This window comes from Taudactylus pleione, unplaced genomic scaffold (assembly GCF_031769625.1).
Source record: "Taudactylus pleione unplaced genomic scaffold, aTauple2 ptg001476l, whole genome shotgun sequence".
NCBI classification, from domain to species: domain Eukaryota; kingdom Metazoa; phylum Chordata; class Amphibia; order Anura; family Myobatrachidae; genus Taudactylus; species Taudactylus pleione.
Genome location: NW_028285874.1, coordinates 749,679 through 893,857, shown reverse-complemented (window position 1 = coordinate 893,857; position 144,179 = coordinate 749,679). Strand labels below are relative to the sequence as shown.

Here is a 144,179-nt window from a genome sequence, read left to right as displayed (position 1 = left end):
CGGAAGTAGTCCTGCAGGCCATGTCACTGGCATGACTGACTCTCCTATCCGGGATTCCTCCGGAGGATCCTGCATTGCTATGCCTCCTGCTGCTGCTGCTGCCGGGAGTTGTTCATCATCCCAGAGAGGAAGTAGGAACACCACTACTTTTACTAAACAATTGACCCTCCAACAGTCCTTAGCGAGGAGGATGAAGTACGACAGCAGTCATCCTGAAGCAAAACGTATAACTGAGGCCTTGACTGCTATGTTGGTGTTAGACGTGCATCCAGTATCCGCCATTAGTGCAGTGGGATTTAGACAATTGATGGAGGTTGTGTGTCCCCGGTTCCAAATCCGTCTAGGTTCCACTTCACTAGGCAGGCGATACCGAGACTGTACAGAAACGTCAGAAAAAGTGTCCTCAGTATCCTGAAAAATGCCGTTGTATCCAATGTCCACTTAACCACGGACATGTGGACAAGTGGAACAGGGCAGACTAAGGACTATATGACTGTGACAGCCCACTGGGTAGATGTATCACCTTACGCATCAACAGCAGCAGCGTCACCAGTAGCAGCATCTCAGAAACGCCAGCTCGTTCCAAGGCAGGCTACGCTGTGTATTACATCTCTTAGAGAAACTTAGGGAAATCATCGCCCAGTGGCTTACCCCACTTAGACTCTCCTGGGGATTTGTGATATCTGACAACGCCACCAATATTGTGCGGGCATTACATCTGGGCAAATTCCAGCACATCCCATATTTTGCTCACACAATAAACTTGGTGGTGCAGAATTTTCTGAAAAGCAACAGGGGCGTGCAGGAGACGCTTTGGGTGGCCCGAAAAATTTCTGGCCACTTTCGCCATTCAGCGACTGCGTGCCGAAGACTGGAGCTCCAGCAAACACTCTTGAACCTGCCCCGCCATCACCTGAAGCAAGAGGTTGTGATGCGGTGGAACTCAACCCTCTATATGCTTCAGAGGATGGAGGAGCACCAAAAGGCCATTCAAGTCTATACATCCACCTATGACATAGGCAAAGGAGGGGGTATGCACCTGACTCAAGCGCAGTGGAGAATGATTTCCGTGTTCTGCAAGGTTCTCCAGCCCTTCGAACTTGCCACACGTGAAGTCAGTTCAGACACTGCCAGCTTGAGTCAGGTCATTCCCCTCATCAGGCTTTTGCAGAAGCAGCTGGAGAAAGTGAAGGAGGAGCTAAGATGGAGCGATTCCGCTCGGCATGTGGGACTTGTGGATGAAGCCCTTCATTCGCTTTGCCAGGATTCCAGGGTGGTCAATCTGTTGAAATCAGACCACTACATTTTGGCCACCGTGCTCGATCCTAGGTTTAAAGCCTATGTGGTGTCTCTCTTTCCGGCCGACACAAGCCTGCAGAGGTGCAAAGACCTGCTGGTGAAAACACTGTCAGCTGAAGCGGAACGTGACACGTCAACAGCTCCTTCTTCATTTTCTCCCGCAACTGGGGCTGCCAGGAAAAAACTTAGCTATCCTAAGCAAGCCGCTGGCGGTGATGCAGGGCAGGCAGGACCAAGTTTGGACATCTGGTCCGGACTGAAGGACCTGGCAACAATTTCTGACATGTCTACTGTCACTACATATGATACTGTCACCATTGACAGAATGGTGGAGGAGTACATCGGTGACAGCATCCAAGTAGGCATGTCAGACAGTCCATACCTGTACTGGCAGGAAAAAGAGGCAATTTGGAGGCCCCTGTACAAACTGGCTCTATTTTACCTGAGTTGCCCCCCCTCCAGTGTGTACTCCAAAAGAGTGTTTAGTGCAGCCGGGAACCTTGTCAGCGAAAGGCGTAGGAGGTTGCTTCCACAAAATGTGGAGAAGATGATGTTCATAAAAATGAATTATCAACTCTTCCAGGGAGACCAGCCTCCAGAACGTACAGAGGGACCTGTGGTGGTGGATTCCAGTGGGGACGAGTTAATACTCTGTGAGGATAAGGATGTACACAACACTGAAGAGGGTGAGGAATCGGTGGATGAAGAGGATGAGGACGACATCTTGCCTCCGTAGAGCCAGTTTGTGCAGGGACAGATTACTTGCCAGCTTGTTTTGTGGGGGCCCAAACGAACCAATCATTTCAGCCACAGTTGTGTGGCAGACCCTGGCGCTGAAATGATTGCTTTGTTAAAGTGTGCATGTCCTGTTTATACAACATAAGGGTGGGTGGGAGGGCCCAAGGACAATTCCATCTTGCACCTCTTTTTTTTCTTTGCATTATGTACAGTTTGGGGCCTAGATTTTCAAACTGCCATCCTGTCTGCCACTGCAGTATCACTCCTAGATGGGTCACGTGTTTGTGCCGCCCACTCGTGTCGCTTAGCATAGTCATCCAGCTACCTCGGTGCAACCTTTTGGACATAAAAACACTATTGTGAGGTGTGAAGTGTTCAGAATAGACTGGGAATTAGTGGAAATTAAGGTTATTGAGGTTAATAATAGCATAGGAGCAGAAAAACCAACACATTCTGTGATTTTAGCTGTTTTTATGCTTTTTTAAAAAAAAATACAGATCCAAAACACAAAACCCAGAACCCAAAACACGGAAGGATGGTTTTGGCAAAACCAATCCAGATCCAAAACACGAAGAAAGATCCAGATCCAAAACCAAAACACGAAAAGTGGCCGGTGCACACCCCTGTTTTATAGTGTACGCAACTCTCTACCGTGACACCTTAGCGTGTCACAAATTGGTCCCTGGTGTGTCACTCGCAATGACAGAGAAGTGACCAATAAAAAAAAGGCTGGGTCGCTCAGGGCGCGCTCTGGCCAATTAGCAGAGCAAGGGAAGGAGACGGTGCTTTACCAGTCTACCGCCTGCTCCAGTGGGTAGTGCACAGGCTTGTCCAAACAAAGTCCTATCTGCCCCCTGGCTTCCTGTAGCATCAGAGAGGAGCCAAAAGTAGGCAGGCAGCCGCAGCAGGTCAGCTTAACCAGTTGAAGGTTTAATAACAAGGTACAAGCAGGAACAGGTCAACACAGGGTTAACAGCAGGTACAGAGTAACAGAATTCCCCAGTTGCAGCCAGAAGCTTTTGTAGGGTTACTGGGCATTGTGGTTCATCGCATGTGGCACTCACTGTACAGTGGCAAACGCAGGATTTCTAGAGGGTGGTTTCCAAATGCTTGATTTTAGAGCTACAGTGGCCAGTCCATGAAGAGGAAATAATTAGCACTTATCAAGGGCGTATCTACCCATTGGCCAGGATGGCACTTGCCGGATGGCGCCGGCCAAAGGGGGGCGCCATCTGGCAGTGCCACCAGCAGCCAAGGGATGGAATCAGGTTGGGGCTACCAGTACCAGCGGCAGCTGTGTGTTTGTTATAGCAAGCCAGCCAATCAGTCAGACAGACTCTCATTGGCTGCTGTGTCCACGGAGGGAACCGGCTTGAGCTCACTCATGAGCTCCGCCTTCCGGCTCCCCCTACAGTGGGTGACGGGAGAAACGTCATGACATTTCTCCCATAGTGCAGAGTGGGTCGGGAGGAGCGGACAGCGGCGGTCGATGGCAGGGGCGGGGAACAGGTAAGTTGTGTTTTTTTTTACTTTGTGTGCAAGAATGGTACGGGGGGCATGACTACTAGGGGGCACTGTATAGGGGGTGGCCGCTACTGGGGGCAATGCAGCATAGGGGGAACTACTACTGGGGGCAATGCAGCATAGGGGGGATTACTACTGGGGGCAATGCAGCATAGGGGGGATTACTACTGGGGGCAATGCAGCATAGGGAGGATTACTACTGGGGGCAATGCAGCATAGGGGGGACTACTACTGGGAGCAATGTATAGGGGGGACTACTACTGGGGGCAATGCAGCATAGGGGGGACTACTACTGGGGGCAATGCAGCATAGGGGGGATTACTACTGGGAGCAATGCAGCATAGGGGGGATTACTACAGGGGGCACTGTATAGGGGGGACTACTACTGGGGGCAATGTATAGGGGGGATTACTACTGGCGGCAATGCAGCATAGGGGGGGATTACTACTGGGGGCAATGCAGCATAGGGGGGATTACTACTGGGGGCACTGTATAGGGGGGACTACTACTGGGAGCAATGCATCATAGGGAGGATTACTACTGGGGGCAATGCAGCATAGGGGGGACTACTACTGGGAGCAATGTATAGGGGGGACTACTACTGGGGGCAATGCAGCATAGGGGGATTACTACTGGGGGCAATGCAGCATAGGGGGGATTACTACTGGGGGCAATGTATAGGGGGGATTACTACTGGGGACAATGTATAGGGGGGATTACTACTGGCGGCAATGCAGCATAGGGGGGGATTACTACTGGGAGCAATGCAGCATAGGGGGGATTACTACTGGGGCAATGCAGCATAGGGGGGATTACTACTGGGGGTAATGTATAGGGGGATGGCTGGGGAGACAGACGGAGGTGCTGGCTGATGAAACATGTGGGATGGCTGAGGAGACAGAAGGGGGCTAGCTGGGGAAACATTTTAAGTACTTATTTAATGTATAGTGTAATTATTCAGAAATTATGGGGGGAGGGGGGCTCCAGGCCATTACATTGCAAGAGGCGCTCGGATCCCTATATACACCCCTGGCACTTATCCAGCTTTAATAAGCGTCATACAATGTGTATTGTGTATAATAATTCCAGCATATACAGGACCAGTGATCACAGTAAGCCATTAGATGCGGCAGTAGGGCCATCCTGTCTGAGCTGAATGTTTTTATTTTAGATGTGGGCACCATTGCAGACTATAGAATCAAGTCCAGGAGCCTGGCGGAGCAGCAGAGGAACCTAGCACTGCCTGGACATATATGTGGTGCTAATTATTTCATTTGTGATACTGAGAAGAACATGTAACGCTAGTAAAATTCTATTATATTACTATTTCTATTGTGGTCATGGTGTGGGCTGGGGAGGGGGGTTTCCAGGCAGCCAGAGGAGAAAGACGCATAGTGTAGCGCAGATCGGAGGTCGCGCCTCCAGGTAAGCTGCTCTGGGTCCTAGTGCCCAGTGGTAGCCGGCTCCGGTAACAGCCCCCTCACTCAAGGCTGTCTCTGATCACATACATTTTAACATGAGAATCTGACTTTAGGACATCTCACCTGTAACCAAAAACATAAGGGTTTCATGCAGAACAAGACATCACAAACTGCATGAACATTCAAATGTATTCCAGTCCGCATTTGTGCAAGAAAACATTCATTACATGTGACGTCAGACCTTTTGTTAGCCTGTCAGTGACATAGGGCCTGATTCAGAGCTGAACTCTCTGACCAGAGCGCTCGCTCTGAATCAGGGCCCTCCTACCTGTTTTTGGAGCGTCCTCATGGACGCTCGCATAGCTGTGGGTTACCACCCACAGCTTATGCGAGCGTCCATGATGATGGTCGCTGTGGTCAAAGACCATCGCGACCATTGGGCTTGCGACGAGACCCTGCGGTAGGGTCTCGCTGCCGCAAGCCCAGGAGTGATTTTGGCTCTATCAGAGCCGAAGTCACTCCCAATGACATCATTACTGATGTCAGTGGGGCCGGACTCAGACGGTAGGCGTTCCCATGGGAACGCCTCCGTCTGGCCGCCAAGCCCCCGGCACGCCCACCAAAGGGTGGTCCAGCTGTAAAAAAAAATATTAGTATAACGACAGGACACAAATTCTGAATATTGTAGCCTTCATTCTCCACTTCAATACTTACAAAAGCAATTAAGCTGGTCCTCTCCGGTCTATGTAGGCATCCAGGGGTCTTTCAATCGACATCCAATTTAGGGCAGTATCCAATTAGCAGCGTTAAAGTAGCGCTGCTAATGGATCGTCACAAGGCTATCCAATTAGCCCCTAATTGCCGCCCAACGCCAGCAATTATCGTGGGTTTTTTTCCAGGACATGAGGTGTCTCAAAAAAAATTCCACGAAAAATGCCATTATTTCACCGCTGCAATGGCGAAAACACGTTGGTCAGTGAGCTCATCGCGGATCCTGTGTTTTCGGACAAAATATCCTATTTTTTCGTCCGAAATAATAGTATACGGAGAAAAAAAATATTGTCGAAAAACTGGAATTATTGGCAAAACATATCCATTTTGCTGACAGACTTGGGTTGTACTGTGAGGCCAGGCCCTCGTGACCCGCGGCACACCCCCTGTGAGACGTAATCATGCCCCTTTTGAGGTGAGGCCACACCCCTTTTTTCACCATCGCAATGGCGAAAACACATAGGTCAGTGAGCTTATCACGGATACTGCGTTTTCGGCCAAAATAATAAGATATGTAGAAATGAAAACATCAGTGAAAAATGGGAATTCTAGGTGAAAAATCCCATTTTTTTGTCCACAAAAAATATCGGGGCTAATTGGATACCGCACTATGGGCCTGATTCAGCAAGACACGCAATGCAACTACATGCACAGATTGAGCGATTGTTAGCCACTGCGCATACATAGGAGTCGCGCTGTGCGTGGTAAGCGGTCACACTGCGATCACGCTCACAGACAGGAATCCATTGCAGAGTGAGTGACAGGCCTTGAGCGTTTTGGGGTGGTGACGTGGGAGTGGTCTGAGAAAAGCAGGCGTGCCTGACTGTTGGAACACTGTTGCATGGGCGTGCATAAATTAGCCACAGCGACTGCATGCGCTCCTTCAGTACGCACTGCGTGCGACAGGAGTTGTAAAATCTCTGTAGGTTCAGAGTTGCTGTAATTCTGTGTGACGGCATGATGTGCGTCGAGGGTACCGATGAATACGCAGGACTGCGAGGTATTACTGATGTGAGGAAGCAGCAGGGGGCATCTCTATGCTGACTGCGATGAGGCAAGCATTAGCATATTTTCGCAGATGAGTTGCGTGCGTAATCGCAGCAGTGATCCTTGCTGAATCAGGCCCTACCTATCTAAGGCAGAGATACCATGCATCAGCCTGACACTATTACCATTCTTCAGACAGGCACCTATGAAATGTTTGAATTAGTGGATCACTCATTTGGGGAACACTATTGGTCCTGATTCAGAGGCGATCGTTATTTGCGAATGCTCGCTCTCAATCAGGGCGGATTTAAAAAATAAATAAACGTGCCTCCAGGTTGCTCACATAGCTGTGGGTGACGACCCACAGCTTTAGCGGGCAGCCTGGCGATGGTCACGATTATCATGCCCATCGAGGATGCGACGAGACCCTTGTGGTAGGGTCTCGTCCACCGCAAGCCCCAGTGAACTTCCTGCTCTAAAAGAGCAGGAAGTTCACTACTGACATCACGAGTGATGTCAGTAGAGCCACCCACAAACGGCAGGCATTCCTTCGGGAACGCCTCCATTTGTGCAGCCACTCCCCCTCCCCACCTACAAAACGGGACGAACTGTCGATCAACATCGACAGCCACCTCGTTTTGCTGCGAGCCCCAAGCGAGTGAAGTTCTCACATGCTCCGGGGCTCGCACACGTGCACTGCGCACACCGCACATGCGCACTGCTCGACCATTGACCCGCTTGCGAGCGCTATACGCTCGCGAGCGGGTCTGAATCAGGTCCTCAGTAAGGATGGCAAGTGCGATCGCAATAGCAATTACGCAATCAGTCTCACTGCGAAGACATGCTAATCCTCTGCGATCGCTATGCCGTTGCAGCACAACATAAGGACGCCCACCTTACCATACACACATCCGTAATATTTAGCAAGACTGTGAAACCATCGGTAACATGGAGTACCATCGCAGCCTCACACACACTTACACAAGCTCTGACCTTACTCAGGAATTGCTAACCTCATCGCACGCAGTGAGTACACAAGCTGCGTATGGCGTCGCAGTGGCTAATTTATGCACGCCCCTCTAACGGCACTGAAAAGCCTGTGTTTCGCCAACCACCCTCCCCGTCACCCCCCCTCCCCAAACGGTACTTCCTATCAATCATTCTGCGATGGGTCTGCGTAGTCACTGAGATACATGCACAGAACGCTACAATCGGCCTATTGCGTGCATTATCGCAGTTGCGATCACAGCTGAATCAGGCCCAATGTACGTTATTTAAATCATATGATTCTCTGATTTCCCAATAGGCATATTCCTGATATAACAGATCAGAGCAATACATCAGTGATTCTCCAATCATTTGTGGTGAATGTGAATAACCTGTTACACTATAACCTGTTACACTATAACCTGTTACACTATAACCTGTTACACTATAACCTGTTACACTATAACCTGTTACACTATAACCTGTTACACTATAACCTGTTACACTATAACCTGTTACACTATAACCTGTTACACTATAACCTGTTACACTATAACCTGTTACACTATAACCTGTTACACTATAACCTGTTACACTATAACCTGTTACACTATAACCTGTTACACTATAACCTGTTACACTATAACCTGTTACACTATAACCTGTTACACTATAACCTGTTACACTATAACCTGTTACACTATAACCTGTTACACTATAACCTGTTACACTATAACCTGTTACACTATAACCTGTTACACTATAACCTGTTACACTATAACCTGTTACACTATAACCTGTTACACTATAACCTGTTACACTATAACCTGTTACACTATAACCTGTTACACTATAACCTGTTACACTATAACCTGTTACACTATAACCTGTTACACTATAACCTGTTACACTATAACCTGTTACACTATAACCTGTTACACTATAACCTGTTACACTATAACCTGTTACACTATAACCTGTTACACTATAACCTGTTACACTATAACCTGTTACACTATAACCTGTTACACTATAACTTGTACCAGCTCAGCAGTTTCCAACTGAGACATCATAATACTTTCATACCACTAGTTGCAACATCGACTCTATTTACTTGTTACAGTGAATATATCCTCAGCCACCAGGTTTTCCTCCTCTCAGAGTCCTACACACTTGGATTATACACATAGGGCTATATGTACGATGGAGGTCAGTCCACACAGTAGATAACTTAACCAGATTAAGGGGTCTATTTACTAAGCAGTGCTAGGAGAAAGAGTGAAAAGTGATAAGAAAGTGATAAAGTGCCAGCCAGGGCTGCTATCTGAAATCGTGGGGCCCGCTACTGACAAAGGATCTTGAGGACTGAGTTTGAGAACCAGTGTGCCACCCCCCCCCCCCCGTATCCACATAAAATACATTGATAAAGCTAGACCCACACAAAAAAAAGCCAGGAAAGGCTGACCGGACTGGGGGATAGGCTCAGGGCTGAGGGGGGGGGGGCAGGACAGTGACGGCTGGCAGGACTAGGGGGGAGACGCACAGATCAGGGAAGTTTGGCTGGACTAGGAGGGAACAGGGAAGGCTGGCTGGAGCAGGGGGGAGGCTCATGGTAGAGAGGGGGGACAGGGTAGGGAGGGCTGGCTGGACTGGGAGGGGGGTCAGACAGGGATGGCTGGCTAGCTGGACTAGGGGGGAGACGCACTGGGCAGGGAGGGCTCGCTGGACTGGGGAGTGGGGCATGGCAGGGAATGATGTCTAGACTAGGAGAGGGACAGGGAAGGCTGGCTGGACTAGCTGGGGAGGCTCAGGGCAGAGAGGGGAGGACAGGGAAGGGAGGACTAGCTGGAACAGGAGAGGGAGCACAGGGCAAGGTCAGGCACTATGTAGTAGCTGGTTTGCACTTCTTCAGTTGGCAGCCGGAATCAGCGCTGACGGGATATATCAGGATCATACATGTAGACTAGAGAGTGGCACTGTTTCTGGAACAACTGTGTTGCTGCACCCACCGGCATTTCACCAGGCACCAGGCCCGAGCCAATCAAAGCTTGCGGACCGGCAGCCAATCAGGAGCGTCTGCTCCTGATTGGCTGCCGGTCCGGAGCTTTGATTGGATAGCACCGGGCGCGAGTCAATCATGAGCTGAAGCTCCTGATTGGCTGCCGGTCCACGAGCTCCGGCTGACTCGCGGCCGGCACTGTATTTGTAATTGTAATGCAGCAGGTACTAACAGTACTCTATGACTGCCGGTGCACTTTCTTATCACTTTTCATTCTGTCTCCTAACACTGCTTAGTAAATAGATCCCTGGGTGGTTTATAAACAGGCAGAAAACAGGCACAGGGTATCACAAGGTTCATATGTATGTAGCAGGTACACAATGCGGGCGTACAGCAGATAGCAGCAGGTACTGTATGCAGATCCAGCCAGAAGCATATGGGGTTAATGCAGGTGGTGTGCATTTGGTATTGCACCCAGCTGTAATATAACTTGTAGTGCTGATGGGTTGGCTATGGGATGCCAGTGGTCAGGATGCCAGTGGTCAGAATACCAACAGCGGCATCCCAACAGTGAGAATCCCAACTCAAGCAGGTAAGAGTACTAACGCTAATCTTCCCCCTAACCTTAACCCACCTTTCCCTCAGCCTAACCCTCCCCTCCTGCAGCCTAACCCTAACTGTACCCTAGTGCATAAACCCCTATCCGTCCCCCTAACCCACCTTTTTTGTAAGCTGATTTTAGAATTAATGTGTATTAGCGCCGGGAGACAGGTAGTTTTTCTACGCATTTGATGTATATTTGTCAGCTTTATTATGTAATTGGTGGTTTAAGTAAGAATGGGCAGCTAAACGGTGGAGCCACTTGACGTAACGCAAGTTCACTTTAAACAACATCTGCAATGGGCCAATTGCCCTAACTTCAATGACAGAGAAGTGAGAGATCTCCGACACCCATCCAGTCATATGGACCTGCTGACCCCAGTAGGGTAAAATTATCCTACCCAGTGTATTGAAGGGGATCGCACCTCACCAGTGCAGCAAGGCTACAGGACTGCCATTCTTTCCTGCCAACCACTCACAAAGCTGACAAAGGAACATACCAAAATGGGGAAGGGGGGGAGGGAAATTCAGGAAACAAAGAGGCAGATCACAAGCCAACCTCCCACTATAACCCTGAAGACACACCCAACCTCCGCCTCCACACAGCTATAGGCTGATCAATCTGACAGCACAGCTCATTAACAAAATGGTGACCACAATGACATTTGACAATCGACCTATCACAGCCTTGGGATTTGTACGCCATCACACTTACTTCAGCACTCATTGATTTAGAGTCCCACAATGCCGGTCGTATTTCTGGGTGGACCAATCATTCCTACAAAAGACCTGTATTGATTGTTAATGCCTGTGATTGTGGTATGTTGCCATACACGGTTTCAATTCCAAAATTCGCAATAGAGGTACTTCAGAACTGGATATTTCTTGCAGTAATGAAATGACATGATTGGTATCTTTAGTGTAAGAAGGTGAGCGGAGAACCAATGGTATCGAAACAGGCGCTCATACTGTGCTGTAGAGTCAAACAAAGTGGAGACCCGGAGGTGGCACTGTACCCTTGTGTGATGCATGGAAAATAATATGTCAAAGGAGGAAGTCTCTTACTTTGTGAGTGAGCTAAAAGACTGTAGAGTTGCCCAAAAATCTATATTTGTCTTGTAACCAGGGCCGGTAGCCCCCAGACACAGAAGGGCCCCCACACAGGGTCAGTGTTGCACCTGTTCCCGGATGGGGGCTCAGCTGCTGCGGCTGTGTTCTACTGCATACAGCACAGAGCATGTCAGTGCCGCTGATGAGGGGACTAGGAAGCAGCTCTGCCGGAATTGGGAGGGTGACAGGTGAGTAATTAGGGGCGGGGATGGAGGCAGAAGGGCTCCGTGTGGCTTGGGGGGTGGAGTGGGGGAAATGGGGTTGGTGGGCTGCTTGTGGCTGGGGGGAAGGCTCCATGTGGCTTGAAGGGGACCCCACAATTTAGTTGTCCTGGGGTCCCCACAAGTTTTAATCCAGCCCTGCTTGTAACCAATAGTTGGACTCTTTTTAACATTAAATACACACCTATGCAATTATATCAGGGCCGGCTCAAGGGCCGTTCAACCAGTGCAGCCGAACAGGGGTGCCACAGTGCAGCTGCCGCCTAGGGATCGGGGCCGGGCAGGAGTAGATGGATGCTCTGCCTCTGTCCTCCACACAGCACTTTAGACTCTTCTCCCTCCTGGTCCCCATGACACTTCTCAGCTGCACGACTCTCACTCCCGAGTCCACACAGCCCTCCGCTGCCCACCTGCGCCGTCTACCTTGGTACCCACAGCCCTTCTCAGCTGCCCATCTGTGCCTTCTTTCTCGGTCCCCACAGCCCTTCTCAGCTGCCCGCCTGTGCCTTCTCTCTCCCGAGTCCCCACAGCCCTCCACTACCCGCCTGCACCTTTTCCCTCCCGAGTCCCCACAACTGTCTTCCTCCCGAGTTCCTACAGTCCTCCGCTGGGAGGGAGGGGCAAAAAAAATTGGGTATCGAGGACAGGAGAGAAATGAAAGTCCCATGTCTCCCTCATTCTTCCACCGACAGACCCCATTTTCAAAGTAGTGGTTAGTGTAATCATCAGATAATAACCCCAAATGCTTCATAAATCAGAAGCCCATTGATGTGGGAAGTGGATGTAGTCGGGAAGCCGGCGGACGGAATCCTGACCGCCAGCTTTCCGACTGTCTAATCCCGGCAAGGGTTAAATGAGAGGCTTGAAATCCCGACGTCTGTCATTTTACCTATGACGGGAGCCCAACACCAGGCTTACTGATCGAGGGTAAGCCGGGCGCCGGGCCTGGACAGCCGCAGGGGGGGGACTTAATGATAGGCACCCCCCCGGGAGGTTAGGGTTAGACTAGGGGAAGGGGAGTTTAGGCTCCCCCAGGGGAGAGGTTAGGGTTAGGCACCCCTGGGGGACTTAGGTTTAGGTGGCGGGGAAGGGGGGGTTAGGTTTAGGCACTTAGAGGGGGGATTAGGGTTAGGCACTTGGGGGAGAGGTTAGGGTTAAGCACCCAACCTCTGAAGATGAATCAACCCCTTCAGCCTCTCTCGGGAATACTCCTTATTAGTATATGTATAGTCTATTTATGTAGCAGGGACAGAAGCAGGTGCTAAGGGTACGGTGGCCAAATACAGGAGGAGTGGTCACGCCCGCTATAAAAAAAATTAAGAAAAATGTGCAGCAAAGCGCACAGCACAAGGGTGGCACTGAGCTTCCCTCAGCCAAGGGCAGATCCAGGGTTAGGAGGCGCTCAGTGTGATCCCCCCCTCCCCCTCCGCACAGCACAAGGGTGGCACTGAGCTCCCCTCCGCCAGGGATAGATCCAGGCTTAGGAGGCGCTCAGTGTGATCCCCCACCGCACAGCAGGTAAAGAGAGTCTGCTGGGTCAGCCGCAACAAAAGTCCAATTAATCTACAGTATGTGAGGTGTTTATTTTATTTCCATATGTCAAATGAGGAAGAAAGATTTATTTAAATATCGAGGTACCTGCATCATAAGTGCGCACATGGGAAATTACCCACACTGAAAAATACGCAGATATAGTAATTTTCACGCCTTGTCATTAATAATTTTGCTATGTTACAAGGGAACCAGTATGATTTACCGCCGAGTGCTGTATGGATGTGACAGGTATATGGGGTGCTGTAGGGATGGGACAGGTATATGGGGGTGCTGTATAGATGGAACAGGTATATGGGGTGCTGTATGGATGGGACAGGTATATGGAGGTGCTGTATAGATGGGACAGGTATATGGGGTGCTGTATGGATGGGACAGGTATATGGGGGTGCTGTATGGATGGGACAGGTATATGGAGTGCTGTATGGATGGGACAGGTATATGGGGGTGCTGTATGGATTGGACAGGTATATGGGGGTGCTGTATGGATGGGACATGTATATGGAGGTGCTGTATGGATAGGATAGGTATATGGGGTGCTGTATAGATGGGACAGGTATATGGGGTGCTGTATGGATGGGACAGGTATATGGGGTGCTGTATAGATGGGACAGGTATATGGGGGTGCTGTATGGATGGGACAGGTATATGGGGGTGCTGTATAGATGGGACAGGTATATGAGAGTGCTGTATGGATGGTACAGGACAGTATATGGGGTGCTGTATGGATGGGACAGGTAAATGGGAGTGCTGTATGGATGGGACAGGTATATGGGGTGCTGTATAGATGGGACAGGTATATGGGGTGCTGTATAGATGGGACAGGTATATGGGGGTGCTGTATAGATGGGACAGGTATATGGGGTGCTGTATGGATGGGACAGATATATGGAGGTGCTGTATAGATGGGACAGGTATATGGGGTGCTGTAAGGATGGGACAGGTATATGGGGGTGCTGTATGGATGGGACAGGTATATGGGGGTGCTGTATGGATAGGATAGGTATATGGGGGTGCTGTATGGATGCTACAGGTATATGGGGGTGCTGTATAGATGGGACAGGTATATGGGGGTGCTGTATAGATGGAACAGGTATATGGGGGTGCTGTATAGATGGGACAGGTATATGGGGGTGCTGTATAGATGGAACAGGTATATGGGGTGCTGTATGGATGGGACAGATATATGGAGGTGCTGTATAGATGGGACAGGTATATGGGGTGCTGTAAGGATGGGACAGGTATATGGGGGTGCTGTATGGATGGGACAGGTATATGGGGTGCTGTATAGATGGGACAGGTATATGGGGTGCTGTAGTAATGGGACAGGTATATGGGGGTGCTGTATAGATGGGACATGTATATGGGGTGCTGTATGGATGGGACAGGTATATGGGGGTGCTGTATGGATGGGACAGGTATATGGGGGTGCTGTATGGATAGGATAGGTATATGGGGGTGCTGTATGGATGCTACAGGTATATGGGGTGCTGTATAGATGGGACAGGTATATTGGGGTGCTGTATGGATGGGACAGGTATATGGGAGTGCTGTATAGATGGGACAGGTATATGTGGGTGCTGTATGGATGGGACAGGTATATGGGGGTGCTGTATAGATGGGACAGGTATATGAGGGTGCTGTATGGATGGTACAGGACAGTATATGGGGTGCTGTATGGATGGGACAGGTATATGGGGTGCTGTATAGATGGGACAGGTATATGGGGTGCTGTATGGATGGGACAGGTATATGGGGTGCTGTATAGATGGGACAGGTATATTGGGGAGCTGTATGGATGGGACAGGTATATGGGGGTGCTGTATAGATGGGACAGGTATATGAGAGTGCTGTATGGATGGTACAGGACAGTATATGGGGTGCTGTATGGATGGGACAGGTAAATGGGAGTACTGTATGGATGGGACAGGTATATGGGGTGCTTCATAGTTGGGACAGGTATATGGGGTGCTGTATGGAAGGGACAGGTATATGGGGGTGCTGTATAGATGGGACAGGTATATGGGGTGCTGTATGGATGGGACAGGTATATGGGTGTGCTGTATGGATGGGACAGGTATATGGGGGTGCTGTATGGATAGGATAGGTATATGGGGGTGCTGTATGGATGCTACAGGTATATAGGGGTGCTGTATAGATGGGACAGGTATATGGGGGTGCTGTATAGATGGGACAGGTATATGAGGGTGCTGTATGGATGGTACAGGACAGTATATGGGGTGCTCTATGGATGGGACAGGTATATGGGGGGTGCTGTATGGATGGGACAGGTATATGGAGGTGCTGTATAGATGGGACAGGTATATGGAGTGCTGTATAGATGGATGGTACAGGTATATGGGGGCGCTGTATGGAAGGGACAAGTATATGGGGTGCTGTATAGATACAACAGGTATATGGGGTGCTGTGTGGATGGGACAGGTATATGGGATGCTGTATGGATGGGACAGGTATATGGGGTGCTGTATGGATGGGACAGGTATATGGGGTGCTGTATAGATGGGACAGGTATATGGGGGTGCTGTATGGATGGGACAGGTATATGGGGGTGCTGTATAGATGGGACAGGTATATGAGAGTGCTGTATGGATGGTACAGGACAGTATATGGGGTGCTGTATGGATGGGACAGGTAAATGGGAGTGCTGTATGGATGGGACAGGTATATGGGGTGCTGTATAGATGGGACAGGTATATGGGGTGCTGTATAGATGGGACAGGTATATGGGGGTGCTGTATAGATGGGACAGGTATATGGGGTGCTGTATGGATGGGACAGATATATGGAGGTGCTGTATAGATGGGACAGGTATATGGGGTGCTGTAAGGATGGGACAGGTATATGGGTGTGCTGTATGGATGGGACAGGTATATGGGGGTGCTGTATGGATAGGATAGGTATATGGGGGTGCTGTATGGATGCTACAGGTATATGGGGGTGCTGTATAGATGGGACAGGTATATGGGGGTGCTGTATAGATGGAACAGGTATATGGGGGTGCTATATAGATGGGACAGGTATATGGGGGTGCTGTATAGATGGAACAGGTATATGGGGTGCTGTATGGATGGGACAGATATATGGAGGTGCTGTATAGATGGGACAGGTATATGGGGTGCTGTAAGGATGGGACAGGTATATGGGGGTGCTGTATGGATGGGACAGTTATATGGGGTGCTGTATAGATGGGACAGGTATATGGGGTGCTGTAGTAATGGGACAGGTATATGGGGGTGCTGTATAGATGGGACATGTATATGGGGTGCTGTATGGATGGGACAGGTATATGGGGGTGCTGTATGGATGGGACAGGTATATGGGGGTGCTGTATGGATAGGATAGGTATATGGGGGTGCTGTATGGATGCTACAGGTATATGGGGTGCTGTATAGATGGGACAGGTATATTGGGGTGCTGTATGGATGGGACAGGTATATGGGAGTGCTGTATAGATGGGACAGGTATATGTGGGTGCTGTATGGATGGGACAGGTATATGGGGGTGCTGTATAGATGGGACAGGTATATGAGGGTGCTGTATGGATGGTACAGGACAGTATATGGGGTGCTGTATGGATGGGACAGGTATATGGGGTGCTGTATAGATGGGACAGGTATATGGGGTGCTGTATGGATGGGACAGGTATATGGGGTGCTGTATAGATGGGACAGGTATATTGGGGAGCTGTATGGATGGGACAGGTATATGGGGGTGCTGTATAGATGGGACAGGTATATGAGAGTGCTGTATGGATAGTACAGGACAGTATATGGGGTGCTGTATGGATGGGACAGGTAAATGGGAGTACTGTATGGATGGGACAGGTATATGGGGTGCTTTATAGATGGGACAGGTATATGGGGTGCTGTATGGAAGGGACAGGTATATGGGGGTGCTGTATAGATGGGACAGGTATATGGGGTGCTGTATGGATGGGACAGGTATATGGGTGTGCTGTATGGATGGGACAGGTATATGGGGGTGCTGTATGGATAGGATAGGTATATGGGGGTGCTGTATGGATGCTACAGGTATATGGGGGTGCTGTATAGATGGGACAGGTATATGGGGGTGCTGTATAGATGGGACAGGTATATGAGGGTGCTGTATGGATGGTACAGGACAGTATATGGGGTGCTCTATGGATGGGACAGGTATATGGGGGGTGCTGTATGGATGGGACAGGTATATGGAGGTGCTGTATAGATGGGACAGGTATATGGAGTGCTGTATAGATGGATGGTACAGGTATATGGGGGCGCTGTATGGAAGGGACAAGTATATGGGGTGCTGTATAGATACAACAGGTATATGGGGTGCTGTGTGGATGGGACAGGTATATGGGATGCTGTATGGATGGGACAGGTATATGGGGATGCTGTATGGATGGGACAGGTGTATGGGGTGATGTATGGATGGGACAGGTATATGTACTTTTTGTATGGATTGGACAGATACTGTCTATGGGGGTGCTGTATGGATTGCCAGGTATATGGGGGTGCTGTATGGATTGGACAGGTATTTTAACCTTGCAGGTGGGAATAACAGATGTTTTTTTAAAAAATATTTAAAGTGGCTACAATAATGGGTTAAAAGATGTGGGACGGTTATATGGGGGTGCTGTATGGATTAGACAGGTATATGGGGGTGCTGTATGGATAGGACAGGTATATGGGGCTGCTGTATGGATGGGACAGGTATATGGGGGTGCTGTATGGATGGGACAGGTATATGGGGGTGCTGTACAGATGGGACAGGTATATGGTGGTGCTGTATGGATGGGACAGGTATATGGGGGTGCTGTTTGGTTTAGACATGTATATGGGGGTGCTGTATGGATTGCCAGGTATATGGGGGTGCTATTTGGTTTAGACATGTATATGGGGGTGCTGTATGGATTGGACAGGTATATGGGGGTGCTGTATGGATGGGGCAGTATATGTGCATGCTGTAGGGATGGGACAGGTATATGGGGGTGCTGTATGGATGGGACAGGTATATGGGGGTGCTGAATGGATGGGACAGGTATATGGGGGTGCTGTATGGATGGGACAGGTATATGGGGTTGCTGTATGGATTGCCGGGTATATGGGGGTGCTGTTTGGTTTAGACATGTATATGGGGGTGCTGTATGGATTGGACAGGTATATGGGGGGTGCTGTATGGATGGGGCAGGTATATGTGCATGCTGTATGGATGGGACAGGTATATGGGGTGCTGTATGGATTGCCTGGTATATGAGGGTTCTGTATGGATTGGACAGGTACATGGGGAAACAAACCATATAGTAGGAAAGTACAACGGAATAACCAATAGATAATATATAATGTTTAATCTAAAATATAAAATATTGAATAAAAACGGTCTATTATCAATGAATATCTATATATAAAACACACAAAGAAGACTATATATTGGGAGTGACCAAAACATTTTTTGGGAATTACACTGTGCCTGTAAGTAGGTTACATAATGGTGAGAAATACTTATCTGGGGTACCCCATATGTTAATGAGAATCCAGAAAAGGAAAAAACCTAAATATGGTTCTTTGTAAAAAACACAAAATGGAAAAATTTGGAATTGAAAATGAAAAATAGAAAATGTCTCAATCGTTCTCCACTGTACGTGTGATAATCAACCTTGCATTATTATGCAATATTGTTGAGGTGATGAAAGAGTCCCAATATATGGTCTTATTAGTGTGTTTTATGTATAGATATTCATTGATAATAGACCGTTTTTGTTCAATATTTTATATTTTATATTAAACATTATATATTATCTATTGGTTATTCCATTGCGCTTTCCTACTATATTGTTTGTTTTCTCTATTCAAGGGGTCAGCCACCCTTTAGAGAGCTGCATAGGAACACCATTCTTATTTTCCATAACCACAGCGCCCGTTTGTGTTGTGTTTGAGGTACATGGTTGTGCTGTATGGATGGGACAGGTATATGGGGTGCTGTATGGATGGGACAGGTATATGGGGTGCTGTATGGATAGGACAGGTATATGGGGTGCTGTATGGATAGGACTGGTATATGGGATGATGTATGGATGGGACAGGTATATGGGGGTGCTGTATGGATGGGACAGGTATATAGGGGTGCTGTATGGATGGGACAGGTATATGGGAGTGCTGTATGGATGGGACTGGTATATGGGAGTGCTGTATGGATGGGACAGGTATATGGGGGTGCTGTATGGATGGGACAGGTATATGGGGGTGCTGTATGGATGAGACAGGTATATAGGGGTGCTGTATAGCTTAGACAGGTATATGGGGGTGCTGTATGGATTGGACAGGTGGGGTTCTGTATGGATTGGACAGGTATATGGGGGTGCTGTATGGATTAGACAGGTATATGGGGGTGCTGTATGGATTGGACAGGTATATGGGGGTGCTGTATGGATTATACAGTTATATGGAGGTGCTGTATGGATTGGACAGGTATATGGGGGTGCTGTATGGATTGGACAGGTATATGGGGGTGCTGTATGGATTAGACAGGTATATGGGAGTGCTGTATGGATTAGACAGGTATATGGAGGTGGTGTATGGATGGGGCTGGTGTATGAGAGTGCTGTATAGATTAGACAGGTATATGGAGGTGCTGTATGGATTGGACAGGTATATGGGGGCACTGTATGGATGGGACAGGTATATGGGGTGCTGTATGGATGGGACAGGTATATGGGAATGCTGTATGGATTAGACAGGTATATGGGGGTGCTGTATGGATGGGACAGGTATATGGGGGTGCTGTATGGATTAGACAGGTATGTGGAGGTGCTGTATGGATTAGACAGGTATATGGGGGTGCTGTATGGATGGGACAGGTATATGGGGTGCTGTATGGATGGGACAGGTATATTGGAATGCTGTATGGATTAGACAGGTATATGGGGGTGCTGTATGGATGGGACAGGTATATGGGGGTGCTGTATGGATTAGACAGGTATGTGGAGGTGCTGTGTGGATTAGACAGGTATATGGAGGTGCTGTATGGATGGGACAGGTATATGGGGTGCTGTATGTATGGGACAGGTATATGGGGGTGCTGTATGTATGGGACAGGTATATGGGGGTGCTATATGGATGGGACAGGTATATAGGGATGCTGTATGGATTGGACAGGTATATGGGGGTGCTATATGGATGGGACAGGTATATGGGGGTGCCGTATGGATTGGACAGGTATATTGGGGTGCTGTATGGTTTGGATATGTATTTTAAACTTCCAGGTGGGAGTAACAGGTTTTTAAAATAATTATTTAAAGTGGCTTCAAATGACTCAAAAATCAACTTGTTGGCATTTGTATGTACCTCAAATTTTACTACAGCATTTATTTTAGCACAAAAAATAGCTACAGCATTAGTTTTTTACTGCTATTAAAAAATGCATAAGGGCGGAATTCATGACGCATCGCCCTCGGGATGTGGAGCATCCCGCCACCCTTCGCATGTTAGTGTTAGCAACGCCAGTAATCATGAAGAACACCGCAAAGGACTGCTCTCTCGATCAGAGTGGCCCTTTTTGATGGAGGGACTGTGCCGTGGGGAGTGCTGGGAGGGATACGATTGGATCCCTCTCACAGCACTCTCGCGATAGAACCCCAAAGGCTTCTATAGGGTTACGCCACGCACTTGTACTGTGTTGTTGCTTTTAACAGAGCATTTCAAGCATATTTACTAAGCTGCCTTCAGTGTAATTTACTGTGTATTACTTAAGCGTTCCTGATGGAGCTCCATTATATTATGCCAGGCGTCAATGTTCATAAACGCTGCATGCAATGTAATAATCAATGCGCAGTGAATGTCTGTCAGAGAGTGTGTGTGTGTGTGTGTGTATAGGTACAGGCTTTTACATTATATTTATTGGACTATTAGCCTAAAAGTGCATTTACCGGACTTTAATGACATGAGTTGAACATCTGTATGTACGAGCCTTTATTTACCTTACTGCTCAAAGCAATGAGGTGAATGTAGCTGTACATATTAGAGCTGTCATGTATCAAGTTAAAATGAAAAATAACTAAAGAAGAAAGTGTAAAATACAAAAGGGATTTAGATGATGCTTTAATTTTCTCAGGGCGGCTGGTCATTGTAGGAGAATTTATAACAAGGTCACAGGTAAAGCTACTCATGCTGACTTGGGCAAATATTGAACGGAGTTTACACTTGTAAAGGCACACATAAACAAAGTGTATTCATGCCATACGTTGAGTAGGAGGTGTCTCAAGATTCGTCCAGGTGTGCCCAATTCACATAGGCACCGGGTTTACCTCAGGTGTACGAACTCTCAGTGGTTGAAGCCAGTATACACTATACAGTGGTATATGTGGTATCGCTACTTCTCCTACTGATTCAGCTTTAAATCTATCAAATTCCATTCATTTCCATACGTACTACACCGACTCGAGATTTGCAGAGGACCATTTTTGTTGGATTTGTATTTTGCTCTGCATTTTTTTTTTAAATTGACAAAAAAAAGCTAAAATCACATAATTTTGTCCTTTGTTTGTTTCTAGAGTATTATTAACCTAAATAATGTTAATTTTCAGTCATTTCCAGTCACCTCACAGCTCACAATATTGGTATCACCAATATTGGCCAAAGGTTGCAGCGAGTTGGTTACTTAGCTGAACAAGGCGCACTAGGGTAAAGCGCACCAAACAGTACAATTTACAGCAGGGTACAGCACAGCATAAAGCAGCGTGTCCCCTATACACAGTCACCTTATATACAGCACAGCCACTTGTGAGTCCAGAGTGTCAGCACCGCCAATACAGCAGAGTATAGCGCAGCACACCAAAGTGTGAAGTGTGCCCCCTATACACAGTCACTTTAGAATACAGCCACTCATGGACACAGCACAGCCTGAGTCCATACAGCAGAGTACAGCACAGCACACTGAAGCGTGCAGTGTTCCCCTCTATGCACAGTCACTTAAGAGTACAGCTACTCATGGACACAGAACAACCTGAGCCAATACAGCAGAGTACAGTGCAGTAAACAGCAGCATACATAACGGTGAAATGGCGCTGAGTCCCGGCCGTGTTGCCTTATATAGAATCCAAGTCACAAGAGAATCCGATACCGGGAGAATGACGTTCGGCCATGAAGTGGGATCTGAGTCTGGCCATGGTTCGGGTGGACTCGGATCCCCAGTTTTCGAAGCGGTTCGGATTCCTTGGAATCCGGACCGCTCATCTCTACCACTGACCATTGCGTGCACCCAGATTCACTTACACATCATTTGACCGCAGAAAACACATTCAGTATTACTGCCGTTTTCATTTAAATAAAAAAAAAAAACTCTATAATATATAATCTTCCTTCTCATATATGAATGAAAGTAACAAAAACAATTGTTTAAATTACACCCACGCAGTCATATGACTTTACAGTACAAATCTGCGGCTTGTATGCTATGAGAGCGAGCGCGCGAGCGACCATTCAGGCCCAGTGCGTGTTTCACAGTCGTATTCTGACACTCCTGAACCGATACTGCACAAAAAGGCTTATAAATTAAAACCCAAACGACGGTATACATTTAGCGAGGTTTTCATCTGTGAATAAAACACACAGAGGCTGCGCAAAAGCGGATCTGGTCGATATTGCCAGAATTCCGCTCTTCTGCAAAAACCATAACCACTAATGCATAATCCCATAATCCTACATCTCTAAGAAACAAACACGACGCATTGCACCATGGTGATGCTTTAACCATTCCTCTAACATTTGCAGAAGTAATTCCGGACTCTCCGTGCTGCTAGCCTCTGTCCCCTTATACGTAAACTGGGAGACGACTGTTCCATCAAGGGTTACACCAGTAGTGGGAGGGAATGACACCAGGGAAACACCATGCCGAGCATGACCTCATTAGCTCTCTGGCACCACAATGTCTGGCCACTGATACTCCACTAAGATATTCCCAGACTCCTCACATCCAAACTTCCATGAGCTCTCTCTCTGGGCAGGCAAACTGGAAACGTACTGAATATTACATCAAAATATATCTCTCGTCCATCTCGGTAAGTTGTAGTTTTTGTCATCTCCAAATATTCTCCTACATAATCAGTTCCTGACACGTTTCCATTTTCCTGTTGTGGTCATTAATAATCACATGACCCAATTTCTGTGCGTTTGGGATTTTTTTTTATGTTCTAACTAAAATTATTCTAGCGACGTAATGGGATGACTCTCTTGAACAATAATTTGGCGGCGGGAGCATTTGCTAAATAATATTTTAGTTTGATCACATCGCGCCTTATAGCAAATGCAAAGCAGCGTTCACATTTTCAAAATGTTTTCTAAAAACTTTTTCTCCCCTATTTATTTATTGACATTCCTTTGCTGCAGAATTGTTTTATTACATAGGCATGTTTTGTTTTTTGTTTTTTGTTTTTTTGGGGGGAGGGTGTTTCAGGGCATAATGAGCTTTTAATTAATGTATTACTGCAGGTTGTAATGTTACTATGAAGGAGAGTTTTTGGCAAAGCATCTTTGGAACTTTTTTCATAGTCTGAGCATCTTTCAACCAAGTCTCTTAACTTCAAAGATGATTGATCAGGTCTGGCCGAACTACACAAGCTTTGTCACAAGTACGTACTGTACAAGTAGTTTTATGGTTATAGTATATATACATATATATATATATATATGCAAAAAATAATATTCCTGACATGCCGTATGGAAGTCGATAGTACATTGAGCGTGGCCATCTACATGACCCGATATAGAGGGTGTTAATGGTGTAAGCTGTTTTGTTTCTCATGATTGCACAGAAAATATAAAATTTGCACAGAGGACAGTTACAGTATGTGCACAAAATAGGGTGTGACACACACAGCTCGCCCAGATTTATAGCCAACCCCACTGTGCTCTACAAGTAGCCAATTCATTGCAAATACGTTCTAATGTTGTAAATCTGGTGGGGTAGGGATCCTTCCATTGACCTGTAGCCAAATGTTTGGACTATATAATGAGGGGGCTTATTTTGTTTCATACTGAGCTACGGCTACTAAGTAACTTATGTTTTTTAGCTGAAACTTTGCCAAAGAAAAGCAAATAAATTCTATGAACCTGTGTCTTAACTTTATTACACCAGATCCCTACTCTACTCGTGTAGAGCAGTTACCACAGGGGGAGGCACAGATAACATCGTCTTGTTTTGTAATTGTCCTCGCTCCAGGTTTTATGTAGCACGTAGCGAAATTCTGGAGGCTGGAACCTACTAGGGACATCCATCGCTCATTGCTCACCGCCTGGTCAATCAACAAACCGTAGGGTACTTCCCGTTCATCCAGTCCTTATCCTTTCCAGAGAGCTGTTCGCTTTGCGGATAGTATAAGAACATCGCCCATGCGTCTCTACGGTTTCTCAGGCTGAGGGAGATAAAAGGGGGAGATGTATCAAAGCTTGTATAGAGATAAAGTGGAGAGAGATAAAATACCAACCAATCAGCTTCTGCCATTTTTCAAGCACATTCTGTAAAGTGACAGTTAGGAGCTGATTGGTTGGTACTTTATCTCTCCCCACTTTTTCACTCTCCAAGATTAGATAAATCTCCCCCTAAGGCTTTGTGCATTGCAGAACAGGCTCCGCCATTCGTGTCCTTCAGCAGAACCCTTGCTGTGGGTTAGGACAATGTATTAGGGGAAATTAGCAAGGGTCTGTAATCAGTACAATCCTATTGCCGATGACACAACCTGGAGAACACTGGTACAGAAGAGTCTCCGTCAGTGACAGCCCACTTTGTCCTTACTTTTTCAATGGTGAAACCTGAACAATTCCTGGGGACGTTTGCCTCTAGGTGGTTTCCCATGTTAGACTCAGTTTACTGAGTTACATTTACTGCTGCCCCTGTTCCACCCCCGAGACCTCTCAGAAGATGGAACAAAACTTCTCAATCATTGCACTGATTGAACGATAGCAAGTCTGCTTTATTTGCACTTTGCAAGTTTTCCATTATTACCAGTTCTTGCAGAACATTTAACCTTCTATTCTATTCTTGTTGTGTGCGTGTATACAGTTTATCTTGTCTACATATAAAGAAAAAATAAGAATTATTTTATATCCCTTATACATTTTAAAATTGCCAAAAAATGTATCCACAGTGTTGCCTGAATAAAAATGTATTTAGTAATGGGCATTAAAAAAAGTTCAAATTAAATGGCAATATTGTAAATGCACAATATGTTATATACGTATTATACAGCATATATCTATAAAAATGCCAAAATAGACATGTAAATGCAATTATTATACACATTATTGTAAGGGATTTCATTATGAGTACTACATAGGAACAAAATATAAAACATATATTGTGTATATATTCAACTGTAACAAAAATACACATATGCAAAAATGGCTGGTAACTTCTTGTCTGTGGTCATTCACATTTTTATAGTACATGATTTATTCATTTATTTTAATTGTATTGCATTTGCTAAAATGTTTATTTTAAAAATCTTTACATTTTATATACACTAGCTGTATCTAACACGTAAGGTGCCAACACACTGAACGACTCGCAAACGATGCAATGTCGTCAACGATTTCCCTTGAACTCCCCGACAGCTCCCTGGCAGAACTTCCGGACAAACTATATCGTACATAAAGTGTTCCTTTTGACAAATGGTCTACTAATGACCTATTGTGCATTCTTAATGATTTCCAGTGCATCGTTAAAGAGATTGCAGATCTTACCTGCAGTAGGTAAGATCTGAAGATAGATTAATGACCTGTGGGCCCACGCATCCCGCAGGTCGTTATCGCTCAGTGGACACTTATGATTTGCATATATTTTGCACGATTTGTCGTTCCGATGCATCAAAATCAGCAAATCGTGCTAAATATCTGACAATGTGTGGGCACCTTTACTCTAACTATGATCCCTAACCCACATTATAACAGTATCTTGTGTACAGATGATCTAGTTACTAAAAGATAGATAGATAGATCTGTATAGTATAGGATAGATAGATAGATAGATAGATAGATAGATAGATAGATAGATAGATAGATAGATAGATAGATAGATAGATCATAGTGATGCAGGTTTGATGGGCTCTCTGAATTTATTGCAACTAAAAATATAAAGTACATTTATAGTTTGGCTGAGCAGATGATAAAAAAAAATCAATAATTTTAATTTATTTATTTTTTTGTTATTTTTGCATATTTGCATTTAGTAGAGTGTAGTACATCTGTAGAGTCAAAAGAAAGTGTAGAATAACACAGATATAGCCAATTATAGGAACAATTAAACAACTTGGACATATAAATCAATAAAAGAAACTTACGTAACTCAGATATGAAAACCTCTATTCACAAACCATAAGATTAGTGCAAATAAAGGTACTGTAACACTACAAATGTATAAAGGTACAAATGTAGGTACAGTACACAAAGTACTGTATACCAGACTCAAATCATACTAAGACAGTAACGCACAAGTTGGGACTGGTTGATTTAGTTTAGTACTTCGCAGAAGTTAAGGTCATGTAAAGTTCAGCTCTACTAGACTACAATGTAAAGTTTGGAGACACATTGACAGGGCACTATGAGATAATGAATGACAGTAGGAGGTTCTAGTCAGTAGATATTTGCAACTGGTGTATAATATCTAAGAACCAACCCTGTGCAAGACTGGATATCCCATTATGGGGGTACATTGGTAGGCTGCCTTCTGAGAATCACAGATAGAGTCACCTCCGATGATATTTATTTCTCCTCTACTAGACTACAATGTAGAGTTTGGAGACATATTGAGGCTCCCCATAAGGACTCATCGACCACCATGATGCCAATGAACTGTTTCCTTTCCTCTTGTGGTGACTTCTGTTCAAAGGTGAGTAATGTAAGCAATGTCCAAGGTGATTTTCAAAATATTAGTTAACTTTACTTACATTCAGTTGCTTATACTGTACACTGTACATTGTTCCAGCTGTTATTACTTTAATAATAATAATAATAATAATAATAATAATAATAATTAATAATATGTTTCTGGTAAATAATATTTCAAGTATTTTGGAAAATAAATGGATTTATTTTGTGACATACGCACCATAAACATGTTCACAAGTGTAATCCTTAATTTATGGCAATAAGTGTTCAAATTTAATTCAGTGAGCGCCAATGTTACTTGACCTAAATTATAAAAAGCACAGTTGTGGTGGTGAGACAGTTAGATTATGGTGATATAACCTTTTGAAAGTCGCTTCCCTTCTTTAACATTTTTAGGCCGTAAAAAGTATCTAGTTTGCCGAAACATAAAAGACTGCAATTTACAATAATGAAGTTGATAAATTTAACAAGATTTATGAGAATTGGTCTAAGGTTTACTAGGGAATTTCTTCACATTCAGATACATATAGTTGCATTTGCTTTCAGGTATTTTGGGTATTACAGTTTCATTAACAGCCTCCAATATTTCATTATAGTGAATCTGGATTTATTTATATTTTTATATTTTTATTTAATTTTTTTTTCTTGTTTACTTCATAGTGAAAATTGGCAAAAACGACATAAAAAAAAATGTAAAAGATAAAAATGCTCTAGGACACTCGGAGAGCAAGTCTCAAATTAAAAAAGCATAGAAGTTAAAAAAGGAGTAATTAAGTAATCACTCGCTACTAAAGTTTAAACATCAGTTATATCACTATTTACTATTTTTAATTAGTTTATTTTGTTTTTGTATGCCAAATATATGTGGCTCTTGATACATAAAGTATACATTATAATTAGAATACTAATTACTGTATACTTTAAATATAATTTTTTTTTTCAAATTTGTATTTTGAATATTTTTATTTCATTCATGACTTTAATGAAACGTCTAAGGTTTTGATAAACCAAACAATCAATGGAAATAGAAAATAAACAGAGTATTAGAGCGCTATTATTTTAAGAAACAAAAAAATTCAGGGACTATTTGACATTTGATCATTTAGAGCACAGTATTTTTGCTAATAAAAAAAGATTCAACCAACCATTAATTCTCGGGAAACATATCCAACTTTGATGGATTAATTAAAACTCATATTACTATGGAGCTAATCTCTGCACAATGTTATTTTTATGGGGGGCAGGTGGGGGCTCAAAATTGTGGCTATAAAATCGTGCATTTGCTTATAGTGCTATATTCTTATTGTTAAAATTTGCAAAAGGCCAACTGCTAACAGTGTTGTACACTATATGAGAATTTACTATGCTCTTAAAAAGGATTTCCTGTAAAGAAGATTTTTGGTCATTTACAAAACTGTCCCCTTTTTTTTTGCAAACCATAACTATCAGGCGTAACTACAATTTAACATAAATACTACTAGCTCAAAAAGGAAGATTACTGTTTTTTGACAAAGTCAGAGAGTTTACAAATATACATTGAAACCATACAAATTCCCCACAAATACATTGATAATTAAAAATGACGGTTGTCAAATGCCTTTTGTTTAATACCTTTTGCTGAAATTGCAGAAAATTTAAATTATAATACATGCTTTTCGCTTGAAGAAATTATTAAATCCCGGCGAGGGTTAAATGAAAGGCGTCTAAATCTAGACGCCTGTCATTTTACCAACACCGAGAGACCGGTGCCCGGCATCCCAACTGAAGAGATGCAGAGCGCCAAGCGCAGACAGCTGCGGTGGGGATGGTTAGGTTAGGGGCTCCTCGGGGGGACTTAGGGTTAGGCACCCCCCTGGGAGGTTAGGCTTGGGCTAGGGGGAGGGAGGGTTAGGCAACCCCCAGGGGGAGGTTAGGGTTAGGCACCCCCCTGGGGGACTTAGGTTTAGGCAGCGGGAAAGGGGGGGTTAGGTTTAGGCACTTAGTGGGGGGATTAGGGTTAGGCACTGGGGGGGAAGGTTAGCGTTATGTACCCCTAAGGGAGGGATAGGGTTAGGGGGTAGAATTAGGTTAGTTAGTACTTACCTTGGACAATCGGAATTTCCTCCTCTGCCGGGATGCCACTGTCGGGATTCCAACCGCTGGCCATGGGTCCGGGGGTAAATCATACCAATTCCGTTTAAATTTGGGACAAAATTGACCACTTTTTCAGTCAGTCACATTAGTCGCTGCCCCAACGGAGTTTACAATCCATATTCCCCATCACATGGACACCGGGTTACATTTTTTGTCAGAAGACAATTAATCTACCATTGCGGAGGAAACAAACGCAAGCACCGTAAGCAGGGCTGTAACTAGGGTTGTGTATTATCGCTGCCCCATGGCACCCGCGTGTGGCTTGTGATACCCTGATGCCAGTAGCATTACTTCAGAGCCATCTGGAGCGCCCAAGGGACTCCCTGGACAGACACCCTGCAGCCTGTGGAGATGCTCTGAGCATACTAGCAGTGCTCTACTTCCTAGAGCTGGCGGTCCCTACCATTAGGCGTGATGTCATGATGTCATTGGTTTAGTAGGCGGGGTCGGAACATAGCCCTGTTCCAGCCCTGATGGGAAGAACATACAAACTCCACACAGACTATCCCTTGGTCAGGAATTGAACTCAAGACCTCAGGCCTGACAGGAAGTGATACTAATCACTATGCCAATGTGCTGATAATGTAAAATATGCCTCAGAAGAATCACCCACCGCCTATCTATGTTTATTTAGATTTTTTTTGTCATTTTCAAATGCTGAGCTGAATTAAAGGCAGTAAAAATTAGCTTTTTTTTAATCTCTAAACCATGGTACAACATTCTTTGTTGGAGATCTTAGCGATGTATCTGCACATCATCACTGTTTCCCGGCCATGTCATATTCCTCTATTATTAACCTCCTTCCCTGGAGCTGTGTCTCTTCCGGGAGACGATCAGATGAGATGACATACCAACATGCCTTGATACATGTTTTCTAATTGAACCTTAGTGCACTTAAAGAGATTATACTCGTTGGACGCATCCTGCTTTAAACTGACTGAGGATACTGTAGCGCTGCTGGGGCCCTTTTGTATCTCTGATCCCAGACAAGTTTATACTATGACCTAACTTTGCCGTAACGCTATTCTATCCACTTCACAAATAAGTAGCAGCACAGTCTGTTTTTTTTGTTTTTTTTCAATTGTGTCCCATACATTTAGCATTTATCCAAATGCTTTCCTGACTGCCAGATGATATGTTATTAATACAAAGGGTATGGCCATGCCCGTCTGAGAGATTTGGTGCTTGTGCAGAGAATTTGGACATTTTTTTTATTTTTCCAAAGGAATCGGCTGGAGAGCTGCAGTTCAACGGTCTAGTCGGCGCTATATAAGTTTAGAGGGTTCAATTCACAGCATTTAGACAGCTCCCTCTGTCTATACACCACACTTGTGGCCTGTGAATAATATGTTCGCTTCTTCTTTCTCCGAAGGAAACTGCTCAGCTGAAAAGAAACACTAAGATATTTTGGATCGCATGAAGTCATTGTAGTTCACAAAATTCATTTCTCCTTCCTGTCCTACGCGCATTCAGACCATTGCTGGTCAGTTTTGGTGAATAATTAAGAGATTGATGTGATTTAGTTCTCTAGAACAGTACTTCTCAAACTCATTCATTGAGACACACTAGCAGTGCATGTTTTCCGAATCTCCTTGCTGGAGCACAGGTGTATTCATTACTGACGGACACATTTTAAAAGATCCTCAGGTGCTTCTAATTATTTCATTGTGATTTTGTGAGGGGACCTGGAAAACATGCACTGTTAGCGTGTCCCGAGGACATGATTTGAGCAGCACCGCTCTACAGTTATATACATGCGTGTTGTGTTCCAGGCTTTTCATACAATTAAATCACTTAAATATGTTACATAGCAATTATAAGGGTCCACAGTCTGATAACCTATGTTTCTTAACTAGGATTGGGTAGATCTGCACTAACATTCTCTTATAGGGGTCCATGTACTAAGCCTTGGAGAGAGATAAAGTGAACGGAGATAAAGTACCAACCAAACAGCTCCTAAATGTCATTTTTCAAACACAGCCTGCAACGTGACAGTTAGGAGCTGAGTGGTTGGTAATTTTATCTCCATCCACTTTATCTCTCTTCAAGACTTTGTACCTTGACCCCATAATGAGGCATTAGTCATGTATACTGTACACTGTTATAAAGAGCTACTTTGATCAGTAGCGACTGGTAATAAATTCAGTGTATTATTTTATACATAGATTCCACAAGTTGTACAACAGCCAATAAATTCAAATTATCATTGTTACATTTTCCATAAAACACATTTAAAATTATATTCTAAAGAACTATATCTTCTTTGTGGACTTTACAGAATAAATTAAAAGGTGGAAGGTGTAATATAAAAAATAAAAATAAAATTTAGAACCGTTCATCGAGTCCAAATCTGCCAAGTAACCGCATAAATAAAGTATGTTAATTTATTGATAATTTTGCTGTTAAAAAACTTTGTTAAACAAAGGATATTTAATACCTGCTGCCAGTAGGTGGAAACGGACATATGTTACGAAACACATGACACAAAAAATCTTGTAATATTTTGCAATAATATCTTCTGCTTTGCTGCTAAATGCTATATGCTATAAAGTAAATACAGTATAATAACTTGGTTTCATGTAACAAGTTGGCGGTTGGTCAATGTGTATCCGGCCTCTCTCCCACCCACCCCTCTCTCTCTCTCGCTCTCTCACTCTCCCCTCTATACCTCTATCTGCTTACAACCCAGTCTTCTCAGTTAACTTCCTGGATTTATCAAGAGAGGTCCTTCTGTGTGGGAACTCTTGTGACCATGAATGTTTAACATTTAAACTTGATGAGTTCAGTTGTACTCGGATTTAAACCAAATAGTTCACTATGGATTAACAGATGAAGACATAACAAGAGGACACGCTGGATTACAATTATTTTTAATGGCTATTTATTTTCCACTTGGAGGTAAAGACGTGGTACCGTGGCATTGAGAGTCTACGATTGGATCTACTGGAAGTCCCAGTGTCCTTTTTGCGATGAATGGGTCCAGGATACCTTTATAACAAAAATCTGAAGTTTGTTTATCCTATAGGATGTAAATATAAAAATATCACTAGAGCACCAGCGATTGTTTACCTATGGAAAAAAAATTTTTTGGTCAAATGGGAAATACGTTATATTTTCGGAGTCAATTTTTATCTTTACATGTATTTATTGGATAAATAGTGTTTACAAAACCTGGAGGCACAAATACAGTTTCTGTTGCCCACTTCCTGCTAGTGAGCATTCAAAGGGGAAACTCACAGTAAGTTGAAGTTTTCGCATGATTCATTTAGTACAAGTTCCTCTTCAAGCCTAATTCAAGTGTGTAATGGAAGCAAAAATTGTGCTAATAGCATCACGCTATTAGCGCGCGAACATCTGTAATAATTCTTAAGATGGCCGCATTCAGAATGACAAAATTACAAAATTAAAATTAAAGCTGCAACGGACTTTATATTTATATTTAATTCCAATACTTTTTTTGGTAAATTTTTAAAAGAAAAGTTTTAGGAATTAACTTTTTTTATCATTATTATTATTATTATTATTATTATTATTATTACATAACGTTTTAATAGGTACACCCACATTTTTCTTTTCTAAAAAAAAAGTCCAAAACAGTCATTATATGGCAAATGCCAGCAAAAACCTAACACCGTTTTTATGAATCTTATGCTATATGCCTTAAAGATAGATAATGGCGCTTAGATTTTGTATTGTTATTAAATAAGTGTAAAATACTACCCACAATAGAACTTAAAATGAGGAATTGGTAGACAAGGATCTGATCAAATACACACACATGTGATTAAGGTTTTTATTTTATTTTATTTTTTTGGCAACGAGTTCCTAAGAGACCACCACAACTGGTATAATTCCTAAAAATCAAGATTTATGTAGATTAATTGGAGGACACAGAACAGGGCCAGGATGTGCTATAATGAATACAGAGAGAATTACTGTATTTGGGTCATCAGAAATTCGGTAGCAGAGTAGAGTGTACAAACGATGAGTATGGAGTGTGAGATACATAAAACACAGTGCAGTAGTAACGTAAGCATAAGGATAGAAAATTGAACCCGAGGTGTATTAATATGAACAAAAGCTGCATTGTCTGTTGTGTTAGAGTTTGTGTCACTATAAAAGGATGAATAAACAATAACAATTAATTCGGCTTTTGTCCAGCGAGAAGATTTATTATCTATTATATCTACTTATTGCAGGTGAAAGCTTGTATCATATAGATGCCAATGTAGTGTCATTAAAATGCAGCAAAAATGTTGATATTACTAATTTACGGAGGCACTCATTGAAATTTTTGTGTATTGATTTGGCGGCTTGTGGCGGGTGAAGCACTGCACTACTTTATTAACCGCGGTTGCTTAAGTAAGTATACTATGGCGCATACCATGTTATTTATACAATATATTTATGTAATTTGTAAAAAATCATTAGCTATTACCACAATTTGTTACGTCACCACAGCGATTTTAATTAATATCGAGTGTTTTGAGAATACGACTAAACATTTGCATATATTCCCTTCGCTAATGAGTGGATGTTCGAGTAACATACAATATATGATATGTAATTGGAGCTGTGGTTGTGCTTGGACTTGGCGCTGGAAATAGTAGAGTGGCCATTAATCTCTCTGAGGAGCACCAGATGATCAGCTAGGTTGGAAGGTTGGAAAGAACCTGGCCTTCAAAGCGGAGAGAGAGCATAACGCTAATACACAAATAAAGAAATATAAACTGAATAGAGTGTGTAAGGACTCGTAGAGATGTGCGCGGACACCCGTGTTTTGGTTTTGGTTTTAGCAAAAACACCCTCTAATGTTATGATTTTGGGTTTGGCAAAAACCGCCCTCAAATGTTTTAGTACTTTTTTTGTTTTTGTTTTTGATTTTTCTTTCAAATTTATAAAAACAGCTAAAATCATGTCATTTGGACCTGTTTACACGCAATCCAAAACCCGAGATTCGGTTTTTAAATCCGAGTTCCGAACTTACAGCAGACCCGAGCCGGGACTCTGTTCTACTCAGAACCCCAAAAGTGATCCAAGCCGCAACTCGATCCAACTCGGAAACCCCAAAGTTCTGATGTGTTCATTTTACAACAAAACCGAACTGCGCATCTCTAGTAAGGAGGCCAGATCGGATTGGGAAGTGTGGACTTTTGGTCAAAATGCAAACATGAGGAGCTCCAAAAGATAAGGAAGATGGATGGGAGGCTGAGCCAAAGGGTATATAAAAGAATTGTGATTGCAGAGCAATGTACAGTATTTACATTGGGAAACTTGGAATAGCATCAGAGAAAGCTAAAAGGTAAACAATGCATTAAAAGATTAATAACAATAAAAAAGAAACATAAATGGAATACTGTAGTTTGTGTAAGAAAACACACTTGGGGATAAGTCTGGGTGCGGGGGTGAAACCAAAAGATCACTAGTACACAAGAAATCTTAGAAGTTAAAGAACATGGAAATTACCGTTTGGGAACACTAGAAAAAATAAAAAATTGCAATGCAGTTTGTTTTAAATTGGGGACCCTAGATTGGGTTCAGAGAAGGGTAAAAGGTGCAACGTAGATGTGGACAATGTTGATAAAACCACAGCTTGTCTTTTCCGTCCTCCCCGTTCCGTATTACGTTACTGAGGGCGCACAGAAGGCAGAATTCTAAAAACTAATATCAGAAGTCGATTCTTCAGGTACTAAATCTCTCTCATTTGCAGCCCAGTTATGAAGAGTTCTACTTAAATATGACTAAATAATCCTGCATTTAGCCAATATGTCTATAGCAGTCTCTTTCATTTTGTCCACCATTGACTATGTTGGTCTGAAATATAAGCGATAGCCAATATGATGGCGAAGAAGTTAAAAATATGTCGTACTAAAGAAATCTCCAAACTAGTCCACAAACAGCCTTGATACTCTCTATAGACCAATTAACAAGCAGAATATGTGATAGGCATCGTATAAGGTACTGTATGCTCGCCATGTCGTATCTCCTGTAGTGTACTGGGGAAACGGCTGCCATAGTACAGGTTCTTGCACTGAGAGACAATGACATAGCGACATGTGGCCATTTTGAGAATAGATAAAGAGTACAGGAGACTGCAGGCAGGTTATAAGGACTTCAGAAATGGATTGTCCATCTACAATGGATCGGGACAACGCAGTGTCGATTCAGAGTCGCACTGCACATGTGTGGCAATGGTCTTACCGTGGCGTTCGTACTGTGGATTAGGATGCAGAGTAACTGACAGGCAGCAACCATTTGGGGGAGGGGCGACTCAAACACAGACATGTGGCGACCATTTTGGGGGCATGTCGCAGCCAGCGAATGCATCTTCTTACGTAGTGGTTCTGGGTCCAACTTCCATTGGACATTCTGAGCTGCATAAGTAAATGCTGCGCTGATGACTTTTGCGTCCGCCTCATAGGTTCTAGGCCATGTGAGCTAACTAGCTACTCCTATTATACAATACTAGAAGTGGGAAATTCTATGTACTATCCAAGTGCCTGGGACTGAGCACAAGTGAATTGATTTTCTCACTGAGAAGGTGAACCAAATCAGAATCCCTACAGAATGGATAAGTCACCCATTGGTTTATTCTTACATTTTGCCACGTACAGTAACCACTCAGACACTTATGTGGAATTAAAGGGGACACAGACTAAATGTATTTAGATTTTTTGATTGGATTGTAAATTGAAATTGAGAGATTGGTGGCAGGAAGAAAGCAGTGCTCCGAGGCCACAGCCCAATAATTGTATTTGACTAAATAAAGGCGACGGATCCCCCCCAACGCAAACTCGCCCTTAATTGGCAGAGCCTTGTCCCCCTCCCTAAGATGAAGGCCTGGTCCCCCCCTAAGGCAGATGACCAACTCGCCGCTATCAAAAGGAAAATGCTACCCAGGCACTATTACACCATAATAGGCCACCTAGGAGCACTGCTTTCCGCCGGGCTGCACCTCTACCTGTTGGAAGGGAAAACATGAATTTGCACAGTCCAACGAAAATAAAAATTGCATACAAAACAATTAAGTCGGGTGGGTGGGGTTGAAAACTGGAGAGAGGAAGATGGCTCCTCAACCAGGCTATTTATGAAACTAGTAGAGGCCTAGCCCCTTACTATCAACTTGATTGACAACTTCCCAGCTACGCCCCCCTCTAAATCCTTAACACTATAATGAACTAGCAAAATTCCCTAACAAACAGGGTGCTTATCTTTCCTCAAACTTATGCAAGTATTCGGATGTCTATCTGCTGTAAAAGAAGGATTTCAAGCAGTGATTATTGTATTGAGCACTAGAAAACCCATTTAAAGCTCTAGAATATGGATACAGTAGATTTAGTAATAGGAGGCATCCGTCCTCACAAATATATATATATATATATACTTCTGTATACACATGTTTGACCATGTGCCCCCTACTTTGGGCAGCAGCGCGCACATGTTTGACCCGATTCTCCAAATGAAAAAGTTATGGATTATGGGAGAGAAGGATTTATCTGTTGAATTTCTCTGTTTTAATCTATAACAATTGCTATTTGCAGTTACTTATATACCAGCTGCATAAACCGTTGCACTTTATAATTACAAATAAAACTTTATTAAGACTGGGTAATACAGTAACAGACAGACAGAGATGTAAGAGGGCCCTGCATGTAGGCTTACAGTCTATAGGGAGATAGGCATTCATACACAAGGATAGGCGCGACATATTGCGTTTGATCCAGCCAGATTGCAGACGTTCTTGGTGGGGTGTATGGTCCTGTCGCACAGGAATGTTGAGCTGGGGTCAGTGGGATCTGTCAGCATAGAAAGAGAATGTGGTAACCTTGACTTTATGTGGTAAGTAAAGAGTTTACCTTGTGTGTTGTGGTTCAATCTTCACTCGACTTACGGAGAGGTGAGAGTAATGGAAGCACATGAAGGGGTGACGAGGCAGCTTGTGGTTTTTATTTTGTGAACACAGGTTTATTAGAGAGTCGGCAGGGCACTTGCATAAATAACACTCCGCATTCAATGAGGCAGCCTTTGTATTGCATCAGTGGGAAAAACATCAATAATTAGATTACACATAAAAACAATGACATTTGCACGGCCCCATATGGATTGGTGTAATAATACTTCGGCAGTATGACCATACAATGTAAGGAAACTTTTACGTTACTATTCACAGTTGAATTCAGTATTGAGCATACATTCTTATCTCAAACGGTTGCACACTACAAGAAAACAATTCAGCAATGATGTCAGTACTAAACTAACTAACAATTTCAATGTCCAGATGACCTTAAACACAAAACACTGTATTCCTACCCGTCTTCGCTGCTGCAGCTGGTGGAGCTCTTATAGATCAGTTTAAGTTGACCATGGTACTAGTCCCACTTAGTGTAACGTTTGTTAGTATTAAATCTGGGAGGGAAGAATCGCCAATGTGTATATGGAAGTCCTGTACACAGTACAGCAATTCAGTCACTGAATGTTAATTCCACTTTTCTCTCTATAGGCACATTCAATTCTCAGGCAATCAGGTTATTCAGTATTCCTAGACAGCTGTTACTGTAAAGTGTCCCGCAGTTCTATCCCAGGTTGATGGGCTATATTATCTCCTTTAAGTAGTGTATTCCAGCTTTCAAGTATCAAGGAATCACTGTGCTGTGAAATAGGACAGTCTTGGTGTGATCCGGAAAACATGCAGGGTAAATATTGGTGAGCTTGGTCAGTGAAGCAGATAACTCCTATATACTGAAAGTGAAAGTAACACAGAGGTTCTGCTATTTGCAACAAGGTATGAGAAAGTCCAGTACTACTGAGTGTCAGTGCAGCTCTGCCTGTGGTGCAATCAGTCTTCCACTCACCACTCCTGTAGTTACCTCTGGCGCAAGGCTATGTAACTATTCCACTGCTGGAGCTGTATGTCTATACTGCAGTTAATCGGTGGCCATCTTGTGGTTGGGTGCATGTCAACTCAAAGCAAGTGTTGCTGTTGGCCTGCGACCATCCTGTGGTTGGCAGAAAAAGTTATAAATCGCAATAGGACAGCGCCTTCTCTTATAAGTAGTATAACTGAAATGAGGGTGCTTTGAAGTTACCCTATGATGGCTGCTGCTGTGGTATGGGGCAGGGAGGATGATTACCCTGTACTGCGTGTTGCCACTGTGGCTGTGTACCTCCACGAGCGGCTCATGCTGCTGCGCTGGATGCCTTAATGGTATGCTGCTCTTGGTCCCAACTTCCCACTGCTGTGGCTCACCTGACCCGGTCTATCTTCCGCGGGTCCCAGGCGTCCACGCTCCCGGCTCGGCTGCTCCACACTACACTAGAGCTTTGCAGCTTGGCGGTCTCTTATCGCTGTCCTCGTGCTGCACGCCACACTTCTTCTCAGCTCCTTGCACGCCCTCTATAATTCACCCTCTTCTTCGCGGGCACCTGACCACGCGCACCGCTTGAGAGACAGGACAGGCTCATCCAATCAGCACCAGCTGTCTCCTTGCTTCACACGTGCTGGGGAGAAATGTATTAACTCCTTTCTTGCCCAAGGTGGTATTAACCCCTCACAGTCCTAGGGGTGTCTGTTTCATGGGTGTCACAAGAACATATGTAGAATTATGTATGGGCTGTATAGAAGGGACGTAATTGAGTAGGATAGTTTATGAGGTTATGTGTGTGCTGTATAGAGTAGATATAATTGGGTAGAATATCTTATGGAGGATATGTGTGTGCTGTATAGAGGGGATATAATTGGGTAGGATAGCTTATGGAGGATATGTGTGTGCTGTATAGAGGAGATGTAATTGGGTAGGATAGCTTATGGTGGATATGTGTGTGCTGTATAGAGGAGATGTAATTGGGTAGGATAGCTTATGGAGGATATGTGTGTGCTGTATAGTGGGGATGTAATTGGGTAGGATAGCTTATGGAGGATATGTGTGTGCTGTATAGTGGGGATATAATTGGGTAGGATAGCTTATGGATGATATGTGTGTGTGCTCTATAGCGGGGATATAATTGGGTAGGATAGCTTATTGAGGTTATGCATGTGCTGTATAGAGGGGATGTAAATGGGAAGGATAGCTTATGGAGGATATGCGTGTGATGTATAGAGGGGATGTAATTGGGTAGGATAGATTATGGAGGATATGCGTTTGCTGTATAGAGGGGATGTAATAGGGTAGGATAGCTTATGGAGGTTATGTGTGTGCTGTATAGTGAGGATGTAATTGGGTAGGATAGCTTATGGAGGATATGTGTGTGCTGTATAGAGGGGATGTAATGGGGTAGGATAGATTATGGAGGATATGCGTTTGCTGTAAAGAGGGGATGTAATAGGGTAGGATAGCTTATGGAGGTTATGTGTGTGCTGTATAGTGAGGATGTAATTGGGTAGGATAGCTTATGGAGGATATGTGTGTGCTGTATAGAGGGGATGTAATTGGGTAGGATAGCTTATGGAGGATATGTGTGTGCTGTATAGAGGGGATGTAATTGGGTAGGATAGCTTATGGAGGATATGCATGTGCTGTATAGAGGGGATGTAATTGGGTAGGATAGATTATGGAGGATATGCGTTTGCAGTATAGAGGGGATGTAATAGGGTAGGATAGCTTATGGAGGTTATGTGTGTGCTGTATAGTGAGGATGTAATTGGGTAGGATAGCTTATAGAGGATATGTGTGTGCTGTATAGAGGGGATGTAATTGGGTAGGATAGCTTATGGAGGTTATGTGTGTGCTGTATAGTGAGGATGTAATTGGGTAGGATAGCTTATAGAGGATATGTGTGTGCTGTATAGAGGGGATGTAATTGGGTAGGATAGCTTATGGAGGATATGTGTGTGCTGTATAGAGGGGATGTAATTGGGTAGGATAGCTTATGGAGGATATGTGTGTGCTGTATAGTGGGGATGTAATTGGGTAGGATAGCTTATGGATGATATGTGTGTGCTGTTTAGAGGGGATGTAATTGGGTAGGATAGCTTATGGAGGATATGTGTGTGCTTTATAGTGGGGATGTAATTGGGTAGGATAGCTTATGGAGGATATGTGTGTGCTGTATAGTGGGGATGTAATTGGGTAGGATAGCTTATGGATGATATGTGTGTGTGCTCTATAGAGGGGATATAATTGGGTAGGATAGCTTATGGAGGATATGTGTGTGCTGTATAGTGGGGATGTAAATGGGTAGGATAGTTTATGGAGGTTATGCGTGTGCTGTATAGAGGGGATGTAATTTGGTAGGATATCTTATGGAGGATATGCGTGTGCTGTATAGAGGGGATGTAATTGGGTAGGATAGATTATGGAGGATATGCGTTTGCTGTATAGAGGGGATGTAATAGGGTAGGATAGCTTATGGAGGTTATGTGTGTGCTGTATAGTGAGGATGTAATTGGGTAGGATAGCTTATGGAGGATATGTGTGTGCTGTATAGAGGGGATGTAATTGGGTAGGATAGCTTAATGAGGATATGCGTTTGCTGTATAGAGGGGATGTAATAGGGTAGGATAGCTTATGGAGGTAATGTGTGTGCTGTATAGTGAGGATGTAATTGGGTAGGATAGCTTAAGGAGGATATGTGTGTGCTGTATAGAGGGGATGTAATTGGGTAGGATAGCTTATGGAGGATATGCGTGTGCTGTATAGAGGGGATGTAATTGGGTAGGATAGATTATAGAGGATATGCGTTTGCTGTATAGAGGGGATGTAATAGGGTAGGATAGCTTATGGAGGTTATGTGTGTGCTGGATAGTGAGGATGTAATTAGGTAGGATAGCTTATGGAGGATATGTGTGTGCTGTATAGAGGGGATGTAATTGGGTAGGATAGCTTATGGAGGATATGTGTGTGCTGTATAGAGGGGATGTAATTGGGTAGGATAGCTTATGAAGGATATGTGTGTGCTGTATAGTGGGGATGAAATTGGGTAGGATAGCTTATGGAGGATATGTGTGTGCTTTATAGTGGGGATGTAATTGGGTAGGATAGCTTATGGAGGATCTGTGTGTGCTGTATAGAGGGGATGTAATTGGGTAGGATAGCTTATGGAGGATAGGTGTGTGCTGTGTAGTGGGAATGTAATTGGGTAGGATAGCTTATGGAGGATATGTGTGTGCTTTATAGTGGGGATGTAATTGGGTAGGACAGCTTATGGAGGATATGTGTGTGCTGTATAGAGGGGATGTAATTGGGTAGGATAGCTTATGGAGTATATGTGTGTGCTGTATAGAGGGGATGTAATTGGGTAGGATAGCTTATGGAGGACATGTGTGTGCTGTATAGTGGGGATGTAATTGGGTAGGATAGCTTATGGAGGATATGTGTGTGCTGTATAGTGGGGATGTAATTGGGTAGGATAGCTTATGGATGATATGTGTGTGCTGTTTAGAGGGGATGTAATTGGGTAGGATAGCTTATGGAGGATATGTGTGTGCTGTATAGTGAGGATGTAATTGGGTAGGATAGCTTATGGAGGTTATGTGTGTGCAGTATAGAGGGGATATAATTGGGTAGGATAGCTTATGGAGGTTATGTGTGTGCTGTATAGAGGGGATGTAATTGGGTAGGATAGCTTATGGAGGATATGTGTGTGCTGTATAGAGGGGATGTAATTGGGTAGGATAGGTTATGGAGGATATGTGTGTGATGTATAGAGGGGATGTAATTGGGTAGGATAGCTTATGGAGGATATGTGTGTGCTGTATGTTGGGGATGTAATTGGGTAGGATAGCTTATGGAGGATATGTGTGTGCTGTATAGAGGGGATGTAATTGGGTAGGATAGCTTATGGAGGATATGTGTGTGCTGTATAGAGAGATGTAAATGGGTAGGATAGCTTAAGGAGATTATGTGTGTGCTGTATAGTGGGGATGTAATTGGGTAGGATAGCTTATGGAGTTTATGTGTGTGCTGTATAGTGGGGATGTATTGGGTAGGATAGCTGAAGGAGGATATGTGTGTGTGATGTATAGTGGGGATGTAATTGGGTAGGATAGCTTATGGAGGATATGTGTGTGCTGTATAGAGGGGATGTAATTGGGTAGGATAGCTTATGGAGGATATGTGTGTGCTGTATAGTGGGGATGAAATTGGGTAGGATAGCTTATGGAGTTTATGTGTGTGCTGTATAGTGGGGATGTAATTGGGTAGGATAGCTTATGGAGGATATGTGTGTGCTTTATAGTTGGGATGTAATTGGGTAGGATAGCTTATGGAGGATATGTGTGTGCTGTATTAAGGGGATGTAATTGGGTAGGATAGCTTATGGAGGATATGTGTGTGCTGTATAGAGGGGATGTAATTGGGTAGGATAGCTTATGGAGGATATGTGTGTGTGCTAAATAGAGGGGATATAATTGGGTAGGATAGCTTATGCAGGATATGTGTGTGCTGTATAGAGGGGATGTAATTGGGTAGGATAGCTTATGGAGGATATGTGTGTGCTGTATAGTGGGGATGTAATTGGGTAGGATAGCTTATGGAGGATATTTGTGTGCTGTTTAGAGGGGATGTAATTGGGTAGGATAGCTTATGGATATTATGTGTGTGCTATATAGAGGGGATGTAATTGGTTAGAATAGCTTATGGAGATTATGTGTGTGCTGTATAGTGGGGATGTAATTGGGTAGGATAGCTTATGGAGGTTATGTGTGTTCTGTATAGAGGTGATGTAATTGGGTAGGATTGCTTATGGAGATTATGTGTGTGCTGTATAGTGGGGATGTAATTGGGTAGGATAGCTTATGGAGTTTATGTGTGTGCTGTATAGTGGGGATGTAATTGGGTAGGATAGCTTATGGAAAATATTTGTGTGCTGTATAGTGGGGATGTAATTGGGTTGGATAGCTTATGGAGGATATTTGTGTGCTGTATAGTGGGGATGTAATTGGGTAGGATAGCTTATGGAGGATATGTGTGTGCTGTATAGAGGAGATATAATTGGGTAGGATAGCTTATGGAGGATATGTGTGTGCTGTATAGAGGGATGTAATTGGGTAGGATTGCTTATGGAGATTATGTGTGTGCTGTATAGAGTGGATATAATTGGGTAGGATAGCTTATGGAGATTATGTGTGTGCTATATAGAGGGGATGTAATTGGTTAGAATAGCTTATGGAGATTATGTGTGTGCTGTATAGTGGGGATGTAATTGGGTAGGATAGCTTATGGATGATATGTGTGTGCTGTATAGAGGAGATATAATTGGGTAGGATAGCTTATGGAGGATATGTGTGTGCTGTATAGAGGGATGTAATTGGGTAGGATTGCTTATGGAGATTATGTGTGTGCTGTATAGTGGGGATGTAATTGGGTAGGATAGTTTATGGAGTTTATGTGTGTGCTGTATAGTGGGGATGTAATTGGGTAGGATAGCTTATGGAGTTTATGTGTGTGCTGTATAGTGGGGATGTAATTGGGTAGGATAGCTTATGGAAAATATGTGTGTGCTCTATAGTGGGGATGTAATTGGGTTGGATAGCTTATGGAGGATATTTGTGTGCTGTATAGTGGGGATGTAATTGGGTAGGATAGCTTATGGAGGTTATGTGTGTGCTGTATAGAGGGGATGTAATTGGGTAGGATAGCTTATGGATGATATGTGTGTGCTGTATAGAGGGATGTAATTGGGTAGGATAGCTTATGGAGGATATGTGTGTGATGTATAGAGGGGATGTAATTGGGTAGGGTAGCTTATCTAGGTTATGTGTGTGCGTATAGAGGGGATTTAATTGGGTAGAATAGCTTATGGAGGTTATGTGTGTGCTGTATAGAGGGGATGTAATTGGGTAGGATAGCTTACGGAGGATATGTGTGTGCTGTATAGAGGGGATGTAATTGGGTAGGATAACTTATTGAGGATTTGTGTGTACTGTATAGAGGGGATGTAATTGGGTAGGATAGCTTATGGAGGTTATGTGTGTGCTGTATAGTGGGGATGTAATTGGGTTGGATAGCTTATGGAGGTTATTTGTGTGCTATATAGAGTGGATGTAATTGTGTAATTGTGTAGGATAACTTATGGAGGTTATGTGTGTGCTGTATAGAGTGGATATAATTGGGTAGGATAGCTTAAGGAATATATGTGTGTGCTGTATAGTGGGGATGTAATTGGGTAGGATAGCTTAAGGAATATATGTGTGTGCTGTATAGTGAGGATGTAATTGGGTAGGAAAGCTTATGGAGGATATGTGTGTGCTGTATAGAGGGGATGTAATTGTGTAATTGGGAAGGATAGCTTATGGAGGATATGTGTGTGCTGTATAGTGGGGATGTAATTGGGTAGCATAGCTTATGGAGGTTATGTGTGTGTTATATAGAGGGAATGTAATTGGGTAGGGTAGCTTATGGAGGATATGTGTGTGCTGTATAGAGGGGATGTAATGGGTAGGATAGCTTATGGATGATATGTGTGTGCTGTATAGAGGGGATGTAATTGGGTAGGATAGCTTATGGAGGATATGTGTGTGCTGTATAGAGGGGATGTAATTGAGTAGCATAGCTTATGGAGGAAGTGTGTGTGTGCTGTACAGAGGGGATGTAATTGGGTAGGATAGCTTATGGATGATATGTGTGTGCTGTATAGAGGGAATGTAATTGGGTAGGACAGCTCATGGAGGTTATGTGTGTGCTGTATAGAGGGGATGTAATTGGGTAGGATAGCTTATGGATGATATGTGTGTGCTGTATAGAGGGGATGTAATTGGGTAGGATAGCTTATGGAGGATATGTGTGTGCTGTATAGAGGGGATGTAATTGGGTAGGATAGCTTATGGAGGATATGTGTGTGTGCTGTACAGAGGGGATGTAATTGGGTAGGATAGCTTTTGGAGGATATGTTTGTGCTGTATAGAGGGGATGTAATTGGGTAGGATAGCTTATGGAAGCTATGTGTGTGCTGTATAGAGGGGATGTAATTGGGTAGGATAGCTTATGGAGGATATGTGTGTGTTGTATAGAGGGGATGTAATTGGGTAGGATAGCTTATGGAGGATATGTGTGTGCTGTATAATGGGGATATAATTGGGTAGGATAACTTATGGAGGATATGTGTGTGCTGTATAGAGGGGATGTAATTGGAAGGATAGCTTATGGAGGATATGTGTGTGCTGTATAGAGGGGATGTAATTGGGTAGGATACCTTATGGATGATATGTGTGTGCTGTATAGAGGGGATGTAATTGGGTAGGATAGCCTACGGGGGATATGTGTGTGCTGTATAGAGGGGATGTAATTGGGTAGGATAGCTTATGCAGGATATGTGTGTGCTGCATAGTGGGGATGTAATTGGGTAGGATAGCTTATGGAGGATATGTGTGTGCTGTATAAAGGGGATATAATTGGGTATGATAGCTTATGGAGGATATGTGTGTGCTGTATAGTGAGGATGTAATTGGGTAGGATAGCTTATGGAGGATATGTGTGTGCTGTATAGTGGGGATGTAATTGGTAAGGATAGCTTATGGAGGATATGTGTGTGCTGTATAGTGGGGATGTAATTGGGTAGGATAGCTTATGGAGGATATGTGTGTGCTGTATAGAGTGGATATAATTGGATTGGATAGCTTATGGAGGATACATGTGTGCTGTATAGAGGGGATGTGATTGGGTAGGATAGCTTATGGAGGATATGTGTGTGCTGTATAGTGAGGATGTAATTGGGTAGGATAGCTTATGGAGGATATGTGTGTGCTGTATAGAGGGGATGTAATTGGGTAGGATAGCTTATGGAGGATATGTGTGTGCTGTATAGTGGGGATGTAATTGGGTAGGATTGCTTATGGAGGATATGTGTGTGCTGTATAGAGGGGATGTAATTAGGTAGTGTAGCTTATGTAGGATATGTGTGTGCTGTATAGTGAGGATGTAATTGGGTAGGATAGCTTATGGAGGATATGTGAGTGCTGTATAGTGGGGATGTAATTGGTAAGGATAGCTTATGGAGGATATGTGTGTGCTGTATAGTGGGGATGTAATTGGGTAGGATAGCTTATGGAGGATATGTGTGTGCTGTATAGAGTGGATATAATTGGATTGGATAGCTTATGGAGGATACATGTGTGCTGTATAGTGGGGATGTAATTGGGTAGGATAGCTTATGGAGGAGTGGGTGTGGACCAAAAAAAGTCCTATAGCTTTGATTGGGAGCAGGTAATGAATGAGAGAGGCAGAGCTTGGGTGGAGAGGTCAATCTGGGAGATATTTTTCGATACGTGAAGACATGTATATTGATGTTCTTTCGTTAATAACTGTTTAAGTAAGTAGAAGTATTTTATATTGAATTTGGTAGAATACAGGTTACAAATGGAGGGGAGCAGCAGAAGATGAATGTTTATCGAGGTAGATCAGCCTCGCAGCTGCAGTTAATATAGATTGTAGTGGTGAGATTCTGTTTTGGGGAAGACCAGTAGCAGTGGCAAATGCAGGATTTCCAGACGGGGGGTTTCCAAAGGCTTAATGTTAGAGTGAGTGTGGCCTCTCAATGAAGAGGGCAGAAGTAGTACTTAACCAGCTTAAATAAGCGTCATACATAGTGTATTGTATGTATTAATTCCAGCATATACAGGACCAGTGAGCACCATTTCAGACAATTGGAGCAAGTTCGGGAGCCTGGAGGAGCAGCAGAAGAACCTAGCACTGCCCCGGACATACTGTATATGTACATATTGGGCTCTATAGCAGTGCATCTCTAACAGTGCATGTTTTCCATATCTTCTAGTTGGTGCACAGGTTATTTATTACTGGCTGATATGTGTTAAGAGATCCACAGGTGGTGCTAATTATTTAATTTGTGATACTGAGAAGAATATGCAGCGCTAGTAACAATCTATTATATTACTATTTCTATTGTGGTCATGGTGTGGGCTGAGGAGGGGGGTTTCCAGGCAGACGGAAACCCCCCCTGCGTTTGCCTATGAGTAGACTACTGCAATAATTAATGCAGGAGATAGTGAGTGCATGAAAGAGAGTTTTTGCAGTATCTAGTGTAAAATATGGTTATATCCTAGATATGTTTCACACACCGGGTGCACACTAGATGATTTTTAAAACAATTTGTTGTTTTCCGATGGATCAGAATGAGAAATCTTTCAAATCGTCTTATTATGTACACGGCGGCGTCTGTCGTATCTTCAGATCTGCCGAACATGCTGCTAAATCTGAGGAGGTGGCTGATGACCCCATGCATTTGGATGCCGCAGGGGAACGACATATTGTGCGGTCGTGCACCAGATCGTGTGGTGTGTACGGACAGCACAATATGTCGTTCGTCGCATCTGCCGTTGGTCAGGTACACAGGTCGTCTAATGTGTATCCGGCTGTAGATGTATGTGACAGGACTTGGATACAGATTGAATGTGGGGAACACAGGACAGTCCAGAGTAAGAGATGACACACAGGCAGCGGGCTTATAAGGGATGAGTAAGGGAGGACACACAGGCAGCGGGCTTGTAAGGGATGATAAGGGATGGCACACAAGCAGCGGGCTTATAAGGGATGAGTAAGGGAGGACACACAGGCAGCGGGCTTGTAAGGGATGAGTAAGGGATGACACACAGACATTGGCTTGTAAGAGATGAGTAAGGGATGACACACAGGAAGCGGGTATGTAAGGGATGAGTAAGGGATGACACACAGACATTGGCTTGTAAGAGATGAGTAAGGGATGACACACAGGCAGCGGGCTTGTAAGATATGAGTAAGGGATGACACACAAGCAGCAGGCTTGTAAGGGATGAGTAACGGATGACACACAAGCAGTGGGCTTGTAAGAGATGAGTAAGGGATGACACACAGGCAGCAGGCTTGTAAGGGATGACACACAGGCAGCGGGCTTGTAAGGGATGAGTAAGGGAGGACACACAGGCAGCGTGCTTGTAAGGGATGAGTAAGGGATGACACAGGCAGTGGGTTTGTAAGGGATGAGTAAGTGATGACACACAGGCAGTGGGCTTGTAAGGGATGAGTAAGGGATGACACACAGGCAGCGGGTATGTAAGGGATGAGTAAGGGATGACATACAGGCAGCAGGATTGTAAGGGATGAGTAAGGGATGACACATAGGCAGCAGGATTGTAAGGGATGAGTAAGGGATGACACACAGGCACCGGGTATGTAAGGGATGAGTAAGGGATGACACACAGGCAGTGGGCTTGTAAGGGATGAGTAAGGGATGACACACAGGCAGTGGGCTTGTAAGGGATGAGTAAGGGAGGACACACAGGCAGTGGGCTGATAAGGGATGACACACAGGCAGTGGGCTTAGAAGGGATGAGTAAGGGATGACACACAGGCAGCGGGCTTGTAAGGGATGATAACAGATGACACACAAGCAGCGGGCTTGTAAGGGATGAATAAGGGATGACACACAGGCAGCGGGCTTGTAAGGGATGAGTAAGGGATGACGCAGAGGCAGCGGGTATGTAAGGGATGATTAAGGGATGACACACAAGCAGCGGGCTTGTAAGGGATGAGTAAGGGATGACACACAGGCAGCGGGTATGTAAGGGATGACACACAGGCAGCGGGTATGTAAGGGATGAGTAAGGGAGGACACACAGGCAGCAGGCTTGTAAGGGATGAGTAAGGGATGACACACAGGCAGTGGGTATGTAAGGGATGACACACAGGCAGCGGGAATGTAAGGGATGAGTAAGGGATGACACACAAGCAGCGGGCTTGTAAGGGATGAGTAAGGGATGACACACAGGCAGCAGGATTGTAAGGGATGATTAAGGGATGACACACAGGCAGTGGGCTTATAAGGGATGAGTAAGGGTTGACACACAGGCAGCGGGCCTGTAAGGGATGTGTAAGGGATGACACACAGGCAGTGGGTTTGTAAGGGATGCGTAAGAGATGACACACAAGCAGCGGGATTGTACGGTATGAGTAAAGGATGACACACAGGCAGCAGGATTGTAAGGGATGAGTAAGGGATGACACACAGGCAGTGGGCTTGTAAGGTATGAGTAAGAGATGACACACAAGCAGCGGAATTGTAAGGGATGAGTAAGGGATGACACACAGGCAGCGGGCTTGTAAGGGATGTGTAAGGGATGACACACAAGCAGCGGGTTTGTAAGAGATGAGTAAGGGATGACACACAAGCAGCGGGCTTGTAAGGGATGAGTAAGGGATGACACACAGGTAGCGGGTATGTAAGGGTTGAGTAAGTGATGACACACAGGCAGCGGGTATGTAAGGGATGAGTAAGTGATGACACACAGGCAGCGGGTATGTAAGGGATGAGTAAGTGATGACACACAGGCAGCGGGCTTGCAGGTTAGGATTTATTGTTTTGTTATCAACAGAAATAGAGAAGTCAGGTTGGAAACTACTGTAAAATTGAATGGTGGAAATACTTCTTACTTGTTTTAGGTTTGCCCAGAGATGTGGTATAAATAGAGAAAGGCAGGGGACCTATACTGGAAAGTACTGAAGAGGAAAGGGATCTAGGAGTCACTATTTCAGGCAAGCAAACATTGTAACAAAGCAATGAGGAAGGCAAGTCAGATGCTTGGTTGCATAGGGAGAGGAATCAGTAGCAGAAAGAAAGAAGTGATAATACCACTGTATAGGTCATTGGTATGTCCTCATCTCGAAAACTGTTTTCAGTTCTGGAGGCCATATCTCCAGAAGGATATTAATACATTAGAGACTTGCTCTGGTTGGGCCCTGTTTCTGTTAAATTCCAGCCAGCCCTTCACTCCTTGTCGATGATAGAGTTTCTCATGCTTCTGGTTGTTCCTGTCCCCTGTTTAGTCAGTTAAGTTCCTGAGCCAGTTTGCCGAGTCTGTTTGCTGCCTTTTGTTCCAACCAGACAGCATGGTCTGCATTCCACCTCCTCGAGCTGTTTGTGTCATTCAGGCGGCAAGGTGCACTTCCTCCCTCAGAAGTGCCAAATCCTTGTCCGGTGGCTTGTGTCAACTCGGCAACACTAGCTGCCTCCCTGCATCGAGTGCACAGGTTAGTGCCCCATGGCCAGTGTCTACCCGGCGACATTGGTCACTAATTAGCTTCTCCAGTGCACTATCCGGCACATCACTGCCAGTGTCAACCCGGCGGCATTGGCCGCATCTCTGCATCATCAGTGTGCAATTTGGCACACCATCGCCAGTGTCATCCCGGTGGCACTGGTAGCAACTCAGCTTCCCAAGTGCGCAATCCGGCACACCGGCGCCAGTGTCATCCCGGCGGCACTGGTAGCAGCTCTACCTTCCGTGTACCACTCCACCCAGAGTCTCATCAGCCCAAAGGCTGCACCCGGCACTTGGGGCCCCAGGCCATGACTAGTCATTATTAATCAGTCCTCAAGGCTGCTCCAACAGCCCAAAGGCTGCATCACTTCATCTGCCTCAGGCCACGACTAGTCATTATCAATCAGCCCTCAAGGCTGCTCCAACAGCCCAAAGGCTGCATCACATCCCCTACCCTTGGCCACGACTAGACTATATCTATCAGCCCTCAAGGCTTCTCCAACAGCCCAAAAGCTGCACCACATCTTCTGCCCTTGGCCACGACTAGTCTATATCATTAGCCCTCAAGGCTGCTGCAACAGCCCAAAGGCTGCACCTCATCTTCTGCCCTTGGCCACAACTAGTCAACTTGTAGCAGCCCTCACGGCTGTTATCCGACAACTCTTGCCTGATTAACCATCCGATCCTTAACACTAAGACAGTAGAGCAATTTAAACATGCATGGGATAGACATAAGGATATCCTTCAGAAGAAGTAAGGGTTGAGGTAACAATATGTTTAAAAATGGGGCAGACTAGATGGGCCAAGTGGTTCTTATCTGCTGTCAAATTCTATGTTTCTGCTCCCGCTCCACCCACACCTGGCCACACTTATGCCACTGGGGCAAATTGGAACTATGGAGAAAGGGGTAGAGTGAGAGGACAGCCGGAGGAGGAGATGGGCACCTGGAGGGGGAGGAATGATCCGCGCTGCAGCACAGAGGTGGCTAGTTCCCTGAGAGGAACCAGCCAATATGAAGGCAGCAGTGTGGTTGCAGGCTGGCCTCCTATATGATATGCAGAGGACGAGACCTGATTAGCAACTTAGACCACTTGCCATTTCCTGGCAGCGGGCCACGAAGACCCGCCATGCCCTAGACGGGCACCTAAGTTGCCTAGCGGGTAATCCAGCCCAGGGGAGGGCCAGCAGTGATTTGAGAGTCTCCCTCACATTCTGGGAGAGTATATATATGACATAAAGTAAATACACTGTAAAATACAGGAGTTTTGTTTAATGCTCCCATTCTAAAATCAAATGTAAACTCTATGGGGCTGATTCCCAGTTGCTCGCAATTTGGCTGCAATTACACTCTCACCGGGGCATAGAACAAAATGCAGATGTCGAGTTACATGCGTCTATGCAACCGCACCAACCAGGGGTGGTTTAAGAGAGGAGGGGCCCCATGTACAGACTACCTCGTGTGGGCCCCCTCCTATCTGTGGTGCAGTAGGCTCTGGCATTGTGCCAGTGTCTACTGCACATGCGCAGGTCTCCAGTAACATGGCGCCCATGCCATGGTATTGGAGACACATCTACTATGCAAGCATAGGTCTACGTTAACATGGCGCCTGCACTTTGTTACCAGGGACACCATATACTACGTATGTGCAAATCTCCGGAGAAAATGGCAGCCGTACCATTTTCCCGGTGATTTGCGCTACTGCTGTAGCTCAGAAGCGGGCCTCCGGAAAGGTAAGTTTCCGGGGTAGAGGGTGTACAGTGTGGGCCCTTTAGGACCCATGTGCACAGCATACCCTGCACCCATTAAAGATACACCAATGGCACCACCAGCCCATAACTGGTGCAAAAGATCCACCTGAAACCAGACACACATCTCAGGATAACCTGCAACTTTGACTACATGCCCTCACTCAACTTAGGGCTCAATCCAATTAGGTGCAAATGGCGAGTAGCAGAGCTGTAACTAGACTTTTTGGTGCCCTGTGCCAGAGAGAGCATTGGCGCCCCTTCCCCCCCCATTTTTTAAATAGGGACATAATATAGTGCACATGAGAGAGGGCTATGGCTTCATAGGGAAGGACCAGGGAAGAGATAGGGGAGGTCAGGAGACTCTGGGGATAAAAGAAAAGGAAGCTACAAGTGAGAATGATAATAAACAAGAAAACTGACAGGCCCAAACAGCGCCCCCTGCCCTGCGGTGCCCTGTCCCATGTCACAGGTCGCACCCTGGCGAATAGCGAGTCTGTTTCTCGAAACTCGCACACTTCGCAGCAAAGCGCACTCTAGAGAATTCTCCAATCCAATTAAAAATGCCTATTCGCACTACTCGCAGCGGAGGGGTGCGAATTGACTGCCAAATGAGATTTGCGAAAAATGCATGAAAATGTGGGGGGACCATCCTGGACCCCCCAAAATGGATAATTTTGTTTGCAGGACCATATAGAAGGCTGTTTGTGGGCTTTGGGAACGTAATGTAGATTTTTAAATGGTGTCAAATGGCTGATTTGTGGGGGGGGGGGTTTATAAATGCAAGAAAATGATAAAAAAAACTAACTTTTTCATTTAATCTCTAACGAATCAAACGAAAAAATGCAAAAAAAAAGTAGGAAACGGTGATTCGGGGTACTCTGAAGGCACCATGAATTTTTTTTTTCAATGATAACAACTATGTTTCAACTAAAAAAATGATTGTAAGTAACTTTGGGGTGCCTAAACTAAGGAAAAAGTTGATTTGGGGGTAATTTGAGGCAATTTTTTTTTTACCCCAAAAATGATATGTAATTATTGGCCTAATTCAGCTAGTTGGAAACTTCCAAATGCCTAATTAGTCATTAAGGGGGGTGACCAAGGGGTTCAGCACGGTGTCCCCACATTTTAACCTTACAATAAAGATTTTCCTTTTCATCTCTCACCCTCAGGGAGGTGCGAGTGGAAAGTTGCGAATTCAGTCTGACTGATTCAGCGCGAGTTGATAAATAGATTGCAAAATGAATTCGCTGTGCGAATTAGAAGTGAAAATAGCAACTCCCACCTCGCCATTCGCACCTAATTGGATTGAGTCTTCATGTGAATATCCCATTGGCGTCTAGTTGCAACCCTTCTGTCGGAAGTGTAGATGCTACAGAGTTGCGCATGCATCGCCCCTGGATGCACATGATTGGCCACGGAGCGTACACAGTGCTACAAATCAGAAGATACAGCCGCCAAAACTGACTTGCGTTGGAATCTGTCCCTGTAGTATGTAGTTGGGAAGCCTGCGGACGTAACCCTGCCGGCCGGCTTCCCGACTCCTTTATCCTGGTGAGGGTTAAATGACAGGCGTCTAAATCTAGACGCCTGTCATTTTACCAACGCCGGGAGACCGGCGCCCGGCATCCCGATCGAAGTGATGCCGGGCGCCGCTGCGGACAGCCGCGGGGGGGGAGGGTTAGGTTTAGGGCTCCCGGGGGGGAGTTAGGATTAGGCACCCCCCCAGGAGGTTAGGGTTAGGCTAGGGGAAAGGAGGGTTAGGCACACCCCCGGGGGACTTAGGATTAGGCGGCGGGGAAGGGGGGGTTAGGTTTAGGCACTTAGAGGGGGAATAAGGGTTAGGCACTGGGGGAAAGGTTAGGGTTAGGCACCCCTAAGGAGGGTTAGGGTTGGGGGGGGGAGGTTACCTTTAGGATGATCAAGATTTTCAGCCATGTCGACCAGCCGCTGTCAGGATTTGAACCGTAATTCATACCGATTCCGTCCCTGTAAATTCCCCACTGATTACAGAGAGCAGGATAATAATAGTTTTGCTGTACAGAGTTAGGGATGGCCATCGATCATCGATGGTTGACAAATATAACGGAGGTTTGGGCTAGAACCGAGGGCACATAAACTTCTAGTCAGGGATAGAGGGGGTTAATAAAGTTAAAAATGTTTGTTTGACAGCAGGTAGGCAGATGTGATAGGGCGATAGGTTAGGGGGCGTGTTATGTGAGAGGGTGTGGTGATAGGATGAGAGGTTAGGGGGCGTGTTATGTGAGAGGGTGTGGTGATAGGATGAGAGGTTAGGGGGCGTGTTATGTGAGAGTGTGTGGTGATAGGATGAGAGGTTAGGGGGCGTGTTATGTGAGAGGGTGTGGTGATAGGATGAGAGGTTAGGGGGCGTGTTATGTGAGAGGGTGTGGTGATAGGATGAGAGGTTAGGGGGCGTGTTATGTGAGAGGGTGTGGTGGTAGGATGAGTGGTTAGGGGGCGTGTTATGTGAGAGTGTGTGGTGATAGGATGAGAGGTTAGGGGGTGTGTTATGTGAGAGGGTGTGGTGATAGGATGAGAGGTTAGGGGGCGTGTTATGTGAGAGTGTGTGGTGATAGGATGAGAGGTTAGGGGGCGTGTTATGTGAGAGTGTGTGGTGATAGGATGAGAGGTTAGGGGGCGTGTTATGTGAGAGGGTGTGGTGATAGGGCTATAGGTTAGGGGGTGTGTTATGTGAGAGGGTGTGGTGATAGGATGAGAGGTTAGGGGGCGTGTTATGTGAGAGGGTGTGGTGATAGGGCTATAGGTTAGGGGGCGTGTTATGTGAGAGGGTGTGGTGATAGGATGAGAGGTTAGGGGGCGTGTTATGGGAGAGGGTGAGGTGATAGGATGAGAGGTTAGGGGGCATGTTATGTGAGAGGGTGTGGTGATAGGACGAGAGGTTAGGGGGCATGTTATGTGAGAGTGTGTGGTGATAGGATGAGAGGTTAGGGGGCGTGTTATGTGAGAGGGTGTGGTGATAGGATGAGAGGTTAGGGGGCGTGTTATGTGAGAGGGTGTGGTGGTAGGATGAGAGGTTAGGGGGCGTGTTATGTGAGAGTGTGTGGTGATAGGATGAGAGGTTAGGGGGCGTGTTATGTGAGAGGGTGTGGTGATAGGATGAGAGGTTAGGGGGCGTGTTATGTGAGAGTGTGTGGTGATAGAATGAGAGGTTAGGAGGCGTGTTATGTGAGAGGGTGTGGTGATAGGATGAGAGGTTAGGGGGCGTCTTAAGTGAGAGGGTGTGATGATAGGATGAGAGGTTAGGGGGCGAGTTATGTGAGAGTGTGTGGTGATACGATGAGAGGTTAGGGGGTGTGTTATGTGAGGGGGTGTGGTGATAGGGCTATAGGTTAGGAGGCGTGTTATGTGAGAGGGTGTGGTGATAGGATGAGAGGTTAGGGGGCGTGTTATGTGAGAGGGTGTGGTGATAGAATGAGAGGTTAGGGGGCGTGTTATGTGAGAGGGTGTGGTGATAGGATGAGAGGTTAGGGGGCGTGTTATGTGAGAGGGTGTGGTGATAGGATGAGAGGTTAGGGGGCGTGTTATGTGAGAGGGTGTGGTGATAGAATGAGAGGTTAGGGGGCGTGTTATGTGAGAGGGTGTGGTGATAGGATGAGAGGTTAGGGGGCGTGTTATGTGAGAGTGTGTGGTGATAGGATGAGAGGTTAGGGGGTGTGTTATGTGAGAGGGTGTGGTGATAGGATGAGAGGTTAGGGGGCGTGTTATGTGAGAGTGTGTGGTGATAGGATGAGAGGTTAGGGGGCGTGTTATGTGACAGGGTGTGGTGATAGGATGAGAGGTTAGGGGGCGTGTTATGTGAGAGGGTGTGGTGATAGGATAAGAGGTTAGGGGGTGTGTTATGTGAGAGGGTGTGGTGATAGGATGAGAGGTTAGGGGGCGTGTTATGTGAGAGTGTGTGGTGATAGGATGAGAGGTTAGGGGGCGTGTTATGTGAGAGGGTGTGGTGATAGGGCTATAGGTTAGGGGGTGTGTTATGTGAGAGGGTGTGGTGATAGGATGAGAGGTTAGGGGGCGTGTTATGTGAGAGGGTGTGGTGATAGGGCTATAGGTTAGGGGGCGTGTTATGTGAGAGGGTGTGGTGATAGGATGAGAGGTTAGGGGGCGTGTTATGTGAGAGGGTGTGGTGATAGGATGAGAGGTTAGGGGGCGTGTTATGTGAGAGGGTGTGGTGATAGGATGAGAGGTTAGGGGGCATGTTATGTGAGAGGGTGTGGTGATAGGATGAGAGGTTAGGGGGCGTGTTATGTGAGAGGGTGTGGTGATAGAATGAGAGGTTAGGGGGGCGTGTTATGTGAGAGGGTGTGGTGATAGGATGAGAGGTTAGGGGGCATGTTATGTGAGAGGGTGTGGTGATAGGATGAGAGGTTAGGGGGCGTGTTATGTGCGAGGGTGTGGTGGTAGGATGAGAGGTTAGGGGGCGTGTTATGTGAGAGTGTGTGGTGATAGGATGAGAGGTTAGGGGGCGTGTTATGTGAGAGGGTGTGGTGATAGGATGAGAGGTTAGGGGGCGTGTTATGTGAGAGTGTGTGGTGATAGATTGAGAGGTTAGGAGGCGTGTTATGTGAGAGGGTGTGGTGATAGGAAGAGAGGTTAGGGGGCGTGTTAAGTGAGAGGGTGTGATGATAGGATGAGAGGTTAGGGGGCGAGTTATGTGAGAGTGTGTGGTGATACGATGAGAGGTTAGGGGGTGTGTTATGTGAGGGGGTGTGGTGATAGGGCTATAGGTTAGGAGGCGTGTTATGTGAGAGGGTGTGGTGATAGGATGAGAGGTTAGGGGGCGTGTTATGTGAGAGGGTGTGGAGATAGAATGAGAGGTTAGGGGGCGTGTTATGTGAGAGGGTGTGGTGATAGGATGAGAGGTTAGGGGGCGTGTTATGTGAGAGGGTGTGATGATAGGATGAGAGGTTAGGGGGCGTGTTATGTGAGAGGGTGTGGTGATAGGATGAGAGGTTAAGGGGCGTGTTATGTGAGAGTGTGTGGTGATAGGATGAGAGGTTAGGGGGTGTGTTATGTGAGAGGGTGTGGTGATAGGATGAGAGGTTAGGGGGCGTGTTATGTGAGAGGGTGTGGTGATAGGATGAGAGGTTAGGGGGCGTGTTATGTGAGAGGGTGTGATGATAGGATGAGAGGTTAGGGGGAGTGTTATGTGTGAGGGTGTGGTGATAGGATGAGAGGTTAGGGGGCGTGTTATGTGAGAGGGTGTGGTGATAGGATGAGAGGTTAGGGGGCATGTTATGTGAGAGGCTGTGGTGATAGGAGAGGTTAGGGGGCGTGTTATGTGAGAGGGTGTGGTGATAGGATGAGAGGTTAGGGGGCGTGTTTTGTGAGAGGGTGTGATGACAGGATGAGAGGTTAGGGGGCGTGTTATGTGTGAGGGTGTGGTGATAGAATGAGAGGTTAGGGGGTGTGTTATGTGAGAGGGTGTGGTGATAGGGCTATAGGTTAGGGGGCATGTTATGTGAGAGGGTGTGGTGATAGGATGAGAGGTTAGGGGGCGTGTTATGTGAGAGGGTGTGGTTATAGGATGAGAGGTTAGAGGGCGTGTTATGTGAGAGGGTGTGGTGGTAGGATGAGTGGTTAGGGGGCGTGTTATGTGAGAGTGTGTGGTGATAGGATGAGAGGTTAGGGGGTGTGTTATGTGAGAGGGTGTGATGACAGGATGAGAGGTTAGGGGGCGTGTTATGTGTGAGGGTGTGGTGATAGGATGAGAGGTTAGGGGGTGTGTTATGTGAGAGGGTGTGGTGATAGGGCTATAGGCTAGGGGGCGTGTTATGTGAGAGGGTGTGGTGATAGGATGAGAGGTTAGGGGGCGTGTTATGTGAGAGGGTGTGGTGATAGGATGAGAGGTTAGGGGGCGTGTTATGTGAGAGGGTGTGGTGATAGGATGAGAGGTTAGGGGGCGTGTTATGTGAGAGGGTCTGATGATAGGATGAGAGGTTAGGGGGCGTGTTATGTGAGAGGGTGTGGTGATAGGATGAGAGGTTAGGGGGCGTGTTATGTGAGAGGGTGTGATGATAGGATGAGAGGTTAGGGGGCGTGTTATGTGAGAGTGTGTGGTGATAGGATGAGAGGTTAGGGGGTGTGTTATGTGAGAAGGTGTGGTGATAGGATGAGAGGTTAGGGGGCGTGTTATGTGAGAGGGTGTGGTGATAGGATGAGAGGTTAGGGGGCGTGTTATGTGAGAGGGTGTGGTGATAGAATGAGAGGTTAGGGGGTGTGTTATGTGAGATGGTGTGGTGATAGGATGAGAGGTTAGGGGGCGTGTTATGTGAGAGGGTGTGGTGATAGGATGAGAGGTTAGGGGGCGTGTTATGTGAGAGGGTGTGGTGATAGGATGAGAGGTTAGGGGGCGTGTTATGTGAGAGGGTGTGGTGATAGGATGAGAGGTTTGGGGGTATGTTATGTGAGAGGGTGTGGTGATAGGATGAAAGGTTAGGGGGCGTGTTATGTGAGAGGGTGTGGTGATAGGATGAGAGGTTAGGGGGCGTGTTATGTGAGAGGGTGTGGTGATAGGGCTATAGTGTAGGGGGTGTGTTATGTGAGAGGGTGTGGTGATAGGATGAGAGGTTAGGGGGCGTGTTATGTGAGAGGGTGTGGTGATAGGATGAGAGGTTAGGGGGCATGTTATGTGAGAGGCTGTGGTGATAGGAGAGGTTAGGGGGCGTGTTATGTGAGAGGGTGTGGTGATAGGATGAGAGGTTAGGGGGCATGTTTTGTGAGAGGGTGTGATGACAGCATGAGAGGATAGGGGGCGTGTTATGTGTGAGGGTGTGGTGATAGGATGAGAGGTTAGGGGGTGTGTTATGTGAGAGGGTGTGGTGATAGGGCTATAGGTTAGGGGGCATGTTATGTGAGAGGGTGTGGTGATAGGATGAGATGTTAGTGGGCGTGTTATGTGAGAGTGTGTGGTGATAGGATGAGAGGTTAGGGGGCGTGTTATGTGAGAGGCTGTGGTGATAGGAGAGGTTAGGGGGCGTGTTATGTGAGAGGGTGTGGTGATAGGATGAGAGGTTAGGGGGCGTGTTTTGTGAGAGGGTGTGATGACAGGATGAGAGGTTAGGGGACGTGTTATGTGTGAGGGTGTGGTGATAGGATGAGAGGTTAGGGGGTGTGTTATGTGAGAGGGTGTGGTGATAGGGCTATAGGTTAGGGGGCATGTTATGTGAGAGGGTGTGGTGATAGGATGAGAGGTTAGGGGGCGTGTTATGTGAGAGTGTGTGGTGATAGGATGAGAGGTTAGGGGGGGTGTTATGTGAGAGGGTGTGGTGATAGGATGAGAGGTTAGGGGGTGTGTTATGTGAGAGGGTGTGGTGATAGGATGAGAGGTTAGGGGGCGTGTTATGTGAGAGGGTGTGGTGATAGGATGAGAGGTTAGGGGGCGTGTTATGTGAGAGGGTGTGGTGATAGGATGAGAGGTTAGGGGGCGTGTTATGTGAGAGGGTGTGGTGATAGGATGAGAGGTTAGGGGGCGTGTTTTGTGAGAGGGTGTGGTGATAGGATGAGAGGTTAGGGGGCGTGTTATGTGAGAGTGTGTGGTGATAGGATGAGAGGTTAGGGGGCGTGTTATGTGAGAGGGTGTGGTGATAGGATGAGAGGTTAGGGGGCGTGTTATGTGAGAGGGTGTGGTGATAGGATGAGAGGTTAGGGGGCGTGTTATGTGAGAGTGTTTGGTGATAGGATGAGAGGTTAGGGGGCATGTTATGTGAGAGGGTGTGGTGATAGGATGAGAGGTTAGGGGGCGTGTTATGTGAGAGGGTGTGGTGGTAGGATGAGTGGTTAGGGGGCGTGTTATGTGAGAGTGTGTGGTGATAGGATGAGAGGTTAGGGGGTGTGTTATGTGAGAGGGTGTGATGACAGGATGAGAGGTTAGGGGGCGTGTTATGTGTGAGGGTGTGGTGATAGGATGAGAGGTTAGGGGGTGTGTTATGTGAGAGGGTGTGGTGATAGGGCTATAGGTTAGGGGGCGTGTTATGTGAGAGGGTGTGGTGATAGGATGAGAGGTTAGGGGGCGTGTTATGTGAGAGGGTGTGGTGATAGGATGAGAGGTTAGGGGGCGTGTTATGTGAGAGGGTGTGGTGATAGGATGAGAGGTTAGGGGGCGTGTTATGTGAGAGGGTGTGATGATAGGATGAGAGGTTAGGGGGCGTGTTATGTGAGAGGGTGTGGTGATAGGATGAGAGGTTAGGGGGCGTGTTATGTGAGAGGGTGTGATGATAGGATGAGAGGTTAGGGGGCGTGTTATGTGAGAGTGTGTGGTGATAGGATGAGAGGTTAGGGGGTGTGTTATGTGAGAGGGTGTGGTGTTAGGGCTATAGGATAGGAGGCGTGTTATGTGAGAGGGTGTGGTGATAGGATGAGAGGTTAGGGGGCGTGTTATGTGAGAGGGTGTGGTGATAGAATGAGAGGTTAGGGGGTGTGTTATGTGAGAGGGTGTGGTGATAGGATGAGAGGTTAGGGGGCGTGTTATGTGAGAGGGTGTGGTGATAGGATGAGAGGTTAGGGGGCGTGTTATGTGAGAGGGTGTGGTGATAGGATGAGAGGTTAGGGGGCGTGTTATGTGAGAGGGTGTGGTGATAGGATGAGAGGTTAGGGGGCATGTTATGTGAGAGGGTGTGGTGATAGGATGAGAGGTTAGGGGGCGTGTTATGTGAGAGGGTGTGGTGATAGGATGAGAGGTTAGGGGGCGTGTTATGTGAGAGGGTGTGGTGATAGGATGAGAGGTTAGGGGGCGTGTTATGTGAGAGGGTGTGGTGATAGGATGAGAGGTTAGGGGGCATGTTATGTGAGAGAGTGTGGTGATAGGATGAGAGGTTAGGGGGCGTGTTATGTGAGAGGGTGTGGTGATAGAATGAGAGGTTAGGGGGGCGTGTTATGTGAGAGGGTGTGGTGATAGGATGAGAGGTTAGGGGGCATGTTATGTGAGAGGGTGTGGTGATAGGATGAGAGGTTAGGGGGCGTGTTATGTGAGAGGGTGTGGTGGTAGGATGAGAGGTTAGGGGGCGTGTTATGTGAGAGTGTGTGGTGATAGGATGAGAGGTTAGGGGGCGTGTTATGTGAGAGGGTGTGGTGATAGGATGAGAGGTTAGGGGGCGTGTTATGTGAGAGTGTGTGGTGATAGAATGAGAGGTTAGGAGGCGTGTTATGTGAGAGGGTGTGGTGATAGGATGAGAGGTTAGGGGGCGTGTTAAGTGAGAGGGTGTGATGATAGGATGAGAGGTTAGGGGACGAGTTATGTGAGAGTGTGTGGTGATACGATGAGAGGTTAGGGGGTGTGTTATGTGAGGGGGTGTGGTGATATGGCTATAGGTTAGGAGGCGTGTTATGTGAGAGGGTGTGGTGATAGGATGAGAGGTTAGGGGGCGTGTTATGTGAGAGGGTGTGGTGATAGGATGAGAGGTTAGGGGGCGTGTTATGTGAGAGGGTGTGGTGATAGGATGAGAGGTTAGGGGGCGTGTTATGTGAGAGGGTGTGGTGATAGGATGAGAGGTTAGGGGGCATGTTATGTGAGAGGGTGTGGTGATAGGATGAGAGGTTAGGGGGCGTGTTATGTGAGAGGGTGTGGTGATAGGATGAGAGGTTAGGGGGCGTGTTATGTGAGAGGGTGTGGTGATAGGATGAGAGGTTAGGGGGCGTGTTATGTGAGAGGGTGTGGTGATAGGATGAGAGGTTAGGGGGCATGTTATGTGAGAGGGTGTGGTGATAGGATGAGAGGTTAGGGGGCGTGTTATGTGAGAGGGTGTGGTGATAGAATGAGAGGTTAGGGGGGCGTGTTATGTGAGAGGGTGTGGTGATAGGATGAGAGGTTAGGGGGCATGTTATGTGAGAGAGTGTGGTGATAGGATGAGAGGTTAGGGGGCGTGTTATGTGAGAGGGTGTGGTGGTAGGATGAGAGGTTAGGGGGCGTGTTATGTGAGAGTGTGTGGTGATAGGATGAGAGGTTAGGGGGCGTGTTATGTGAGAGGGTGTGGTGATAGGATGAGAGGTTAGGGGGCGTGTTATGTGAGAGTGTGTGGTGATAGAATGAGAGGTTAGGAGGCGTGTTATGTGAGAGGGTGTGGAGATAGGATGAGAGGTTAGGGGGCGTGTTAAGTGAGAGGGTGTGATGATAGGATGAGAGGTTAGGGGACGAGTTATGTGAGAGTGTGTGGTGATACGATGAGAGGTTAGGGGGTGTGTTATGTGAGGGGGTGTGGTGATATGGCTATAGGTTAGGAGGCGTGTTATGTGAGAGGGTGTGGTGATAGAATGAGAGGTTAGGGGGCGTGTTATGTGAGAGGGTGTGGAGATAGAATGAGAGGTTAGGGGTCGTGTTATGTGAGAGGGTGTGGTGATAGGATGAGAGGTTAGGGGGCGTGTTATGTGAGAGGGTGTGGTGATAGGATGAGAGGTTAGGGGGCGTGTTATGTGAGAGGGTGTGGTGATAGGATGAGAGGTTAGGGGGCGTGTTATGTGAGAGTGTGTGGTGATAGGATGAGAGGTTAGGGGGTGTGTTATGTGAGAGGGTGTGGTGATAGGATGAGAGGTTAGGGGGCGTGTTTTGTGAGAGGGTGTGGTGATAGGATGAGAGGTTAGGGGGCGTGTTATGTGAGAGGGTGTGATGATAGGATGAGAAGTTAGGGAGAGTGTTATGTGTGAGGGTGTGGTGATAGGATGAGAGGTTAGGGGGCGTGTTATGTGAGAGGGTGTGGTGATAGGATGAGAGGTTAGGGGGCATGTTATGTGAGAGGCTGTGGTGATAGGAGAGGTTAGGGGGCGTGTTATGTGAGAGGGTTGGGTGATAGGATGAGAGGTTAGGGGGCGTGTTTTGTGAGAGGGTGTGATGACAGGATGAGAGGTTAGGGGGCGTGTTATGTGTGAGGGTGTGGTGATAGGATGAGAGGTTAGGGGGTGTGTTATGTGAGAGGGTGTGGTGATAGGGCTATAGGTTAGGGGGCATGTTATGTGAGAGGGTGTGGTGATAGGATGAGAGGTTAGGGGGCGTGTTATGTGAGAGGGTGTGGTGATAGGATGAGAGGTTTGGGGGTATGTTATGTGAGAGGGTGTGGTGATAGGATGAAAGGTTAGGGGGCGTGTTATGTGAGAGGGTGTGGTGATAGGATGAGAGGTTAGGGGGCGTGTTATGTGAGAGGGTGTGGTGGTAGGATGAGTGGTTAGGGGGCGTGTTATGTGAGAGTGTGTGGTGATAGGATGAGAGGTTAGGGGGTGTGTTATGTGAGAGGGTGTGATGACAGGATGAGAGGGTAGGGGGCGTGTTATGTGTGAGGGTGTGGTGATCGGATGAGAGGTTAGGGGGTGTGTTATGTGAGAGGGTGTGGTGATAGGGCTATAGGTTAGGGGGCGTGTTATGTGAGAGGGTGTGGTGATAGGATGAGAGGTTAGGGGGCGTGTTATATGAGAGGGTGTGGTGATAGGATGAGAGGTTAGGGGGCGTGTTATGTGAGAGGGTGTGGTGATAGGATGAGAGGTTAGGGGGCGTGTTATGTGAGATGGTCTGATGATAGGATGAGAGGTTAGGGGGCGTGTTATGTGAGAGGGTGTGGTGATAGGATGAGAGGTTAGGGGGCGTGTTATGTGAGAGTGTGTGGTGATAGGATGAGAGGTTAGGGGGTGTGTTATGTGAGAAGGTGTGGTGATAGGATGAGAGGTTATGGGGCGTGTTATGTGAGAGGGTGTGGTGATAGGATGAGAGGTTAGGGGGCGTGTTATGTGAGAGGGTGTGGTGATAGAATGAGAGGTTAGGGGGTGTGTTATGTGAGATGGTGTGGTGATAGGATGAGAGGTTAGGGGGCGTGTTATGTGAGAGGGTGTGGTGATAGGATGAGAGGTTAGGGGGCGTGTTATGTGAGAGGGTGTGGTGATAGGATGAGAGGTTTAGGGGCGTGTTATGTGAGAGTGTGTGGTGATAGGATGAGAGGTTTGGGGGTATGTTATGTGAGAGGGTGTGGTGATAGGATGAAAGGTTAGGGGGCGTGTTATGTGAGAGGGTGTGGTGATAGGATGAGAGGTTAGGGGGCGTGTTATGTGAGAGGCTGTGGTGATAGGGCTATAGTGTAGGGGGTGTGTTATGTGAGAGGGTGTGGTGATAGGATGAGAGGTTAGGGGGCGTGTTATGTGAGAGGGTGTGGTGATAGGATGAGAGGTTAGGGGGCATGTTATGTGAGAGGCTGTGGTGATAGGAGAGGTTAGGGGGCGTGTTATGTGAGAGGGTGTGGTGATAGGATGAGAGGTTAGGGGGCATGTTTTGTGAGAGGGTGTGATGACAGCATGAGAGGATAGGGGGCGTGTTATGTGTGAGGGTGTGGTGATAGGATGAGAGGTTAGGGGGTGTGTTATGTGAGAGGGTGTGGTGATAGGGCTATAGGTTAGGGGGCATGTTATGTGAGAGGGTGTGGTGATAGGATGAGATGTTAGGGGGCGTGTTATGTGAGAGTGTGTGGTGATAGGATGAGAGGTTAGGGGGCGTGTTATGTGAGAGGCTGTGGTGATAGGAGAGGTTAGGGGGCGTGTTATGTGAGAGGGTGTGGTGATAGGATGAGAGGTTAGGGGGCGTGTTTTGTGAGAGGGTGTGATGACAGGATGAGAGGTTAGGGGACGTGTTATGTGTGAGGGTGTGGTGATAGGATGAGAGGTTAGGGGGTGTGTTATGTGAGAGGGTGTGGTGATAGGGCTATAGGTTAGGGGGCATGTTATGTGAGAGGGTGTGGTGATAGGATGAGAGGTTAGGGGACGAGTTATGTGAGAGTGTGTGGTGATACGATGAGAGGTTAGGGGGTGTGTTATGTGAGGGGGTGTGGTGATATGGCTATAGGTTAGGAGGCGTGTTATGTGAGAGGGTGTGGTGATAGGATGAGAGGTTAGGGGGCGTGTTATGTGAGAGGGTGTGGTGATAGGATGAGAGGTTAGGGGGCGTGTTATGTGAGAGGGTGTGGTGATAGGATGAGAGGTTAGGGGGCGTGTTATGTGAGAGGGTGTGGTGATAGGATGAGAGGTTAGGGGGCATGTTATGTGAGAGAGTGTGGTGATAGGATGAGAGGTTAGGGGGCGTGTTATGTGAGAGGGTGTGGTGATAGGATGAGAGGTTAGGGGGCGTGTTATGTGAGAGGGTGTGGTGATAGGATGAGAGGTTAGGGGGCGTGTTATGTGAGAGGGTGTGGTGATAGGATGAGAGGTTAGGGGGCATGTTATGTGAGAGGGTGTGGTGATAGGATGAGAGGTTAGGGGGCGTGTTATGTGAGAGGGTGTGGTGATAGAATGAGAGGTTAGGGGGGCGTGTTATGTGAGAGGGTGTGGTGATAGGATGAGAGGTTAGGGGGCATGTTATGTGAGAGGGTGTGGTGATAGGATGAGAGGTTAGGGGGCGTGTTATGTGAGAGGGTGTGGTGGTAGGATGAGAGGTTAGGGGGCGTGTTATGTGAGAGTGTGTGGTGATAGGATGAGAGGTTAGGGGGCGTGTTATGTGAGAGGGTGTGGTGATAGGATGAGAGGTTAGGGGGCGTGTTATGTGAGAGTGTGTGGTGATAGAATGAGAGGTTAGGAGGCGTGTTATGTGAGAGGGTGTGGTGATAGGATGAGAGGTTAGGGGGCGTGTTAAGTGAGAGGGTGTGATGATAGGATGAGAGGTTAGGGGACGAGTTATGTGAGAGTGTGTGGTGATACGATGAGAGGTTAGGGGGTGTGTTATGTGAGGGGGTGTGGTGATATGGCTATAGGTTAGGAGGCATGTTATGTGAGAGGGTGTGGTGATAGGATGAGAGGTTAGGGGGCGTGTTATGTGAGAGGGTGTGGAGATAGAATGAGAGGTTAGGGGGCGTGTTATGTGAGAGGGTGTGGTGATAGGATGAGAGGTTAGGGGGCGTGTTATGTGAGAGGGTGTGGTGATAGGATGAGAGGTTAGGGGGCGTGTTATGTGAGAGGGTGTGGTGATAGGATGAGAGGTTAGGGGGCGAGTTATGTGAGAGTGTGTGGTGATAGGATGAGAGGTTAGGGGGTGTGTTATGTGAGAGGGTGTGGTGATAGGATGAGAGGTTAGGGGGCGTGTTATGTGAGAGGGTGTGGTGATAGGATGAGAGGTTAGGGGGCGTGTTATGTGAGAGGGTGTGATGATAGGATGAGAGGTTAGGGGGTGTGTTATGTGAGAGGGTGTGGTGATAGGGCTATAGGTTAGGGGGCATGTTATGTGAGAGGGTGTGGTGATAGGATGAGAGGTTAGGGGGCGTGTTATGTGAGAGGGTGTGGTGATAGGATGAGAGGTTTGGGGGTATGTTATGTGAGAGGGTGTGGTGATAGGATGAAAGGTTAGGGGGCGTGTTATGTGAGAGGGTGTGGTGATAGGATGAGAGGTTAGGGGGCGTGTTATGTGAGAGGGTGTGGTGGTAGGATGAGTGGTTAGGGGGCGTGTTATGTGAGAGTGTGTGGTGATAGGATGAGAGGTTAGGGGGTGTGTTATGTGAGAGGGTGTGATGACAGGATGAGAGGGTAGGGGGCGTGTTATGTGTGAGGGTGTGGTGATCGGATGAGAGGTTAGGGGGTGTGTTATGTGAGAGGGTGTGGTGATAGGGCTATAGGTTAGGGGGCGTGTTATGTGAGAGGGTGTGGTGATAGGATGAGAGGTTAGGGGGCGTGTTATATGAGAGGGTGTGGTGATAGGATGAGAGGTTAGGGGGCGTGTTATGTGAGAGGGTGTGGTGATAGGATGAGAGGTTAGGGGGCGTGTTATGTGAGATGGTCTGATGATAGGATGAGAGGTTAGGGGGCGTGTTATGTGAGAGGGTGTGGTGATAGGATGAGAGGTTAGGGGGCGTGTTATGTGAGAGTGTGTGGTGATAGGATGAGAGGTTAGGGGGTGTGTTATGTGAGAAGGTGTGGTGATAGGATGAGAGGTTATGGGGCGTGTTATGTGAGAGGGTGTGGTGATAGGATGAGAGGTTAGGGGGCGTGTTATGTGAGAGGGTGTGGTGATAGAATGAGAGGTTAGGGGGTGTGTTATGTGAGATGGTGTGGTGATAGGATGAGAGGTTAGGGGGCGTGTTATGTGAGAGGGTGTGGTGATAGGATGAGAGGTTAGGGGGCGTGTTATGTGAGAGGGTGTGGTGATAGGATGAGAGGTTAGGGGGCGTGTTATGTGAGAGTGTGTGGTGATAGGATGAGAGGTTTGGGGGTATGTTATGTGAGAGGGTGTGGTGATAGGATGAAAGGTTAGGGGGCGTGTTATGTGAGAGGGTGTGGTGATAGGATGAGAGGTTAGGGGGCGTGTTATGTGAGAGGCTGTGGTGATAGGGCTATAGTGTAGGGGGTGTGTTATGTGAGAGGGTGTGGTGATAAGATGAGAGGTTAGGGGGCGTGTTATGTGAGAGGGTGTGGTGATAGGATGAGAGGTTAGGGGGCATGTTATGTGAGAGGCTGTGGTGATAGGAGAGGTTAGGGGGCGTGTTATGTGAGAGGGTGTGGTGATAGGATGAGAGGTTAGGGGGCATGTTTTGTGAGAGGGTGTGATGACAGCATGAGAGGATAGGGGGCGTGTTATGTGTGAGGGTGTGGTGATAGGATGAGAGGTTAGGGGGTGTGTTATGTGAGAGGGTGTGGTGATAGGGCTATAGGTTAGGGGGCATGTTATGTGAGAGGGTGTGGTGATAGGATGAGATGTTAGGGGGCGTGTTATGTGAGAGTGTGTGGTGATAGGATGAGAGGTTAGGGGGCGTGTTATGTGAGAGGCTGTGGTGATAGGAGAGGTTAGGGGGCGTGTTATGTGAGAGGGTGTGGTGATAGGATGAGAGGTTAGGGGGCGTGTTTTGTGAGAGGGTGTGATGACAGGATGAGAGGTTAGGGGACGTGTTATGTGTGAGGGTGTGGTGATAGGATGAGAGGTTAGGGGGTGTGTTATGTGAGAGGGTGTGGTGATAGGGCTATAGGTTAGGGGGCATGTTATGTGAGAGGGTGTGGTGATAGGATGAGAGGTTAGGGGGCGTGTTATGTGAGAGTGTGTGGTGATAGGATGAGAGGTTAGGGGGCGTGTTATGTGAGAGGGTGTGGTGATAGGATGAGAGGTTAGGGGGTGTGTTATGTGAGAGGGTGTGGTGATAGGATGATAGGTTAGGGGGCGTGTTATGTGAGAGGGTGTGGTAATAGGATGAGAGGTTAGGGGGCGTGTTATGTGAGAGGGTGTGGTGATAGGATGAGAGGTTAGGGGGCGTGTTATGTGAGAGGGTGTGGTGATAGGATGAGAGGTTAGGGGGCGTGTTTTGTGAGAGGGTGTGGTGATAGGATGAGAGGTTAGGGGGCGTGTTATGTGAGAGTGTGTGGTGATAGGATGAGAGGTTAGGGGGCGTGTTATGTGAGAGGGTGTGGTGATAGGATGAGAGGTTAGGGGGCGTGTTATGTGAGAGGGTGTGGTGATAGGATGAGAGGTTAGGGGGCGTGTTATGTGAGAGTGTTTGGTGATAGGATGAGAGGTTAGGGGGCATGTTATGTGAGAGGGTGTGGTGATAGGATGAGAGGTTAGGGGGCGTGTTATGTGAGAGGGTGTGGTGGTAGGATGAGTGGTTAGGGGGCGTGTTATGTGAGAGTGTGTGGTGATAGGATGAGAGGTTAGGGGGTGTGTTATGTGATAGGGTGTGATGACAGGATGAGAGGTTTGGGGGCGTGTTATGTGTGAGTGTGTGGAGATAGGATGAGAGGTTAGGGGGTGTGTTATGTGAGAGGGTGTGGTGATAGGGCTATAGGTTAGGGGGCGTGTTATGTGAGAGGGTGTGGTGATAGGATGAGAGGTTAGGGGGCGTGTTATGTGAGAGGGTGTGGTGATAGGATGAGAGGTTAGGGGGCGTGTTATGTGAGAGGGTGTGGTGATAGGATGAGAGGTTAGGGGGCGTGTTATGTGAGAGGGTGTGATGATAGGATGAGAGGTTAGGGGGCGTGTTATGTGAGAGGGTGTGGTGATAGGATGAGAGGTTAGGGGGCGTGTTATGTGAGAGGGTGTGATGATAGGATGAGAGGTTAGGGGGCGTGTTATGTGAGAGGGTGTGGTGATAGGATGAGAGGTTAGGGGGCGTGTTATGTGAGAGGGTGTGGTTATAGAATGAGAGGTTAGGGGGTGTGTTATGTGAGAGGGTGTGGTGATAGGATGAGAGGTTAGGGGGCGTGTTATGTGAGAGGGTGTGGTGATAGGATGAGAGGTTAGGGGGCGTGTTATGTGAGAGGGTGTGATGATAGGATGAGAGGTTAGGGGGCGTGTTATGTGAGAGTGTTTGGTGATAGGATGAGAGGTTAGGGGGCATGTTATGTGAGAGGGTGTGGTGATAGGATGAGAGGTTAGGGGGCGTGTTATGTGAGAGGGTGTGGTGGTAGGATGAGTGGTTAGGGGGCGTGTTATGTGAGAGTGTGTGGTGATAGGATGAGAGGTTAGGGGGTGTGTTATGTGAGAGGGTGTGATGACAGGATGAGAGGTTAGGGGGCGTGTTATGTGTGAGGGTGTGGAGATAGGATGAGAGGTTAGGGGGTGTGTTATGTGAGAGGGTGTGGTGATAGGGCTATAGGTTAGGGGGCGTGTTATGTGAGAGGGTGTGGTGATAGGATGAGAGGTTAGGGGGCGTGTTATGTGAGAGTGTGTGGTGATAGGATGAGAGGTTAGGGGGTGTGTTATGTGAGGGGGTGTGGTGATAGGGCTATAGGATAGGAGGCATGTTATGTGAGAGGGTGTGGTGATAGGATGAGAGGTTAGGGGGCGTGTTATGTGAGAGGGTGTGGTTATAGAATGAGAGGTTAGGGGGTGTGTTATGTGAGAGGGTGTGGTGATAGGATGAGAGGTTAGGGGGCGTGTTATGTGAGAGGGTGTGGTGATAGGATGAGAGGTTAGGGGGCGTGTTATGTGAGAGGGTGTGGTGATAGGATGAGAGGTTAGGGGGCGTGTTATGTGAGAGTGTGTGGTGATAGGATGAGAGGTTAGGGGGTGTGTTATGTGAGAGGGTGTGGTGATAGGATGAAAGGTTAGGGGGCGTGTTTTGTGAGACGGTGTGGTGATAGGATGAGAGGTTAGGGGGCGTGTTATGTGAGAGGGTGTGGTGATAGGGCTATAGTGTAGGGGGTGTGTTATGTGAGAGGGTGTGGTGATAGGATGAGAGGTTAGGGGGCGTGTTATGTGAGAGGGTGTGGTGATAGGATGAGAGGTTAGGGGGCATGTTATGTGAGAGGCTGTGGTGATAGGAGAGGTTAGGGGGCGTGTTATGTGAGAGGGTGTGGTGATAGGATGAGAGGTTAGGGGGCATGTTTTGTGAGAGGGTGTGATGACAGGATGAGAGGATAGGGGGCGTGTTATGTGTGAGGGTGTGGTGATAGGATGAGAGGTTAGGGGGTGTGTTATGTGAGAGGGTATGGTGATAGGGCTATAGGTTAGGGGGCATGTTATGTGAGAGGGTGTGGTGATAGGATGAGAGGTTAGGGGGCGTGTTATGTGAGAGTGTGTGGTGATAGGATGAGAGGTTAGGGGGCGTGTTAAGTGAGAGGCTGTGGTGATAGGAGAGGTTAGGGGGCGTGTTATGTGAGAGGGTGTGGTGAGAGGATGAGAGGTTAGGGGGCGTGTTTTGTGAGAGGGTGTGATGACAGGATGAGAGGTTAGGGGGCGTGTTATGTGTGAGGGTGTGGTGATAGGATGAGAGGTTAGGGGGTGTGTTATGTGAGAGGGTGTGGTGATAGGGCTATAGGTTAGGGGGCATGTTATGTGAGAGGGTGTGGTGATAGGATGAGAGGCTAGGGGGCGTGTTATGTGAGAGGGTGTGGTGATAGGATGAGAGGTTAGGGGGTGTGTTATGTGAGAGGGTGTGGTGATAGGATGAGAGGTTAGGGGGCGTGTTATGTGAGAGTGTGTGGTGATAGGATGAGAGGTTAGGGGGCGTGTTATGTGAGAGTGTGTGGTGATAGGATGAGAGGTTAGGGGGCGTGTTATGTGAGAGGGTGTGGTGATAGGATGAGAGGTTAGGGGGCGTGTTATGTGAGAGGGTGTGGTGATAGGATGAGAGGTTAGGGGGCATGTTATGTGAGAGGGTGTGGTGATAGGATGAGAGGTTAGGGGGCGTGTTATGTGAGAGGGTGTGGTGATAGGATGAGAGGTTAGGGGGCGTGTTTTGTGAGAGGGTGTGGTGATAGGATGAGAGGTTAGGGGGCGTGTTTTGTGAGAGGGTGTGGTGATAGGATGAGAGGTTAGGGGGCGTGTTATGTGAGAGGGTGTGGGGAATCTGCTTTTGAGAAATCTGCCTCTTTGAATTTTGATCTGCAGCAAGGGAAGTGCAGTTTTTTTCTTGTCAGATTTGGTTCTTGGATTTATTGCCTTTGATTCTTTCTTATCTTTCTTTATTCTATCCCTGTTCTCAGTCTCTCTCTTATTCTTTCCCTGTTCTCAGTCCCTTATTATTTCTATACCTATCCTTCTCTCCTCTGTTCTGTCTCTTTCCCTATTCTGCCATTATGCATCGTCCCCAGCGTGCGCGCTCAGTACCCGCCCGTCTTTCTGACGGTACCGGGTCCGGCGCACCAGTGATAGGGTCCCCTTCGCGCCCACCCTCCCGGAGGTCTGGAGGGTCAGTTGCGGCTGCTCCTGCCTCTTCAGTCCCCGCCGCGGGTGCACGGCCATGGCGTTTCCGCGAGCGCTCGCGACGTGTGCCGCTGCCCGCTCCTTCTCCTCCGGCGGCTGCCCCACATGGATCCGCTAATGTACGGAGCTGGCGGAGATCAGTCGCGACCCCCGCATACACTACAGCACCCACTGCCCGCCCCTGGTCCCCCTGAAGTCGTTCAGCTCAGGGCGGATGATAGCCGGGGACAGGGGCGTCGAAAAAGGCCACATAAGCGTGTAGGCCGGACGCCGGCTTACACGCAGGCCATAATAGCCCAACATGAGGATGACGCGGGGCGGAGCCGGAGGGGGCGGAGCCAGCGCCTGCACAATGACAGGCAGGTTGATGCTCCCCTTCGCTGCCCTCTGATCCTAATAGCAGGGATTCGGACATGGGGTCCCCCATGTCTGTGGTTGCCAGCTCCCCCAGGCCTGGGGGGTGGCAACTGTACAGGCGAACACCTTGCCTGTGCGGTCCATGGCATCTGGGAGCGCACCCGTTTTGGATGCTGGGGCCATTGCCGGATTGCTGGTGTCTGTGACTGGTGCACTGACACAGCTTTTGACCTACTTTTTGCCCGGAAACCCTGCTGCTACAGTAGGCCCTTCTGCGTCGGCGGCGTCAGCCATGCAGACGCAGCTTGGCCCTCTGGTGTAGCAGTCAGGCAGGATTTGCGGCCTCTCACTCTTTCCTATGCCCACAGCTCCCTCTGTATCTTTCGCTCCCTCTCCTGTTCCCCTTCCTCAGCCCTATCAGGCTGCGGACATGGTCAGTGCACACGATGCCGCCTCAGTCTCTTCTTTTACAGACGACAGTCTGGAGAAGGTTCCAGTGGTCGGGGCCCTGACCAGAAGTGCAGCGGCTGAAGTCACAGCTAGCGCAAGTACTGGAGTCACCAATGCCATTGTCGGCATTGGCAGTCGCGCTTTACAGAGGATGCCTCCGTGTTCTCGTGTTGGGAGAGTGTTAGGTGGTTGGGGCAGAGGGGCATGTTGTGGGAAGCTTTGTTGCACAGATTACAGAGTTTGGTGGCTGGGTTCAGAGCCCCCCTGGTGATAATTATTCACCTCGGGGGCACTGATTTGGGTTAGCAAACTTCTTTGGAACTGCGCCATGCGATTGTTCGTGACTTGAGGGAGGTGGTTTGGCTTTGGCCTAACTGCCTTTTGTTATGGTCCTCTATCATCGCCAGGCTTTCCAGGCACTATTGTTATAATAGTGTGGCTTTGGACAGGTCCAGAAGGAAAGTGAACAAATGGATGACTAGGCATGTGCTGGAGTTGGGAGGGCTAGTGGTGCATCATCCTTTAATTTGGATCCAAGATGCACACCTTTTTCGATGGGATAGGGTACATCTCACTGAGGAAGGTAATTTTTTGTTTTTGGAAGACATATTTGCAGTATGGGGTTTAGTTAGTATGGTGGCGGGCTGCTTCTTTACTGAGAACCGCTGTGGCGGGAAAGACCGGCAATATTGAAGCGTCCATCTTGCAGCAGTAATAGCGGTGCGCACCCCTTCATTGCACTGATAGGCTGATTTCACCCTATTGGGGTCAGTGGCACCTCTCGACCGAGCAGGATGAATGGTGCATTGGCATGGGTGTTGGGGCCGCATCACTTGTTCTGAAAGGGATAGTCGGCCCTCACAAGTTGTGATATACTTTTGCCTAAGACAAGTGGACGCTGGTTGTTTGCCGTTCAGTAATTGTTTGCTGCTCTCCAGCGCCGGTCCAGCAGTGTGGAGCAGCACATCGGAATCTGCAGAGAGGTAAGTATTATTAACTATGGGTGCAAGGTGTGCGGTGTGGGCCCCCCTTGGACCCAGGGGCCTGTGTGCACCACACACCTTGCACCCATTATAAAGATTCCTATGCCCCCACAGAGAACAAAGACAATTGTGTAATAGTTATCTCTATATGGGTGGGATGTACTAAGGGGGAAAATGCGGTAAAACCCCTAAAAATGCAGTTTTCGGGGGTTTTACCGCATTTTCCATATGTACAAAGCTCCGCTTCGTCCTGGTGGGTAAAGCCATCTTCTGGGTGGCGTTACCCAATAGAAGCCTATGGGCTTCTTTTCGGGACGCCTCCCCTAAGAGGTGAGGCAGTAAGTCAGTAATGCTAATTATCAAGTACATTCTATAAAATAATAGGTAGAAGCCGATTGGTTGCTATGGGTAAGTTATTCACTTGTCGACTTTTCCATTCTTTCGAAGCTATGATACATCTTCCCTCATATGTGACATGTAAAAAAGTAAGAGAGATAACCTAAGAAGCCGCTAATGTAAGTGCAGGCTGGTCGGTTATAGAGTGATTTGCAGAAATCGTTCAGCATCTTCTCAATAACTTTTTTTTTGTTAAAAACCATTCTCTTCTGATATAGGCTACAATTCATCCATCCTTTCAACATATCAAAATATGTTTTCCTGGTTTACTCAGGCCTATATTTAATAGACCAGCATGTGCCCACATACCATGGAAAATCGGGATGTCTCATGTGAGACACAACTGCAACTGGAGGAAGTTAGCGCCATCTAGTGTAGGATACAGCATAGATCTGCCAGCAAGTCATACTCATCCCAAAAGCTTCTTTACTTGAGGTCTAGAGCTTATGAGGTCAACAGTGTCCCCGGACATCCGGTGCATGGCCACCAATGCACTCATGGCTCCTGTACACTCCTGCGTTTCTGCAGGGGTAGTTTAATAGAGAAGGGGCCCATGTGCAGGCTCTGTGGCCCCCGCGCTATTGCTGGGACCTTTACACGGGAAGCCTATTTAAAAAGTAAACTCTTACGTTCCATCTCAGAATGGAAGACGAAATCTGTATAGGATTGAGGATAGATAGGATTGCTGGTTTTCTGCTGGATGTTTGTGGTTATGACAGCCTTGTTGCTGGGTTAATTGTTTGTGTCAGTTGGTTTGTTGATCCTATGGGGTTGTTGGGAGGAGGAGTTAGGATATGGGTATTTAATGGCCTGTTGGAAATCAAACCAGCCTCTTTTTTATCTGGATCTTCGTAACCCACCATCCCACCCAATTTGTTCCGTCGTGTCACACTAATCTTTCTTTCCCAATTTAGGGGAGGTGCAGCACGGCAGGAGTACGCTGCAGCTCAGTGGCTTTAGGTGGCGTACGAAAACTTTGTGGGGGCATTGGCCCTCAATGCCCCTGGCGAATTTGTCCTTCTCCGTGCGGGGGAACCTGGGTGCTGTCTGTACAGAAGCACCTCGGATTGGCCCAGGAGGGAAGTGAGACTCTCACATCGTTGGTACGTCTAGAGGGGGGACGTTTTAGTCTTCCTCCGAGTATTTGATCGAGGTGAAAGCTAGAACTGAGCTTGCAGCGTCTCTTTGCCACACTGATTAGGTTGATTGATTAATTATACCTAAAAAGCTGTGACCTTTTTTAGCCAAGCTCTGGTGTCCGTATCTTTATTTATAATTTAAGTTAATTAAGTTAATCAAGGTGTTAAGGTATTTTGAAGCAGTATACCAATGCAGATCTTATGGAAATATCAAATTAAAGTCATTTGAATTTAAAAAAAAAACTTTATCCTGAAAGTCTTTTTTTTTTTTTTTACTTTTTGAAAGCCCCAAACTTCAGAGACTTGCCCGGCGAAGTGGTAAGTTAACCCTTACAGCACTGATAAGCCTCTGCCAGTGATATAATGTTGACATTATCATATCGACATTATGAATGTAAACATGATGAATGTTGATACATACCAAGCCCATTCTACAGTAGCTCTCCCTTAATGCAAATGAAAGCAGCAAACTGCGTCACAAGGTATGGGAGATGATTAGATCACAGAGAGTTCTTGGCTGGTGGAGGAGTTCTTCTGTGGAGTGGCTGGTGGAGGAGTTCTTCTGTGGAGTGGAAGTATCCCTGCGACCCTGCCACACAGAGAGAACCTGTAAAACCTACCTTCTCCATACTTGCCCACATTTGTGATCTTTGAGAAACCCTGAAGAGGAAGTGCAGGGGGCAAGTGCAATGGGCCTGATGCCATTATTCATCTTGTCCTTGACATTAAGATAGAGCAATCGCACGTGACCTTCTCCAACTCTTTAGCTTTCAATAATCTGGCTCTGATAAAATGAGGGAACCATGTGCCTGCAGTGTGCATTTAAGGGCTGAGATTCATGGACCTTCTCTGTATTTCCCCAAAAAAATGCTTTCTACACTAAACTCCTCCCATTGACCATTTCAAAAGTCTGGTCTTCCACAAATACCCCCCCTTGGGCTACTGAGGGTGATTGGGTGGGTAGAAAGTAACTAGGACTCTCTGAGGTAATGGGCTTGCTTGGGTGGCATAACCACACTCCTAATATGGCCTGGTCTCCATCAATGATGCCATCAGTACTTTATATTAGTTGCATGAAACCATTTGAACCATTGATGGGCATCAATACTGTGGGACAAGTGAGTATACCAGGCTAATCAGGGAAGGTGGCACAGTGAAGTGGCACGCAACCAGATTCAGTGTTGTGTTCTGCGCTGGAGAAAAATACATTCTCGCTTAACTGTCTGATTTTTCCCATCGATGGTGGAGAAACATCTGACCTGTGCCAGTGATGGCAAAACTATCAACACATTACATTGGTGGAGTGCTATGCTCCCTGGGGCAAATTAATACCTTTCCTGCTAGTATGAGTATATGTCTGTTTTGAGGAAAGTTTGTGGAGGAGTTAGGGACCGCCTGGAGCTTTCGATGCATGTCCTGCTTCCGGTCTTTAAAAAGAGCCAGTGCTGCTTTTTGTTTTTTTCTGCATCGGAAACTTATTACATATTAAAAAGAAAGAAAAAAGAACAGGTATACATACACAAAAACATTTAATGCGGCCTATGAGGAAACCTGAGGACGGATCTAAATTCAGCCTTAAATGTATTTAAAAGACGTTTCCGAACGGCAAGTGACAATCTGGTAAGCAACTTGTCCGTATGTTTCTTTTTGTTTAAATCATGTTATCTATAGAACTACGCCCTCTCGAAGGGTTAACTTTAAGTGCTTTGGAACTCGCCTCAGCGCGATAAATAATTCATCCCTAGAATGATCCTAAAACCCTCAGCTGGGAATTCATTTAGGTCACTTCGCTCTGAAGCCAGGAGCCTGCTGACGCGTTTGTTTAAGTGCTGAACACGTTTTCCGGTAAAAGAGTAAAATGACAAAGATCATTAGGTGGGAAAACTTTAAGTCACCGAGTTTTAAAGTCAAATGTTGCCATTTATCTCCTGAGGAACACCGATAGAGCGCTAGAGCCTGCGACGAGAAAAAAGCCCTTGCGGAACGCTGTACCTCCAACCTAAAATATTGTGGGGTCATGGCCTTTGGTGTGTATGGTCTCTGAGTGCGTATAGGGCTCTACTGGGACAATGTGAAGTGTTGTGGTGGGAGCAGAGGCGTGAATGTCAGTTTCCGGGGCCATGAAAGGTTTTTTGGTCGTCAACCTTTATTAATCCAAAAGCAGAAGTACAGTAATATAGTCATAACTGCCCTTATATAACTATTATTTGTCAGCACCTGACGCCTTTCTAGTTCAATTAGCAAAGTCGTCCCACAGAAAACACATATCCCAATATCCACCACAAAGTTTTTCAAATGAGTGATTCAGTTCAACTCGAGGTTCCCACTCTGCGGGATGTTACAGGTAAGGAATGTCACTTATCTTTGCTTGCACCATAATACACCTTGAAGTGCGCATATTTTCCCCATCATTTCAATGGGGAGGGGGAGCACAATTGAGGCCTATCCCTTTAATGCAATATTAATGTTCTATCTAAAAGCTTGATTTATATTGTTGAGAAAGAAATAAAAGTGTAGTCACACCAACAATTTTCCTAAACGGTTACACACTGTTGTATTTTTATGCTGTTTTAGAGACCCATTCATAAGAAGTAGTAAAAAATATTTGCTTTTCTAATCTTAAAAGCTCAGGAGATGCTAAGCAGTCAGCCTGGAGTCAGAGAGCAGCAGACAAGATGGCAGCCGACAGTCCCGAGTGTCATGCTGGATTAACTGTGTGATTCGTCACTGCGGCCTGGTCATGAGGCACCACAGCTGAATCCCCCACAGTGACCGTCTCCAGGAAACACAGTGGTGACCTCTCCCTGGTCTCTGTCCCTCTGAGCTAATGTCTGAGACCGATGTGTGCACGAGGATATTTATCAATATCTGCACTGAGTTATTATTACTGTAAGGGGCTCAAATGGCAGCAAGAGTGGAACAGGGTACAGCTGCTGTCCTTAGTTCAGATTACGTGCGTGTTTTAAGAATTATGGCATAGGCACTCAACATTTCCCAGGAGGTTCACAGGTTTCAGTGTGTGATTGTTCTAGGATATTGGTGTCAGTATGCTATCATTGAGGTACCCAAGTGTCAGAGTGCCATTAATTTGGGACCCCAAGTGTCAGTGTGTCAATGTTCTGGGACCTAGGGTGTCAGTGTGTCATTGTCCTTGGGCCCCAGGTGTCAGTGTGTCATTGTTCTGGGACCCCAGGTGTCAGTGTGTCATTGTTCTGGGACCCAAAGTGTCAGTGTGTCATTGTTCTGGGACCCCGGGTGTCAGTGTGTCATTGTCCTGGGACCCCGAGTGTCAGTGTGTCATTGTTCTGGGACCCCGAGTGTCAGTGTGTCATTGTACTGGGACCCCGGGTGTCAGTGTGTCATTGTCCTGGGACCCCGAGTGTCAGTGTGTCATTGTACTGGGACCCCGGGTGTCAGTGTGTCATTGTTCTGGGACCCTGGGTGTCAGTGTGTCATTGTTCTGGGCCCCTGAGTGTCAGTGTGTCATTGTTCTGGGACCCCGAGTGTCAGTGTGTCATTGTCCTTGGGCCCCCGAGTGTCAGTGTGTCATTGTTCTGGGACCCAGAGTGTCAGTGTGTCATTGTTCTCGGACCCCGAGTGTCAGTGTGTCATTGTCCTGGGGCCCCGAGTGTCAGTGTGTCATTGTTCTGGGACCCCGGGTGTCAGTGTGTCATTGTTCTGGGCCCCTGAGTGTCAGTGTGTCATTGTTCTCGGACCCCGGGTGTCAGTGTATCATTGTTCTGGGACCCCGGGTATCAGTGTGTCATTGTTCTGGGACCCCGAGTGTCAGTGTATCATTGTCCTTGGGCCCCCGAGTGCCAGTGTGTCATTGTTCTGGGACCCAGAGTGTCAGTGTGTCATTGTTCTGGGACCCCAAGTGTCAGTGAGTCATTGTCCTGGGACCACGAGTGTCAGTGTGTCATTGTCCTGGGACCCCGAGTGTCAGTATGTCATTGTCCTGGGACCCCGAGTGTCAGTGTGTCATTGTCCTTGGGCCGCCGAGTGTCAGTGTGTCATTGTCCTTGGGCCCCCGAGTGTCAGTGTGTCATTGTTCTGGGCCCCCAAATGTCAGTGTGTCATTGTCCTTGGGCCCCAGGTGTCAGTGTGTCATTGTTCTGGGACCCCGGGTGTCAGTGTGTCATTGTTCTGGGCCCCCGAGTGTCAGTGTATCATTGTCCTGGGACCCCGGGTGTCAGTGTGTCATTGTTCTGGGACCCAAATGTCAGTGTGTCATTGTCCTGGGACCACAAGTGTCAGTGTGTCATTGTCCTGGGGCCCCGAGTGTCAGTCTGTCATTGTTCTGGGCCCCCGAGTGTCAGTGTGTCATTGTTCTGGGACCCCGAGTGTCAGTGTGTCATTGTTCTGGGACCCCGAGTGTCAGTGTGTCATTGTTCTGGGACCCCGGGTGTCAGTGTGTCATTGTCCTGGGACCCCGAGTGTCAGTGTGTCATTGTACTGGGACCCCGGGTGTCAGTGTGTCATTGTTCTGGGACCCCGGGTGTCAGTGTGTCATTGTCCTTGGGCCCCCGAGTGTCAGTGTGTCATTGTTCTGGGACCCCAAGTGTCAGTGTGTCATTGTCCTGGGGCCCCGAGTGTCAGTGTGTCATTGTTCTGGGACCCCGGGTGTCAGTGTGTCATTGTTCCGGGCCCCTGAGTGTCAGTGTGTCATTGTTCTGGGACCCCGGGTGTCAGTGTGTCATTGTTCTGGGACCCCGGGTATCAGTGTGTCATTGTTCTGGGACCCCGCGTGTCAGTGTATCATTGTCCTTGGGACCCCGAGTGTCAGTGTGTCATTGTTCTGGGACCCCGAGTGTCAGTGTGTCATTGTTCTGGGACCCCGAGTGTCAGTGTGTCATTGTCCTGGGACCACGAGTGTCAGTGTGTCATTGTCCTGGGACCCCGAGTGTCAGTATGTCATTATGTCATTGTCCTGGGACCCCGAGTGTCAGTGTGTCATTGTCCTTGGGCCCCCGAGTGTCAGTGTGTCATTGTCCTTGGGCCCCCGAGTGTCAGTGTGTCATTGTTCTGGGCCCCCAAATGTCAGTGTGTCATTGTCCTTGGGCCCCAGGTGTCAGTGTGTCATTGTTCTGGGACCCCGGGTGTCAGTGTGTCATTGTCCTGGGACCCCGGGTGTCAGTGTGTCATTGTTCTGGGACCCAAATGTCAGTGTGTCATTGTCCTGGGACCACAAGTGTCAGTGTGTCATTGTCCTGGGGCCCCAGAGTGTCAGTGTGTCATTGTTCTGGGACCCCGAGTGTCAGTGTGTCATTGTTCTGGGACCCCGAGAGTCAGTGTGTCATTGTTCTGGGACCCCGGGTGTCAGTGTGTCATTGTTCTGGGACCCCAAGTGTCAGTGTGTCATTGTCCTGGGGCCCCGAGTGTCAGTGTGTCATTGTTCTGGGACCCCGAGTGTCAGTGTGTCATTGTTCTGGGCCCCTGAGTGTCAGTGTGTCATTGTTCTGGGACCCCGGGTGTCAGTGTGTCATTGTTCTGGGACCCCGGGTGTCAGTGTGTCATTGTTCTGGGACCCCGAGTGTCAGTGTATCATTGTCCTTGGGCCCCGAGTGTCAGTGTATCATTGTCCTTGGGCCCCGAGTGTCAGTGTATCATTGTCCTTGGGCCCCCGAGTGCCAGTGTGTCATTGTTCTGGGACCCCGAGTGTCAGTGTGTCATTGTTCTGGGACCCCGAGTGTCAGTGTGTCATTGTCCTGGGACCACGAGTGTCAGTGTGTCATTGTCCTGGGACCCCGAGTGTCAGTATATCATTGTCCTGGGACCCCGAGTGTCTGTGTGTCATTGTCCTTGGGCCCCCGAGTGTCAGTGTGTCATTGTCCTTGGGCCCCCGAGTGTCAGTGTGTCATTGTTCTGGGCCCCCAAATGTCAGTGTGTCATTGTCCTTGGGCCCCAGGTGTCAGTGTGTCATTGTTCTGGGACCCCAGTGTCAGTGTGTCATTGTCCTGGGACCACGAGTGTCAGTGTGTCATTGTCCTGGGACCCCGAGTGTCAGTGTGTCATTGTCCTGGGACCCCGAGTGTCAGTGTGTCATTGTCCTTGGGCCCCCGAGTGTCAGTGTGTCATTGTCCTTGGGCCCCCGAGTGTCAGTGTGTCATTGTCCTTGGGCCCCCGAGTGTCAGTGTGTCATTGTCCTGGGACCCCGGGTGTCAGTGTGTCATTGTTCTGGGACCCAAATGTCAGTGTGTCATTGTCCTGGGACCACTAGTGTTAGTGTGTCATTGTCCTGGGGCCCCGAGTGTCAGTCTGTCATTGTTCTGGGCCCCTGAGTGTCAGTGTGTCATTGTTCTGGGACCCCGAGTGTCAGTGTGTCATTGTTCTGGGACCCCGAGTGTCAGTGTGTCATTGTTCTGGGACCCCGAGTGTCAGTGTGTCATTGTCCTGGGCCCCCGAGTGTCAGTGTGCCATTGTCCTTGGGCCCCCGAGTGTCAGTGTGTCATTGTCCTGGGACCCCGAGTGTCAGTGTGTCATTGTCCTGGGCCCCCGAGTGTCAGTGTGTCATTGTCCTTGGGCCCCCGAGTGTCAGTGTGTCATTGTCCTGGGACCCCGGGTGTCAGTGTGTCATTGTTCTGGGACCCAAAGTGTCAGTGTGTCATTGTTCTGGGACCCCGAGTGTCAGTGTTTCATTGTTCTGGGACCCCGAGTGTCAGTGTGTCACTGTCCTTGGGCCCCCGAATGTCAGTGTGTCATTGTCCTGGGACCCCGGGTGTCAGTTTGTTATTGTTCTGGGACCCAAATGTCAGTGTGTTATTGTTCTGGGACCCAAATGTCAGTGTGTCATTGTTCTGGGACCCCAAGTGTCAGTGTGTCATTGTCCTGGGGCCCCGAGTGTCAGTGTGTCATTGTTCTGGGACCCCGGGTGTCAGTGTGTCATTGTTCTGGGCCCCTGAGTGTCAGTGTGTCATTGTTCTGGGACCCCGGGTGTCAGTGTGTCATTGTTCTGCGACCCCGGGTATCAGTGTGTCATTGTCCTTGGCCCCCGAGTGTCAGTGTGTCATTGTTCTGGGACCCAAAGTGTCAGTGTGACATTGTTCTGGGACCCCGAGTGTCAGTGTGTCATTGTCCTGGGACCACGAGTGTCAGTGTGTCATTGTTCTGGGACCCCGAGTGTCAGTGTGTCATTGTCCTTGGGCCCCAGGTGTCAGTGTGTCATTGTCCTTGGACCCCGAGTGTCAGTGTATCATTGTCCTGGGACCCCGAGTGTCAGTGTGTCATTGTCCTTGGGCCCCGAGTGTCAGTGTGTCATTGTCCTTGGACCCCGAGTGTCAGTGTATCATTGTCCTGGGGCCCCGAGTGTCATTGTGCCATTGTTCTGGGCCCCGAGTGTCAGTGTGTCATTGTTCTGGGGCCCCGAGTGTCAGTGTGTCATTGTCCTTGGGCCCCCGAGTGTCAATGTGTCATTGTCCTTGGGCCCCCGAGTGTCAGTGTGTCATTGTTCTGGGACCCCGAGTGTCAGTGTGTCATTGTTCTGGGACCCCGGGTGTCAGTGTGTCATTGTCCTGGGCCCCCGAGTGTCAGTGTGTCATTGTCCTGGGACCCCGGGTGTCAGTGTGTCATTGTCCTGGGACCCCGGGTGTCAGTGTGTCATTGTTCTGGGACCCCCGGTGTCAGTGTGTCATTGTTCTGGGACCCCCAGTGTCAGTCTGTCATTGTTCTGGGACCCCGGGTGTCAGTGTGTCATTGTTCTGGGACCCCGATTGACAGTGTGTCATTGTCCTGGGACCCCGGGTGTCAGTGTGTCATTGTCCTGGGACCACGGGTGTCAGTGTGTCATTGTTCTGGGACCCCGAGTGTCAGTGTGTCATTGTTAGGGGCCCCCAGTGTCAGTGTGTCATTGTCCTTGGGTCCCCGGGTGTCAGTGTCTCATTGTCCTTGGGTCCCCGGGTGTCAGTGTGTCATTGTTTTGGGACCCCGAGTGTCAGTGTGTCATTGTTCTGGGACCCCGAGTGTCAGTGTGTCATTGTTCTGGGGCCCCGAGTGTCAGTGTGTCATTGTCCTTGGGCCCCCGCGTGTCAGTGTGTCATTGTTCTGGGACCCCGAGTGTCAGTGTGTCATTGTTCTGGGACCCCCAGTGTCAGTGTGTCATTGTTCTGGGACCCCCAGTGTCAGTGTGTCATTGTTCTGGGACCCCGGGTGTCAGTGTGTCATTGTTGTGGGACCCCGATTGACAGTGTGTCACTGTCCTGGGACCCCGGGTGTCAGTGTGTCACTGTCCTGGGACCCCGAGTGTCAGTGTGTCATTGTTCTGGGACCCCGAGAGTCAGTGTGTCATTGTTCTCGGGCCCCGAGTGTCAGTGTTTCATTGTCCCTGGGCCCCCGAGTGTCAGTGTGTCATTGTTCTGGGACCCCGAGTGTCAGTGTGTCATTGTTCTGGGACCCCGAGTGTCAGTGTGTCATTGTTCTGGGACCCCCAGTGTCAGTGTGTCATTGTTCTGGGACCCCCAGTGTCAGTGTGTCATTGTTCTGGGACCCCGGGTGTCAGTGTGTCATTGTTCTGGGACCCCGATTGACAGTGTGTCACTGTCCTGGGACCCCGGGTGTCAGTGTGTCACTGTCCTGGGACCCCGAGTGTCAGTGTGTCATTGTTCTGGGACCCCGAGTGTCAGTGTGTCATTGTCCTGGGACCCCGGGTGTCAGTGTGTCACTGTCCTGGGCCCCCGAGTGTCAGTGTGTCATTGTTCTGGGACCCCGAGTGTCAGTGTGCCATTGTTCTGGGACCCCCAGTGTCAGTGTGTCATTGTTCTGGGACCCCCAGTGTCAGTTTGTCATTGTTCTGGGACCCCGGGTGACAGTGTGTCATTGTTCTGGGACCCCGGGTGTCAGTGTGTCATTGTTCTGGGACCCCGATTGACAGTGTGTCATTGTCCTGGGACCCCGGGTGTCAGTGTGTCATTGTCCTGGGACCCCGAGTGTCAGTGTGTCATTGTCCTGGGACCCCGGGTGTCAGTGTGTCATTGTTCTGGGACCCCCGGTGTCAGTGTGTCATTGTTCTGGGACCCCCGGTGTCAGTGTGTCATTGTTCTGGGACCCCGGGTGTCAGTGTGTCATTGTCCTGGGACCCCGGGTGTCAGTGTGTCATTGTTCTGGGACCCAAATGTCAGTGTGTCATTGTCCTGGGACCACAAGTGTCAGTGTGTCATTGTCCTGGGGCCCCAGAGTGTCAGTGTGTCATTGTTCTGGGACCCCGAGTGTCAGTGTGTCACTGTTCTGGGACCCCGAGAGTCAGTGTGTCATTGTTCTGGGACCCCGGGTGTCAGTGTGTCATTGTTCTGGGACCCCAAGTGTCAGTGTGTCATTGTCCTGGGGCCCCGAATGTCAGTGTGTCATTGTTCTGGGACCCCGAGTGTCAGTGTGTCATTGTTCTGGGCCCCTGAGTGTCAGTGTGTCATTGTTCTGGGACCCCGGGTGTCAGTGTGTCATTGTTCTGGGACCCCGGGTGTCAGTGTGTCATTGTTCTGGGACCCCGAGTGTCAGTGTATCATTGTCCTTGGGCCCCGAGTGTCAGTGTATCATTGTCCTTGGGCCCCGAGTGTCAGTGTATCATTGTCCTTGGGCCCCCGAGTGCCAGTGTGTCATTGTTCTGGGACCCCGAGTGTCAGTGTGTCATTGTTCTGGGACCCCGAGTGTCAGTGTGTCATTGTCCTGGGACCACGAGTGTCAGTGTGTCATTGTCCTGGGACCCCGAGTGTCAGTATATCATTGTCCTGGGACCCCGAGTGTCTGTGTGTCATTGTCCTTGGGCCCCCGAGTGTCAGTGTGTCATTGTCCTTGGGCCCCCGAGTGTCAGTGTGTCATTGTTCTGGGCCCCCAAATGTCAGTGTGTCATTGTCCTTGGGCCCCAGGTGTCAGTGTGTCATTGTTCTGGGACCCCAGTGTCAGTGTGTCATTGTCCTGGGACCACGAGTGTCAGTGTGTCATTGTCCTGGGACCCCGAGTGTCAGTGTGTCATTGTCCTGGGACCCCGAGTGTCAGTGTGTCATTGTCCTTGGGCCCCCGAGTGTCAGTGTGTCATTGTCCTTGGGCCCCCGAGTGTCAGTGTGTCATTGTCCTTGGGCCCCCGAGTGTCAGTGTGTCATTGTCCTGGGACCCCGGGTGTCAGTGTGTCATTGTTCTGGGACCCAAATGTCAGTGTGTCATTGTCCTGGGACCACAAGTGTTAGTGTGTCATTGTCCTGGGGCCCCGAGTGTCAGTCTGTCATTGTTCTGGGCCCCTGAGTGTCAGTGTGTCATTGTTCTGGGACCCCGAGTGTCAGTGTGTCATTGTTCTGGGACCCCGAGTGTCAGTGTGTCATTGTTCTGGGACCCCGAGTGTCAGTGTGTCATTGTCCTGGGCCCCCGAGTGTCAGTGTGCCATTGTCCTTGGGCCCCCGAGTGTCAGTGTGTCATTGTCCTGGGACCCCGAGTGTCAGTGTGTCATTGTCCTGGGCCCCCGAGTGTCAGTGTGTCATTGTCCTTGGGCCCCCGAGTGTCAGTGTGTCATTGTCCTGGGACCCCGGGTGTCAGTGTGTCATTGTTCTGGGACCCAAAGTGTCAGTGTGTCATTGTTCTGGGACCCCGAGTGTCAGTGTTTCATTGTTCTGGGACCCCGAGTGTCAGTGTGTCACTGTCCTTGGGCCCCCGAATGTCAGTGTGTCATTGTCCTGGGACCCCGGGTGTCAGTTTGTTATTGTTCTGGGACCCAAATGTCAGTGTGTTATTGTTCTGGGTCCCAAATTTCAGTGTGTCATTGTTCTGGGACCCCAAGTGTCAGTGTGTCATTGTCCTGGGGCCCCGAGTGTCAGTGTGTCATTGTTCTGGGACCCCGGGTGTCAGTGTGTCATTGTTCTGGGACCCAAAGTGTCAGTGTGTCATTGTTCTGGGACCCCGAGTGTCAGTGTTTCATTGTTCTGGGACCCCGAGTGTCAGTGTGTCACTGTCCTTGGGCCCCCGAATGTCAGTGTGTCATTGTCCTGGGACCCCGGGTGTCAGTTTGTTATTGTTCTGGGACCCAAATGTCAGTGTGTTATTGTTCTGGGACCCAAATGTCAGTGTGTCATTGTTCTGGGACCCCAAGTGTCAGTGTGTCATTGTCGTGGGGCCCCGAGTGTCAGTGTGTCATTGTTCTGGGACCCCGGGTGTCAGTGTGTCATTGTTCTGGGCCCCTGAGTGTCAGTGTGTCATTGTTCTGGGACCCCGGGTGTCAGTGTGTCATTGTTCTGGGACCCCGGGTATCAGTGTGTCATTGTCCTTGGCCCCCGAGTGTCAGTGTGTCATTGTTCTGGGACCCAAAGTGTCAGTGTGACATTGTTCTGGGACCCCGAGTGTCAGTGTGTCATTGTCCTGGGACCACGAGTGTCAGTGTGTCATTGTTCTGGGACCCCGAGTGTCAGTGTGTCATTGTCCTTGGGCCCCAGGTGTCAGTGTGTCATTGTCCTTGGACCCCGAGTGTCAGTGTATCATTGTCCTGGGACCCCGAGTGTCAGTGTGTCATTGTCCTTGGGCCCCGAGTGTCAGTGTGTCATTGTCCTTGGACCCCGAGTGTCAGTGTATCATTGTCCTGGGGCCCCGAGTGTCATTGTGCCATTGTTCTGGGCCCCGAGTGTCAGTGTGTCATTGTTCTGGGGCCCCGAGTGTCAGTGTGTCATTGTCCTTGGGCCCCCGAGTGTCAATGTGTCATTGTCCTTGGGCCCCCGAGTGTCAGTGTGTCATTGTTCTGGGACCCCGAGTGTCAGTGTGTCATTGTTCTGGGACCCCGGGTGTCAGTGTGTCATTGTCCTGGGCCCCCGAGTGTCAGTGTGTCATTGTCCCGGGACCCCGGGTGTCAGTGTGTCATTGTCCTGGGACCCCGGGTGTCAGTGTGTCATTGTTCTGGGACCCCCAGTGTCAGTGTGTCATTGTTCTGGGACCCCCAGTGTCAGTCTGTCATTGTTCTGGGACCCCGGGTGTCAGTGTGTCATTGTTCTGGGACCCCGATTGACAGTGTGTCATTGTCCTGGGACCCCGGGTGTCAGTGTGTCATTGTCCTGGGACCCCGAGTGTCAGTGTGTCATTGTTCTGGGACCCCGAGTGTCAGTGTGTCATTGTTAGGGGCCCCCAGTGTCAGTGTGTCATTGTCCTTGGGTCCCCGGGTGTCAGTGTCTCATTGTCCTTGGGTCCCCGGGTGTCAGTGTGTCATTGTTTTGGGACCCCGAGTGTCAGTGTGTCATTGTTCTGGGACCCCGAGTGTCAGTGTGTCATTGTTCTGGGGCCCCGAGTGTCAGTGTGTCATTGTCCTTGGGCCCCCGCGTGTCAGTGTGTCATTGTTCTGGGACCCCGAGTGTCAGTGTGTCATTGTTCTGGGACCCCCAGTGTCAGTGTGTCATTGTTCTGGGACCCCCAGTGTCAGTGTGTCATTGTTCTGGGACCCCGGGTGTCAGTGTGTCATTGTTCTGGGACCCCGATTGACAGTGTGTCACTGTCCTGGGACCCCGGGTGTCAGTGTGTCACTGTCCTGGGACCCCGAGTGTCAGTGTGTCATTGTTCTCGGGCCCCGAGTGTCAGTGTGTCATTGTCCCTGGGCCCCCGAGTGTCAGTGTGTCATTGTTCTGGGACCCCGAGTGTCAGTGTGTCATTGTTCTGGGACCCCGAGTGTCAGTGTGTCATTGTTCTGGGACCCCCAGTGTCAGTGTGTCATTGTTCTGGGACCCCCAGTGTCAGTGTGTCATTGTTCTGGGACCCCGGGTGTCAGTGTGTCATTGTTCTGGGACCCCGATTGACAGTGTGTCACTGTCCTGGGACCCCGGGTGTCAGTGTGTCACTGTCCTGGGACCCCGAGTGTCAGTGTGTCATTGTTCTGGGACCCCGAGTGTCAGTGTGTCATTGTCCTGGGACCCCGGGTGTCAGTGTGTCACTGTCCTGGGCCCCCGAGTGTCAGTGTGTCATTGTTCTGGGACCCCGAGTGTCAGTGTGCCATTGTTCTGGGACCCCCAGTGTCAGTGTGTCATTGTTCTGGGACCCCCAGTGTCAGTTTGTCATTGTTCTGGGACCCCGGGTGACAGTGTGTCATTGTTCTGGGACCCCGGGTGTCAGTGTGTCATTGTTCTGGGACCCCGATTGACAGTGTGTCATTGTCCTGGGACCCCGGGTGTCAGTGTGTCATTGTCCTGGGACCCCGAGTGTCAGTGTGTCATTGTCCTGGGACCCCGGGTGTCAGTGTGTCATTGTTCTGGGACCCCCAGTGTCAGTGTGTCATTGTTCTGGGACCCCCAGTGTCAGTGTGTCATTGTTCTGGGACCCCGGGTGTCAGTGTGTCATTGTTCTGGGACCCCGATTGACAGTGTGTCATTGTCCTGGGACCCCGGGTGTCAGTGTGTCATTGTCCTGGGACCCCGAGTGTCAGTGTGTCATTGTTCTGGGACCCCGACTGTCAGTGTGTCATTGTTCTCGGGCCCCGAGTGTCAGTGTGTCATTGTCCTTGGGCCCCCGAGTGTCAGTGTGTCATTGTTCTGGGACCCCGAGTGTCAGTGTGTCATTGTTCTGGGACCCCGAGTGTCAGTGTGTCATTGTTCTGGGACCCCCAGTGTCAGTGTGTCATTGTTCTGGGACCCCCAGTGTCAGTGTGTCATTGTTCTGGGACCCCCAGTGTCAGTGTGTCATTGTCCTGGGACCCCGGGTGTCAGTGTGTCATTGTTCTGGGACCCCGATTGACAGTGTGTCATTGTCCTGGGACCCCTGGTGTCAGTGTGTCACTGTCCTGGGACCCCGAGTGTCAGTGTGTCATTGTTCTGGGACCCCGAGTGTCAGTTTGTCATTGTTCTGGGACCCCGAGTGTCAGTGTGTCATTGTCCTTGGGCCCCCGAGTGTCAGTGTGTCATTGTTCTGGGACCCCGAGTGTCAGTGTGCCATTGTTCTGGGACCCCCAGTGTCAGTGTGTCATTGTTCTGGGACCCCCAGTGTCAGTTTGTCATTGCTCTGGGACCCCGGGTGTCAGTGTGTCATTGTTCTGGGACCCCGGGTGTCAGTGTGTCATTGTTCTGGGACCCCGAGTGTCAGTGTGTCATTGTTCTGGGACCCCGATTGACAGTGTGTCATTGCCCTGAGATGCCGAGTGTTAGAGTGTTAGCGTGCTATGTACGGGGCTCCATGTGTAAACTATATGAGGTCTGATTAGCACTGGTGAATCTCTGATCGGTTGCAGGTGGTGTAGTCAACATGAGAGTTAATAGGTCCCCAAGCCATCACATTGACTCTTGTACTCTTTGGGGGAGATATAACATAGTGGATATTATAGTGGTGCTAAAAATCTTCCTGCTTCAACAATTATCGAGGTGAAGCAGAGAGCAATAACGCAGAGATGTATTAACATCTTGTCCTCGGGAGTGGAGGAGAGAAACACACCTCCCCCCCTCCCACCCGTGTATCCTTGCAAGTCCCGCAGCGCATAAGTTTAGTGAATCTTACCTCCTGACCGCCCCTAATGCACATGAAAGAGATTTTGTAAATATTTTGACATCCCATGGGCAGACAGCCACGAATGCCGCCACCATACAGAACCAGGGGCGCATTAAGAGAGGAGGGGGCTTGTGTTTACTCCCCCTCCTCTCTCCCCAGCTGCCGTCAGTGAACTGACAGCAGCAGTAGACTTCGGGCACTGGAGTGTGCCCGGAGTATATGGCACATGCGCAGGGAAAATGGCACGGCAGCCATTTTTCCCAGTGATTTCCAAGTGCGCATGCGCAAAACGCCGGGAAAATGGGCGCGATGGCCATTTTCCGGGCGCTTTCTGTAGCGCTACTCCATGGGTGCAGGGTGTGTGATGCGGGCCCCCCCTGGACCCCTTGTGCACCGCACACCCTGCACCCATTATAAATATGCCCCTGTACTGAGCATAGTACAGAAAGTAAGTCTGCCTATATTTGAAAAAAATGATAAGCCACAAAAATGCGCTTATTGTATAGTGACGGGATGTAGTTAACAGACCGGCATGGTCTACATCCCGATGGTGGAAGCCAGAAACAGGACTTAATATGGGCGCCGTATTTCGACGCCGGAATACAGACAGAAGCCAGTCCGAGCGAGGTAAGCCAGGGGTGTCTTAGCTGTTAGCCGCGGGAGGGGGGGAGTGTTATGTTTAGGCAGCATAGTGAGGTTAGCGTTAGGATTTTTTGGGGGGAGGTCAGGGTTAGGCACCCTTGGGAGGGGTTAGGGTCAGGCACCACTGGGAGGGGGGTCAGGGTTAGGTACTAAGGGGGGAGGGTAAGTTTTAGGCATGAAGGGGGGAGACTTAGGTTTCCCCCTTCGTACCTACCTAAAACTAAAACCACCGACCATTGGAATGCCACTGTCGGTGTTTTGACAGGAGGCCTCCCGACTTCTGGTGTTACATACCCATTCCTTTAGTAACAACTGTATGACTTCTTTCACCATACAATAGTATGGTGACTACAAAATCGTTAGTTGTTTGCAGATATCATACATTATCTGCTTCCATACATACTGAATATTTGATTTAGGTGTCAAATAAATCTGGTTATATCACATTTGACACTTACCACCTCTTCATACATATCCCCCTAAGCACCAATGGTGACACTGCCAGGCAGGCATAATACTGACCACTATAGGAGAGCAGTGAATGTCGGGTCCCTGGAGTCCCAAAATAACTTTAGCTGCATTGGGCTGGATTTACAGCTCAAAATAGAAATCTGAGATGTGTTGCAAAACTTCTCTGCTTACTACATCATGCACCATGTGACTGTGGTTGCCGTGGTAGTGACATGATACTGGGCCTGATTCAGAGCCGGACGCTCTGACCAGAGCGCTCGCTCTGAATCAGTGCCCTCCTACCTAAAAATGGAGCGGCCTCCTTGCCGCTCGCATATCTGTGGGTTACCACCCACAGCATATGCGAGTGGCCAAAAAGATGGTCGCGATGGTCTTGACCATCGCGACCATCGGGCTTGCGACGAGACCCTGCGGTAGGGTCTTGGTGACCGCAAGCCCTGGAGTGATTTTGGCTCTATCAGAGCCAAAATCACTCCCACTGACATCACTAGTGATGTCAGTGGGGCCGGACCCAGACGGTAGGCGTTCCCATGGGAGCTCCCTCCGTTGTGCGCATGCGCATTGGGGTAACATCGACCCGCTTGCGAGCGTCCTGCGCTCGCGATCGGGTCTGAATGACCCCCACTGTGCAGAATTATAGACCATTAACATCAGCCTGAAGAAGAAAAAACATAGTAATTATAAAAACCTCTTCTTATAGGCTGACATTGTGAGATTGTTATAACTTACTGAACACTGGAGATATGTATACAGGGTGAGTCTCCCATATCCAAAATGCTTGGGACCAGGGGTATTTAGGATAACAGAATATTCCGTATTTTGGAATAATTGCATATCATAATGAAATATCTTGGGAATGGGACCCCAATATACACACAGAATGCATTTATGTGTTATATACACCTTATACACACAGCCTGCAGCTCATTTTATACAATATTTTCAATAATTTTGTGGCTCAAGCAAAGTTAGTGTACATACATGAAATAAATTTATGTTTCATTTACACCCTATACACACATCCTGAAGGTAATTTTATATCATATTTTTAATAATTTGTGCCTTAGACAAAGTTTGTGTACATTGAACCATCACAAATCAAAGGTTTTATTATCTCAGTCATGCCAAAATTATTCCGTATTTCGGAATATTTGGATATGGGAGACTCAACCTGTAATACACATTCCTGATGACTGGTGCTGCATCTGCTCTGTGTAGGGAATACGGTCGCTGAGTGGGACAGGAGTACCTCCGGTAAACAGGCTCTGACCAAGTTGTACAGAGACAGATTAGAATGGTGATTCATAATTATATGGATGAAAAGGGGGGATCCAGCTAGGGTGGGCAGGGCACGTGCCCTGGGTGATGGATGGAGAAGATGCTAGTGGGGCAACTGGGGTTGTAGCTGAGATCTCAGTGGGCAGAGAAGAGGCAATCAGCATACAGTTACCTCCTCCAAGGGACCATGCTCCGCAGCGATAGACTATAGAGCCCATCTCCTCTGCATGGTCCCTACTACTCCTCAGCGACAGCAGTCGCCTCGGCTGGACCTCCCTGAAAGACAGCTGCTTCTTGAGGACTGTAACTACAAAAGGAAAGGGGCAAGAGAGATCTCCAACAGCAAGCCAAGAAGAATCAGCCAGATTTTATTGGCTAATGATGGACGTCACTGCAATCGACTGGGCAAGTGTCTGTAGTCGACCAGTCGATCAAAGCTTTGGCCATTTTTGGCATAAGTGATTAATTTTTTTAATGGTATTGAAATGTACTAAGGGGAATTGTGAGAAAATACCGGGTGTGAGCCCTGCTATAACAATGCCATCTGGAGATGGCGTTAAGCAGCGTTCTCCCGACTCCTGCTCCGCTCTGACAGAGCAGAGCCGGCCCCGATGTTCAGCTTTGTGGTCTAAATAGACCCCAAGCTGATCACTGTAAAAATTAATAGGTAAAAAAAATGAAACTTACCTGCTCCAAGGGGTCAGGTGATCGGTGAGCTCTTTCTCCTGTACTGTGACCCCGGTCAGCTGTGCAGTAAACCAGCATCTCAGTTTATAGCACGATCAGCTGACTGGGGTCACAGACAAGAGCCCGGACACCAGCTGACTGAAGGAGAGAGCTCACTGATCACCAGGCAGGTAAGTGCTAGCGGAGGGGCAATGGTGGGGGGGGGGGTAGCGATAGCTGGCAGCACATGCATGAAGACACTCTAACTGTATTTTTAGCGAATAATACAGGGAGAAGGTTGCAGTGGTGATACGCAGGGACAGAGCTTTCTCGCAAGCTCTGTCCCTGCATGAGAATCTTGTGACATTTACTAAATTTAATACAATCCGCATTTGAAAAGCGGATTGTAGTAAAAAGGGGCCTGCGGGAGGTAATTAGGGGGTTAATGTAAATGAATGTAATTATTTGATGATGTTGGTGCTAATTAATAATGGGGATTATGTAGGTAATTATTGTAAAGAGGTTAGTTATATTAATGACATTGAATGGGGTTGTTACAATGATGCTGAAGTAGTTAATACTTTTTGAAGGGATAATTATTGATGAGGGAATGATATTGTAAGGTGATTAAAAATATTCTCTGTATTTTATGACGGTCACTGATGCTCCCTGTATTATATGGTGATCACTGATGCTTTCTTCATTATATGGTAGTCACTGATGCTCTCTGTATTGTGTGATGGTCACTAAAGCTCTCTGAATTATATGGCAATCACTTATGCTTTATATATTGTATGCCAGCCACTGATACTCTCTGTAATATATGGTGGTCACTGATGTACTCTGTATTGTATGCCAGCCACTGATGCTCTCTGTATTATATGGTGGTCACTGTGATGCTCTCTGTATTATGTGGTAGACACTGTGATGTTCTATGCATTTTATGCTGGTCACTGTGACCTTCCTTATATGGTAGGCTCTGTGATGCTCTATGTATTGTATGGTGGTCATTGTGATGTTCTATCCTTATATGGTAGGCACTGCGATGCTTTACGTATTTTATGGATGTCACTGTGATGTTCTCTGCATTATATGGCTGCCACTGTGATGTTCTCTTCATTGTATTGTGGTCACTGTGATATCCTTTGCATTATAAGGAAGTCACTGTGATGCTCTCTGTATTATATGGCTGTTACTGTGATGTTCTCTGCATTATATTGCGTTACTGCAATGCTATCTGTATTATATACCGGTTAGTGTGATATGTTCTGCATAATATATGGCAGTCACTGTGATTCTCTGTGTATTGTAAGATGCTCTCTGCATTATATGGTGGTCACTGCTATTCTCTATGTATTGTGTGGTTGTCACTGTAATGTTCTGTGAATTATACTACGGTCACTGCGATGCTCTATGTCAGAGGTTTCCAAACTCTGCCATTGCTGTCCATGCTTTAACGATATCCATGCTGGAGCACAGGCAAATTAATTAGTACCACACTTTTATTGAACCACCTGCACTAAAGCATGGATATTCCTATAACCTGAATTGTAATGTTTGGGAACCTCTGCTCTATGTACTATAGGGGGACTATTATCTAGTGGTGGAGAGTGGAGGGCACCAATCTGAGTCTTCGACCGGGGTTACAGAAAACCTAAATTCACCCTTGCGTAAAACAGGATTAGTATCTTGGTGCCCATTTCATTCCAGGGTCCCTAGTCAGAATGAGTGAGGGTAATGCAAATCCCTGATGTCCATTAATGAACACATTCTGTACATCTAGCTACAGTTTTGCAGTCCTCATCATAACCTTTTCTGTAATGTATAACGTGACATGATGGAAATGTCACTATAACTGCAACAGGAATAGTCCAGTCACCCATAAAGGTGACTCCCATCGTTGCAGGTTTCTATCTCCCCTGGAGGCCCGGCAGAAATTCAGTAATGTCAGTGCCTCTGAAGTGTGAATGGCTCTGTCAGCTCTCCACTGGGCATTGTGCTTGGGGCCATGTTTGCTAACACAAGTTACAAGATCTCCTTCAAGCTTTAAGACATTTACAATTCAAGGGGATTGAAAAAAAAGCTGATACATACTGTAGATCAGATTGTCCGAACTCTTCTGGAAACATTGCTCTACTTCCAGCAGATGAAGTGAGGAGTGGGGTCAGAATTCAGTCACACTGGGGTATAAAGTGGGGATGACCCTGGGGTATGGTGTGGGGAAAGTCAATGGTATGGAGTGGGGTCAGGCATTGGTCAGACTGGTGTGCTGTATGGACAAGGAAAATACCGGGGAAGGAAGTGGGATTGGATTAGACTAGGGTATGCTGTGGCAATGGGTAATGCAGTAGGAAAGGGCTTAAGTAGGGAATGGGGAACTACTGGTGTATACTGTGGGTAAGGACAGAGTATGAAGTGGGTAATGACGGTGTATGCTGTGAGGAAGGACATGAAATATGGAGCAAGGACTGGTGTATGCTGTGGGGAAGGACAGGGATATGAAGAATGTTTGGACTGGTTTAGGCTGTGGGGAAGGACAAGGTATGGACTGGGTAAGGACTGGTTTAGGCTGTGGGGAAGGACAGGGTGTGGAGTGGGTAAGGACTGGTTTATGCTGTGGTTTATGGGGTGGGTAATGACACGTGGATGCTGTGGGGAAGGACAGGGATACAGAGTGTGTAAGGACTGGTGTATGCTGTGGGGAAGGACAGGGACATGGAGTAGATAAGGACTAGTGTATGCTTTGGGGAAGGACAGAGATATGGAGTGGATAAGGATTAGTGTATGCTGCAGGAAAGGACAGGGATTTAGAGCGCATAAGGACTGGTGTTTGCTGTGGGAAAAGATAGAGATATGGATTGGGTGTATGCGGTGGGGAAGGACAGGGTATGGAGTGGATAAGGACTAGTGTATGCTGTGGGGAAGGACAGGGATATAGAGTGCATAGGGACTGGTGTTTGCTGTGGGTAAAGATAGGGATATGGATTTGGTAAGGACTGGTGTATGCGGTGGGGAAGGACAGGGTATGGAGTGGATAAGGATTAGTGTATGCTGCAGGTAAGGACAGGGATATAGCGTGGATAAGGACTGGTGTTTGCTGTGGGAAAATATAGGGATATGGATTGGATAAGGACTGGTGTTTGCTGTGGGAAAAGATAGGGATATGGATTGGGTAAGGACAGGGATGGTGTATGCGGTGGGGAAGGACAAGGACTGGTGTTTGCTGTGGGAAGAGATAGGGATATGGATTGGGTAAGGACAGGGATGGTGTATGCGGTGGGGAAGGACAGGGATATAGAGTGGATAAGGTTTAGTGTATGCTGTGGGGAAATACAGGGTATGGAGTGGGTAAGGACTAGTGTCTGCTGTGGGGAAGGACAGGGATATGAAGTATGTAAGGACTGGTGTATGCTGTGGGGAAGGACAGGGATATGGAGTGGGTAAGGACTAGTGTATGCTGTGGGGAAATACAGGGATATGAAGTATGTAAGGACTGGTGTATGCTGTGGGGAAGTACAGGGTATGGAGTGGGTAAGGACTGGTGTATGCTGTGGGGAAGGACAGGGATATGGAGTGGGTAAGTACTAGTGTATGCTGTGGGGAAGGACAGGATATGGAGTGGATAAGGACTGGTGTATGCTGTGGGGAAGGACAGGGATATGAAGTATGTAAGGACTGGTGTACGCTGTGGGGAAGGACAGGGTCATGGAGTGGGTAAGGACTAGTGTATGCTGTGGGGAAGGATAGGATATGGAGTGGATAAGGAGGACTAGTGTATGCTGTGGGGAAAGACAGGGAAATGGAGTGGGTAAGAACTGGTGTATGATGTGGGTAAGGACAAGTATGGGTCAGGGTGAGATTGGGGAAGGACAGGGGTATAGGGGGTATAGAGTGGGGAAGGACTATACTATTCCACCAGTTAATTTAGTTATAAAGTGTCACTGACTAACAAAACAGCTCAAATAGATTTAGCCGCAGAAGATGGCAATAATATCAAGTACATCACATGTTCTATCTACCAAACAACCCATAAAGACCCTTTTTGACATGGAGGCCATAGAAGGACATTAATCCATGAGCCCATGGTCTGTGATCCCTTACTTATATTTATGAACTGCAATACAAGCGAAGATATAAATGTGAACACCCACCAGGCCGGGCTCTGATATTACTGTAGGAGACCTCTACTGTCTTTATGCAACAACCGGTGTTTTGCAGGAAATAGGAATGTGCAATAATATAAATAGAAGCATGGCAAGTGCCCGAATGGGTCATCAGATCTATGCTGTGTGTCCTCCCTCCCCTTCTCCCCAAATGTAGTCATCTACATGTAATTATCATTTGTCATTCGGTGTATTATCTCAGCAACTCATTTCTCTTGTTCATTTCTTGTTGCTTAAAGGAAGGAGCAAGTGCTCGGCCCCCTCCCCGGTGTGCCCTATCTTCTCCCCAGACCCCCCCCTCCCCCTCCTCCTCCGCCAGTCCCCTACCAATTGGAGAGATCTCAGCAGTTCACGCGGACTAGTCCCAAGCCGCAGTGCATTCACAGTTCATGAGCAAATGAACGCTAAGTAGATCTGACAGCAAAACCTTTATGGAACTAACGGGAATATAATATCAGGAGAAGTTGACCGAACCATGAACCGTAGCCAAACACAGACCAAATTATCATCAACTAAAATAGCAGGCAGTTCAGATCACTTATGTGTAAGGTACCAAATGCAACTTGCATGTCAGCTCGCGTTAGAGGGATGATGAATACTAAATTACAGCTGGTCTCCAGGCTGAACATTTTCACTGCCGTCACCGCTGTCTTCAGAAAAGTTCTCCAGATCTTTTAGAACTTCAGCTTTAGTACACGTGATATCAAAGCTTTGGCCCAATTAAGTCTCTCATTGTTATAGGGTAATGACCAAAAGTTACGGTGAAAAAAAAACCAAAATCTTATTTTTATACTAAATATTTTTTCCCTTATTGGAGATCAGCTTATGGTACGTGCTTTGCATGAGCAAGGTATCACCGGAGATACCCAGCGATGGTTGCCGCCGGTGATACTCGGAGAAAGCCAATGCTGGTGGTAGGCTTCGAGAAATAAAATAAAACCCTATGAGGAGCTTCCGATCTCAACATTAAATTAGAGATGTGCGGTTCAGTTCACTAGAATTCTGAATCCACCCGAATTTCATGAATCCGGGTAAATCAAAGTCGCGGTTCTAATCTCCTGAGGATATCCGGGTAAATCCGGGTCGCGGTTCTGATCTTTTTGCGGTTCGGAATTCGGAACTCCAAATTTTGGGTTTTGGATTGCATAAATTACATGATTTTAGCTCTTTTTAAAACTTTTTATCTATTTTTTATTTTAAAAATCCAGATCTAAAACCAAAACCAAAACACTTGAGGGTGGTTTGCAAAATCAAATCCAGATCCAAAACCTTGAAGGAGATACAGATCCAAAACCAAAACACGAGGCTCGGCGCACATCCCTACATTAAATAGGAGGAAATTTCCCTTCACTGTGAATATGTAGAATACAGAAATTACTACTGTAAGGAGTTAGAGAAATTAAATCCAAATTTGTCAAGGGCGATAACCGTTTTCATATTTCATCAGTAAATAGTGTCAATAAAGCATTTTTTGCAATGGTCAATAATAGTTTTACAAATTTGTAGAACATTTCTTTGTATTACGTTAAAACACCTTGAAATCAAAGAACTATGGGCCTGATTCAGACCCACTCGCGAGCGGCTGTCCGATTGCAAGTGGGTCGATGGTGTGCACTGCGCATGCGCACGACGGAGGGAGCTCCGTCGTGCGCATGCGCGAGACGCAACGAGCGAAGGACTTTCCTTCGCTCGTTGTGTCTGATCAAAGGGGGCGTGCTGTCGATGTTGATTGACAGCACGCCCCCTTTGGTGGGCGTGCCGGGGGCGTGCCTCCCAGCCAGCCCCACTGACATCACTAGTGATGTCAGTGGGAGTGATTTTGGCTCTGATAGAGCCAAAATCACTCCGGGCCTTGCGGTTGAGAAACTCAACCGCAGGCTTCGGCTCGCAGTGGCGATGGTCGCGATGGTCAAGACCATCGCGACCATCAACCTGCACGCTCGTATATGCTGTGGGTGGTGACCCACAGCTATACGAGCGTCCAGGAGGACGCTCCATAATTATGGAGGTGGGCCCTGATTCAGAGCGAGCGCTCTGGTCAGAGCGTCCGGCTCTGAATCAAGGCCTATGTTGGTTGTCGTTTACAGAAAAGTAATTTTTAAACATGACTCCTTATGAATGTACAACCATCAGCGTGTGGCCTTGGGCGACAATGGCTGGGTGGTGCCAAAAAGTTTGAATAACTCACCTACATGTCAGAGCGCCCGGCCGCTGGCTCTAAAAGGAGACGCTGGGAATGGGCTTTGATTTCACGTCTAGATGAAACGCTCCCATCCTGAGGCGCCGGGGATGAGCTGTGGAAACAGGGCCATGTTTTCCTACTCCCCCGAGTTATCCTGGAGACTCCAGAATTCCACATCATTACTTCACGGGGAGCTCGGCCGCAATGACATGAATTGTGGCACCACATACCCGTTCTTCCCACGTGGACTTCCCCTTTGGAGGCCCCCAGAGGGCAGCATTAAAAAGCACAGGGCCACCAAGAGATTTCTTGGGCCCTGATACTCGGGTTGGTTTGTGGCTAAGTGAATGGGGACGTGACCATGCCCCATTGTGAATACCGGGACTGTGCAGCACTGAAAGAGCCTGTGGCCAGGGCCATAGAGAGTCGGCCCGGGCCCAGGGGAATGGGGCGTGGCCTAATCTCGGGAGGCGTATCCACGTCCCCTTATGGAAATAAAAAAAACTTTTATGCTGCATCAGGGAAGGGAGCGCTGTGAGACCCTCAGCCTGGCGCAAATCTAGGAGGGGGTGCAATCAGTGTGATAGCTCCCCCCACAGGCAGAGGAAACGGTCTCCCGGGTAATTAGTACCCACTCCTCCCCCCTCTTAGCGACCCTGTCCGAGGCCGTCCCATTTTGGGGTAGTTGTAGCACCTTACTGGAAGGAACCAGATAAAATGTGTGTGTGACACAGTGCTGTGACTAGTCTGTCCTTTACTCCCCTAACAGTGCTCTGGGACTGTCCTGATAACTGTCTAAGCTTCATCCAATACAATGATCAGCCTTTTACTCACACAGGGCAAAATGCAACAAGCATCACATTTTGGATGTAATGCATTCCCCCAGTGATCACATACACAGTGGCGTTTATTAACGCTGTATGCATTTAGATTTAAGCAAAGGACAGCTCTCCCAATAAGAGCTGTCCTTCGTGGCATGAGGACTTCCAGGTTTGTGAGTCGTGGGGGACCCTGGGAGGGATCCTATTGGATCTCTCCCGGGGAAGTTTCAGATAAAAATCCCATAGGCTTCTATTAAGCAACGCTACATATACATGGCATTGCCTATTGGGTCCAAGCTCCATAAAGTTTTGCTTTCCGTAAAATGGTGCATATGATGATTGCGGTCAAATCTCCGAAAACTGCATTTTTCGACAGCAATTTTCAGTATAGTGCAGCCTGCCCACAGTGAGCTATAGCTTACTGTAGGGATTGTAGGGATGTTATCATCAATAGTGTGTAACCATCGGCATGAAACCATCGATGGTTTTGCCCAAAAATTGACAGGCCCGCTCTATTGGGCAGTGGGCCAATCAGATTTGTGGGCGGAGCTTTGTGGGTAGCACCAGAGAAAAAAAAAAAATTGTTGAGGCTCAGGCCATTAATAATGGGGAACTATTGTATCTCTCCAATCGATGGCAAAACCATTGACAATAAGTTGCTAACCATCAATTGGCTTGTAATCATCGACGGTCGATGGCCATCCCTGCCCTACTGGTTGGTACGGAGCCCCAAACCGGCCAGGATACTTTGAAGCTGCGCCCCTCCCTCTCTCTGCACCCCATGTTAAATATGGACAATGCATGTAGCAAAGCCTAAATACCGTACTACCGTGCAGCTGATTATGAGAATAACAGGTATTAAAAATTACAGGTGTGTTCACATACACTGATCCTCAAATGATGACAAATAGCCTCTTTCGGGGCACCACAGATTGTGCAACTAAGCCGCCCCATGCCTGCTGCCACACAGTGTCGCACCTTGTTCTGTCTTGAGATAAAAGTACCCTGGGCTATGGCATTGCTTGTGGCATAGGTGTGCGATTCGGACACTAACCAGTGTCAAAAGGCAAAACACAGAGGACTGATACAAGTGACTTTATACCAACAAATACTAACCCTTAGGACCGAGGGCCTGATTCTGACCCGGTCGCAAGCGCTGTGCACTCGCAACCGGGTCGATGGTGGGTCAGTGCGCATGCGCACGACGGAGCCGGCTGTCGTGCGTATGCGAGAGACCCAGATAGCGACGGGCAATCCGTCGCTCTGGGTCTCGTACCAAAGGATGCGTGCTGTCGATGTTGAGTGACAGCATGCCCTCTTTGGTGAGCGGGCCGGGGGAGTGGCTGCCCAAACGGAGGCGTTCCCATGTGAACGCCTCCGTTTGGGGCCGGCCCCACTGACATCATGAGTGATGTCAGTGGGAGAGATTTCGGCTCTGTTAGAGCCGAAATCTCTCTGGGGCTTGCGGCAACGAGACCCTACCACAAGGGTCTCATCGCAAGCCCGATGGTCGCGATGGTCTTGACCATCGTGACCATCTTCCTGGCCGCTCGCTATAGCTGTGGGTGGTCACCCACAGCTATGTGAGCGGCCAGGATGCCATTCTAAAAAAAAAAAAGAACGTCCCTGATTCAGAGCGAGCGCTCTGTCAGAGTGTCCGGCTCTGAGTCAGGGCCCGAGTACACTATAAGCGACATTGGATGCAGCTAAGATACAACACAGTTGCTAAATTAAGAAATTAGTATGAGAGTCCAGGAATCTCTACCTGTGGCGGAGCTTCTAATTTGCGCAATGCAATGAGGACAAATCTGTAAGTGGCACTGTTTAGTATGTGAATAACATGTAGTAAGGCCACTTTATGTAGGACTGTGCAGGAGATTCTGGAATTTGTGTGCAGTACAGGGTAAGTGCATTTGTGCAGGTAATTCTGGGAATTGCAGTTGCTGAAACACAGGGACAAAGGCTATCAGTGATTAAACCTCCCATCGTCTGAGGATTGACCCACGTGTGAATCAGTGACAATAACACATACTCAATTGAAATAAAGACACAGAGACTTGTATTTGGCAGAATTTGTTAGCTATTTATTTAAAAACATATAATGAATTAGTTACTATATTAATTAAATTAATTTAAATATGGTGGCAAAGAAAGAACGGCTAACAACAGCCCAAGCCTAACACTATAAACACTCCAACCACATAAGCTCAAGCCTTCTATCTTGACTACCCACCCGGTAAGGTGATGATGCTGCCCCCGGCGGGGTGGTCCAGCAGACTTTAAGAGTCAACGAAGGTGAGCAAAACAATGAGTAAACAAATATTCACAGTGCTAATAGGTAACCTGCCGTTCTTTCCCGCCTAAAATAGCCAACGAAAAAATCACCAAACCCAAATCAAAAAAAGCCCATAAAATAAAATTTAGGGAGGGAGGGTGGGAAGACAGGAACAAAAGAGGCTGACTCCGCCTCCAACAAACTCTGATATCCCTGCTAGAAACTACAACCCTAAAAACCCATTGGCCCTACATGACACAAGATTCCCCACTCCGGTCCGCCCCCAGCCTAGGAGGTTTAACCCTCTCCACTCCTATAAAAAGTGTCCCTCCTGAACACGGGCAACTACGAGCAGAAACTGTACAGACTTTGATCATTTGTACCAGTTTTAAGTAAAGAGAGAATAGTATTGTCCGCAATACAGTACTAACTTGTAAATGAAAATGTAATACACCATCTATTCTAGGGAGACCCATTATTTGTGGGGTTAATGGTTGGAAAGCCGATGTGATATACATTGGTTAATGAAAGTTGACGGCTCTGCATTTCCATGGATTTCACTTACTATGAGCAAATGAGTGTGTTTATAAATTCAGCTAGCGTTCTGCACTGCAGAGACCTCAGTGTCTTCCCCGGGGCGTCAGGGCCCTACTCCAATCGTATCATGGCATGATCCTTCCCCAGGCATTCGGTGTGGGTGCTGTCTGGCTCAGGTCTCCTGCACCTTGGCTCCCTCACCCCATTAGAGGCGAGCAGATTCCCTATACTGTGTCGGGATAAAGGAGCCCTCCAACCCTTATTTTCACTTCAGAAAATGTTGTTCTGCAAATACTGCCATTTTATTTTCCTTTTGCCTAACATTTAAATGTCCCAGCTTCTCTTTAGCTCTTATGGTTAACGTGACTGGACACGAGAGCCCAAACTACTATCTGACCTGATAAATGTATTTTCTACCTCACAAGTGGATAGGTTAGAAAGAGGTTCAGACTTCCGCCTGGTTCAGACTCCAGCAGTGGGAGCCGCGCAAAGACACCTCTGATGGCGGCAATGGGTGTGGCTCCCAGCGGCGGCCACACTGCTTAGAGCAAATGGCACCCATATTGCCAAAAAAAGCCATGTGGTATTGTGCAGTGCCAGGTTGGCACCCTAGGAATTCGCCCAGCTACAGCGGGTGGGAGAAGAGTAAGGCCCAGCCACCCACTACATTTATTAGTAGTGGCTATGGCAGCGAGGCACCATCATGGTTATGACCACCACAATCCTGTTTGCAGTGATGGTGCTCAGTGCTCAGGGTCCTGGTTAGACACTGCCAGCTACCAGTGAAGATGAATCGTGGAGAAGATGCTGGGTGTGCTCAAATGCTAGAATTACCAGGCATTGGGCATTGTATTATTATTGGCACAAAGGGTTTTTCCTGGTAATCTGGCATAGCAGGTGGCCGGGCATTTTGTGGCGCAGTGGGCATGTTAACTGGAGGAACAATGGCTGCTGGCATGTTATATGGGGGGTCAATATCTACTAACATGTTATCTGGGGGCACAGTGACAACTGATATGGTATTTTGGGGTACAATGACCGTGGAGTAGTAAGTGCCTAACGCTACCCGTCTCTCCTAGTGCCTAACCCTACCCATCGTGGTGCCTAACTCTAACCGTCCCTCATAGTGCCTAAATATAACCGTCCCTCCTAGTGCCTAACCCTACCCATCGTGGTGCCTAACCCTACCCATCTCTCCTAGTGCCTAATCCTAACCGTCTCTCCTAGTGCCTAATCCTAACCGTCTCTCCTAGTGCCTAACTATAACCGTCCGTCCTAGTGCCTAACCCTAACCGTCCCTCCTAGTGCCTAACCCTACCCATCGTGGTGCCTAACCCTAACCATCTCTCCTAGTGCCTAACCCTACCCATCAAGGCTGCTGACATGTTATCCGGGGGCACAGAGGCTGCTGACATGTTATCCGGGGGCACAGAGGCTGCTGATGTTATCCGGGGGCACAGAGACTGCTGACATGTTATCTGGAGGCACAGAGGCTGCTGACATGTTATCTGGGGGCACAGAGGCTGCTGACATGTTATCTGGGGGCACAGAGGCTGCTGACATGTTATCTGGGGGCACAGAGACTGCTGACATGTTATCTGGAGGCACAGAGGCTGCTGACATGTTATCTGGGGGCACAGAGGCTGCTGACATGTTATCTGGGGGCACAGAGGCTGCTGATATGTTATCTGGGGGCACAGAGGCTGCTGACATGTTATCTAGGGGCACAGAGGCTGCTGACATGTTATCTGGGGGTACAGAGACTGCTGACATGTTATCTGGGGGCACAGAGGCTGCTGACATGTTAACTGGGGGCACAGAGACTGATGACATGTTATCTGGGGGCACAGAGGCTGCTGACATGTTATCCGGGGCACAGAGACTGATGACATGTTATCCGGGGGCACAGAGGCTGCTGACATGTTATCTGGGGGCACAGAGACTGATGACATGTTATCTGGGGGCACAGAGGCTGCTGACATGTTACCTGGGGCACAGAGACTGCTGACATGTTATCTGGGGGCACAGAGGCTGCTGACGTTATCTGGGGGCACAGAGACTGCTGACATGTTATCTGGGGGTGCAGAGGCTGCTGACATGTTATCTGGGGGCACAGAGGCTGCTGACATGTTATCTGGGGGTACAGAGACTGCTGACATGTTATCTGGGGGCACAGAGGCTGCTGACATGTTATCTGGGGGCACAGAGACTGATGACATGTTATCTGGGGCACAGAGGCTGCTGACATGATATCTGGGGGCACGGAGGCTGCTGACATGTTATCTGGGGGCACGGAGGCTGCTGACATGTTATCTGGGGGCACGGAGACTGCTGACATGTTATCTGGGGGCACCGAGGCTGCTGACATGTTATCTGGGGGCACAGTGGCTGCTGACATGTTATCTGGGGGCACAGAGGCTGCTGACATGTTATCTGGGGGCACTGAGGCTGCTGACATGTTATCTGGGGGCACGGAGACTGCTGACATGTTATCTGGGGGCACGGAGACTGCTGACATGTTATCTGGGGGCACGGAGACTGCTGACATGTTATCTGGGGGCACAGAGGCTGCTGACATGTTATCTGGGGGCACAGAGGCTGCTGACATGTTATCTGGGGGCACAGAGGCTGCTGACATGTTATCTGGGGGCACAGAGACTGCTGACATGTTATCTGGAGGCACAGAGGCTGCTGACATGTTATCTGGGGGCACAGAGGCTGCTGACATGTTATCTGGGGGCAGAGAGGCTGCTGACATGTTATCTGTGGGCGCAGAGCCTGCTGACATGTTATCTGGGGGCGCAGAGCCTGCTGACATGTTATCTGGGGGCGCAGAGGCTGCTGACATGTTATCTGGGGGCGCAGAGGCTGCTGACATGTTATCTGGGGGCGCAGAGGCTGCTGACATGTTATCCGGGGGCACAGAGGCTGCTGACATGTTATCCGGGGGCACAGAGGCTGCTGACATGTTATCTGGGGGCACAGAGACTGATGACATGTTATCCGGGGGCACAGAGGCTGCTGACATGTTATCTGGGGGCACAGAGACTGATGACATGTTATCTGGGGGCACAGAGGCTGCTGACATGTTATCTGAGGGCGCAGAGCCTGCTGACATGTTATCTGGGGGCACAGAGACTGCTGACATGTTATCTGGGGGCACAGAGACTGCTGACATGTTATCTGGGGGCACAGAGGCTGCTGACATGTTATCTGGGGGCACAGAGGCTGCTGACATGTTATCTGGGGGCATAGAGGCTGCTGTGGTGTGTAAGGCGCGGAGGAAGCACTGGTGTATTACCTGCTCGTGTATCCTGGGGGACACATACACCACTTATGTAATGTATATGGGCCCTGGCTGCTTTGCTGTGTGTATAGTCAGTGGATGATGTGTATGATAAATAAACAGATAGCTATGCATGGAGAGACTGGGGTAGGGGGTGCATGGCTTGCTACCCTGCCTAAGGCAAATGGCTATACGCTGGCAGTCAGACTGGTTATTAGATGTCTTATGTTGTCCAAGAACGTAATTGGAGCTGACTTGTCATCACTTAACACCTCCATTGTGGCTGGGGGAAGCGTATTGAGGAGCCAGCCTAGTACATGTCTCCCCTTTCTTTCTGGAAGCCCAGTTTTCTGTAACTAATCATTTCAATGGAAATAATTAAATATAACAAAGCAATTAGTAGTGAAGTTAAAGGACGTGGAGGAGGAGGAATTATGTCTCGGTGTGTTCCTGCTGCCAGACAGCCATTCCACAGCCTGATCCTCACTGAGACTCTCAGCAAATCCCTGACCCATAAAATGATTCTTAAATCCTCTCCATTGCTTGTCTCTCATTAACCCACATGACCGAGCACTAGTATCTAATGATCCTGCCCTACTTCCAGCAGGCTGGGACCCTCAGACACGGAGAGCCAGCTCCCCATGTATCTTACCCACTCTCACTCCTGTAAGACAGCATCATAGAGCCGTCACCCCACTGCCACCAACCTGACAGGACAGGGAGACCCAGGACATGAGTAGCACTATCTATCTGTCTCATATCTATCTATCTATCTATCTATCTATCTATCTATCTATCTATCTCATATCTATCTGTCTCATATCTATCTATCTATCTATCTATCTCATATCTATCTATCTATCTATCTATCTATCTATCTATCTATCTATCTATATATCTCATATCTATCTATCTCATATTTATCTATATATCTATCTATCTATCTCATATCTATCTATCTATCTATCTATCTATCTATCTATCTATCTACCTATCTATCTATCTATCTATCTATCTATCTATCTCATATCTATCTATCTACTGTATCTATGTCATATCTATCTAATATCTATCTACTCTATCTATCTATCTCATATCTATCTATATCTATCTCATATCTATCTATCTATATCATATCTATCTATCTATCTCATGTATATCTATCTATCTCGTGTATATCTATCTATCTATGTATCTATATATCTAATATCTATCTATCTCTCAAATCTATCTATCTATCTATCTCATATCTATCTATCTCATATCTATCTCATATCTATCTATCTATCTATCTATCTATCTATCTATCTATCTATCTCAGGCTTGCCTACCCTCCCGATTTGGCCGGGAGCCTCCCGATTTTTGGGTGCCGCTCCCGGCCCCCCGGAAAGGCAGGCAAGCCTCCCGGAAGTCTCTGACCCTCCCTACCTCCCTCCTGAAACAACTAGAAACCCCCACAGCGGGGGGGGGCGGTGACGAGATTCGCGCTGAATCGCGTCATCGTGGCCCCGCCCCCTGCTTCACAAAACTGAAAATAACAGCATTGTGAAGAGGGAGCGGAGCCACGATGACGCGATCATGCGGCCCCGTCCCCGGCTCCACCCCCAATGGGAAAAACCTGACCAGTCGCGCCCCGGCTCCGCCCCCAATGGCCGGCCCCGCCCCCTGCTGTTAGCCGACAATCAGCTCCCTCCCGGAAGGCTGGAGCTCATTGTCGGCAAGTATGATCTATCCATCTATCTATCTATCTATCTATCTATCTCATATCTATAGATCTATCTATCTATTTCATATATATATATATATATATATATATATATATATATATATATATCTATCTCATATCTATATATCTATCTCATATCTACCTATCTCATGTCTATCTATCTATCTATCTATCTCATATCTATCTATCTGTCTCATATCTATCTATCTATCTATCTATCTATCTATCTCATATCTGTCTATCTATCTATCTATCTATCTATCTATCTATCTATCTATCTATCTATCTCATATCTGTCTATCTATCTCATATCTGTCTCATATCTATCTATCTATCTATCTATCTATCTATCTGTCTATCTATCTATATATCATTCTATCTATCTCATACATCTATCTATCTCATATCTATCTATCTATCTATCTATCGCATATCTATCTATCTACTATCTATCTATATCATATATCTATCTATCTACTATCTATCTCATATTTATAAATCTATTTCATGTCTATCTATCTATCTATCTATCTATCTCATATATATCTATCATGTTTATCTATCTCATATTTATTAATCTATTTCATGTCTATCTATCACATGCTTAGCTATCTCATATCCATCTCATATCTATCTATCTATCTATCTATCTATTATCTATCTATCTATCTCTCATGTTTATCTATTTCATGTCTATCTATCTATCTATCTATCTATCTCATATCTATCTATCTCATATTTATCTATCACATGTTTGTCTATCTCATATCTATCTATCTACTCTATCTATCTATCTATCTATCTATCTATCTATCTATCTATCTATCTATCTCATTTTTATCTATCTCATATCTTTTTATCTACTATCTATCTATCTATCTATCTATCTATCTCATGTTTATGTATCTCATATCTATCTATCTATCTATCTATCTATCTATCTATCTATCTATCATCTATCTATCTATCTATCTAATGTTTATCTATATCATATCTATCTTTCTATCTATCTCATATCTATCTATTTATCTATCTATCTCTCATGTTTATCTATTTCATGTCTATCTATATATCTATCTATCTCATATCTATCACATGTTTATCTCATATCTATCTATCTCATTTTTACCTATCTCATATTTATCAATCTACTGTATTTCATGTCTATCTATCTCATGTTTATCTATCTCATATCTATCTATCTATCTATCTATCTATCTATCTATCTATACTGTATATCTATGTATCTGTCTATCGATCTAATATCTATCTTTCTCATATCTATCTATCTATCTATACAATGTATGGGGTCACGGTTGTGGACCACCTTGACCCAGGGGCCTGTGTGCACTGCACACCCTGCACCCATTATAGATACGCCCACAGTGTTGGACTGGGGCAGGAAGAGACCACCAGGGAATGCAGTGGTAGGTGCCCAAGCTTAAGGGGTGTGGCCAGCCGCAACAGAGGGACTTGGACCTCCATTAGAGAGCACATGACCCTATATAAATGAGGGGACAGGGTTGTGCCAGGACACCCACTTGGATTGGCAGGTGGGCTAATCTTGGTGTAGTTTCCATAGAGACAAACAAGGCACCCAAATTCATCCATGACTTTGCTCTATCCCTAGAGAAGGGGTGGGCCCTCAGGCAGTGGGGCCCACCGGGGATTTCCCCTGTACCCCTGTGGGCCAGTCCAACCCTGTAAACCCATGTATCTATCCTATTACTGTATCTATCACAAATCTCTGATCTATCTCATCTGCCTACAACTCTTTGGGCTCTATTTATTAACATTATTTTGACTAAAATATTGTGAAAAAGGGTGTTTTCACACCCGTTTCACATTATTTTAGCATCACCTATAGTTATTACAGGGCAATTGGAGTAGAATTCGTAAAATTCTACTCCAACCCCTAATTATCACTTATTTTTAGTAAGCAGATCGCATTTCCCATAATTGTAATGGGAAATGTGATCTGGCCAAAGTTATTAAAAATAAATTGTAAATAAATATTGGGGAAAGCCCTGTGATAATAACTCCACCTGGAGGTGGCGCTATCCAGGGTCTCCCCTGGTTACCGGACTCCTACTCTGCTTTAACGGGGAGAGCAGAGCCGGGAGTCGGTCCCAGTAATCAGCTGTGTTGTCTAAGCAGACCGCAAGCTGATTCACTGCAAAAAAAAAAAAAAACAGTAAAAAAAAAATTTACACCTGACTCCAGGGACCGGTGATGACTCCCCTCAGGTCAGCTGGTCTCCCATAGTGCACTGCGGCCCGGTCATCAGGTGATCGGGTCCCAGTGCAGTATGGGAGATCACCTGTCCGGAGGCATGGAGGACATCATTGGAGGCCCGGATCATGCAGGTAAGTGTAATTAAGGGAGGGGGGGGGGTCACGGGGGGGGAGGGGGGTTAGCGGGAAGTCCGCGATCATGGGAGCGGGGCTTAGCGCCGGGGGAAGTAGCAGCAGAGGCCGGTCGGTGCATGCGCAGGCACTTTGTCACGGTATTTTTTGCAAAAATACAGTGATAAGGCTCCGAAGGGGATTCGCAGGGACAGAGCTTTATCGCAAGCTCTGTCCCTGCAAGGGATTTGTAGTAAATCCCTGTGATATTGCATACCACATGCATTCAATATGCGAATTGTAGTAAATAGAGCCCACAGACACAGATAGAGGGGGAGAATAACATGGAGGGAAGAGACACAGGCCCTCATTCAGAGCCGTACGCTCTGAGCAGAGCGCACGCTCTGAATGAGGGCCGGGCTCCATTTTCATGGAGCGTCCTCCTGGACGCTCGTATAGCTGTGGGTCACCACCCACAGGCTATACGAGCATGCATTGTGATGGTCGCGATGGTCGAGACCATCGCGACCATCGAATTTGCGAGCCGGAGCCTGCGGTTGAGGTTTTCAACCGCAAGCTCCGGAGTGATTTTGGCTCTATCAGAGCCAAAATCACTCCCACTGACATCACTAGTGATGTCAGTGGGCCGGCTTCTGACGGGAGGCGTTCCCGTGGGAACGCCCCCATCAGGGAGGCACGCCCCCGGCACGCCCACCAAAGGGGGCGTGCTGTCAATCAACATTGACAGCACGCCCCCTTTGATCGGACACAACGAGCGAAGGACTTTCCTTCGCTCGTCGCGTCTGGCGCATGCGCACGACGGAGCTCCCTCCGTCGTGCGCATGCTCAGTCCATAACATCGACCCACTTGCGAGCGGACAGCCACTCGCGAGTGGGTCTGAATCAGGCCCACAGAGCCTTACTACAAATCCCTTACAGGGACAGAGCTTGCGATAAAGCTCTGTCCCTGCGAATCCCCTTCGGAGCCTTATCACGGTATTTTCGCAAAAAATACCATGACAAAGTGCCCGCGCATGCGCCGACCGGCCACGGCTACTACCCCCCCGGCGCTAAGCCCCGCCCCCCCGTGATCGCGGACCCCTCGCGAACCGCAGCCCCCCCGTGACCCCCCCCTCCCTTAATTACACTTACCTGCATGATCCGGGCCTCCGGTGATGTCCTCCATGCCTCCGGTCAGGTGATCTCCCATACTGCACTGGGACCCGATCACCTGATGACCGGGCAGCAGTGCACTATGGGAGACCAGCTGACTGGAGGGGAGTCATCACTAGAGGCCCGATCACCGGTCCCTGGAGTCAGGTAAGTAATTTTTTTTTTTTACTATTTTTTTTTTGCAGTGATCAGCTTGCGGTCTGTTTAGCAATGATCAGCGTGTGGTCTGTTTAGACCACACAGCTGATCACTGGGGCCGACTCCCGGCTCTGCTCTCCCCGTTAGAGCAGGGCAGGAGCCCGGTAACCGGGGGAGACCCTGGATAACGCACAGGGCTTTCCCCGGTATTTATTTACAATTTATTTTTAGTAACTCTGGTCGATCACATTTCCCATTACAATTATGGGAAATGCGATCTGCTTACTAAAAAAAAGTGATACTTAGGGGTTGGAGTAGAATTTTACGAATTCTACTCCAATTGCCCTATAATAACTATAGGTGATACTAAAATAATGTTAATAAATAGAGCCCTCTGTCATCTACCAGTAAGACTCTTCCTACCCTTTTACAGAAAGGACCCTGTTCCAGGCTTTGTGCTGAGAGCGTAGATCAGACTCACATTAATGCCATCATGTAATAGACATGACATGCTGGCATGTAGCGTGTTACAGAACCAGTGAGAACACACATGACAAAGCTGGTTCCTGACGCTGTCACTACTCTCAGTCAGTGTCAGGCCAGATGATACAACTTGTGCCCTCTGTCTGCCCAGCCTATGGGACGATACATCCGCACCCTGGGCACCAGTCACTCAGGGTAAGTGGGCACTCAGGCCCCAGTGCCCTCACAGCACTATTCCTAGAAATGATGGCTCAGTGCCAGCTGAAGGGCCACAGCAAGAGCCTCCACAGAGGGCCCCTGTACTTGGAAGACTCATCAGCGAGGCTCCCCTCTTGGGATTCCTCATCCATCCCCCCCACCCACAAAACCTCACCTTTTGCAAAGAGCTTTGAGCGTCGCTGCAGGCGAGTACAGCCCAATGAGCTGAGGGGGCTGGCAGGACGGGCAGAGGGTGCGCAGGCGCCGGGCTGGAGCAGCAGAGTTCAGCTGGCGGTCACTGAGCACAGCCGGGTCAGCCTGTGACTTTGAGTCACAGAATGTGCCACTATGCATTAGCCCTGCATGGCTTCAGAGCCGCGCATTGCCAGAGAGAATGTTCTGGAGCTGAGACATCGGCGCACTTACAAAGACACAGCTTGCCTCCCTGGGCACCGATTCCTTTTAAGGTAGCTCATGAAAAAAACATCGCTGCCACGGGTTAACCCCTCTGCGCCCAGCACAGCCACCTGTGGCACTCCCTGCCGCTGCTTTTCTATTCTATGGAAGGAAGGTTGCCAGCTCTCACCTGCGGTTACCAGCTGGTACCAGCTGTACAGCAGCGTCGACACTCCCAGGATAAGTGGCAGATCCGTCATTCTTCCTGTCTGTGAAAAAAAAGTAAAAATTAGATTTAAAATAATTAGAGGTGCCGGTGCTGGGTACCCCGAGTGCCTCCACAAATAAAGCACCGCGCCCTGTCGTCTTCTCGTACACACTCCTGGCCACTGCGTCTGCATTCGCCCCGTTATAATACTCCGTGCGCTGCGGGCTAGTCGCTGACAGTGTACAATACGTACAGCAAGCTCCGGTCGCCTTTTATTAACGTGCAGGGAGGCTTATGTAAGTGTCAGATCTGCTAATGTGGTTAAATGTGTACAAGGCAAAGTCAGTGGAAGACTAATCCTCATGCGGTCGTCCCATTGCCGTCTCCGGTGTAAATGGCAGCCTGACAACGTCGCTGGAGACCTTAATGCGACACGAGCGGGACGGCAATGTATAGATCCGAGACGGTAAATGCATGGGACGCTACCGTGTGTCACGCTCACAGCCAGAGAAATCGCCTGTGGTTCCCCGGTGGATATCCGTAACCAGACCTATCACAGCCTATTCAGTGTCCCAGTTTTCTCAACGCAGTCCCCGTTTTATTTCTGTGTAAAAGCTTTAACTCCTCATTTTCTCTGAATTTAAACTTCCGATGAACCCAATTTAAAAGTAAAATTCAAGGTAAGGGCCCGATTCAGCAGCGTACGCAATAGCGATTCTGGACGCAGTCAAGCGGTTGTTTGCCAATATGCATGTGTATAAGCTGCACTGCACGTGCGCAGTGATCACATTGCGATTACGGACGCACAGAGGAATCCATCGCAAAGTGAGTGACAGCTTGTCAGCACTTGGGGGTTCTGGTTGGCAAAATTTAGGCGTGCCTGTCCACTTGAACGCCTTTTCATGGGCGTGCATAAATTAGCACCTCTATCAGACCGAAAACATAGATGGCTATCAACCATCGGCATCCGATAGCCATCCCCAGTACACACTACTATGGAACAAGACAGGTTAGATTACGCACTGAAACAGGGTAAGGTTAGCAGTATAAAGTAATGTGGATTAAGGGCCTGATTCAGAGCCGAACGCTCTGACCAGAGCGCTCGCTCTGAATCAGGGCCCTCCTCCATGACCCACAGCATATGCGAGCGGCCAAAAAGATGGTCGCGATGGTCTTGACTATCGCGACCATCGGACTTGCGACGGAGACCCTGCGGTAGAGTCTCCCTGCCACAAGCCCTATCAGAGCCAAAATCACTCCCACTGACATCACTAGTGATGTCAGTGGGGCCGGCTTCAGACGGTAGGCGTTCCCATGGGAACGCCTCCGTCTGACAGGCACGCCCCCGGCACGCCTGTCAATCAACATCAACAGCACGCCCCCTTTGGTGCGAGACCTAGAGCGATGGAAAGCCCGTCGCTCCCCGGGTCTCGCGCATGCGCATGACGGAGCTCCCTCCGTCGTGCGAATGCACAGTGGGGAACATCGACCCGCTTGCGAGCGTACTGCCGCTCGCGAGCGGGTCTGAATGACCCCCTAAGAGCAGCTAGAAAAGGAACTGGATCCAAGGGATAACAGGAGCAGTATAATATGCTACATGGCACACTAGGAAAAGGGAGAGGAAAAGGGACAGGAGAAGATTAGCAGTATACTCTCACTCAACAAAACTACTGGAACATTAATCAGAGTATGATGCATATGTCACCCTGTGTGTACGTAGGTGGGCGCTAGTATCAGAGATGGCGAGGCAAAGCGATGGGCGTTCCTGAGAAGTGGCCTGATTGATCGCAGCAATCGTGCAATTTGCAATCGATTGTGTATAAAAATCTTTCCCTTTTTCAATCGATTGTGGCAATTCTGCAATTCTGCAATCAATTGAAAAAGGGAAAGATTTTTATACACAATCGATTGCAAATTGCACGATTGCTGCAATCAATTGCTGATGTATGGGGGCCTTTAAGCTGAAGCTATCATTTGCATACTAAAGAGAACAGGTTCTTAAGCTCGGTCCACAGGACCCTAAACTGTGCATGTTTTCCAGGTCTCCTCACAGAATAGCAAATGAAATAATTAGTTCCACCTGTGGATTTTTCTCAAATGTGTCAGTAAGTAATGAGTACACCTGTGCACCTGCCGGGTGACCTGCAAAATGAGAACTGTGTGAGGTCCTGAGGACCGAGTTTGAGAACCACTGTTATAAAGACGCACATATGCATGGAGGGTCATATATAGAGACATATTCAAGGAGGGTCACATATAGAGACATACACATGGAGTAGGGCCGGCTCTGGGGGTATTCAACCAGTGTGGTTGAACAGGGACCCCACCCATAGAGGGCGCACCCCTCACCAACATCCCGATTTCAGCGGGAGGGTACTGTCCCGCTGTTCCACCCATGGGCCGAAGTGGTCCTCGGGTGGTCAAATTGAGAGGTTGGGGACCCCCACCGCCGCAGCTGAGTGACAGGAGAGGGCTGGGGGAAGCCCAGCCAGTGAGGCATGCCTCCAAACAACATCACATAGGTGCCGTGGCCTATGGTAATTAGGTCACGTCCCCTTTTTCGGTTGCGTGTGGTGTGGGCGCAGTCTGAAGGGTCGGCACAGGGTGCTCTGACCCCTGGAGCCGGCCCTGACATGGAGGGTCACGTATAGAGACATACACATGCAGAATCATATATAGAGACATACTTAGAGGGGCACATACTGTATAAAGACATGAATGTGGAGGGTCACATATAGAGACCATATACAACAACGTGTTTCCCTCATCCCTGGCTGGACACAGCTCCCTCTTCCCCCATGACATCTGCCTGCTGTAGCGGCAGCCGCCAACTGGTGCAGCCCCGCCCCCTGCTTGGGTCAGAGGAGCATGCGCAGGTTTCCACCAATCAGGGATGCAGAACACGCTCCTCTGACCCAAGGTTGTCAACATGCAAAAACCATACAGAAAGGGCCCACGTTGGCTGTGACCCCATGATTGCTGTGACGCAGCAATGCTTACCACTGTGCATATGTGTTGCACCATTATCTTTAGTGATCTATTTTTGCTTCAGGATTTCATATGATGATATATCACTGAGATGATATAATACTGAGAAGTGACTATCAATGTATTTCTCCCTGGCAAACTACCTTATACATAAATAATAAATACCCTGTAACAACCAGCCATCTGTTTCTGCTTTAGGCCATGCAATACCGTCCTTTGCCACAAGAGGGGGCATGCTACTTTATCATGACTGACTGCAGGGAGTGGAACTCAGGGCCTGATTCAGAGCCGGACGCTATTTGCGCTCGCTCGTCCAGAAAAAGGGGCTGGCTATTTAAATTAACCGTTCGCTCTTTGCGGTCTGTTCACGCCTCTAGGTCTGAATGAGCGACCAAAACATGCGAACGTAATTTTTTTAAAAAACGCCCCCTGGCCGCTCGCATCTTACGTCATGTCCGCTATTTATTAGATTAATCTAGTACATCGGACGGCGTATGAACTGCTCGCTATTCTTGTGGTTGGTTTTTCCTACCACAATCATGCGAGCAGTTCTGACTATAAAACAACCCAGTGACGTGGTCGATGACGCTGCTTTAGTAATTATGCACACCCTTAAAACGCCCGTTTTGACCTTTAAGCATGCCTGCGTTCGGATCTCCACTCCCCGTTTTCAAGCGCCTTCCCCTGTTACCACTCACAAACGCCTCAATCTGTCACTCAAAATAGCAGGCATTCGCTATTTAGCGAGCACACGATTTTCGGCCGCACTGACTGGTTCTCACATGCGTATTAAAATCTGTACGCATGCGCAGTTGTGCGAACATCGGTCGGAACGAACGAGCGGCTCTGAATCAGGCCCACCGACAGTAAGGAGGACAGCATAGACCAGGGCAGATCATTACATCAGTGGGTGCACCCTGGGTTTTGTAATTGCAGACATTATCCATCAATTATTAATCCTTCATCATTAATCCCTTTATAACATCATTAATTTTCCATTAACCCCTTTATATCGTCATTAATTTTCCATTAACCCCTTTATATCGTCATTACTTTTCCATTAACCCCTTTGAATCATTAAATTAAATGGATTTTTTATATATTATAATTATAATATGTAATTGTAATCTGTTCTCATCACCCTCAGATGGCGATAACAGAATGATGGTGTTACAGGTACTGCTGTAATACCTGTGACATAGGAGAATTACACCACCAGCAGCGGCCAGCAGTGGCAATAGCAGTGTTATCACTGGTGGTAACCCTTTCCTGCATAGTATAGACTCAGTCACTACATCCCAATAAGGATTGTCACCCTTTGCTTAATCAGCCCATATACAGTACATAATAGTCTGCTATGTACTGTATAAGGGTCACCAGATTGGGGTATGCACCGTATGCTATGTATATGCATAACTCCCAACATGACCCTCTCCAGGGCACAATGCTCTGTTCCTGGACTTCCCTGGTAATGTATGATCGTTATCACATGTGGTGAAACACTTTTCTTATCAATTAACTAGTTCAACACAGGTGATATCAATCATTAATGACCAGGGAAGTCCAGGAACAGAGCATTGTGTCCCTCCTGGAGAGGGTCATGTTAGGAGGTATGTATATGGGGCACCAGATTGGGGTCTGCTATGTACAAGGGTCACCAGATTGGGGTGTGCTATGTATATGGGGCACCAGATTGGGGTCGGCTATGTATAAGGGTCACCAGATTGGGGTGTGCTATGTATATGGGTCCCATATTGGGGTCTGCTATGTCTATGGTTCCCATATTGGGGTGCTATATATATGGCTCACCACATATGGGTGTGCCAGTGGCGGAACTCCCGGAGACAATGGAGTCATTTGCCACCGGGCTCCAGCCCTTAAGGGGGCACCTGGCTCCATTGTCCCCCGGGCCGTTCCGGGCACTGCTATGGAGATGGAGCGCCGCTGATCGGTGCTACACCTCCAGCAGCGTCAATACGGGGGGTGCACCTCCTATTTGCCGTGCGCCCGCTGAGTGTGTTACCAGCGGGCGCCCGGTTCCTTCATTCGTCACTCCCATAGTTCCGAGGAGCGGGCGCTGGGGACGGAAGGCAGCAGCACTGGAGCGGGGTTTCAGGTAAGTATTGTTTTTTGGGGTTTTTTTTATGTGTGTGCGCTCGCAGGGGGCTCACTACAGGGGGCATTATTGGTGGTTCACTACAGGGAGCATTATTGGTGGCTCACTACAGGGGGCATTATTGGGGGCATTACTGGGGGCTCACTACAGGGGGCATTATTGAGGGCATTACTGGGGGCTCACTACAGGGGGCATTACTGGGGACTTACTACAGTGGGCATTACTGGGGGCTCACTACAGGGGGCATTACTGGGGGTTTCCTACAGGGGGAATTACAGGGGGCTTACTACAGGGGGCATTACTGGGAGCACTACAGGGGGCATTATTGGGGGCTTACTACAGGGGGCATTACAGGGGTTTACAACAGGGGGCATTAAAGGGGGCTTACTACAGGGGGCATTACGGGGCTTACAACAGGGGGCATTACTGGGGGATTTCCATAGGGGGCATTACTGGGGGCTTACTACTGGGGGCACTACAGGGAGTTTACTACTGGGAGCTTACTACAGGGGGCTTACTACTGGGAGCACTACAGGGGCCCTTACTACTGGGGCACTGCAAAGGGGGATCACTACTGGAGGTACTGCATAGGAGGACCATTACTGGAGGTACTGCATAGGGGTCCATTACTGGGGGGCACTATATAGGTGGCACTGCACAGGGGGACCACTACTGGGGGAACTGCATAGAGGGGTGGCAGCTGGGGCTGGCATAGGTGCTGGGAGGGTGGGACATTTTCATTTGGGGGGGGCACCAACATTTATCTTGCCTCCGGGCACCTGGGATGAAGTTACGCCACTGGAGTGTGCTATGTATAAGAGTCACCAGATTGGGGTCTGAAATGTATAAGGGTCACCAGACTGGGGTGTGCTTTGTATAAGAGTCACCAGATTGGGGTGTGCTATGTATATGATCACCACATTGGGGTCTGCTATGTATATGGGGCACAAGATTGTGGTCTGCTATGTATATGGGGCATGAGATTGGGGTGTGCTATGTCTATGGATCCCATATTGGGGTGCTATGTATATGGGTCACCACATATGGGTGTGCTATGTATAAGGGTCACCAGAGTGGGGTCTGCTTTGTATATAAATCACCAGACTGGGGTGTGCTATGTATATGGGTCACCAGATTGGGCTCTGCTATGTATATGGGTCACCCGATTGGGCTCTGCTATGTATATGGGTCACCCGATTGGGGTGTGCTATGTATATGGGTCTCCAGATTGGGCTCTGCTTTGTATATTGGTCACCAGATTGGGCTCTGCTTTGTATATGGGTCACCAGATTGGGGTGTGCTATGTATATGGGTCACCAGATTGGGCTCTGCTTTGTATATGGGTCACCAGATTGGGCTCTGCTTAATATGGGTCACCAGATTGGGGTGTGCTATGTATATGGGTCACCAGATTGGGCTCTGCTTTGTATATGGGTCACCAGATTGGGCTCTGCTTTGTATATGGGTCACCAGATTGGGGTGTGCTATGTATATGGGTCACCAGATTGGGCTCTGCTTTGTATATGGGTCACCAGATCGGTCTTTGCCTTGTATAAGGGTCACCAGATTGGTCTTTGCTTTGTATATGGGTCACCAGATTGGGCTCTGCTTTGTATATGGGTCACCAGATTTGTCTTTGCTTTGTATATGGGTCACCAGATCGGTCTTTGCTTTGTATATGGGTCACCAGATTGGGCTCTGCTTTGTACATGGGTTATGAATTTGCAGTGTGTTATGCATAAGAGTCTCCATATAGGGGTCAGCTATGTATAAGGGTCACCAGTTTGGGGTCAGCTATGTATAGGGGTCACCATATTGGGGCCTGCTATGTATCCATACCTACCACAAAAAAAAAACGCTTACATAATAAATCCCAGCCATAATTTACAAAAATCACATTCATGTATGCAGTCCATTACGGTCTCACCGATTTAGAAGACAACACCCTGTTTGGGGCCCAAAATTGTGGAAAGTCCCTCAGGGGCGCCAAAAGGGGGGGCAGTCAGGTCAGCACGATGAAGGGGGCGTGGTGCCACACAAGGGGGCATGGCGGGGACTTTGTGCAGCATTGGGGGTGGAGTGAGGACGTGACCATACGGTCATGTCATCGTGGTCCCGCCCCAACTACACAATGATGAGATTACCGACATTGTGCACAAGGGGCAGGGTCACAATGACGTGATTCAGCCCACTTTTCCGGGCACCAGGATCACCACATGATTTTTGGGAGCCTCCGAGCCATTCCGGGAGAGTAGGCAATTATGGGCTGTATTCTCAGTGATGTCACTGCTTCCTAGTGCATGAATAGGCTGCATTCTCAGTGATGTCACTGCTTACTAGTGAATGGATAGGCTGCATTCTCAGTGATGTCACTGCTTCCTAGTGTATGGATAGGCTGCACTCTCAGTGATGTCACTGCTTCCTAGTGCATGAATAGGCTACATTCTCAGTGATGTCACTGCTTACTAGTGAATGAATAGGCTGCATTCTCAGTGATGTCACTGGTTCCTAGTGCATGAATAGGCTGCATTCTCAGTGATGTCACTGCTTCCTAGTGCAAGAATAGGCTGAATTCTCAGTGATTTCACTGCTTCCTAGTGCATGAATAGGCTGCATTCTCAGTGATGTCACTGTTTCCTAGTGCATGAATAGGCTGCATTCTCAGTGATGTCACTGCTTCCTAGTGCATGGATAGGCTGCATTCTCAGTGATGTCACTGCTTCCTAGTGAATGAATAGGCTGCATTCTCAGTGATGTCACTGCTTCCTAGTGCATGAATAGGCTGCATTCTCAGTGATGTCACTGCTTCCTAGTGCATGGATAGGCTGCATTCTCAGTGATGTCACTGCTTCCTAGTGCATGAATAGGCTGCATTCTCAGTGATGTCACTGCTTCCTAGTGCATGGATAGGCTGCATTCTCAGTGATGTCACTGCTTCCTAGTGCATGAATAGGCTTCATTCTCAGTGATGTCACTGCTTCCTAGTGCATGGATAGGCTGCATTCTCAGTGATGTCACTGCTTCCTAGTGCATGGATAGGCTGCATTCTCAGTGATGTCACTGCTTCCTAGTGCATGAATAGGCTGCATTCTCAGTGATGTCACTGCTTCCTAGTGAATGGATAGGCTGCATTCTCAGTGATGTCACTGCTTCCTAGTGAATGAATAGGCTGCATTCTCAGTGATGTCACTGCTTCCTAGTGAATGAATAGGCTGCATTATCAGTGATGTCACTGCTTCCTAGTGAATGAATAGGGTGCATTATCAGTAATGTCACTGTTTCCTAGTGAATGAATAGGCTGCATTATCAGTGATGTCACTGCTTCCTAGTGAATGAATAGGCTGCATTATCAGTGATGTCACTGCTTCCTAGTGAATGAATAGGGTGCATTATCAGTGATGTCACTGCTTCCTAGTGAGTGAATAGGCTGCATTATCAGTGATGTCACTGCTTCCTAGTGAATGAATAGGCTGCATTTTCAGCAGAGCTGTTGTTAGGGCGGTGCAGTTTGTGCCGCCACACAGGGCGGTTAGGGCAATTTTTGCCCTGAGCTCCACATGGTCTGGAACCGGTCCTGTCTGAGACTTATCACTGAACTGAAGTGAATTAATAGTGTGCGTTCATGTGGCTTCCTCCACTGTGCACAGGTGCCGAATGCTCTGTGACCCTTCTGATGCTCCTGAATGTTCTCTTACACCTGTGCTGAGCCCACATTTCCTCATTTGAACTCGTCACATTCCAACATCAATATCACTTATTTTATTATGCCGCAATCACACAAATTATAGCTTGTTTTTAACAGAGGGCCTGATTCATTACAGATCGCAATTGCCACAGCATACGCAGACCGGACAATGGTGCATTCTGCGCATGAATACGTACTGCAGTGCGCGTGCGTGAGTTAGCATTGTGATCACTTACACAGATACAAAGCCATCATAGATTGAGGGATGGGATGTCAGCGTTTGGGGGCGGTGACGGGGGAGAGGTTGGAGAAACGCAGGCGTGCCTGTCCGTATGAACGCCATTTCCTGGGCGTGCATAAATTAGCCATTGCAACGGCATACGCAGTTTGTGTACTCGCTGCGTGCGCCGACAATTGCAATTTCTGAGTAATGTCAGACCTCTTGTAATTGTGCGTGAGGGGCCGATGTTACTCAATGTTACAATTGTATATGAATGTGAGATAGCGGTAGTGGGCGTCTTTATGCCTGCTGAGCGCTTGCAGTGATTAGCATATTTTCGCAGCAGAACTGCGGTCGTAATCTCTTCTGCTATCGCAATAGCGATCCGTAGTGGATCGGGCCCAGAAGCCATTGTATTTACCGAAAATAACATTAGTGTTTTTGCTGCATCTAAATTTAGCATCATCAAATTTCTGTTTATTTTATTGAAACTTCAATAAAGTAAACTAGAAGCAAACTATTTATTTTTATTTTTTTTATAATAATAATAATAATTGCCACAAAGATATACTTAGTGGGCCTGATTCAGCAAGGATGGCAATTGCAAAGCTGCGCGCAGGCTATAGATATATGATGTATGCACACAGGCTATAGATATCTTATGTATGCACGCAGGCTGTAGATATATGATGTATACACGCAGGCTATAGATATATGACGTATGCACGCAGGCTATAGATATATAATGTATGCACGCAGGCTATAGATATATGATGTATGCACACAGGCTATAGATATATGATGTATGCACGCAGGCTATAGATATATGATGTATACACGCAGGCTATAGATATATGATGTATGCACGCATGCTATAGATATATGATGTATACACGCAGGCTATAGATATATGATGTATATACGCAGGCTATAGATATATGATGTATACACGCAGGCTATAGATATATGATGTATGCGCGCAGGCTATAGATATGTGATGTATACACGCAGGCTATAGATATATGATGTATGCATGCAGGCTATAGATATATGATGTATACACGCAGGCTATAGATATATGATGTATACACGCAGGCTATAGATATATGATGTATGCACGCAGGCTATAGATATGTGATGTATACACGCAGGCTATAGATATATTATGTATGCACGCAGGCTATAGATATGTGATGTATACACGCAGGCTATAGATATATGATGTATGCACGCAGGCTATAGATATATGATGTATGCACGCAGGCTATAGATATATGATGTATGCACGCAGGCAGCTTTGCAATGCTATCCATGCATTACTGTATATGCAGATAGAGGTGTATGACACCCCCTGCTGCAATTGCGAATCGGTAGTTTATGTTCACGATGGTGGACAGTGCCCGGCGGCCGGACAGCTGAATAAGCCTCAGCTTACTGAAGCTGGCCGGCTTGCGAGCCCAGAGGACTGCGTACGTCCAAGCAGTCCCTGGGCTGGACACTCCCGAAAAATGGGGCGGACAGGCCCCGTTTCCGGGAACGTTGTCCGACCCCGCCACTCTGTCTGGAGTAATGCGCAGTGCGACATATAAGCATGTGCAGTAGGAAAACATTGCTCCTCTGCATCTGATATCGGCAGTGCGTTCCACTCAGAATTCTCTTTACTGTTTGCACAGACAGCGTAAATGTAAGTATAATGCCTGGTCTTTAATGGAATAGCACCATCTAATATATGCTATAAAATACAGTCCCATAGTCCCTACCTACATCATAGTACACAATACCGTGGTCTCTTTTGCACACGCGAGCCACGCTAGAGGCCCATACACACTTCTGACGCTAGAGTCACACATGACCTGATAAATCTGCAGTGCCAGGCGAATGGTTCTGTCACTTGCTGGTTGTGCAGGGGTTAAAAGCCAATGTTCTCATTTGCTTCTTATATTTCAGTGCATCATGGTGGCTGGGGGCAGTGTAATGAGGTCAGGGCTGGCACACATCTGCTTGACGGACAGAAATGGAAACTGAGTTGGTCATGCGGAGTAGATGGTGAGAATTTATGTAAATGATGGCCCCCCGGGATGGCTGCTGTGCACTATGACCTGATGAACTTCCTTTACGGGAGGAGAATCCCCTGATCCTACTATAACGTCACAGACTTCAGCAATCTCACATCCTGACTGACTTGTGCCACTCTATAGTCCTGTGCTTACGTCTCTGCCACGCATGCCGGTGAACAGAGGTCTCGCCTCCTGCAACGGGAAACCTGCATACACGACTTGCCCCAAGGTCTGACGTCCTCAGTCCATAAAATCCACTTTGCTTCCTATTGGGAGCAAAATCCTATAAAACATCTCTAGGAAGTTATTCTCACTAAGGGGCATATTTATCAATATTGCAGTATTCTAGTACCACCTACCTAAATGTATGAAAGGGCTTTTGGAGGAGAATTCGCCCTTAAGTTCACATTTTGCTAATCTTGTAATGGGAAATGTGATCTGCCTAGATTTACTAAAATTAAATTGTAATAAAATAGCATAGGGAGCCCTGTGATGATTTCTTCAGATGGCGTTATTAGGGAGTCCCTTTTATTTCCCCTAATCAAGCTCAGCTCTGACAGCCAGAAAAGAGCTCAGAGCTGGCACCTGTCATCAGCCATGTGTGTCTAAATAGACCACAGGCTGATTACTAAAGAAGATAAAAATAAAAAAAAACGAATATAATAAGCGAACACTCACCTGCACGCTGCTCCAGACAGAAATGAAGGGGTCAGTCAGACCCGCTCGCGAGCGAAGGTCGCTCGCAAGCGGGTCGATGCTGGGCGAATGCGCATGCGCGAGACCCGGCGAGCGACGAGAAATACGTCGCTCGGGGTCTCGCACCAAAGGGGGCGTGCTGTCGATGGTGAGTGACAGCACGCCCCCTTTGGTGGGCGTGGCTGCCAGACGGAGGTGTTCCCATGGGAACGCCTACCATCTGGGTCTGGCCCCACTGACATCACTAGTGATGTCAGTGGGAGTGATTTTGGCTCTGATAGAGCCAAAATCACTCCAGGGCTTGCGGTCACCGATACCCTACCACAGGGTCTCGTCACAAGCCCGATGGTCGCGATGGTCTTGATCATCGCGACCATCATCATGGACGCTCGCATAAGCTGTGGGTGGTAACCCACAGCTATGCGAGCGTCCAAGAGGCCGCTCCATTTTTAGGGAGGAGGGCACTGATTAAGAGCGAGCGCTCTGGTCAGAGCGTCCGGCTCTGAATCAGGCCCTCAGTGTCCATCTCCCATGACTCAGCTGATACAGTGAAACTCAGAGCCAGCATCACAAGTTTACAGCACTGATCAGCTGACTGTGGTCACAGAGAAAAGGAGCCAGACACCGATCCCTGGGTGCAGCGGCATGCAGGTAAGTGTTAGCTTAGCAGGCAAGAGGGGAAAATCGGGGGGGCGTGGGGTAGCCGGTGACACATGCGTGGTCACACTATTAGGGATTTAAAAAAAAAAATACCAAAGAAGTGCAGAGATTGGATTCGCAGGGACAGAGCTGTCTTGCAAGCTGACAGTGCGCCTCTCAGTCCTGGCACAATCGGGGGCACACGGATGTACACCAGGGAAGGACTATGTATCGGCATTGGCATAAAGTTGCAGACGGACGATCGCCAATAGACACTGCTGTGGGAGCTTCTGCATCCACCTCTAATGCTCTTGATGATTCCAAATGATACTAAAATAAAAGTACAATAGAAGGTGTTCCTAGCCACAACCACACGGCATGGTCCTGGCAGAACATAGGCACATGGGAGAATTTCCCTTACCCCGTCCTTGTAATTTTCATATTATTCAAAGATGAGGTTTTATGGTCCCACAGGTCTGATGGGGATTCACATATCTAATGCAAACTCAGGGCCTGATTCAGACCCGGTCGCAAGCGCTGAGCGCTCGCAACCGGGTCGATGGTGGCCCAGAGCGCATGCGCACGACGGAGCTGGCTCCGTCATGCACATGCGCAAGACCCGGATAGCGACGGGCAGTCCGTCGCTCTGGGTCTCGTACCAAAGGGGGCGTGCTGTCGATGTAGAGTGACAGCACGCCCCCTTTGGTGGGCGGGTCGGAGGAGTGGCTGCCCAAACGGAGGCGTTCCCATGTGAACGCCTCCGTTTGGGGCCGGCTCCACTGACATCACGAGTGATGTCAGTGGGAGAGATTTCGGCTCTGTTAGAGCCGAAAATCTCTCTGGGGCTTACGGCAACGAGACCCTACCACAAGGGTCTCGTCGCAAGCCTGATGGTCACGATGGTCTTGACCATCGCGACCATCTTCCTGGCCGCTCGCTATAGCTGTGGGTGGTTACGTGGCATGATGACAGCAGAAGGTCCACATCAGAGATGTCTCCCAGGAGCCAAGCTCTGCTGTTTCCCAAAGTTTGGTGGCTGCATCACCCTCCTTGGCCAGTGAGCAACCGGAGGGTAAGTGAGACCGAGACACAGTGGGTTCCCATTGGCAAGGAAGTGTCCTTGCAGGACTTTGGCCAGGATCAACCGAATGATGGGAAGTTGATAAATGCATTTGAAATTGTTGAAGAGATAAATGGTAGAGTAACCATGGCTTTACCATACTTTGCATTGAAAAATGATTTGTTATATCCTGTAACCTATTTTCAGGGTAAGAGAGTAGACCAATTGTTGGTTCCCCGGAAACCTGAGCAGTTGGTGTTAAGCGAGGCTCATACACACCTGTGGGGTGGCCATTTTGGGGAGGAGAAAACTCTCCAGCGTATTCAGTTAAGTTTCTTCTGGCCCGGCATTCATGCAGCCCTAAAAATTATTGTCAGGAATGTCCAGTGTGTCAGAAGACAGCACCCCGGCCAGAGTTTCGGGCACCCTTGCTTCACCTCCCTTTAATTTTTATCCCTTTTGAGAGCATTGGTATGGATCTGATAGGGACGGTGGAAAAATCTGCTCGTGGGCATCAATACACATTAGTGGTGGTAGATTATGCCACAAGGTACCCGGACGCCATCCCGCTACGTAACATGAAATCTATTTCAGAATATGCTTGATGAGTTTTTGTGCAGGTCGGGTAGTATTTGGAATAGGGCGAGCTAGTAGAGTGAATAATAATGGGGTAAACGGAATTTGAACATCTCCAATTTCCTTAATTAATTTATGGACCTCTTTCCAGTATTGTTGAACTTGAGGGCATGACCACCATATATGCAGCAGGGTTCCCCATTGGCCGCACATTGGCCCTCATTCAGAGCCACTCGCTATTTGCGGTCGTTCGTTCTAAAACAAGGGGAGGCTATTCAAATGAACCGTTCGCTGTTTGCGGTCTGTTCACGCCTCTATGTCTGAACGAGCGAACAAAACTTGCGTTCGTTTTTTTAAAAAATACGCCCCCTGGCCGCTCGCATCCTACGTCATGTCCGCTATTTATTAGATTAATCAAGTACATCGAACAGGGTATGAGCTGCTCGCTTTTCTTGGGGCTGGTGTTTGCTACCACAATTTTGCGAGCAGTTCTGGCTCTAAAATAACCCAGTGACGTGGTCAATGACGCTGCTGTTTTAAATATGCACACCCATAAAACGCCCGTTTTGACCTTTAAGCACGCCTGCGATCGGATCTCCACTTCCCGTTTTCAAGCACCTTCCCCTGTTACCACCCACATACGCCTCTTTCTGTCACTCAAATTATCAGGCATTCGCTATTTTGCGAGCACATGAATTTCGGCCGCACTGAGTTGTTCGCGCATGCGTATAACGATCCGTACGCATGCGCAGTTGGGCAAACATCGCTCGGAGCGAACGAGCAGCGACTTACGTCCGGCTCTGAATCAGGGCCATAATCTCCAACACATCGGGGAGACCGTTGGGTATATTGACTGTAGGCAGGAAGGGACCAGATACCAGCGGTAATAAAGTTTATATGAGTTGTCCTTAATTGTGACTGAAATAGAGCTTTTAGAAATTTCATATCTGATGTTTGACCATTCCTCGGGGTCAGAGTTTCTCCTACATCAGACTCCCATGCCAATTCATGGGGCTCTTTTAAAGCTGGTTAACGGGAAAGAAGAATTTGGTATATTGTTGAAATTAGGCTTTGGTGGTGTGGTGATATTGACCTAATGACTCCATAGGAGTTTTATTTATTGATGGGTTTGATTTTTTGAGCGATTGATAAAAGTGCCGGATTTGTAAAACTGATAAAAAACTTTGTGTGGAAGGGAGTATCGAGACTGAATCTCAGGGAATTCTGGGAAGTAACTTAAGGGAACTATGGGCCTGATTCAGAGCCAGACGCTATTAGCGCTCGCTCGTTCAGAAAAAGGGGGTGGCTATTCAAATGAACCGTTCGCTCTTTGCGGTCTGTTGCCGCCTCTATGTCTGAACGAGCGAACAAAACATGCGGTCGTTTTTTTGAACAAAAAAAGCCCCCTGTCAGCTCGCATCTTACGTCATGTCCGCTATTTATTAGATTAATCGAGTACATCGAACAGTGTATGAACTGCTCGCTTTTCTTGTGGTTGGTTTTTCCTACCACTATATTGCGAGCAGTTCTGACTATAAAATAACCAAGTGACGTGGTCAATGACGCTGCTATATTAATTATGCACACCCATAAAACGCCCGTTTTGACCTTTAAGCACGCCTGCGTTCTGAATTCCACTCCCCGTTTTCAAGCACCTTCCCCTGTTACCACCCACATACGCCTCCTCCTGTCACTCAAAATAGCAGGCATTCGCTATATAGCGAACAAACTATTTTCGGCCACACTGACTGGTTCGCGCATGCGTATTACAAACCGTACACATGCGCAGATGTGCGAACATCGCTCGGAACGAGCAAACGGCTGCTTACGAGCGGCTCTGAATGAGACCCTATATCCATTGGAAAAAGAATGCTTGATTTAGTCCATTGCTGAAATGATTGATAGGTCATACCTGGGACAAAGTCTGGATTATTCCATAATGGAATTAAAAATGGATGGAAGGAGCGAAGTTGATATAGATGTGTACATAGGCCCCATATAGAGAGAGTAAACCGGATTGTAGGAAGGATTGAGACCGTGTTCAGGCGATTAGTAGGGGTACACCACAGGAGGTTATAAGGGGAATAAGTCTGAAGTACATACGCTTCAACACTCGTCCAAATTTTTCGGTCAGAGGGTGCGTGCCATATGATACATGTCGACAATTGAGTCGCTCTGAAATATTTAACCAGATCAGGGACACCCAAGCCTCCCTGCGAACTATGGCCCTCATTCAGAGCCGCTCGTTAGCGGCAGTACGCTCGTTCCGAGCGATGTTTGCACATCTGCGCATGCGTACGCTTTTTAGTACGCATGCGCGAACCAGTCAGTGCGGCCGAAAATCCTTTGTACGCTATATAGCGAGTGCCTGCTATTTTGAGTGACAGAATGAGGCGTATGTGGGTGGTAACAGGGGAAGGTGCTTGAAAATGGGGAGTGGAGATCCGAACGCAGGCGTGCTTAAAGGTCAAAACGGGCGTTTTATGGGTGTGTATATTTAAAACAGCAGCGTCATTGACCACGTTACTGGGTTATTTTATAGCCAGAACTGCACGCAAATTTGTGGTAGCAAACACCAACCACAAGAATAGCGAGCAGTTCATACGCTGGTCGATGTACTCGATTAATCTAATAAATAGCGGACATGACGTAGGATGCGTGCGGCCAGGGGGCGTTTTTAACAAATAAACGAGCGTATGTTTTGCTCGTTCGTTCAGACTTAGAGGTGTGAACACACTGCAATGTGCGTACGGATCATTTAAATAGCCACCCCTTGATTTTAAACGAACGACCGCAAATAGCGTGCGGCTCTGAATGAGGGCCTATGTTTTTGCAGTATGCACATACTAACATCGTGGCCTTCGATCCGCCAATATAAAATGTGTAATCTTAATTTAAAGGTTTTTTTTTTATTTTTAGGGGGATGTGTATCAGTAAAGTCTGCCATAAGTACAAGTGTCGGGGTAGAATATTCATTTTGAGTGCTGCCATACGGCCTATCCATGAAATCATTGTTTTTCCCCAAGCGGAGAGATCTGACGTAATAGCAGAGGCTGAGGGAATCCAAATATCCAACATTTCAGGTTTGTCCAAATTAATTTTAAAATTTGAGAGTTGACCCTACGTCTGGATTTCAGCAAATAGGTGCGGTAACGAAGAACGGAGGTCGGTTAGTGTCAGGATTACGTCATCTGCATAGAGAGCAATTTTATGATCTATGGGCCTGATTCAGAGCCGCTCGTAAACGCGGCCGTTCGTTCGTTCCGAGCGATGTTTGCCCAACTGCGCATGCGTATGGATCGTAATACACATGCGCGAGCCAGTCAGTTCGGCCGAAAATCGTTTGTTCGCTAAATAGCGAATGCCTGCTATTTTGAGTGACAGAATGAGGCGTATGTGGGTGGTAACAGGGGAAGGTGCTTGAAAACGGGGAGTGGAGATCCTAACGCAGGCGTGCTTAAAGGTCAAAACGGGCGTTTTATGGGTGTGCATAATTAATACAGCAGCGTCACTGACCACGTCACTTGGTTGTTTTATAGTCAGAACTGCTCGCATGATTGTGGTAGCAAAAAACAACCACAAGAATAGCGAGCAGTTCATACGCTGGTCGATGTACTCGATTAATCTAATAAATAGCGGACATGACGTAGGATGCGAGCGGCCAGGGGGCGTTTATGTCAAAATTACGTTCGCATGTTTTGATCGCTCGTTCAGACCTAGAGGCGTGAACAGACCGCAAAGAGCGAACGGTTCATTTGAATAGCCAACCCCATTTTCTGGATAAACGAGCGCTAATTGCGTCCGGCTCTGAATCAGGTCCTATGTTACCTACAGTAATACCAGAAACATTATTGTTAGATCTAATTCTGGCAGCTAGAGGTTCCATTACAAGCGCAAAAAGGAGTGGGGACAAGGGGCATCCCTGTCTAGTGCCATTTCAAATAGATATTGTATCAGAGGAGAGGCCATTTACAAGTACTGAGGGATTATGATAAAGTGAAGTTAGACCATTATAGAAGGCCCCCTGGAAACCTATAGCAATAATAGTTTAGGGATAAAAGGCCAGGCCACTCTGTCAAAAGCCTTTTCTGCGTCTAAGGATCGGATAATGTTATGTATGTAGATACAGTGTAAACTGTTTCTGGATCAGACAATGTTATGCATGTACATGGATCAGACAATGGACCTGATTCAGACCCGCTCTCTAGATGCGGCCGCTCGCTCCCAGCGTATGCAAATTCAGCTAAGTGACATCAAGGCAGGCGATCACACGGCAAGGCATAAGCACGCCCACTATGTCTTGGCGAGCGATCACTTTGTGTTTATAGACACCCACCAGCCTGTCTTTAGCCACTTGCTAGCGTACGTCATCTCCAGGAAGTATATACAGCCATCGATACATCGGGTTCCATCGGATCTGACCGCAGCACTTGTGGTTGACTGTACCCTACCGCAAGCACTGCGAGATGTTCTGTGTAAAAATCAACCAGGTGACGTGTACTATGACGCTGCCAGTTAATTATGCACGCCTCTGAAACGGCGTTGAAATACTCAGGCACGCCTGCGTTCGCAACTCCACTACCCCATTACTACTGCCCTGCCCCTATTACCACCCACAAACTGCCTCTCCTGTCACTCATTCCACTGGGCTGTCTTTGCTGGGCGAGCGAGCGCTACCCGATCGCTCAAAATGCATAACATCGGCCGCGCACGAGCGAGCACCCACTTGCGTACGGGTCTGAATCAGGCCCAATGTTATCTATTGCGATCCTTGCAATAATGCAAATGCAGCAGGAGCTGCAAGACATCCCTTGCTGCATTTGCGATCCCAGCACTGGTACGGAAGTCGCAGGCTAGAATCACCATCACGACCATTGGTGGTTGATGGTTTGTGATGGTGGATGGCACAGCTTAATCAGGCTGGCCGGCTTACAAGCCCAGCAGACTGCGTATGTCAACGAAGTCCCTGGGCTGCCACTCCCGGAAAACAGAGCGGACACGCACTATGGGAACGCTGGAAGACCCCGTACCGTCGCTTAAATGGAAATCAGGGGCTTGCGTGCATCTTAGCAAGACTGCTGAATCAGGCCCAATGTTATGTATGTAGATACAGTGTAATTTTTTTCTAGATCAGACCATGTTATGTACAGTGTATAGATACAGTGTAACTCTGAGGATCAGACAAAGTTATGTACAGTATATAGATACAGTGTAACTCTGTGAGTATAAGACAATGTTATGTACAGTATATAGATACAGTGTAACTCTGTGAGGATCAGACAATGTTATGTACAGTATATAGATACAGGGTAACTCTGTGAGGATCAGACAATGTTGTGTACAGTATATAGATACAGTGTAACTGTGTGAGTATAAGACAATGTTATGTACAGTATATAGATTCAGGGTAACTCTGAGGATCAGACAATGTTATGTACAGTATATAGATACAGTGTAACTCTGAGGATCAGACAATGTTATGTACAGTATATAGATACAGTGTAACTCTGAGGATCAGACAATGTTATGTACAGTATATAGATACAGTGTAACTCTGTGAGTATAAGACAATGTTATGTACAGTATATAGATACAGTGTAACTCTGAAGATCAGACAATGTTATGTACAGTATATAGATACAGTGTAACTCTGAGGATCAGACAATGTTATGTACAGTATATAGATACAGGGTAACTGTGTGAGTATAAGACAATGTTATGTACAGTATATAGATACAGTGTAACTCTGTGAGGGTCAGACAATGTTATGTACAGTATATAGATACAGTGTAACTCTGTGAGTATAAGACAATGTTATGTACAGTATACAGATACAGTGTGACTCTGAGGATCAGACCATGTTATGTACAGTATATAGATACAGTGTGACTCTGAGGATCAGACAATGTTATGTACAGTATATAGATACAGGGTAAGTGTGTGAGTATAAGACAATGTTATGTACAGTATATAGATACAGTGTGACTCTGAGGATCAGACAATGTTATGTACAGTATATAGATACAGGGTAAGTGTGTGAGTATAAGACAATGTTATGTACAGTATATAGATACAGTGTAACTCTGTGAGTATAAGACAATGTTATGTACAGTATATAGATACAGGGTAACTGTGTGAGTATAAGACCATGTTATGTACAGTATATAGATACAGGGTAACTCTGTGAGGATCAGACAATGTTATGTACAGTATATAGATACAGGGTAACTCTGTGAGGATCAGACAATGTTATGTACAGTATATAGATACAGTGTAACTCTGAGGATCAGGCCATGTTATGTACAGTATATAGATACAGTGTAACTCTGTGAGTATAAGACAATGTTATGTACAGTATATAGATACAGGGTAACTGTGTGAGGATCAGACAATGTTATGTACAGTATATAGATACAGTGTAACTCTGTGAGTATAAGACAATGTTATGTACAGTATATAGATACAGTGTAACTCTGTGAGGATCAGACAATGTTATGTACAGTATATAGATACAGGGTAACTCTGTGAGTATAAGACAATGTTATGTACAGTATATAGATACAGGGTAACTGTGTGAGGATCAGACAATGTTATGTACAGTATATAGATACAGTGTAACTCTGTGAGGGTCAGACAATGTTATGTACAGTATATAGATACAGTGTAACTCTGTGAGTATAAGACAATGTTATGTACAGTATATAGATACAGTGTAACTCTGTGAGTATAAGACAATGTTATGTACAGTATATATATACAGTGTAACTCTATGAGGATCAGACAATGTTATGTACAGTATATAGATACAGTGTGACTCTGTGAGTATAAGACAATGTTATGTACAGTATATAGATACAGAGTAACTCTGTGAGTATAAGACAATGTTATCCTCGTGACATCTAATGCATTCTCACCTTGTGATACTGTCCTGATACTAAGCTGGAGATGTGACACAATCATCATTTTTTCTCTGTACATATCACACTCTTTCTGACACTATATGAAGAAGAAGTCCTAATTGTATCTGTATTGCTGTCTCCCCCAGCACTGCGGCTCTTTGTGTCTTGTAACATTAGCCATGACTGAGCAGCTATAGTGTGTGAGTGAGAGGGTATCGCGGGGTCAGTATCTGCTATAGACGGCTCACCGTCTCCCTCGCAATCACTGGCGCAAGTGAGAAAAACAAATGACTTTATAGTGTAAATAAAACTCTTATGATCTGAGACATAAGTGTAAATCGTGTCATAACGAGATAAAAGATAACTATTGGAATATACATTTTATAGCCTACGTCAAAGGAATCCACTGAAAGACGATATAATAATAATATAATAATCTTATATATGGCATGCAAGCAATATCTGACTGTAGTTCCAAAGAGTCTAATGGGGTTTTTTGTATCAAGCAGTAATAAATGTGGAGAAGTTTCCCATAGGAACCAATTAGCTGTGAAGTAGCATTTATCAAGGACAGTCTATAAAATAATAGGTAGGTCCACTACTCCACGCTTTCACTGCTTCATATATAAATGGTATGCAGTTGGGATGCCGACGGTCTAAATGCCGACCGTTGGCATCCCAACTGTCTAATCGCGGCTAGAGTCTAATGATAGGTGTCGAAATCCTAATGCCTGTCATTTTACTTTCGACGGGAGCTGAAAGCCTGGCATCCCGATCAAAGGTAAGCCGGGCACGGACAGCCGAGGGGGGGGGAGGGTTAGGTTAGGGGACCCTGGGGGGGACTTAGGGTTAGGCACCCCCCCAGGAGGATTAGGATTAGGCTAGGGGAAGGGGGAAGGGTTAGGCACCCCCTCAGGAGACTTAGGTTTGGGCAGCGGGGAAGGGGGGATAGGTTTAGGCACTTACAGGGGGGGTTAAAGTTAATCACTTGTGGGGGGAGGTCAGGGTTAGGTACCCCTAAGAGAGGGTTAGGGGGGTTAGTTTAGTAAATACTAAAATGCTTACCTGTCGCGATTAGAACCGCCAGTCTTCCAGCATCGGGATTAGTCCAGCGGTATTTCATACCGATCCCACATAAACCCCTTACACACAGGGTAATAAGGGTACAGTATATTCCCTCATAACCCATGTATAAAGATGCGTCCTCATATATCTGGCCTCCTTGCGCATTAAACAGCCCTTATAATCGACGCCATGCCAAGGTGTGACTCTGTAGCACCGAGCGTCTTTTGTGCAGCTTTTTACATTCAAATGTGTCTTATTCACACAGTGATGTGAATAGTTAGTACAAGCAGCTTCTGCTGATTAAAATGACATGCAGCATGCCTATGGGCCTGATTTAGCAAGGGACGCACGGGTGTCAGCACACAATCGGTCGATTAATTCGCATAGGGCATGCATCGCAGTGCACATGCTCAAACTAGCTCGACGTTTGCAGAGGCTATGCAGACCCAGAGCACAGTGATTGACAGGAAGTGCCATTTGTGGGTGGTGAGGGGGGGTGGTCGGGCAAACGCAGGAGTGCCTGTGCGTTTTGGACGGCATTTCAGGGGCATGCATAATTAAGCCCTTGTGTAAATGGATGCAGCCTGAGGTCTAGTGGCATGCAGGAAGTCTCGCTATGTCTGCGGGAGGGTCAGGTCAACCACCATTATTGTGTATATGGGTCCGATGGTTCTTCATGTTACCATTGTTTCCGCTGTCTAGCCAGGTGTAGAGGACGCAAGTAAAGGGAAGTGGGTGGTATTATGTAGTGCTGGGCATCCACTTATTCTGCTGCGATTGCCGTGCGTATGCATTCATTAGCATATTCTCACAGCGGCCGATTACATGGATCCGCATCTTTGCGTTCCTTGCTGAATGAGGCCCTATGTTCTCTGTGCGTCTGTGGGTGTATCTGCATGTGAAACGCTACGTTAATACTGTAACAGATGCACAGAGAACATAGGCATGCTGCATATCATTTTAATCAGCAGAAGCTGCTTGTGGTTTCTATTCGCATCATTGTGTGAATAAGATGCATTTGAAGGTTTCCACGTTGCACAAAAGACGCTCGGAGCTACCAAGGTACACGGAGCTCCGGCGTCATGGGTGGCGTGACATATAGTGCACGGAGGATAGATGTATGAGGATACATTTGTATTCTGGACACCGTTCATAATAAAAACCAGAAGGACATATTCCCAGGTTCCATCACCTGCGGCGGTCAGGAAACATGGAGCATGCGATAAAGGATACACGTTGTAGGTAAGAGTCTTTTATTCTAATTCAGTCCTCCATCCACAATAAAGCAGAGACTACATAACACATCTGCTGATAGCTGCCGTAGTGTGACCAAATGTGTCCAAAGATAGATCAGTCTTTGTAATCCTCAGGGGCCAGAGAAGCTCCACCCAAGGACGCAGCCACTGGCTTCGGCTCGCCCAACAAATGGGGCCCACATGCCAACATTTTCTGAAACGCTCCCCGTCGCTGACCCCATGCGCCAACAGCATGTCAATCATGATCACTATATCATAAGACTTTTATTAAACAGCTACAGGATTAGTTATGCTGCCCACGGCCTCCTGTACATGATTGTGTAACTTTTAATTCTGTTTATGTTCTTCGTACAGGATAATAGCAGAGTAAAGGACATGTGGGATGACGTCTATCTGGGTCTTTGGAGGACAAGAAGCTCTGTATGGACAGCTGATAGAAGAAGCTGTGGATGAGCAATGTATGTTTGAGCTGTGCTGGATGATGCTTCTAGGTGATGAGACAATCAGCAAAGCTCACAGACCCTAGAACACGTTGGCTGTAGCTGAAGACTCATATTGGCTTTATTTAGAGGATGATTTCCTTTCATTGGCTTATTAGGATGAATTTTATGATATAAGCTTAGAGATGATGTACAAGATTGGCAAAATATAGATGTCTATTATGAAAGACTGGCTGAAGTTCTTGACATGAAAATTGGATTGGATCGGATCGAGTTCATCGATGATGTAAAATACTGACTAAGGTTTTTGAATGATGTCACATTTTGGTTACAATTCATATATGAGAGGACATTTATTGGATTCAAATCATGGCAAGACATGTTGGATAAGTTCCTGCGTGATATGACAAACTGATGTCACATGGGACCAAACTTCATCAATGATATGGCATGTACTGATAGATATTCCTTTATTCTAATATAATTCCCCATTTAAAAGAAATAGGTGCCTGCAAAACACATTACCTGATGGGTTGGGTGTGAAATACCAGCAGTTGGGATGCCTGCTGTCAAAATACTGACAGTGGCATCCTGATGCTCAGTATCCTGACAGGGTTATGTAAGTATCCCAACCCTGCCCCTTTTTGCACTCTAACCCTCCCCACATCGCACCCTAACCATCCCCATTAGTGCCTAAACCTAACCCTCCACCCTTAGTGCCTGAACCTAACCCTCCCCCTTAAGTGCCTAACCCAAAGCCCCCCCATGGTGCCTAAACCTAACCCAGGCCCCCCAAACACCACGTAACACTGCCCCGCTATACTTACGTTCGGGATACCGGCTGTCGGGATTCCAGTGTCGGTATCTAACCTGGCCTCAGGATTTAGGCGCCAATGTTTAATCTCTGGTCGGGATTCCGGAAGCCAGCATCCCGCCCGTTGGCAACATAACTACATTCCATCCTGATAGGTGCCTGCAAAACACGGATCCTCATAGGTGCCTTTATATGACTAAATGTACCCACTGATGAGCCAGTCTTTACACAAAACTCATTGTCCAATATGGTGTAGGAATGTGCCAGGCTATGCTGGCTGGTTTGCCGCCTTCCCTGAAATACACAAACCATTTATCAATTATTTTGTATTGATTTCTAAACAAAAGCACAAATAATATTTGTAGGTATATCCCGAAAACATGTTTCCGGGGGATACCTGAAATATTAAATAGCCCCTGAATGCAGCATTCTGTTCCATGACCGACAGCAGGTCTCTATGGGGACTGCCAGGCTGTCAGATTGCCCAAGCTCTGGAATGCAATGCGTGCCCCTGGCAGCTACCACCATCCTTATATGGCGTCAGATGCTGTAGCTCATGGGCTACTTACTGCAGATAAGACTTGGAGGGGGCTCCGTAGGAGCGCTTCCCAGCAATGGCTGCCGCACATACACGTTCAGAAGACCGCTCATGCTCTGTAGTGCTGCAGCGTCCGGTATAGAGGTGAAATGATCAATAATGCAATCGCTTAACTTCTTCCTTTTGCAGCCCTGTCCCTGCATGTTTATTACATTCAGGCAAATCTTAGCGCCTGATTCAGAGCCGCTCGTAAGCGGCCGCTCGTTCGTTCTGACCGATGTTCGCACATCTGCGCATGCGTACGGATTGTAATACGCATGCGCGAACCAGTCAGAGCGGCCGAAAATCGTTTGTTCGCTATATAGCGAATGCCTGCTATTTTGAGTGACAGGAGGAGGCGTATGTGGGTGGTAACAGGGGAAGGTGCTTGAAAACGGGGGTGTGGAATTAGATCGCAGGCGTGCTTAAAGGTCAAAACAGGCGTTTTAAGGGAGTGCATAATTAATACAGCAGCGTCATTGACCTCGTCACTTGGTTTTTTTTTACCCCGAGCTGCTTGCAAAATAGCGGTTGAAAAAATCAGCCACAAGAATAGCGAGCAGTTCATACGCTGTTCGATGTGCTCGATTAATCTAATAAACAGCGGACATGACGTTGGATGCGAGCGGCCAAGGGGCGTAGTTTTCAAAATTGCAACCACAAGTTTTGCTCGCTCGTTCAGACTTAGAGGCGTGAACAGACCGCAATTAGCGAACGGTTCATTTGAATAGCCACCCCTTGTTTTAGAACGAACGACCGCAAATAGCGAGCGGCTCTGAATCAAGCCCTTAATTTCTTATTGCCGTGACGGCAATTAGAGATGACAATTACCAGGTGTAAAACCAGATAATTGATAAATATGCCCCTAAGTCACATTAAAGTTTAATATTTATGCCTAGGAACCCACAAAGTAGATAGTGGGACTTTAACGGGTTCCGGACTGTAGATAGACAGTGGCTAGATAGACACCAGATGTTAGACAGTCAAAAGGTCGACATGTAAGAAGGTCGTCAGGTACAAATGGTTGACATTGTCAAAAGGTCAACACGGAAATGGTCGACACTTGTTTTTTTTTGTCTATTTATGGTCAGGCACTTACTGGAGGGTTAGGGTTAGGCACTTACCCCCACAGTTAGGGTTAGGCACCAGGAGGGAGGGTTAGGCACTTACCGAAGGGTTAGGGTTAGGCACTAGAAGCGACGGTTAGGGTCAGGCACCTACCCCGACGGTTAGGATTAGGCACAAGGAGGAAGGGTTAGGCACTAGAAGGGACGGTTAGGGTCAGGCACTTACCCAGACGGTAAGGGTTAGGTACCAGGAGGGAGGGTTAGGGTGAAGATTTTGGGAAAAAAAATGTCGACCAGTTGTACCTGTCGACCTTCTTACATGTCGACATTTAGTGTGACGACCTTTTGTCCCTGTCAACCTATTGACTGTCTAACATCTGGTGTCTATCTAGACATTGTCTATCTAATTACTGTCTATCTCTTATACCACACCCGACTTTAACTAAGGCCTCTATCTCTTATACCACACCCGACTTTAACTAAGGCCTCTACAGTATATGTTCCTAAGTTGGTGCCTTTACCTGAGCTCCTCACTTTCTTAGAACCCCACCGGATACTCTCCTGGTACAGCAGAAAAGCCAGTTTAGGGTTGTTAATGTCTCTTTATCTAGATTTTATAAACATTTTATTTGATTTTAGAAACCAACTACAACATCAGTTATGTTTTATATGTAAATCAGTCTATAACCATTATTATTTTTTACAGGATGATACCACAGTGAAGAAGATGCCTGGTGACTGTTTCTGGATCTCAGGATAGACAAATACCTTGGCGCAAACCGACAGTAGAAGAAGCTATGGATGAACCATCCATACACGAGACGTACTTGTTAAGGCTCTTACAGCACAACCATAGGCAGCAATATAACCCTATCAGCATTGGCTGAGGCAGAAGGAGAAGATGATATTGGGTGCAGTTCGGAGATCATATGAAAATTGAGTTTCTATGATAATATGACATTCTGACTTATTGGGATTCTTTTTATGATGTGTGATTTTAAGATCATAGATAATATACATGTTCCTCGTGAAATTTTTGTAAAATAATGATAAAACATTCACTAAATTTAATGCACAATATCACATTTTAGCTACAATTCGTGGATGATGTCAAGTATTAGATAAAGATCATGGATGATGTGACATTTGGAAAAAGTTCATGTGTGATAAGACATTTACATATAACGTTCATGGATGATATAACCATTGGATAACGTTCGAGGATCATATAACATTGAGGTCATGTACATGGATGATATAACATTGAGGTCATGTACATGGATAATATAACATTGAGGTCATGTACATGGATGGTATAACATTGGGATATTGTTCATGGGTGATATGGCATTGGAATAAAGTTCATGGAGGATATGACATTGGGATAAAGTACATGGAGGATATGACATTGGGATAACGTTAATGGTAGATACGAGAGTGGAGTAACGTTCAAGGATATGACATTGGGATAACGTTCATGGATGATATGAAATTCAGATAACGTTCAAGATTATGACATTGGGATAATGTTTATGGATGATACAATAGTGGGATAACATTTATAGGTCATATGACATTGGGGTAATCATGGATAAAACAACATTGGGATAATGTTCATGGATGATAAATGGATGATACGACATTGGGGTAACATTCATGGATGATACAACATTGGGATAACGTTCATGGATGATACGACATTGGGATAACGTTCATTGACGATACAACATTGGGATAACGTTCAAGGATGATACGACATTGGGATAACGTTCATGGATGATATGACATTGGGATAACATTCAAGGATATGACATTGGCATAACGTTCATGGATGATACGACATTGGGATAACGTTCATGGATGATATGACATTGGTAAAACATTTGTAGGTGATATGACATGATAAGACATTTGGATAATGTTCAGGGATGAAAAGACATTGGGATAACGTTCAAGGATGATAAGACATTGGGATAATGTTCATGGATTGTATGACATTGGGGTAATGTTCAAGGATGATATGACATTTGGATAACGTTAATGGATGAGATGACATTGGGGTAACATTCAAGGATGATAAGACATTGGGATAATGTTCATGGATTGTATGACATTGGGATAATGTTCATGGATGATAAGACATTTGGATACTGTTAATGGATGAGATGACATTGGGGTAACGTTCAAGGATGATATGACATTGGGATAACGTTCATGGATGAGATGACATTGGGATAACATTTATAGGTGATATTACATTGTGTAACCCTCATGGATAAAACAACATTTGGAAAATGTTCATGGATGATAATTGGATGATACAACATTGGGGTAACATTCATGGATGATACAACATTTGGATAAAGTTCATGGATGATAAGACATTTGGATAACATTCAAGGATGATACGACATTGGGATAACAATCCATGGATGATAAGACATTGGGATAACATTCATGGATGATACGACATTGGGATAACGTTCATGGATGATAAGACTTTTCGATACCATTCATAAATGATACGACATTTGGGTAATGTTCATGGATTATATCACATTGGGGTAACGATCATGGATGATAAGACATTGGAATAACATTCATGGATGATATGACATTGGGATAAAGTTCATGGAATATATGACATTGGGATAAAGTTAATGGATGATACGACATTGGGATAATATTTTTTGATTATATGACATTGGGATAACGATCTAAGATAATGATATGACATTGGGATAACATTCATGGATGATATGACATGTGGATAAAATTAATGGATGATATAATATATTGCATAAATCATGCTTTGGCAAATGATAAGTTAATTTCATACAGTATATAATATTTTCAGAAATGTCATGGATATATGGAATATTTGAGAGACTCAAATATGTCTAGCATTTACTTATAGATTAATTTAAGCCTCATTAAAGACTGCCTATCATTTCTACAGCCACTAACATCTGAAGCAAATAATGCAGATATACCGTCCTTGACATCATAATTCCTGCTATACAAAAACAACCTATAAACAAATTATATGATGTGTAATAATAATTATTTAAGGATAATATTTTTGTAAATAAAACCTGTACTATCCTCATTTTCTCATGGGATTTGCTAAATATATGTAAATCTTGCTGACCTAACAGTAGTACTGGACTCTATAGGTACGGTCTTCTCATTTGTGGTTTAGCAGAGGTGCACCCACCCAAGCCTCCAATTGTTGTAATGGTTCAGGTTATCCACAAGTAGTAGACTTGAGAGCACCCCCCTCCCCAAAGTAAATTGATACCACAACTTTTACAAGTACCCGCAAGGTTACTAAAGGTTAGCTTGTGGCTCTCACCATTGAAGTCAATAGTGGGAGCCGTTCATTGGCTGAGAAAGGCGGGGGCTCACCTCTCTCAGCCAATGAACGATCAGCCCCGGCAATTCTAAGAGAAATGCCGCATCTGAGCCCATCATTCGGGAAGTATCGTCCTTAGAGGACTGTACAGTTCATGGTTTGGGCTCCTCAATTTTATGGTTTTAAGAAGACAGTAGATGCCTACATGGAGAAGAGGACCGGTCCAGGTATTGTAGGTATGTGTGAGTGTGGATGTATGTAATAAAATGTTACTGTCACTGTGTGTGTCTTGTCTTTATTTTAAAATTTCTTAATAGGTGAACTAGAGGTACCAGCGGGCCCTTAATGCCCCGCATGCTGGTAACTGTGACTCTCCAAGTACCAGCATGCGGGGGAGGCTTGAAGGGACCTCTACTTCTACTGTTAAAGACAATTTTATCACTTCGATTTTTACACACACTTTACACTATCAACTCGGCACCCACCAGCCAGGGGTGCGGGGGATAGCTCTGGGCTATCAACCCAGGTCTGGGGTGGCTTGGAGATGGGGACCCCTTTAGTAGGGGGGTGCCCACCTCTACAGGAAACCCTGGCATGGGCTGACTAGTGGTCAGGCATAATATTTTGATCGGGGGACTCGGTTTTGACCGGGGGACTCGGTGAAAGGGTTCCCCTGGCTCTGGCATTACACCCTGGCTAGAAAGAGTCCGGTGCTGTTTATGTAAATACAGGGGACCTCTACTCATTTTGTCCCCTGTATTTCCAAAACCAGGACCTGCTCGCTTAGTACAGTGCTGGTTGCAGTTAAATACAGGGGACCCCTATGTATTTTGTGCCCAGTGTTTACATTACCAGGATTGGCTCTAAAAAGTCCAGGGCTGGTTGTGCATAGGGGGGGGGCACATAATTTTTTTTTAAACACTTTTGAAGATTTTAACACAAAAATGCATGCATGGATCTCACTGATCTGTGCATGCATCTTTGTCAATCAGCCAAAAGTAAAATAACACTGACTTACGGTGCTAAATATGACCAATAACTTCAAATAAAATGATATTGAGATACCGTCGATATTTCTGTGGACTGCAGCTACCTACTGTGAGGTGCTAAGCCCCACCGATAGATAAAATGTCGGCTTACCTTCGATCGGTTGTTGGGGTCTCCCAGCGTACGTCTAATAACAGGCGTCAGGATTTTGATGCCTATCATTAGACATTTGCCGGGATTAGACAGTCGGGAAGCCGACAGTTGGCATTTAGACCGTCGGCATCCCGACTACATACCGTTACTATGCACTTATCAAATAAAAGGTGAGACATATCAAAGTTTGGAGAGAGATAAAGCACCAACCAATCAGTGTCTACCTGTCACTTTGCAGTAGCTGATTGGTTGGTACTTTATCTATCTCTCTCCAAGCTTTGATACATCTCTGATCAACATAAGGGGGAGATGTATCAAGAGGGTCTAAATAATGGACAGTTGGAGACGTTGCCCATAGCAACCAATCAGCTTCTACTGGTCATTTTATAGAATGCACTTGATAAATGCTACCTCAAAGCTGTATGGTTGCCATGGGCAACTTCTCCAATTGTCCCCTTCTACCCTCTTTACACTGCTTCATTCATCCCCCCCATATGTCACCTATTCCTCACTGGAATCTTCTTACTGACTTGTCCTCCTCACAGGTAGCTCACATCCAAAGCCTCCCTCCCCCCCCAACTGTAGGGGGCTCACAGGAACCTCTTCTCCTGTCATGTACCTCTGGCTTCTCCATCAGCCATGTCCACTACTGTCACCAGCTGAGCCTGACACCTCATGGCTCTCGCCCGGTCCCCATGGTAACATCCCCGCACCCTGGGCCTGATTCAGAGCCGGACGCTCTGATAGAGCGCTCGCTCTGAATCAGGGCCGTCCCTCTGAATTTAAGAGCGGCCTCCTGGCCGCTCGCATAGCTGTGGGTGACCACCCACAGCTATAGCGAGCGGCCAAAATGATGGTCGACCATCGGGCTTGCGACGAGACCCTTGTGGTAGGGTCTCGTTGCCGCAAGCCCTGGAGTGCTTTTGGCTCTATCACTAGTGATGTCACTGGCTCCGGCCCCAGATGGTAGACGTTCCCATGAGTTTATTCGGGTCTCGCGCATGCGCACGATGGAGCCGCCTCCGTCGTACGCATGCGCACTTGGCCAACATCGACCCACTTGCGAGCGCTCAGCGCTCGCGAGCGGGTCTGAATCAGGCCCCCTGTCCCTTGAGCTTCCAGCTTAGCATTAACCACGTCAGTGCCGCAGTCAGCGCCCACAACAGCTGGGTTTACATTTATATGACATATTTTATAAACATTATAATATGGTATGCAGTCAGGGTTAGTGACCGCCTC

General features: G+C 47.2%; 1 long non-coding RNA gene across 2 annotated transcripts; it reads left to right on the top strand.

Moving 5' to 3' along the window:
• Nucleotides 1-23,195: 23,195 nt before the first annotated feature.
• Nucleotides 23,196-141,512, top strand: LOC148442523 (uncharacterized). 2 transcript variants are annotated; one of them, XR_015875794.1, is made up of 4 exons: nt 23,196-23,268; nt 26,984-27,092; nt 135,902-136,005; nt 139,152-141,512. It is a non-coding gene; the product is annotated as an uncharacterized LOC148442523 (long non-coding RNA). The 2 variants fall into 2 exon arrangements; XR_015875793.1 differs by lacking the exon at nt 139,152-141,512 and having other exon boundaries at nt 135,902-136,367.
• The last annotated feature ends 2,667 nt before the right edge of the window (nt 141,513-144,179 follow it).